The sequence below is a fragment of the Chrysemys picta genome, chromosome 2 (assembly GCF_011386835.1).
Source record: "Chrysemys picta bellii isolate R12L10 chromosome 2, ASM1138683v2, whole genome shotgun sequence".
Lineage (NCBI taxonomy): Eukaryota > Metazoa > Chordata > Testudines > Emydidae > Chrysemys > Chrysemys picta.
In genome coordinates, this window is record NC_088792.1 from 35,108,644 (window position 1) to 35,225,317 (window position 116,674).

General features: G+C 42.4%; 2 protein-coding genes and 1 long non-coding RNA gene across 6 annotated transcripts; 2 read left to right on the forward strand and 1 right to left on the reverse strand.

Moving 5' to 3' along the window:
- Positions 1-25,796: 25,796 nt before the first annotated feature.
- YME1L1 (YME1 like 1 ATPase) lies at positions 25,797-64,396 on the reverse strand. 2 transcript variants are annotated; one of them, XM_005290924.5, is made up of 19 exons: positions 64,033-64,396; positions 59,398-59,529; positions 54,100-54,262; positions 49,718-49,816; positions 48,539-48,648; positions 47,246-47,396; positions 47,069-47,152; positions 46,036-46,118; positions 44,958-45,048; positions 43,160-43,312; positions 40,584-40,716; positions 39,182-39,244; positions 37,601-37,713; positions 36,715-36,870; positions 35,300-35,451; positions 30,149-30,275; positions 29,972-30,045; positions 29,168-29,254; positions 25,797-27,801 (listed from the first exon to the last, which is right to left on the reverse strand). In XM_005290924.5, exons 1-19 carry the CDS (start codon positions 64,063-64,065, stop codon positions 27,658-27,660), a joined length of 2,148 nt encoding a protein of 715 aa, XP_005290981.2. In that variant the 5' UTR covers positions 64,066-64,396; the 3' UTR covers positions 25,797-27,657. The 2 variants fall into 2 exon arrangements, with proteins under 2 accessions (XP_005290981.2, XP_005290980.2); XM_005290923.5 differs by having other exon boundaries at positions 47,045-47,152; positions 64,033-64,359.
- Positions 64,369-69,805, forward strand: LOC112058886 (uncharacterized). Its single transcript, XR_002888062.3, has 2 exons — positions 64,369-64,713; positions 65,579-69,805. It is a non-coding gene; the product is annotated as an uncharacterized LOC112058886 (long non-coding RNA).
- A 1,846-nt stretch (positions 69,806-71,651) lies between these two features.
- On the forward strand, positions 71,652-115,889 carry MASTL (microtubule associated serine/threonine kinase like). 3 transcript variants are annotated; one of them, XM_008162867.4, is made up of 12 exons: positions 71,652-71,897; positions 81,901-82,038; positions 83,863-84,002; positions 84,753-84,841; positions 86,962-87,068; positions 87,412-87,556; positions 89,444-89,616; positions 90,259-91,497; positions 98,256-98,394; positions 112,268-112,381; positions 112,469-112,570; positions 114,576-115,889. In XM_008162867.4, exons 1-12 carry the CDS (start codon positions 71,727-71,729, stop codon positions 114,731-114,733), a joined length of 2,715 nt encoding a protein of 904 aa, XP_008161089.1. In that variant the 5' UTR covers positions 71,652-71,726; the 3' UTR covers positions 114,734-115,889. The 3 variants fall into 3 exon arrangements, with proteins under 3 accessions (XP_008161089.1, XP_042714062.1, XP_065438999.1); XM_042858128.2 differs by lacking the exon at positions 71,652-71,897 and adding an exon at positions 72,193-72,844; XM_065582927.1 differs by lacking the exon at positions 71,652-71,897 and adding an exon at positions 72,892-72,976.
- The last annotated feature ends 785 nt before the right edge of the window (positions 115,890-116,674 follow it).

A 116,674-nucleotide genomic window follows, 5' to 3' on the forward strand; every position in this document is an offset into this window, starting at 1 on the left:
TTCTGGGGTAAACAGAACCAAAGACCAGTTGGGGAAGTCCTTCCACTGGGAGGGAATGGGCAAGCACGTTGCCAATTATGTCCAGTCTTGTGAGGTGAGCCAACGAGTAGGAAAGCCCCAAGACCAGGTCAAAGCCCCTCTCCAGCCACTACCCATAATTGAGGTCCCATTTCAGTGAGTAGCTGTGGATATTCTGGGTCCTTTCCCAAAGAAGACACCCAGAGGAAAGCAGTACGTACTGACTTTCATGGATTTTGCTACCTGATGGCCGGAAGCAGTACCCTTAAGCAAGACCAGGGCTAAAAGTGTGTGCCAGGCATTAGCAGACATTTTTGCCAGGGTAGGTTGGCCCTCCGACATCCTTACAGATTCGGGAACTAATTTCCTGGCAGGGACCATGAAAAACCTGTGGGAAGCTCTGGGGTGAATCACTTGGTTGCCACCCCTTACCACCATCAAACCAATGACCTGGTGGAGAGGTTTAATGGAACTTTGGGGGCCATGATACATAAATTCGTAAATGAACACACCAATGATTGGGACCTAGTGTTGCAGCAGTTGCTTTTTGCCTATAGGGCTGTACCACATCCCAGTTTAGGGTTTTCACCATTTGAACTTGTGCATGGCCGTGAGGTTAAGGGGCCATTACAGTTGGTGAAGCAGCAATGGGAGGGGTTTACGCCTTCTCCAGGAACTAACATTCTAGACTTTGTAAGCAACCTACAAAGCACCCTCCAACACTCTTTAGCCCTTGCTAAAGAAAACCTAAAGGATGCTCAGGAAGAGCAAAAGGCCTGGTATGATAAACATTCCAGAGAACAGTCCTTCAAAGTAGGAGACCAAGTCATGGTCTTAAAGGCGCTCCAGGCCCATAAAATGGAAGCGTCATGGGAAGGACCATTTACGGTACAGGAGCGCCTAGGAACTGTTAACTCTCTCATAGCATCCCCCACCTCCAACATAAAGCCTAAGATATACCATGTTAATTCTCTTAAGCCCTTTTTTTCCAGAGAATTAAAGGTTTTCCAGTTTACAGCCCAGGAAACAGATGACGCTGAGTGGCCTGAAGGTGTCTACTACGAAGGAAAAAGTGACGGTGGCGTGGAAGAGGTGAACAACTCCGCGACCCTTGGACGTCTGCAGTGGCAACAAATCAAGGAGATGTGTACTAGCTTTGCGCCAATGTTCTCGGCCACCCCAGGACGGACCGAACGGGCATACCACTCCATTGACACAGGTAATGCTCACCCAATTAGAACCCCACCCTACCGGGAGTCACCTCATGCCCAAACTGCTATAAAAAGGGAGATCCAGGACATGCTACAGATGGGTATAATCCGCCCCTCTAACAGTGCATGGGCATCTCCAGTGGTTCTAGTTCCCAACCCAGATGGGGAAATACGCTTTTGCGTGGGCTACCGTAAGCTAAATGCTGTAACTCATCCTGACAACTATACAATGCCACGCACAGATGAGCTATTGGAGAAATTGGGACATGCCCAATTCATCTCTACCTTAGACTTAACCAAGGGGTACTGGCAAGTACCGCTAGATGAACCTGCTGAGGAAAGGTCAGTCTTTGTCACCCAGGCAGGGGTGTATGAATTTAATGTGCTCCCTTTTGGGCCGCAAAATGCACCCGCCACCTTCCAAAGACTGGTAGATGGTCTCCTAGCGGGATTGGGAGAATCTGCAGTTGCCTACCTCGATGATGTGGCCATTTTTTCTGATTCATGGGCAGAACACCTGGAGCACCTGGAAAAAGTCTTTGAGCGCATCAGGCAGGCAGGACTAACTGTTAAGGCTAAAAAGTGTCAAATAGGCCAAAACAGAGTGACTTACCTGAGGCACCAGGTGGGTCAAGGAACTATAAATCCCCTACAGGCCAAAGTAGATGCTATCCAAAAGTGGCCAGTTCCAAAGTCAAAGAAACAGGTCCAATCCTTCTTAGGCTTGTCCGGATATTATAGGCGATTTGTACCATACTACATCCAAATAGCCGCCCCACTGACAGACCTAACCAGAAAGAAACAGCCAAATGCAGTTCAGTGGACTGATGAGTGTCAAAAGGCCTTTAACCAGCTTAAGGCGACACTCATGTCTGACCCTGTGCTAAGGGCCCCAGACTTTGACAAACCGTTCCTAGTAACCACAGATGAGCGGGCTGTGGGAGCAGTTTTAATGCAGGAAGGACCGGATCAAAATTCCATCCTGTCGTGTTTCTCAGCAAGAAACTGTCTGAAAGGGAAAGCCACTGGTCAATCAGTGAAAATGAATGCTACGCCATTGTGTACGCACTGGAAAAGCTACGCCCATACGTTTGGGGACGGCGTTTCCAACTACAAATCGACCATGCTGCGCTAAGGTGGCTTCATACTGCCAAGGGGAATAAAAAAAAACTTCTTCAGTGGAGTTTAGCTCTCCAAGATTTTGATTTTGAAATACAACACATTTCAGGAGCTTCTAACAAAGTGGCTGATGCACTCTCCCAGGAAAGTTTCCCAGAATCAACTGGTTAAAAATTGTTCTTGGAATGTTGGACATATTGTTAGTTTTTATATAATCAGTAGTATGTCTAAAGGTGCATGTGTCTTATTAACTCTGTTTTCTCCTAGAGCTCCAGGAAGAAATCACAGCCAGTGTGGAATCGGCTGTCCAACACTACCTGTGATTTGGGGGGTATGTCTTAAATATAAAAGGAAGGTAACAGCCCTCCTGTGTACAATACTATAAAATCCCTCCTGGCCAGAGACTCCAAAATCCTTTTACCTGTAAAGAGTTAAGAAGCTCAGGTAACCTGGCTGACACCTGACCCAAAGGACCAATAAGGGGACAAGATACTTTCAAATCTGGGTTGGGGAGGCTTTTGTTTATGCTCTTTGTTTTTGGGGAGAGTTCGCTCTTGGGACTAAGAGGGACCAGACATCAATCCAGGCTCTTCAAATCTTACTGAACAAGTCTCTCATATTTCAAACTTGTAAGTACAGCCAGGCAAGGCATGTTAGTTTTATCTTCGTTTTCTCAACTTGTAAATGTACCTTTTGCTAGGGTGTTTACCTCTGTTTGCTGTAACTTTGAACCTAAGGCTAGAGGGGGGTCCTCTGGGCTCTTTAAGTTTGATTACCCTGTAAAGTTATTTTCCATCCTGATTTTACAGAGATGGTTTTTACCTTTTTCTTTAATTAAAAGCCTTCTTTTTAAGAACCTGATTGATTTTCCCTGTTTTTTAGATCCAAGGGGGTTGGCTCTTGATCCACCAGCAGTTGGTGGGAGAGAGGAGTGGGGATGGTTAATTTCTCCTTGTTTTAAGATCCAAGGGGTTTGGATCTGTATTCACCAGGGAATTGGTGAAGAGTCTCTCAAGGCTATCCAGGGACGGGAATTAGCACATTGGGAGTGGTGGCAGCGGACCAGATCTAAGCTGGTAGTTAGAAGTGGAAGCATGAAGTTCAGAATGGGAAAGGAGCCTTGACAGGTGGTATCAGCCACTGGATAGCCAGGGTAGAATATTTTCTGCGTGTGATAGTTATCTAGTGAAACTAGTTGATAGTGTAAGAAGCCCTATGGTCATGGAGTTTAAAAACGTAAATCTGTGCAGCGCCCTGAAGACTGGAGCCAATGTGATGTATTAGAATGGCTCTATACACGTTTACCAATTCAGCACCTCTTTGCTACTCTTCAACACCACAGCCTCCGTCATCTCCATGATTTATTTTCTGTAGAGGATTCAGACTTCTCATAATTTGTACATCCTGCTGGCAATAATGTACCAGTTCATTTTGTAGGTCAAATGTAATTTTGATTAGCTTGATACCACTCCAGAAACTCCACTTTCTCCTCAGGTATCATATAGTCAACCTCATAGTGCTCCATCCAAGGTTTAGACCCAACATTGTTTTGTTTGTTTTTTAAGTGTTAAAACATGGAAAATAGCTGTTGGCCCCTTCAAAACCCATGATCTGCAACATCTTTCATAGGCAGGAAGTTTCAAAAATCAATAAGAGAAATGTCCAAGGCCTTTGGCTTCACAATCATTAGTTTATCTTCCTGAGTTATCAATCCTGTATCCAACTTTTTCACTAGCACCTGCCTGGTGATAAATCTTGCTTCATAATCTTTCGAGTTGTGAGCTATGAAGGCATACCCCTGAAACTGCTTTGCCCCAAAAGTATTGACAAAATCCAAACCCTTTCTACACCCTTACATTTCTGAGAGATCTTCCTGATGCCTAGACTCTTTGCAAACATGTGCACAGCAGTTTTCTGAATACATTCAAAACAATTAAAAATATACTTTTCTAATATGAATTTCTAAAAAAAGTCAATTCTAAACTAAATGTTCTGGTAAGTTGAAAGAGAACTTTTTGACCTTATTGAAACAAAGGGGTTTGAATTTTGTATACAAAATTACACTGAAATAGACACATTCTTACAAAAATACCAATTTTATCCAATCACCATTTTACAGTGAAAAACTGTTCATTGGAAACATTTTGACAAGTTCTTGTTCAGAGTAGTGCCAAGCAGAGCACATTGGAGCAGTCTTGTCTCAAGTTGACAAAGATGGATAACTATAGTTCTATATTTCAAACTAAATTACTGTATATACTCGTTCATTAGCCCATTCGTTTATAAGCCGACCCCCCAAAATGGATAGGTAAAAATAGCAAAAACTGTATGACCCTTTCATAAGCCGACCCTATATTTCAGGGGTTGGAAAACTTTGGCTCCCGGCCCATCAGGGTAAGTCGCTGGCGGGTCAGGACATTTTGTTTACTTGGAGCATCTGCAGGCATGGAGCCCCTCAGCTTCCCGTGGCCACGGTTCACCATTCCCAGCCAATGGGAGCTGCGGGAAGTGGCTCAGCTCCATGCCTGCAGACGCTCCAGGTAAACAAAATGACAATGTATTAGATATTCAATTCAATGATTCCATAGAGTTTAAAATCATCAAATTTTGGTGTAGACCTGTTTATAAGCCGACCCTCGCTCTTTGATGTATCACTTTTTTACCAAAAATATTTGGCTTATGAACGAGTATATACGGTACTCCAATATGGATGCTGACTCAAATTTCTTTTTCCTGGTTCAGAATAGATTCTTAAATGTACTGTATTGTGTCTTCTTGATTTAAAGTGATACCATAAATTATTTTTCACCTACTTCATATTAGGTAAGTGCCCTATTCAGATAGCTACTGTAGTATGCATTTTCTGGACCCTGTATTTGCTTCACATTTTGCTTCCTAAACACAGGCCACAGATGATAGTAATAATCATGGGAAAAGATCAACATCTCAGCATTTGGGAAGGACAGCGTCATCAGCAATTCTCTAGAATATGTATACATATAAATTCAAAAATCCTGAGCACAGATATAGTTGGGGATTGGGGGGAGGAGGTGGCATATGCCAGTGAAAACAACTACACACTCTTGAAGGAGAAGAAAGAAGCCATAAAAACTAATAAAATAGCAATAATTGGTCACTAATCTTATATTACCAGGCCAAATGACTCAGAGTAAAATTTTGATCAGCATTTATTCAATATCATAAGCAATACTTCTTGGAACAGCTATGTCTAGAACACAGAAAAGTCTAGTTTTGATTTAGTCCTAATTAAAATATAACATGGGAGGTGGTTTAAGAAGAACCATAATTGAACCACTAAGTTATAATATTCACCATATAACTATGTTCTGCATCCTCTGGGGAGGGATTGTACCATAATAGAACTGACTCTAAACTTTACAAAGGGAGATATTTTAAAAATATGGAATCCAGAAAGAAACTAAAGAGAAAAGTAAAGATGTTAAAAATTTTCAGTCTAGTATGGAGGCTATTTAAGCATCCCATAACTAGAGTACCAAAAGGTATGTATGTATATCCCTTAGCAAAATAGGAAGTGGGAATAAAAAGAAGTATGACTAAGGGCAAGTACCTGACATTCATGTGAAAAGGATATCCTTCAAAAAGTGAAAATCCAGAGCAAATGAAGCCAATACAAAAAAAAACCAACAGGAATGGAAGACTTAAATTTGAAAGGCTAGAAGAAATTTGAAAAACCAATAGCCAAAGACACAAAAACAAGATGACAATCACTGGCAAAATTTTCCAAAATTGAAATTTGCAAACTCACTATTTTTTTTCCCAGGCAAACTCTAGGGGGCCACTGATGCAAATACAAATAGGAAGAGTAAAATTGTTTCAGAATCAGGGATTGTGCATGCAAGAGTTTGTGATCATAGCAAATACAATCAACAAAAGAAAAGGCATAAATAAACATATACAGTAGTTGCTGTTCTGTATGGGTGAGCACACTAATTCCATTTTCAGACACCTCAGGAAACAGGAGCTGAGGCAGAACAAATGTCCCTGAATCAGAAAGACTATGGAACAGAATCTCTCTATCTGTTCAGAAATCTGGGTGCATAGATTCATAGATTCATAGATTCTAGGACTGGAAGGGACCTCAAGACGTCATCGAGTCCAGTCCCCTGCCCGCATGGAAGGACCAAATACTGTCTAGACCATCCCTGATAGATATTTATCTAACCTATTCTTAAATATCTCCAGAGATGGAGATCCCACAACCTCCCTAGGCAATTTATTCCAGTGTTTAACCACCCTGACAGTTAGGAACTTTTTCCTAATGTCCAACCTAAACCTCCCTTGCTGCAGTTTAAGCCCATTGCTTCTTGTTCTATCCTTAGAGGCTAAGGTGAACAAGTTTTCTCCCTCCTCCTTATGACACCCTTTTAAATACCTGAAAACTGCTATCATGTCCCCTCTCAGTCTTCTCTTTTCCAAACTAAACAAACCCAATTCTTTCAACCTTCCTTCATAGGTCATGTTCTCAAGACCTTTAATCATTCTTGTTGCTCTTCTCTGGACCCTCTCTAATTTCTCCACATCTTTCTTGAAACGCGGTGCCCAGAACTGGACACAATTCTCCAGCTGAGGTCTAACCAGAGCAGAGTAGAGCGGAAGAATGACTTCTCGTGTCTTGCTCACAACACACCTGTTAATACATCCCAGAATCATGTTTGCTTTTTTTGCAACAGCATCACACTGTTGACTCATATTTAGCTTGTGGTCCACTATAACCTCTAGATCCCTTTCTGCTGTACTCCTTCCTAGACAGTCTCTTCCCATTCTGTATGTGTGAAACGGATTTTTCCTTCCTAAGTGGAGCACTTTGCATTTGTCTTTGTTAAACTTCATCCTGTTTAACTCAGACCATTTCTCCAATTTGTCCGGATCATTTTGAATTATGACCCTGTCCTCCAAAGCAGTTGCAATCCCTCCCAGTTTGGTATCATCCGCAAACTTAATAAGAGTACTTTCTATGCCAATATCCGAGTCGTTAATGAAGATATTGAACAGAGCTGGTCCCAAAACAGACCCCTGCGGAACCCCACTCGTTATGCCTTTCCAGCAGGATTGGGAACCATTAATAACAACTCTCTGAGTACGGTTATCCAGCCAGTTATGCACCCACTTTATAGTGGCCCCATCTAAATTGTATTTGTCTAGTTTATCGATTAGAATATCGTGCGAGACTGTATCAAATGCCTTACTAAAGTCTAGGTATACCACATCCACAGCTTTCAGACTAGCAGCCATGTTAGTCTGTATCCACAAAAGGAACAGGAGTAGCACGTTAGAGACTAACAAATTTATTTGAGCATAAGCTTTCGTGGGCTACAGCCCACTTCTTCGGATGCATATAGAATGGAACATATATCGAGGAGATATATATACACACATACAGAGAGCATGAACAGGTGGGAGTTGTCTTACCAACTCTGAGAGGCCAATTAAGTAAGAGGGAAAAAAAAACTTTTGAAGTGATAATCAAGATAGCCCAGTACAGACAGTTTGATAAGAAGTGTGAGAATACTTACAAAGGGCGATACATTCAATGTTTGTAATGGCTCAGCCATTCCCAGTCCTTATTCAATCCTAAGTTGATTGAATCATATCAATTCCAGCTCAGCAGTCTCTCGTTGGAGTCTGTTTTTGAAGTTTTTCTGTTGTAAAATAGCCACCCGCAGGTCTGTCATTGAATGACCAGACAAGTTAAAGTGTTCTCCCACTGGTTTTTGAGTATTATGATTCCTGATGTCAGATTTGTGTCCATTAATTCTTCTACGCAATATATGTTCCATTCTATATGCATCCGAAGAAGTGGGCTGTAGCCCTCGAAAGCTTATGCTCTAATAAATTTGTTAGTCTCTAAGGTGCCACAAGTACTCCTGTTCTTTTTGCACATCCACAGCTTCTCCCTTATCCACAAGATTCAGTATCCTATCAAAGAAAGCTATCAGATTGGTTTGACACGATTTGTTCTTTACAAATCCATGCTGGCTATTCCCTATCACCTTACCACCTTCCAAGTGTTTGCAGATGATTTCCTTAATTAGTTGCTCCATTATCTTCCCTGGCACAGAAGTTAAACTAACTGGTCTGTAGTTTCCTGGGTTGTTTTTATTTCCCTTTTTGTAGATGGGTACTATATTTGCCCTTTTCCAGTCTTCTGGAATCTCTCCCGTCTCCCGTGATTTTCCAAAGATAATAGCTAGAGGCTCAGATACCTCCTCTATTAGCTTCTTGAGTATTCTAGGATGCATTTCATCAGGCCCTGGTGACTTGCAGGCATCTAACTTTTCTAAGTGATTTTTAACTTGTTCTTTTTTTTATTTTATCTGCTAAACCTACCCCCTTCCCATTAGCATTCACTATGTTAGGCATTCCTTCAGACTTTTCAGTGAAGACCGAAACAAAGAAGTCATTAAGCATCTCTGCCATTTCCAAGTTTCCTGTTACTGTTTCTCCCTCTTCACTGAGCAGTGGGCCTACCCTGTCTTTGGTCTTCCTCTTGCTTCTAATGTATTAATAAAAAGTCTTCTTGTTTCCCTTTATTCCTGTAGCTAGTTTGAGCTCATTTTGTACCTTTGCCTTTCTAATCTTGCCCCTGCATTCCTGTGTTGTTTGCCTATATTCATCCTTCGTAATCTGTCCTAGTTTCCATTTTTTATATGACTCCTTTTTATTTTTTAGATCATGCAAGATCTCATGGTTAAGCCAAGGTGGTCTTTTGCCACATTTTCTATCTTTCCTAACCAGCGGAATAGCTTGCTTTTGGACCCTTAATAGTGTCCCTTTGAAAAACTGCCAACTCTCCTCAGTTGTTTTTCCCCTGCAGCTTCTGGCCACAATAGCCTTGTGCATGGAACAGCTAACAGGCATCAATATCAGGAAAGAAGAGTTCCCCTTTAGGGTATATCTCCACTTCCAGCTCGAGAAGATATATCCCTGGCTAACTCTGATCAAGTTAGCTCACTAAAACTAAAATGTGTAGTCATAGGAGCAAGAGTGGCAGGAGGAGGTAGCCACCTTGAGTATGTACCAGTTTGAAACATTACGTATATCCTTGGGGTGGCTAGCCCCACCCACTGCTCATGCCTCCACATCTACACTCTATAACTGCTAGCTCAATCAGACCTAGCATGGGTATGTCTCCTCAAGCTGGAATTTACACCTCAAACTTGAAATATGGCCATGTTCTTACATAAGTGACATATATGGGTCACACTGGGAAACAGAAAAAAAAGGACCAGCAGCTATCCACATTGGGCTGGTGACAGGGGGCAAACCTAGTGGGTGCTGAAAGAGAGTATCCCCTGAGAGAAACATGTCAAATTGCTTCAGACAGGCCAACTAGTCAATAATTCCCTGAAGTCACATACAGTATCCCACCAGGATATGACACCTCATCAGATCCAACAGCAGCCCATGTGGTTATGCTGCCAGGAGATTCTGGACAAATAGGGGTGGAGGGGGTGGGGGCAAAAAAAATCAAACAAAAACCAACCTGCCACTACATAACACACACCACCATACCATCTTGATAAAATAAAGTAGAAAAACATGAAAAATCCCAACCAAATAATATGCAAAAGAGCCATAAACTGGGTGACTGGGGTGTGGGATTGTCATCTGCAATTCCTTGGGGAGAGGGAGAGATAAGAAAAGAAGAATTATATGACTTGCAAATAAAGAATCAAATAAAAATATTTATCAGCGAGTAAAGACAGAGTAAAATAAATACACAGTTACAGGCCAGTGGCAGGACTCTACTCCCTGATGTGAAGGCATAGCAGTTCACCATGTATGTATAGATCAGTAGTTCTCAAACATTTGTACTGGTGACCCCTTTCACATAGCAAGACTCTGAGTGTGACCCCCTCCCCCCTTATAAATTAAAAACACTTTTTTATATATTTAACACCATTATAAATGCTGGATGCAAAGTGAGGTTTGTAATAACCTCACGATCCCGGGAGGAGTCCCGACCTCCAGTTGAGAACCCTTGGTATAGATCCAGTGTGTAGCCTGGCAACTGTCTCCTGAGCGCCCCCTTGTGACTAGAGGTCACTCTGTAGTGCCCTGCTAATAACTTGTTCTTCAAAGGGCTCCCTACTCAGACTCCACATGGGCTTTGCTTGTCCCTCCACCCCTCTCCCCACTTCTCAGGGGCCTGAGTTTATTCACATAAATTAAGTTCCAAAATAAAATTAACATCTCAAAACACAGTCCGTCAATTTTACCCTCTTGTTGGCTGATTCCTTCCTGTAGCGTCTGTCGGGAAATCCCACATCCCAGTTCTTTCTGCTGGAGCCTGCTCACTACTAGCAGTCTCCAATTCATTCTACTCTCACAGCCTTTTTGCCTGGGCCTTTCCTGCTTTGGCAACCACTCCCAGGCCCTACCTGGGTGGAGTCTCAGCTTTCCAGTTTGGCTTCCAAACCCTCTGGTATTAAAGTCTTCCCTGCAGGAGCTGTTCTCACTCTCTGTAGTTTATCAAGTCTCCCCCTTACTGCAGCCACTTGCTGCCCTTCTTAGGGAATTTCCTGACTCAGATGGGGCTTATCCTCTAATCAGGCTGGCTTAGAACCAAGAGTAGCCAACTGAACTTCAAAAGGGGCCTCCAGATAGGGTCATATGCCAGTCTTAGAGGTACTAGTGACCCAAGGCAACTACAGAATGCCGGCCAAAATACAAAGGAGCTAAACAGCTGCACACAGCACCCACAGGACACTTGTGTTACCGACATATTGGGTCCACCTAGCTGAGAGCCAATAACAGCCAGACAGGGATAAGAAAGAGTTGCTTTATTCTGCAGAAGAAAGGAAAGCTTTGCACCTTGGTACAAAAACTCTGTCTTACACACATTTTACAGATCCTTTATACACATTCAGACAAAGGCCCTTGCCGTGTTAACACTTGATTGGTGGTTGCTAGACCCGTGCTTCTATTATCTGGTCAGTGAAAACCGACTTGGAGCTAGTTCCCTCTGCCTCAAGGCAGAGGAGAGAAGACAGTTCAAAAGTTCAGGCTACTGTGTAGTGAGGTATCTGCTTCCCCCTAATGGCCGCTGGCTGCCATAACGGCTGCTAGCTGTTAAGGGCGGGGGGTCGCTGCTGACTATCACAGTCCCCGCTTTGGGCCTGACAAACCCAAATTGTCAGGCCCATTACGCAATTTGCGATCAAGTTGGAGGGAAAGATATCTAGAGCCAAGTGGTTCTGGAGAACCATCTGCCTTAGTTTTCTCTGTGCAGTTGCCAAGTCCACCAGGGCATCGGCGGTAGTTTAATTTTCCAGATGTCTCAGTGAATTACCCAATTCCACATGCATCTTCTCCATGGACCTGGCGGGATTTGGTATGTGGGAGCCCACACCTCCTTAATTGGTCCATATGCTTGGAAGGAGCATTGAGAACGTTTGCACTTCCACCCAGAAATTTTCCAAATATGTTTCCATGGCCACAGATCAGATAGTACTCCTGATGTGTCTGTAAGGGCAGTGGGCCAAGCCTGAACATGCTAGATCCCACTGCAATGCCTTCCCAGCCTTAGTGATATTCAATACCATTTCTGTCAGCAACTTCTGGGTCATAGAATTAAGGGTGGAGATAACATATAACTCACCAATTCCAGCCTGTACCTGGGTTAGCTGTGCCCCAGAAATAAGGCTAGTGGCCTTTTCTAATTGCCCCAATTTTTCATCATGTTCTTGGTTCTTAAAAATATTCCAAACTGCTGCTGCACTATTGGCCCCATCTCAAAGAGATCCGGTCAAGTCACTTTTCTTTCTAGAGGAAATAACCCAAGCCCTCTGTTGTGCTAATCTAATGGCAGCCCCCCGTGAGCAATTTGGGTATGTAGAGGTAATCTGGAAACTGGTTAAGGGTAATGAAAATTTAACAGTCCCTAGTGTAGTGTTAATCACAGTTCGTTGATATCCTAAATCATTTCTTTTTGGTGTAGTACTATACCACATTTCCAAGCATGGGTCCCACAAGTTTCTTCCTGCCAGTGTATAATTCTTTGTTTCTTCACCAGGGTCAGTTCTTAATGTCTCTTGTAGGCAGGAATCCATGGACTTTGGTGGTTCCAATGAAGCAAGTGTTCCTTCTTCTCTTTTCCTGAAATAGTCATGCTTCAGCATCATACAGGGGAGAGGTTACTAGCACATCACCCTGTAATGGTTTTGCGTCTTCTAAAAAAAAATTCAAAGGCACAGTAGGTCTGTCAGTGGACAAGGGAGAGGTTACTAGCACTTCACGTTGTCTTTTTTCCTTTTTTCCTGCTGTCCAGAAGGCACAGCAGAGCTAGAAGGAGAAATAGGCTTATCAGTCAGAGAGTCCTCCCGAGGTGGAGGGGTCTTTTTACAGTGAGAAGCATGGGTCCAGGTAGGCAGTCCTTGGCACTTCACAGCGGTGTTGGTGGTTAACAGGACTTGGAAAGGGCCTTTCCAGCATGGAGCCAAAGCAGTCTTTCATTGGTGGATCTTTACATAGACTCAGTCTCCTTGTTTCAATGAACGGCAGGGCTGCTAGGGTCTTTTGGTAGCACTTCTTTTATCTGTGAGAAAAGAAACCTAATACATTTCATTAATGTCTGGCAGTGTTTTGCAGATCTCATAGTTGCTTTGGGCACATTCAGGCCCCCCTTTTCTTGGCTATCAGCCAAGTCTTAGCTGTGAGCAGTGTCCTTGGATGGGGCCAGCATCTTATCTTTGGACTGATAGTTAACTCGTTCTGTTCTTTTTCCTTCTCCCCTTCTTGGGTTCTTTTAACCTACAAAGGAAACTTCCACTCTTCACTCATACACCTTTTCCCAACAATGAACACATACTGTCATAACTATAAAGGGAAGGGTGTAACAGCTGTCCTGTGTACAGTACTATAAAATCCCTCCTGGCCAGAGACTCCAAAATCCTTTTCCCTGTAAAGGGTTAAGAAGCTCAGGTAACCTGGCTGGCATCTGACCCAAAGGACCAATAAGGGGACAAGATACTTTCAAATCTTGGTGTGAGGAAGGTTTTTGTTTGTGCTCTTTGTTTGGGAGTTCGTTCGCTCTTGGGACTGAGAGGGACCAGACATCAATCCAGGTTCTCCACATCTTTCTAAACAAGTCTCTCATATTTCAAACTTGTAAGTAAAAAGCCAGGCAAGGCGTCTTAGTTTTACTTTGTTTTCTCAACTTGTAAATGTACCTTTTACTAGAGTGTTTATCTTTGTTTGCTGTACTTTGAACCTGAGACTAGAGGGGGGTCCTCTGAGCTCTTTAAGTTTGATTACCCTGTAAAGTTATTTTCCATACTGATTTTACAGAGATGATTTTTTACCTTTTTCTTTAATTAAAAACCTTCTTTTTAAGAACCTGATTGATTTTTCCTTGTTTTAGATCCAAGGGGGTTGGATCTGTATTCACCAGGAGTTGGTGGGAGGAAGAAGGGGGGATGGTTAATTTCTCCTTGTTTTAAGATCCAAGGGGTTTGGATCTGTATTCACCAGGGAATTGGTGAAAGGTTTCTCAAGGCTACCCAGGGAAGGGAATTAGCGTTTGGGAATGGTGACAGCGGACCAGAGCTAAGCTGGTAGTTAAGCTTAGAAGTTTTCATGCAGGACCCCACATTTGTACCCTAAAGTTTAGAGTGGGGAAGCAGCCTTGACACATACACATTGCCATTATACAGTACATTAGTCTTATTATTCAATGTATGCCACATATACCCTTCCAGTAGTATTACCTCTTTATTACAGAGCTTTGGAGCAACAAACCAGGACAAGCACACACACTTTTGAGGAGTCCACTCAGTACAACCTCTGGTGTCCAATAGCTTTCCTCCCTCCCCAGTCCTCTGGCTAGAAATCTGAGGTAGCCAGAAGGATCCCATGGGCAATATGGGGAGTGGGTTAACCTTCCATGTCCTTGCTTCCAAAGACTGTTGGTATGCAAATTTTAACAACAATTTTGGCCATAGAACACAAAAATAATTCCTATTGTGCCAGTAAATGCATGGTATGTTGAATGCTATTCAGCTGGCATCCGTTTTCTCTGATGATCTGAAAGACAAAAGAACAGAGGTCTACCCCTTCTGGGCAGTCAGTCATTGATTAAAATATTTCCTTTATATATACATACTCTTGTTGATTTTAGACAAAACAGAGGAATTACCCCATATTTCCTTGTATTTGTTTCATAGGCAGCCCAGGTTTCAGTGGCTTCTATCTTATTAGTTAGAAAATTGCATTAATACAGATGCTTTCTGGCTTGCTTCCAGATCCAAAGCTATCCAGAGCTTAAAGATTCTTACTTAAAAAGGAACACAATTAACTTTCCCAGACTTTTGATTGCCTTTTACTTCTAACTTTTGCTTTCAAACACACAGTGATCTGAAAGAGACATCACAACCTATATTGGTAGGTTTGCATTTCTTTTACCTCTACTACAATATACACTGCACATGTTCTGGGGAAAATGCACATCCTCTCCACAATTCAATTTCCACAACACTAGCCACATCAATTTTTACAAAAGGTGTAACTATTTCTTTTTTGAACACCGGGTAAAGGTCATTTACTTAACATATAATCCAAAGGGCTATCCTTAGAGCAGTGGTTCCCAAACTTTAACAACCTGTGAACCCCTTTCGCTAAAATGTTTTCTCACGAACCCCCTCCTAAAAATGAATATTTCCAGGGATTTTCTCCTTTACCTGAGTATAAATTATAAAAGCAGTGATCTTGGAAATATAAAATTTGTTTTTATGACATGCTTATTACACACTGTATTATTATTTATTATTTATAATTACAGTATTTTTATTACATTATGAAAATGGCAACACTCTTCCAAGATCTCACTTTCATAGCTTGTATCACTTTGAATAAGCCTGTTATAAGACAAGACTCCTATGTTTCATCAAGGAGTATCAGATGTAAAACAGCATGAAGGTATTTAAGAAGCCAACTCAAAGAGTTCCTCCTACACAAGCATTCAAGCCTTGAGCAGTCCAGGCAAACAACACATGTTACAACAAAGCTTAGCTGCCTATTTACCTCCCTTTCCATTTCTTATAAGGAGTCCTTGAAGTTTAAATCTCCTCAGTGTGGTAGATCTGCTTGCTTTGATCTGCTTAGCTCTTGGAAATCCAGGGGCTCCAGGCTGCTGGCCCTGTGCTGCCCAGGGTCCCTAGGGACAGCTCTGTCCACCATTAGGGAATTTTTTCCCGAGAACCCCCTGTAACATTTCGCAAACCCCCAGGGGTTCACGAACCCCAGTTTGGGAACCACTGCCTTAGAGGGTTTTACCAGAGACCCACCCATCTGCCTGCTGACACTCTAACAGAGAATTACACAGAGAACAGAGGGAATTATGGCCTAATAGGATCCTATTACAGGATTTTCTACTAATACTGACTGCTACAGGGGACGGGACAGAAGGATCCCAATTCGACCTCAGAGCTTCATCGCATGCGATGGCTTCCACTCTGAGGAATTATGAATGAGAGGCTCAGTTCCGTCCACATACCTAACTCCCAAATGTATAAGACAGAAATTCATTAACCAGTTAACCAGACCAGAACCAGAACGTGTCTCCTTATCCTATTGGGCTCACCTTATCGGAACATGAACCCCAGGGGCCGCAGTGAAGCAGAGAAAAGGGGCAAAACACCTTGCTGGCGCCGTTCCCAGTTCACCGCAGCCATCGGGAGTCCAATATCCGAGCTAGGAGAGTCCCGGCGGAGTCGCCAGAAACTGTTACCAAAATATCGGGTCCACCTAGCTGAGAGCCAATAACAGCCAGACATAGGGTTACCATATTTCCACAAACAAAAAAGAGGACACTGGGGGGGAGGAGCCCCGCCCTAGCCCCGCCCCGCCCCATCCACTCCCTCCCACTTCCCACCCCCTGACTGCTCCCTTCAGAACCCCAACCCCCCCTGCTTCTTGTCCCCTGACTGCCCCCTGCTGAGAACCCCCTACCCTAACTGCCCCTCCCCAGGACCCTACCTGTCCCCTGACTGCCCTAACCCTTATCCACTCGCATGGGTGGCAGGGTTGTAGAAATTTTGGTGGTGCCCAGAACCCCCCACCCCACCTGCCTAAGGCTCTGGGAGGGGGGTTGGGTGGGGGGAGGAGGTCTGGGGTGCAGGTCCTGGGCTGGGGATTAGGGTGCAGGAGGGGTGCAGGTTCTGGGATAGAGTTGGGGTGCTGGGTGCAGGCTCCGGGCTGGGGCAGGGGGTGGGTGTGCAGGAGGGGGTGAGGGGTGCAGGCTCTGGGATGGATTTTGGGGGTGAGAGGCGGTGCAAAGGGAGGGGTGCAGGCTTTGGGAGGAAGTTTGAGGGCAGGAGGGGGTGTGTGGGAAGGGGGAGGGGGATTGGGAGGGAGTTTGGGGATAGGAGGGGATGCAGGGGTGAGGGCTGTGGGTCTGGGGATGAGGAGTTCATGATGCAAGAGGGGGCTCAGGGATGGAGCAGAGGATTAGGGTGTGTGGGGATGAGGGCTGGGGGGTTTGGGGTGTTGGAGAGGCTCAGGGCTAGGGTGGAAGGGCAGGGTAAGGGCAGCCTGTCTTCCCATTAGTGGATGGGGGCACTAGGACCCGGGGGCAGCAGACAGCAGTTGCTGCTGGCTCTGGCAGTACACGCAGACAAGGGAGAGGCAGACAGGGAGGGGGGACCCACGGAGGGGGGGATGCGCAGAGGGGGGATGGCAGGTGAAGGCTGGGGACCCATCCAACACTCCCCCGCTCCCTGACTGCCCCCCCCCCCCACTCCTCTTACCATTCTGGCTCCACGTGGGTCGGTTTGTGTGTTACACAGGACTACAGAGAGAGGGAGGGGGGAGCAGGGGAGGGCTCTGGCTGCTGGAGGCCAATGGGAGTGGGTCAATCGGCCTAGCCGCCCGATCAGCAGCCACACTCTGCATGGAAGGGAGGGAGGGAGGCGAGGGAGAAAACCTCCCCGGACATTTTAACCTTGTTACCAATTCCTCCCGGACGGCTATTTAGAGACGCAAAAGCCGGACATGTCCGGGGAAATACGGACGGATGGTAACCCTACTTGAACTCAAAAATAATTCAAGCTCACACCAGCAAACAAATTAAAAACAGTAACGACAAATGCTATGTAAGGATTTGCTTAAAGAGAAATATACTATCAGTATAAAATGATTGGAGATATTTAATTTATTTTTAATTATTAAAGACTATACCAGCAAACATACTAGGTCACATGACCATATACTCTCCCAATGTTCCTAACCAAAAGCCTCTCCCTCCTCAGTTCTGTCTGTCCCCCACGTCACAGGTATCCAGGTGGTGCATGTGCAGATGCACTGCCGGCCTGTAAGGAGATGCTGTTAGAAACATGCTTCATTACACTGGGAATTGGCAGTGTAGGTCTTGAGTATCTGGGTAGATCAAAGTCCTATCTCAGATGCAATGTGCCTTAATGGTGCAAAATTAAATCCTAACTACCTATCTATAACACAGCGTACTCACTCAGGTTTCTTTTCTGGCAGAGCAGTCAGGCAAGTAGATCCCCCCTGGGAATCGCTGGAGAAGGACTAACTGCCTGGTCCCTTCTAGAACAGTACTGATGGGTTCCGTTGTAAGCAGGTTGGGTGTCTGGATCTGAAATCCTAGATCCAGGGTGGTTTGGCAAGAAGGCTGTAAGAGGTAGTAGGACAGACAGGTTGTCTCCTCCAGTTACTGGCAGGCTGGTAGCAGGAAGAACAGATTGTCTCCTCCTGCGGCTTTCCTGCAGGCTGGGGTTACAGACAGTCCATTTGCTGGGCCTGGTAGTGCTACGCTGTGCTGACAGCATGTAGGGAGACTTTCTCCTGAGCCCCAATGTCTACACCACAATTAAACAGCCCATTAGCCCGAGCCGGGCCAGCCACAGGTTTTTAATTGCAGCATAAAGATATCCTAATTTGCTACTGGGGACTGCTGTTGCCTCCCTTCCTCCCAATTGTTGAGGGAGGAGAGTTGTCAGGGTGACTGGGGGTTCATGTTCTCCTCCCTTCCCTCCCCACCCCCACACACACACGCATGCCACTGCCAGAGAAGTCAACAATGCAGGACTCTGCCAAAGACCCCATGGGAGCCCAAAAGGTGTCTCTTCTCTTGGGGTACAAAGCCCTTGGTAAGGGAGGGGGCTATACATGTTTTTTTACATGCAGAATAGAAGATCATGCATCATGCAGAACCATGACATTGCACTCTAGATGCCAGCAAAGATGGATCGGGCTTCCTTCTAGCCCTTTTCTGCTGAGCCACCCCAACTTTTCATCACTTGTAGTCTTGGTTTTACAAGGAAGGTGTGCAGGCCAACTGGGCTGTGGAGCGCTGCAGCAAACTGTTTGTATATGTTTGGGCCACTTGTTGATTTCCTATTTTCCAAGTCTACAGTTTGTACTCCGGCATTTCATTGTCCTATTGACATCAGTGAGTGTTCTTGCACCCTCTGATGCTACTGTTCTACCATGATCCACAGTTTCTCTATCACCATATGTTTCTTTGCAGAAGCCAGGAGGGGCACATTTGGGTGCAGCTCCATTAGTGAATAAATCTGGTATTGCAAAACCACGTATGGAAATATCTCCCTGCTACCATACACATGGGCCTGGGCACAGTATGAGCAGTCATTTCCCATTTTGTATGTGTGCAACTGATTGTTCCTTTCTAAGTGGAGTACTTTGCATTTGTCCTTATTGAATTTCATCCTATTTTCTTCAGACCATTTCTCCAGTTTGTCCAGATCATTTTGAATTTTAATCCTATCCTCCAAAGCACTTGCAACCCCTCCCAGCTTGGTATTGTCCGCAAACTTTATAGGTGTACACTCTATGCCATTATCTAAGTCACTGATGAAGATATTGAACAGAACTGGACCCAGAACCGATCCCTGCGGGACCCCTCTCGTTATGCCCTTCCAGCATGACTGTGAACTACTCTTTGGGAACGATTTTCTAACCAGTTTTGCACCCTATAGTAGCTCCATCTAGGTTTTATTTTCCTAGTCTGTTTATGAGAAGGTCATGCGAGACAGTATCAAAAGCCTTACTAAAGTCAAGATATACCACATCTACCACTTCTCCCCTATCCACAAGGCTTGTTACCCTGTCAAAGAAAGCTATCAGGTTGGTTTGACATGATTTGTTCTTGACAAATCCATGCTGACTGTTATTTATTACCTTATTATCTTCTAGGTGTTTGCAAATTGATTGCTTAATTATTTGCTCCATTATCTTTCTGGGTACAGAAGTTAAGCTGACTGATCTGTAATTCCACGGGTGGTCCTTATTTCTCTTTTTATAGATGGACACTATATTTGCCCTTTTCCAGTCTTCTGGAATGTCTCCCGTCTTCCATGACTTTTCAAAGATAATTGCTAATGGCTTAGATACCTCCTCAGTCAGCTCCTTGAGTATTCTAGGATGCATTTCATCAAGCCCTGGTGATTTGAAGACATCTAACTTGTTCTTTCCCTATTTTAGACTCTGATCCTACCTCATTTTCACTGGCATTCACTATGTTAGACGTCCAATTGCCACCAACCTTCTTGGTGAAAACCAAAACAAAAAAGTCATTAAGCACCTCTGCCATTTCCACATTTTCTGTTATTGTCTTCCCCCCTCATTAAGTAACGGGCCTGCTCTGTCCTTGGTCTTCCTCTTGCTTCTAATGTATTTGTAGAGTATTTTCTTGTTACCTTTTATGTCCCTAGCTAGTTTGATCTCGTTTTGTGCCTTGGCTTTTCTAATTTTGTCCCTACATACTTGTGTTATTTGTTTATATTCCACTTTTTGTAGGACTCTTTTTTGAGTTTTAGATAATTGAAGATCTCCTGGTTAAGCCAGGGTGGTCTCTTGCCATACTTCCTATCTTTCCTACTCAGTGGGATAATTTGCTCTTGTGCTCTTAATAATGTCTCTTTGAAAAACTGCCAACTGTCTTCTATTGTTTTTCCCCTTAGACTTGCTTCCCATGGGATTTTACCTACCAACTCCCTGAGTTTGCTAAAGTCTGCCTCCTTGAAATCCATTATCTTTATTGTGCTGTTCTCCCTCCTATCATTCCTTAGAATCATGAACTCTATCATTTCATGATCACTTTCACCCAAGTTGCCTTCCACTTTAAAATTCTCAACCAGTTCCTCCCTATTTGTCAAAATCAAATCTAGAACAGCCTCCCCCCTAGTTGCTTTCTCTACCTTCTGAAATAAAAAATTGTCTCTCATACATTCCAAGAACTTGTTGGATAATCTGTGCCCGACTTTGTTATTTTCCCAACAGATATCTGGGTAGTTGAAGTCTCCCATCACCACCACGTCCTGTGCTTTGGATGATTGTGTTAGTTGTTTAAAAAAAGCTTCATCTACCTCTTCTTCCTGGTTTGGTGGTCTGTAGTAGACACCTACCATGACATCACCCTTGTTTTTTACCCCTTTAATCCTTACCCAGAGACTTTCAACAAGTCTGTCTCTTATTTCTATCTCAACCTCAGCCCAAGTGTATACATTTTTAATATATAAGGCAACACCTCTTCCTTTTTTCCCTGCCTGTCCTTCCTGATCAAGCTGTACCCTTCTATACCAATATTCCAGTCATGTGTATTATCCCACCAAGTCTCTGTGATGCCAACTGTGTCATAGCTGTGTTTATTTACTAACATTTTGAGTTCTTCCTGCTTATTCCCCATACTTCTCACATTAGGATACAGACATCTAAGATATTGATTTGATTTTCCCCCTCTTCCCCCCCCATTCTCTCTTGTTTCGCCCTTATTTCTGCCCATGCTCCACCCCCCAGATTCTGACCCTTCTCCCAAGTCTCCATGTTTTTGACTTACCTGTGGGCTTCGGTCACCTGCCTCCGTTGAACCTAGTTTAAAGCTCTCCTCACTAGCTTAGCCAGTCGGTAGCCAAATATGCTCTTCCTCTTTCTCGAAAGGTGGACCCCATCTCTGTTTAGCAGTCCTTCTACTAGGATTGGCTGCCTGCTCCACTTCCCTGCCTCCTGAGGCGGAATAACCAATCAGAGTTGCTGTAGGCAGACTTCTCTCCACTTTTTGCTCCCTCCCTCTTCCTCCCCCCTGCCCCAGCAACCCAAAGCCATTCTCACAGGAGGGGAGGAGTAGGACAGAGCTAAAGATCCCAACTGTCCAGGGTGGATCTACTCCTGAGAGCAACAGGGACTCCAAGGAAAACCAGAGAAAAAATCTCATCCTAAATCTATGGTCCCACCTCTTAAACAAGCATTTAATGGGAGCAAGATGCCTCAAGGGTAATCCTGAGCTATGGAGCTTTTCCTCTATTGAGCTATTCTTCAGTCTAGTAAGGATAAATAAAACTGGTATCATCTAATGGATGTTTGGTAGCCCCCACTAAGAGAAGAATTTGGTAGGTCTTTGGACCAGCTTCCACATCACAAAATCACAAGTACGTTTTTGACTGAGAGATGTGAGACAGAGGCCAAGAACTGCTTGGGTTTCAGAGACCTGACTACGACTGTTGGCCACAGAGAAAATTCACTCTGTTAAAAGGGATTTTAAGACTTTCATTTCTGTTGATAACACAAATATTGGAGCAGGTAAAATAAATTAAATTATTTTTTTAAACATAATTGAGGTTGCCTGTTGAAAATGCAAAGATATTCCTACTCAATTCTGAGAAGACATTGGCGTGTGTGGAGCACTCCAAAATACCTGGTTAGCATCACTACGAAGGATGCTAAACATCACTTAGAGATCTGACATAGAACTGGACTAATGACTGCTACTCTAGCAACACTCAACCATATTTGCAGAAGCAGAGGTATTATCAGAAAGTGCAAATTGAAATTGCTGCAATGTCTTAAGCATCTTGCTATATACATGGAAGTTAAGAAAAAGCATTAAGAGGCTCTTTGCTTTTGAATAGAAATTCTACAGACAATTGCTCTGTGTTAGCTATGGTTAGCACACCACTAACAAGGAGGTACTTGCCTGAAGTTACAGCATAACTAGAGTGATACTGCTATCAAGAAGAGCAGACAAAGAAAACTTGAATTTGCAGGACATGTGAGTTGGATAAGCAAAGGACAGTTGCTGAAGCAAGAGTTGCAGAGACTGGTGCCAAGGGCATCAGCAACAAGTGTAGGTTAATGATGTGACTGGATGGGATATGTTATGGTGCATTTCTCAAGGTGTGTGAAGACTACGAAACATGGAGGAAGATTGCTGGGTGATGACTTGTGTGCTGTTTACTATTCATTGTGATGTGACGGGTGCTTTGCACTCTAAGAGAATGAACGTATGTACGTACGTAATTGAGGCTGCAGTTGGCACAAGGGTCAAGTCACAGATCCAAGGACTGGAAAGAGAAGGAACCTTCACTTCTACAGCACAGGGTTATCCACACACTTAGCATAAAATTTAAGTTCAAACACAGTAAAAGCTTCTTTATCCGGCATGTTGGGGGGTGCTGGTAAATGACAAATTCCGGTTAACTAAGAGGGAGGGAGTTTGGATGTGGGAGGGGGTGTGGGACTGGGGTTTGGGGCACAAGAGGGGGTACAGGCTCTGGGAGGCTGTTTGGGTACGGGAAGGAGCTTGGGGCACAGGAGCGGTTTCAGAGTTGCCACTTGCAAGGAGCCACCTGAGATGAGCACCCCGTGGATCTGGCACCCTGAAACACCTCCTAACCCCCTGCCTCGAGCCCCCTCCCGCACCCAAACTCCCTCCCAGAGCCCACGCCCCAACCCTGCACCCACTGTCGCACTTCGAACCCTTTGTGGCAGTTCCGCCGCCTAAGAGCAGCAGGGACATGTTGCCGCTTCTAGGGAGCCATGTGGAGCCAGGTAGGGAGCCTGCCAGCCCCCCATCAACTAGACTCTAAACCAGACTTTCTATGACGATTAGAAATGCCGGTTTATAGAGCCAGGTTGGAACAGGGACGGATAACACAGCTTTTACTGTACCATGAAACCACAGCAGCAAAACTCAGGGAACATTCTTAAGACTCAGTTGTGTGTCAGGCTCAATAGTCATCCACTGTTTTGAGAATCCCGTGACTTATGGACTGCAGTTCCACACACACACACACACACACACACACACACACACACTGAAGTCAGACCAGTGAATATTATTCTATCTAGGTATTTAGAGAGAGAAACAATAAAAAAATACTATCTGCGCACTGCAGATTACATATATCTGACAGGAACCATAGAGTTCTCTCCCTCATTCTTTTTTCCATGAAAAATATTTTTATTATTGAGAAAGTTGGTGAAAAGATGGGTCTTGGAGTTCCATTGCAATGGAATGCTATGAAAGTTTAATCTTCTTCACATACAAGTCTCACCCTGTAGCTAATAGCTCACTTGCTCCTGAAGAATGCAGGTGCCACGACACAGCTTGTTCATTAAGTGAGACACAACTCATGGAATAGTATAGCCCCTAGATGGGCTTTGAAAGTAAGTTGCAGAATTTTAAAATCTGCTCCTTGATGCAAAGTCAGTGCCTGTAGTAACTTGCATAGTACAGTGAGCTGCTCATGCTGCATCATTGAAACTTAACTTGAGAACACCACAGTCACAGGACTGATCTACTTTATCCTCTTCTACTCTTTTCATCCAAGATGGTACAAGGGCAAAACAGGCACTGGAACAGCAATTGGAACATAACTTCAAAAAAAGAAATACAACAACATACAAAGGGAAATATTGTGATATTGTTACACTGACATGCTGTGAGGTGTGAAAGCTGTAATGATTTATATACTATTCTTAATTCACTAATCCAGACAGGCTATAAAGAACAAAATGCATAGGGCAGGCGTAACTATAAAACAGGAACGACATACCAAGCACAATTAAATATTAGAGGCAGCAAAACCTTTGAGTAGCTGTTGTGCAAGAGACTACGAGATGGGTGGGACATGGTAACTGCCTTTTTCCAAGGTCACCTTCAATCCTAGTCCTTGTGTCACCAACACAGCCATTTGGGAATAAAAGTTGAAAAATGTGACCATTTTCAAGCCAATAGAGCCAGAGGACGATGGAGGTACAGTAATACACCTCGCTTCTAGCATAGGAAGAGGAGTGATGTCTGTTTAGTGAAATAATGAAGCAACTGTAGAGTCATTCTTGGAGCAGTAGTAATTAATTCCACTGAAGTACTGTCCAACCTTCCTTGGCTGGAGGTTTGATAACCACCACCACCACAAGTCTTTAAGAAGGAGAGTAAAATGAAAAATAGGGGAGAGACTTCATGGCTTATAGCTACTATAATAGTTATAGTTACTACCCAAACCTCCTCCCAAGTCAGTAAAATGTGTTTGTCTGATAGTGAGTTAATCACTGCTTTATAATCTCAGATCCAGAACAGCAAATGTCACACTTATGCCAAGTGCACAAGCTACTTATAAAAATCTCAGTAACTTTGCTATTTTATCAAACTGTAAGACAGCAAAATGGAGTAGTCTGTTATATTTGTTATGAAGCTAAGACCATGCATGTCTGCAAAACTGGCAAACATATTGCACCATGTGAAATGAATTTCTTAAATAGGTTTTTAAAATTTCACTCACATACACACAACTTTCCAAATTTCAACCCAGTGATTAAAAAAATAAAATCACACAACTGAGTTGTAAAGCTCAGTATCAGGTATTTCCATAGAATCTGGTACCACAGTACTGAAAAGTCTTTCATGATAATGTCACTAATTACAACTGATGCTTGAATGTGACTGTTAGAGGCATGGTGGGAAAAGTCACATTCAAACATCAGTTGTAATTAGTGACATCATCATTAAGTGCTTTCAATACTGTGTGATTTTTCCACCCCACCTCTAACTATCACAAATACAGCATGAAACAGCTTTACCCAGATTTCTCCAAGATCCATCAGTACATGGACAGACTGATTTTTTTTCCCCCAGGAACCAAGTTACTGAGACTAAGCCTACAAATATCACATACACAAATAGAGACCCAGCTGTTACAAATGAAATAAAACAGGAAACAATTGAGTATCTCAGACCTTTTATAGTGCTAAAAGGAAGACAGTGACCATCAATTTTAAAATGACCGCTTTCCTCTAGTGATTTCTTCTTGTGAGCACATGGAGTAGCATTTGAGACTCCAGAGGAAACCATGTTCGGCTGTCCTTCACTAGTACAGCTTAATACAATATAGGCTTTTGAAAGAGGGATTTAAAATAGGGGCAATTAAAAAAAATAGTAACTTTTGATTATATAAACCTTCAAAATAGATTTGTTGACTTCAAGAGTGACAAGTTTTGCTTTTTGTTTAAACAACACATTATTTACTAGACAAAAAAAGAATTATCCCTCTATTAAGTCAACTAATTACTAAAAGTAACAATTTAAGGAAATAAAGTTTGAGTGTTTCAGAAAAAAATCTTCCTAGTGGTCTAACTGAAGAAACTACAAGCTTGCCATAACGGTTTAATTTATTTACAAATTTAAGCATGGTTTATATACACCTCAATTTACATAAGAGGGAAACTAGTATTACACTTTATATCAATATACATTGAAAGAAAAATGAAATAAAGCAAAGTGCATACTAAAATGAACCTTTATTATTTCAAAAACAGATGCCAAGCATGTCATATTTGCATGTTTTTGAATGCATATTCCTAAAATACATATACATCTGTAACCAATCAGTCTAGCAGCTTGGTATACTGTTTTAGAGCAAATGTCTTGAGGTTCTTCCATACTGCACTAGGGATGTCATGGTACTAAGTTGACTGAATGAAAACAACATAGTAAATAGAAAAAAAAAGTGGTATTGCAGCACTGGTTTTGAAAGGAAAGGAAAATGCATTCTCTACTAATAAAATTTTTTTAGCTAGCCCAATGTTATATTTACAACAAAATCCTGTGTTAATGTTAATTCTAAATTTAATTACCAATTTATTTCAAATTTTTCACATTTATTGGCACTATTATTTCACTATTTAACCTTAAATGTTAATATTCTAATAAAAGTCTTCTCTCTAGGAAAGAAAAAGTGTATAGTGTCTAATATTTTCTATAATTGTACAGAGAGACTCTTATAATCAGAAAGTGTTAATTTTCCTAAAAATTGTTTCCTGGATTTGGCAGTAGCATGATGCATATATAATGCTACTTGCAATAATTTTTGCTTGATTGTAACCTAGTTGCTAACGGTTTCTTTTAGACTTTCTTCTGGCTCTAGAACGTCAGTGAGTACTTATATGAATTAAAAGTTGTAGAATTTCAAGCAAAAAAGATTTATTTTTATGGAACAGGTAACAGGGAATGTTTTTTAAACCAACAAGCCACTTGCTTCTGAAGTACCCTTTTTTGTTGAGTAATACTTGTCTCCTCTTAGAAGAAATCTTTCACGGGTTTATCAAAAAGCCCATACACAATATTAGTAAAAACCAATTCAATAGTATGTCCAGCAGTATAAAAGCATGGCTATCGAATTACACCCATATATTGCTAACTTTATAAAGTTTGTGAGATAACCTTGTCAGGAGCACATTAGGTGTGACAGCACAGCATTTCCCATCCCTGGCACAGTTTTGTCAGCATGAACGCTACTTTTTACAGCATGGTCCAAAGAGTTTTAAACAGGTGTATCCCATCATTGCCCACATATCGTGTTGAAAATTTTGAATCTGATGAACATGTAAACTTTATCTTTTAAGAGTAATGAAAGTGCAATTAACAACAGTTCATCTGTTTAGGGAGCCCTGTATTTCCCTGTATTGGAGATGCACTGTGTATCCACTCATTTAACAGCTATGTTTGTTGCATTTCTGGAGCTGGAACAGTGTTTTTTTAAAACTGTACTTTATTGGTAAACATAAAATCATTACTGTTCTGTAACTTTAGCACTTAAGGGCTCACTTTCTACAAAATTTTATACTGTACATATTAAGATGGTACCACTTCAAACCCACCGATAGCAGCATAACCAAGGAAAATATGCTTGAACACACTAGAGCATTCACTTTTCTTTTCTTCCAATTTTAACATTTGACTGAGGTCTCCAAACAAGGTGGATTCGACCCTGAGATTTTATATTTCTGATTTTTTTTTCCTGTGGGAACTTACTTTATTCCTTGTCTCTCATTCTGAACAAAGACAAAAATTAGATAATTGTAACAAAAGCTCAAGACAATGCATTAACACTAAGAAATGTTATTAATACTATGCAAACATCAGGAAGAAAAAAAGCTATGCTGCATTCAGAGACCACTGCATTGCTAGATGTACATTCTTCAAATGATCAGTTAGACTCCATAAAGGAAGTTGTTATCTCACTTCTAGTTTTTTCCCCTCGAGAACTATCTGGATTTCTTTGGCATCCAAAGTCTCATATGTCAATAAAGCTTCTGCTAAATTCTTGTGTTCTTTTGCATGGGTCTTCAGGATGTTCTTTGCTCGTTCATATGAGTCCTAATATAAAAAGGTAAAAGTTTTTTTTTTAAATTCAGAACAGAAAACGATACAAGTACATTTTGAATTCAAAATACACCACTAAGAAAGGGTACACAACACCCATGAGAGATATCCTTTTAGTTCACTCCTAAGTATAGCTTTGATCTTGCAAAGACTTAAGCATAAAATGCTGCAAGTGCTTATGATTAGAGTCCCACAGACTTCAATGGCTCTCCTCAGGTGTGTAACTTTACACCCATGTTTAAGTCTTTGCCAGGATCAGGGTCTATGTGTGGGTTGAGGAAGCAATCCTGCAGACCTGCTTTGTGCTACTTTTTTTTTTTTTTTTTAAAGTAAATTTGGAAACTGACTGACTGACAAATCAGTATAATATTCCTCAAAGATTACTATTGAACATGTCAAGTTTTAAAAATCAAGCCCTGTGAGTTATTAGAACACAATAAAAGGGCTTAATAACTTTTAAAAATACTCATATTACACAGCTTCAAATTTTGCTCTCTCTCTCAAAATGTGCCCAGACTCCAAAGTGTCTAAAATTGTGGTGTTTTTTTTTTTAAAGTTAAAGCGTACCTTTTATCAATTCACTTTTAGACAATTTTTTTTAATTACTCAAAAAAAATTTAAGTTATGAGCCATTGAAAATAGAGGATTAGAAAAATATAGCAACACTTATCACAATGCTATAAATATATGTAATCTGAAAATCCCAATACACCATTTTAAATTAAACATAATAAATCTGAATCTCAAATATCAGCACTGTTAAGAGTTAGAATAATCATTTATATACAATATAATTTAACCCTCAAAATGCTAACCAGGAAGTAAAAATTTGAAAAAAAAAAATGGTACTAGATACCCTAAACTGGAACTCTGATCTGGAAGTCTCAGAATGACAAAGAATTATGTTCAATTACTTGACGGAAAGTTATAAAACAGTGTGAGAGTAACACAAAATCACCACCTATTCTAAAATAGGTAACTGGAAGGTATTCAGTGGAACTCCCAGATTAATTCATTGGAAATTACACAGTTAAAGCACAGCACCACTCTGAAGACAGAAGTATGTGTTAACATGGAATGCATCAGGTGTGCTTGGATAACAAAACCAACCCTGCATATGCCATGCTGCTTAAACATAAACCAAATGCAAAACTACTAACTCCTCCTCAAAGACATTCAATATGAAGAGACTGTGGGTTTTTGTTCAAATTTGACTTCGCGGCACCTTTAAGAATATTTCCATCCACAAGGTCAGGCACTATACTGTATATTGCAAAGAAACCAATATAATCAGTCATTCTTTATCTTTGTTCAGCCCATCTCTTAAATGGGATAAGTAATTGCGGGAAACAAATCTTACCTTTAAAAGTGTTCTTATTTCCTGTTCAATTGCAGACTGGGTTTCAGGACTGAGTTTCCCTGTATCTGTGTACGTCATAACACCAAGCTAAAGAAAGAAAATAGCAAGACCAGAAAAATCTTCCATTTCAATAAAAAAAACTGATGCTATTGCTATTTTTGTATAAGAGATGTACTACCCACCCGCCACCCACAAAATTGCTAGATAATATATACATCCATATTACTAAATCTGGCAAAAAGTCACAAGCCAAACAAGGTATAACGTCACTGCAGGGTTGTATTTCCATATGGTCAAAACAAAGCTCCCTTTAAGATTACATCTTAGTTGTGAAATAATTTTTATTCTTTTCAAGCTATCCAATATAATGCTGTCTCTTTAAAAGTCTGCAACAATCACAGTTCTCTCCACCCCCTTTCCCAATGTCAGCTGAGATTTTCTTCCAAGGAATGAATCTTTAAGATTATCTTCAATTTTTAGAACATTTATTTTGCTACAAAAATAATCTTGTGAGCATGCATAAGCAATACTCCCCCTTAGCAGACATGTGTTTGTTTAATGCAAGCGTATAAGTTGATATGTCAAATGTACAGAACTCATCAAGAAAACCCATTGTATGAAGGTCAAAAGACAAAGCTTGCATTTCAAATTATCCAGATCACTAGTTTATTGGGTTACTATGTCAACAGAATTTCTTGATCTCTATATAGCTTGATCTTTCATAGCTGTGTGCACATAAAAGGTGCAGAATCAGAGCAACTGCTATGACTCGGTATGACTAAATTTAAATTAATATGATCTTACCTTCTCACTCATTCCAAATCTAGTCACCATCAGCTTTGCTATTTTAGTAGCATTGTCGAAGTCACTGGAAGCACCTAGACATTAAAAACAAAATTTATGTTAAAGTTAACTAAACCAAAATTACATAAACTTAATATCCATTGACAGAAGATTCTTTAGCCACAGATCTCAACTGACCTGTTGTGATGTGATCACTTCCAAATATGAGTTCTTCTGCTACTCTCCCTCCCATACTAACATCCATTTGTGCAAGCAGCTGGGATCTAGTTTCACTCCACCTGTCATTTTCTGGTAGCAAAGATACCTATAAAATGTAGAACTTGTCAGATTAAAATAAAATAGAGCATAAAATAGAGCAGTGTTAGGGCTTCTGTTTTTTTCTGGATTTATTAATTTTATTTTTCAGGTAGTTTTTTTTTAAAGCAATTTTTGAGTTTTATATAGATGTCCAAAAATCAGGAGTTTTCAGGGCTTATTAGTATATATTGTAATGAGCAATCTCTTTGTAACACTCCTTAGTTCACTTTAATGTAGTACTGTTTCAAATTGCACTATGTTAAAGCACACTATGGAACCTTTAGTGCACACCAGCAGGATCTCCACGGACCTATTAAAGATCAAGACATTAGTGTCTTTAGAAATCACTCCCCTGTAGTTCACATTACTGCTCTGTGTAGACAAAGCCTAAATATTAAATAAATATATGGAGATATACCTATCTCATAGAACTGGAAGGGACCCTGAAAGGTCATCGAGTCCAGCTCCCTGCGTTCACTAGCAGGACCAAGTACTGATTTTGCCTAAGTGGCCCCCTCAAGGGCTGAACTCGCAGGTTTAGCAGGCCAATGCTCAAACCACTGAGCAATCCCTCCCCCGAAAAAATACAAGTAACTATTTTCATTGTTTATTGGATAAATGCCAATTTCTTCTCTGATTTAAAATACTTTTTTTTTTAATTTAAAGAAGGGTTTTATTGGTAAAATGTAAAACCAGAAGCCCTAAGCAACCTACATGTTGATATACCTAAGAACCAAGATCAGGGAACTATAAAATGACTAGTATCCCCACTATTTCCTGAATGTGTGCTCAGCACAGTTCAACTTGTCTGGAGGATATAGATTCATAGATTCCAAGGCCAGAAGGAACCATTGTGATCATCTAGTCTGACCTCCTGTACAACAGAGGCCATAAAACTTCCAAAATAATTCTCACATTCCTACAGCATCCCTTTTTAAAAAACATTCAATCTTGATTTAAAAATGGTCAGTGATGGATAATCAACTACAACCCTTGGTAAACTGTTCCAATACTTAATTACTCTCATTTTTTGAAATGTATGCCTTATTTCCAGTCTGAATTTGTCTAGCTTCAACTTCCAGCCACTGGATTGTTATACTTTTTGCCGCTAGACTGAAGAGCCCATTATGAAATATTTGTTCCCCTTATCAAGTTACCCATTAATCTTCTCTTTGTTAAGCTATACAGACTAAGCTCTTTGAGCCTATCACCATAAGACATGTCTTCTAAGGTACGTCCAGACTAACCGCCGAATCGGCGGGTAGTAATCGATCTCTTGGTGGTCAATATATTGTCTCTCATCTAGGCGCGATATATCGATCCCCGAACGCGCTCCCGTCAACTCTGGAACTCCACCAGGGCGAGCAGCGGTAGCAGAGTCGACAGGGGAGCCATGGCCATCAATCCCCCACCGTGAGGACCCAAGGTAAGTCGAAATAAGATACATTGACTTCAGTTACGCTATTCTCGTAGCTGAAGTTGCGTATCTTACATCGACCCCCCTCTTCCCCCACCCCCCCACCCCCCCCCCCCCCGGTGTAGACCAGCCCTTATACTTTAATTCTCATGGCTATTCTCCTCTCCAATTTACCAACATCCTTCTTGAATTGTGAGCACCAGAACTGGACACAGATTCCAGCAGCGGTTGCATCAGTGCCAAATACAGAGATGAAATAACCTTCTACTTCTACTCAAGATTCCACCCATTTATGCATCCCAGGATCACATTAGTTCTTTTAGCTACAGCATCACCCTGGGAGCTCATGTTTGGCTAATTATCCACCATGACCCCAAAATCTTTTTCAGATTCTTTGCTTCCCAACTTAGAATCCTTCATCCTATAAGTATGGACTACATTCTTTGTTCCCAAATGTATACATTATCCGTATTAAAACGCATACTGTTTGCTTAAGCCCAGTTTACCAAATGATCCAGATCATTCTGAATCAGTGACCTCTCCACTTCATTATTTACCATTCCGCCAGACTGAGCCATCTGCAAGCTTTATCAGTGACAGTTTTACATTTTTTCCCCAGGTCACTGATAAACGTTAAAACAGTGTAGAGGCAAGAACTGCAGGATCCCAATGGAAACACCTGCTCAATGACTATTCCCAGTTTACAACAACATTTTGAGACCCATCAATTAGCCAATTTTTAACCAATTTGGTGTGTGCCATGTTGATTTTATATCATTCTAGTTTTATTTTTTTTTAAATCAAGACGTCATGCAGGTACCAAGTCAAACACCTTAAAGAAGTCTAAGGCTGTTGCATCAACACTACTACCTATATCTACAGAACTTGTAATCTCATCAAAAATTATATCAAATTAGTTTGACAGGATCTATTTTTCATAAATCCACGTTGATTTGCATTAATTACATTACCCTCCCTTAATTCTTTATTAATCGAGTCCTGTATCAGTCACTCCATAATCTTGCCCAGGATCAATGTCAAGCTGACAGGCCTATAATTACCCATCTCATTCCATTAACCCCTTTTTAAAATTGTCACAACATAGCCTCCCTTTCAGTCTTCTAGAACCATTCCAGTGTTCCAAGACTTATTGAAAAATCAATATTAATAGTTCAACAACCTTTTCAGGCCAACTCTTAAAACTCTGAGTCGCAAGGTTATCTGGACTTGCTGATTTAAAAGTGTCCAACTTCAGTAGCTTGTGTCTAATATCCTCCAAAGATACTAATGGAATGGAAAGTGATATCAACATATGATGAGACTACATAATCTGGATTTCCCCCAAACACAGAACAGAAACATTTATTGAACAGTTTTGCCTTTTCTGCATTATTATTAGGGGCCCTACCAAATTTCAGCCATGAAAAACGCATTATGGACTGTGAAATCAGGTCTCCCCCATGAAAACTGGTCTTTTGTGTATTTTTACCCTATACCAGTGGTTCTCAAACTGTGGGTAGGGACCCCCTTTTAATGGGGTTATTGGGGCTGGCGTTAGACTTGCTGGGGCCTGGGGCTGAAGCCCAAGCCCAAGCCCCACTGCGAGGGGCTGAAGCCCTGGGGCTTGGGCCCCTGAACATGGGGCGGCAGGGCTCGGGCTTCTGATTTGTCCCCTCCCACCTAGCACGGAAGGGCTCAGGTGGACTTAAGCTTTGGTCCCCCTCCTGGGGTCATGTAGTAATTTTTGTTGTCTGAAGGGGGTCCCGGAGCAATGAAGTTTGAGAACCGCTGCCCTATACTATACAGATTTCACAAGAGAAACCAGTGTTTCTCAAACTGGGGGTCCTGACCCAAAAGAGGATCATGGGGGGGAGGGGTCGCAAGGTTATTGTAGAGGGGTTGCTATATTGCCACCCTTGCTTCTGCACTGCCTTCAGAGCTGGGTGGCTGGAGAGCGATGGCTGCTAGCCAGGTGCCCAACTCTGAAGGCAGCGCCCCACCAGCAGCACAGAAGTAACGGTGGCAATACCATACCATGCCACCCTTACTTCTGCGGTGCTGCCTTCAGAGTTGGGTCTGGACCCCTATAGTTACAACACCATGAAATTTCAGATTTAAATATCTGAAATCAAGAAATTTATTATTTTTAAAATCCTATGACCGTGAAATTGACCAAAATGGATCGTGAATTTGGTAGGGCTCTAATTATTATAGATAATACCATTTCTCCCTAGTAATGGACCAATACAATTGTTTCTAATATATTTTAGAACTCCTTATTGTCCTTTACTGTGCTGGCCATAGATTTCTCCTTGCGTCCCTTATCAATTTCTACAATTCCTAACTTCTGATTTATATTCATTACTGTCAACTTCCCTTTTCTTTAAGTTTTTTTTTTTGTTTGTTTTTACAGCTGCCCTTCTGTTCCCCTCTAAACCAGGTTGATCTTTTAACTAGTGCAGCCTTCTTTTTCAATTGGCGTTTTCTGGGCATTTAGTAGGGTGTTCTTAAATTATTCTCAATTATCACTCAATTTTCCAATTAAATTCTTCCTCCCAACTGATTGGGTTCATGATTGTTTTCAGCTTTGTGAAATTAACCCCAATAAAGCACAAATATATATATTACTGGTCTGGACTTTACTCTGCTTGCACATTATAAATGTGATCAAAGTCATGATCACTTATACCTAAGCAACCATTAATTTTTAGTTCTGTGGTCAGTCACTCTGCTGGATCATGCCTTAATACAGAATTCCTCTGTGTTGGCTGCAACACTTGAGGATGTTTTAGTACTGGCAGTAGGAGACCTCCAGTGTATGTTACTCAAATGATGTCCCCCAGTCTCAACTTTCTTTCCTTACATGTTGCAAATAGGTGCGTAAGGCGGTGGGCATCTTGTTCCCTAAACTGATTTGGTGGTCGATAGCAGACACCAACTAATATCCCATCTTGTTCTGTACCTGTTTGGACACTGGTCCATATGCTTCTGGATCAATGTGTTACACTAGCTTGGTAGGATATTAAAAGGCAAATATACACCATAGGGAACACCTCCCTTTCTATTCAAATACCACCCAGCTCAGATTTCAAAGGACAGGATAGAAATGTCAAAGGGACACGGTCTGTCCTAAAAGAAGAGTGAGCTAATTATTGAAGTTAGCAATCTATTTTAGACACAATATCTTTGGAGAAGCACTGACTTGATACAAGGAAGTTTCTATAAAAAGGCAGCTTTGCCTTTAAGCTTTCTGGGATTTTCTGGCTGTTCTAGAAGAGAAATGGACCAATACTAGTTCAGAATCACATCAAGACTTAATATTTCCTCCTTGCCTGTTTGAACCATTATTGATGGCTAGCAGGTTTGAAGCTAAGGAGAAGTCTGTCTCTCTAACCCAGATATAGGAAAAAGGAACAAAGTAGAAAAAACAATTCAGAAGATTTTTCTCTTTAAAAAGCTTATTTTTATATCTTATATACATTAGTTCATTAAAGTAGTTTTGCAATATCATGATGTGCCTTTTATGTCACAATGTTGCTGCGAAATTCCTTGAAAGTGCGAAAAGGTAACTAGTATAATTGTTAGGCTTATTTAAAAAAAAAAAAAAAACTCACATGTCCAAGTGTTGGTCCTCGGGGCATGATTGTAGCTTTGTTGATTGGCATTGCATCTTTGGTATAATATGCAATTATAGCATGTCCAGATTCATGATATGCTGTGATTGTTTTGTTTTTATCATCAATTTCTACACTTCTACGTTCAGGTCCTTAAAAACATATGAAAAGGAAAAGAATAATAAAGCTGCATAACAAGCACATGACATTAACTATCATTCAACATGTTTACACACACAGAGACATGACTGACATTTGAGGACTACAGTGAAATAAGAATCAAATTATTGTCATTAGATTTGTTACTGGGAGGAATTTTCAAAAAGGCTCAGTATTGGCCTAACTCTGCTCTCACTGAAGTCGATTTGACTTTAATGGGAGTAATGTGAGGATAATTCCAAGTGCTTTTGAAAATTTCAGTCCATCAAGTATAAATAGATCAGAAGATGTTTTTGGATTAGTATATGCCTGAGGCATCTAAGTTTTACCTCACCATATGCAACTCAAACTAAATCTTGCTCCAGGGTTCTGATAATCTACCTCCCTTCTTTACAAGGAAGAAGCATATCGCCTTTATTTGATCCTTTGCCTCCCATTTATTTTTAAAGTGCTGACAGCATACTCATTATTGTATAAGACGTTGATTGAGACAGTCCTTGCCACAAAAAGCTTGCATTCTTAACAAATCTCAGACAATCTATTTTAAACTGTGATTAACATACTGTGAACCCTCTGATCCAGATGGGTCCTATCCAAAGTTGGAGTGAACAGCAGAAGGCTTTTGTACAGCTATAGGTCATCCCCTTTACCCTCATCCTCCCCCAAAGCCTCAGTCATGTCACAATAGCATGCTTTACCTCAATCCAAAAATTGTCCTAACTGTATCTATGGTATAGTCTGGCTGAGTACATTACAGACGGTGCCACTGTTTGTTTTTTTACACTATTTGAATTTGTGAAAGATTATTGCAGTAGGTTGGAAACATGTTAATTTCTTCTTAACTTCGTAGCTTCAGAGCTTCTAAACACCCAAGCACGTTGGATATAATGATTCAATTAATTGCCTCTAAAAGCCATTAGCCTTTATAGCAAGAGTAAATTTCCCAATGTAGCACACTACCACACAGAGCATTTGCTGTCAGTATCCGAACCTGCCATGGCAACTACTATAAGCTTTGACCTAACTAGATAACATTACTGTACTTGAGACTATTACATTATTAGAATATCATTTAGGTTTGCATTTGAAAGAATCCATCTCAGGCCTTTCTAATGTACCCACCATTGTAGCTGGTAAGCACTAACCTAAAAACATCAGTCTAATTGAGAAGCACGTAGTTGAAACTGATAACAAAATGCAATAAACAAACACTACACTATCTTAAAAACTGTTAGTCTTGCATATGAAAAGCCTACCCATGAGAATTTTGTCCTTTGAGAATTCCAGTTCCTTCATGGTTACCATATCTTTCCCATCAACAGCTGCCTTTAAAGCAGCTTGGTTCACAAGATTTTCTAGCTCTGCTCCAGAAAATCCTACTGTTCCTCGCGCAATTATTTCTGGATCAAGAGCTGTGTGAAAAAAGAACAGATATTGATGATACCTATTACTTCCTTGCAAAGAATTTTTTTTCTGTTTATCTAACAATGTCAAAAACAGGTTAGACATTTATATGAATGAGAATGCCTAGTTACAACAGTAAATATTAAAATAAACAAGTTTTAGAAGGGATATGAAATCTCATGCCTCTAACCATTGCAGATTAGAAGGAAGCTCTGCTCAGGGCAGGTTGTCCCATAACTGTCTATTGCAGGGTTTCTTGCACCTTCATCTGAAGCATCTGGTTCATGTCACTATTGCTGACATGACAATGAACTAGATCGGGGTTTCTCAAACTTCATTGCATCATGACCCTTTCTGACATCAAAAATTACTTCACGACCCAAGGAGTGGGGACCAAAGCCTGAGTCCACCCAAGCCCCACCACCCTTGGGGAGGGCAGGGGAGAACCAAAGCCCCATCTCCCCAGGCCAGGGGGCCAGAGCCAAAGCCCAAGGGCTTCAGCCCCACAAATGGGGCCTGTAACCTGAGCCCTGCCGCCCTGGGCTGAAGTGCTCAGGCTTGGGCTTTGCCTTTGGCACTGGACCCCACCAAATCGAAGCCAGCCCTGGTGACCCCATTAAAACAGGGCCACAACCCACTCTGGGGTCTGGAACCATAGGTTGAGAACCACTGAACTAGATGGACCAAGAGTCTGAAGGCAAAAGATGTCATCCCATGCAGCTAAATATTTATACTTACATTGATCATACTTTATTTTATTAAGGTACCATTTCAGAATTTCTGTTCGACCTTTCACATCTGGCCTTGGAACTGTAACTTGCATGTCAAAGCGGCCAGGACGTATTAGAGCACTAAGAGAAAGAAAAAAGAAATTTAGTAAATAAGATGTGCTTTAACATTTGAAGATCAATGCTACTGACAGAGTGTTACAGCAGCATCTAATTTTCTTAATAAAACAGACATTTTGTGAAGACTTTCTCCCAGGAACACACCTCTCTCTCCACTTATCTGTACACTGTGGAAAAAGCGGATGTAGGTGTTCGTTGCTGGTTAACTTTAGCAGAAAGCAATTTCTATTAATCTATCAGGAGGTACAGTAATCTTTTTGTTGTATAGAATTACTGCCAAAAACTTATATGCGGCTAAGGGGTGATTCTTTACCAAGTTGTCAATGCATCATGGAAGACTGGGCACCCAGCCATCACTTAGCACATTTTTTACAATTCTTACTAGAACACGTGGTAATATTTCCTCTAAATCAGTGGCTCTTAAATGTTACAAATTGGCCGGTCTCTACAGCTTTCCAGAGAAAAGTAACCTCAACATTATTTGTAAAATCTGAAGATTATCACAACTGCATATACAGCCTGTAGCGAGGCGGTGAGCTACCCCACAGCCCCGCTGAGGGCCGAACCTCCCCTACTACCAACGTGGGCGGAGCCACCGGGTCCGGCGCCCGCCCCTCCGAGGTCACGGCCCCGACCCGGAAGTATAAAAGCCCGCCTGCAGAGCTCAGTGGAGGCCAGGCCGGCGGAGAGAGCAGACGTCCCTGGCCGAGCTCCCGCTTGGGAAACAGCCGCAGGCCGCAAGCGGCCTGCTGACTCACTGGGCCGGTCGAGCCTACCTCTCGCCAGGTACCCCGAGGAGGACTGGCCAAGCCTGCCCCGTGCCAGCTACCCCGAGGAGGAGCCAAGCCTGCCCCGTGCCAGCTACCCCAAGGAGGAGCCGAGCCTGCCTACCCCGAGGAGCCCATGCTGGTGGAGAGCACCGACGACACTAAGACGGCCCAGATACCATACGAGGGGGAGTGCGGAAGTAGCCCGGGGGCAGCCGACCCCAGTCTGGCTGCTGCACTGCCAGAACCGATGTCAGTGTGTTGCGGCCAGGATCCCCACTGAGAGCAGCAAGTTTCCGTCGCTGCTAGGGCCCCAGGCTGGGACGCAGTGGAGTGGGAGGGCCTGCGTCCCCCCTGCCACCCACTCCTTGGGTGGCAGACTCCCCCCTTTTTCCCTGGCCTAGAGAGGCTGGGGGCTGCTACAAACCCCGACCCAGCCCCTGCTTAAGGGCCTGGGCCTCTGATTGACTATTTGCTACTGACCCAGCCCGGCTTAAGGGCCTGGGCAGCTGATTGACTGTTTGATTACTGCCCCAGCCTGATTGGGGCTCGGGGCTCTTTTCGGACTGTAGCAAGGTGGTGGGCTACCCCACAGCCCCGCTGAGGGCCGAACCGCGGCCCAAAACTACTATACAGCCCCCATCACTATAGAATTGGAGATTTAATACACATTTGTGAGACAGGTACATAAACTTCATACTTACTTATCTAATGCTTCAGGGAAGTTTGTTGCACCAATAATAATAACTCCTTCATTAGGCTTAAAGCTTCAAAAAAAAGATTTAAAAGGATATTAGTTTACAAAGTTAGATTCCTAAGCATTATGAAATTTCACTTAAAAAAAAAAATAAAAAACAAGGATTGCCCACTTTTTAGCTAGTTTACTACTTCTGGTTCTTCTCTGGGCCAGCTGCAGTCAATTGGTCTATCAGAGTGTGGAGTCCGACGAGGTCTGAGCCACAAACATAGCCACATCAACCCAATGATTGTCTTCATGTCTCCTCTACCCACCCATCCATTCCAGAGGACATAGCTCTGGAGGCAATCAATTGATAGATCATCATTAATAGGGAGAGTATGTCTTTATTTCCTAAAACGGGACTTAAAATTTGGTCTAAATAAGGGGTATTTTTCATCCCCCAAAAAAATCAAACCTCTGTTTTGAAAATTAAAGTATTTTAGGCTTAATCAGTAACAAAAATAGCTTTGTTAGGTTTATGGCTTGAATGAGTTGATGTGAAACATCAGGTACATTTTCATCCAGACCCAGAGTTAAGCACTATTACATAAAGACAGATGAAGGAACATTCCAAACCTGCACTGCTTGTCAAAGTGGCAAGATGCAACCAAGCTCCCTAGGTCAAGTCGGGAAACAGTTTTTTTAGCTCATCCTTGAGGACAAAATGCAGGTAGTAAGCGCTTTTCAGCTTAATACTTCTATCGGGGGGGGGGGGTGAATTTAGATTTTATTTGGTTTAAATCCTAGAAACACTGTTCCTAGTTCTCAAGGTCTGTATCCCAGTAAGAACACCTGCCAAATGCATCTACTTGAATCAGAGGAAAAGGACAAAGCTAAGCAAAGCTGGTGCACATAGTCCTTCTGGAACTTACTAAGCCAGTGCCCCCTGGGGCTAGAGGGGAAGGGATTATTCAATCCTGCAAAGGGAAAGCAACATTTCCATGAATACTTCCCCTTTCACTGGTAGCTTTAATTCCTGCTGGGGCTCTACAGGCACTAAACCAGCTAATGCTCCAACTTCGATTTCTCATCCCCCTCCTTCATCTTTCACCCTTTTTCTCACTCTCTCTTTTTTTTTTTAAAGCTAGGGTGCTCACACGCATGCACATACACGCACCATCTCATCTGCTTTGCCACTTCAACCTGGCCCTCTCGTATACTTTCCTACAACAGAATTCTTGGCTCTACTGTTCTTGCTAGCATAAAGTGTGATAAAATTGGTTATAGGTATTATTTAAATTGTATAACCTTTAATCAAATCTCAATTTTGAAGAGATTCTTAACCTCAGCTTTAAGAGAGGGAATATCTCATTCAGGTGTTTTAAAAATATCAATATCAAAATATCAAAGAACAAAAATATATGTACCCATCCATTTCGGCAAGAAGTTGATTGATGGTCTGTCTTGAGTAGGGATGCATTGGAGACTCAATTCTCTTCCCACCCACAGAATCCAACTCATCAATAAATATAACACAAGGAGCATTTGCTTTTGCTTCCCCTAACAAAGAAAATAGCTTAAGAACATTTGAAATAAATGTATTTCATATATACAAACTATATCCAATTTTCCCTATTATTTCAGGATTCTATTATTTCTATTCTATTACTCCACTATTTTAGGACTCAATTTTTTTTGCCAACTGTCACCAGAATTGCACTTATTTCAGTCAATGAACCAACGTATTTGGGAAAAAGTGACCAAAGATTAAGAAATTCATGTTTTAGATCACATGCACACAAAAACTGTTTTTTAGGGTAAGTAGATGTCAAATCGTAACCCATTAAAACAGAAGACATTGTCAAGTTTGAGGAACTTAAGGTACAATACAATAGGTCAACTTTATCAGCTCTCTCACAGCAAAGGTTTCACCTTCAGAATTACAGGTATTAATTAACTGACCGCTCAAAAGCGATAGTTGTGGCCTTAAAAAAATTCCCCAATAATCTAACATTCAGACCACAAATGGGTGCACACACACTAAACATCACAGGTTGGCTTTATTTTCCATCTAAATACCATCTGTTCAGGATAACTTGTAACTACACAGATGGCAAGGGGACTCCAGCAAAATGACAAGTGTCAAGGCAAAAAGTCAATATTAGGCCTTAACAGTTTTCATAGTGCCTCTTTAAAGCTCACGCTCAGAGGCTGTTGATGGAAATAAGAAAGGGGATATTGAGATGTTAGCACTGTATGGGCCTTAATTTAATGAGGAGAGGGAGAAGTGAATAATCCCTTAATATATTTCCTATCACAAAATATTTTCTCCAATTCTTCAGACATCTGGAGATGAAAAACGGACACACCTTAAGTGAATTCTTGCTTCTGAGTATCTTTGAGGCAAGCATTACAGGAACATTTCTATTAAAAACTTAGACTTTATAAAACCTTGTGTTATCACAACTTCAGTTTTGGCCAAAAATTAGCCCACTCTGACGATAGACAAAAATATACTAAACAAGACAAATTAAACTGATTAATCAGATTTTAAATGGTATAAAAAAAAATAGAAGCTAAACCCAATTATATTTTGAACTGAACGGGATACAGTCAACTTGACATCTACTCAATTTAATAAATGTTATACCACCTAGCTTTTACACAGCACTTTTCATCAACAAATCTCAAAGCACTTTACAAGGGAGGAGGTGGTATTCTCCCAATTTTACAGACTGGGAAACTGGGACACAGAGGTGAAGTGACTCATCCAAGGTCACCCAGCAGGCCCATGACAGAGCCGGGAAAAAAACCAGCTCTCCTGATCCCCAGTCTAGTGCTCTTTTAAAGAAGCAAAGTTTAAAGTAAAAGAAGTGAGTTTCAAGTAGTACACCTGTGCCTAATTCGCCTGCCAGTTTGTAGTTTTACCATTTTCCCCACTTTTAAAAAATGTTTTTTCCTCTTGCTGTGTAAAAGTCACAAAAAGGAGAAAAATACTATATTGTGGAAAGAGTGAAACTGGCTACACAAAAGTCTTGTCAAATTATTGTTTATTACAGCATGGTAGCATCCACAATATGCTAAGCACTGTACACACATTGAGGAAGACATATCCTGCAACATAGCACTTATATTTTAGAAAGAAAAGAAAAAAAAACAAACAGACAAAGGATAAAGGCAGGCAACACAAAACATAAGGAAAGTGTCAAGGTGAAGACTGACATCTTGTTAGTTACATTTTGTTTATATTTTGTTTTATTTAAATTAAAAAAGTTCTTCCTTAGGCATTACTAAGGTTACGATTTAGTCACGAGTATTTTTGGTAAAAGTCATTGACAGGTCCAAGGGCAATAAACAAAAATTCATGGCCCGTAACTTGTCCATGACTTATACTAGAAATACCCCCTGACTAAATCTTTGGGGAGACCACTGCTGTGGGGGACTAGCTAGGGGGCCACTGCTTGGGGAGGGGAGCCATGGGGGCCAACTGCTTCGGTGGCCCTGGGGTCAGCCACACTGACCACTGCAGAAGTCACAGAGGTCGCAGAAAAAAAATCACAGTATCCTTGACTTCCGTCACAGACACGAAGCCTTACTCATTACATTTAGTAATGTTAGGACTTACTTGTGACAACAGTGGCTAAATAATATTCCAGACAGAATTATGATTTTAAGTGAATGTATCCCTTTGTCTATGAAAGACTGAGGTATTAAATAACTTACCAAGACATTTCTACATGTGTTGGAAATAGTTTAAATTAATGTTGAAAGTAGGTTTCTGCAGTTCATGGCCACTCATGAGTCCGGTTAGTCTCATTCATTTCAATGGAAAACTGGCCCAAAGTGGAAGTGTATTTTTTGCCATGAGACATTGCTACTTTTCAGCAACCAGTACTTTATGCAATTAACATATGTACTCCTGACACTTTTAAATAGCATCAGCAAACACCCAACTTAAAGTGTTAAAGGAATAGAAAACAACTGAACTGAAAAATGAACTTACTAAATAGATTTCGGATACGACTGGCTCCAACACCAACGAACATCTCATCAAACTCTGACCCAGATGCATAGTAGAATGGAACATCAGCTTCACCAGCCACAGCTCGTGCAAGAAGGGTCTTGCCTGTACCTGGTGGTCCAACTAACAAAATCCCTGAAGAAAGATTTATACTATCACAAACAAACTCTGTTATACAGTAGTTCTCTCATACCTTCCAAGTCTTTAAAAAAAATCCTTACAACTAGCTTCAATTAGATCTTAATATTTAATTTCAAATATTGCTTAACCAAGATTTCAACATGGTTGCAGCACAGCAGGACTTAGATTTACAGTTGATCTACTTATACTTTGATCCAAATTTGAAGCATGGAAACAACAGATCTGTAAATTTAAAAAGAAGCATATTGCCAAATAAAATCAGAAATCTAGATACAATAGTGTATGATACTATCATTATTGAAATTCTACCAGTGTCAACTTTTTGATAACTGTATTTGGGAAAAATACTTCAACAGTGCTGCCCTTTCTTACACTTAAGAATTTTCCCCGTTTAAAAAGACAATCTACTATGTATGTTCTGTCATGGTCCTGTGACTTGTTAAATTATGAATATGATCAACAATATGATCTCTATAAAGTAGGGTGGGTCAATGAGACTCATTTAAATTTTATAGAAGATTCAAAGCCTCTATACGAATTAAAGAGAAGAACAAACATAACCGTTTAAAACATAATTATAACCATATTTCAAAAGTCAGATGAAAATAATTTGACCTAAACAGATCTACAAATTCCCTTTTCCTCTGTGTGAGCAAACAACTGCCATAAACTTAAGGCCAATGTATATTAGACAACTGAATCATTTGAAAATGGGTTTCAGTTATAAGTCCTCCTAAACTGTTCCTGAAAACAGTTCAAGTGGCAGCACAGACGTGGCAAGCCCATTTCACACCCCTGAGATTTGGGTGTGGTCAAACTCAAGACAAGTTCCATCAAATACTAATTATTCTTGCTGAAATGGTGGTAACCATTGTGCCTAGTCTAAACCATTTTCTATACCAGTTCATGGCAATGAGGAGAGGTAAGCCATTTTCAACAACTGTTCAATTTCCTAACAGACTAACTTTTAGGATGAAAAGAACCATTTTAGCCTACTAATTTCTTCAACTTTTTTTTTAAACTCATATAGCCTTCCATTTATTTGCTGAAGATTCTCGTTTCTCACATTTGGGCTGAGACAACACAAGAGTTCTGGGGGAGTTTCAGCAAAACTGGCTGAGCCCTTTTAAAGTTAGAGCATAAACATTGCTTCTTTTTTAAACATATTAAGATTCTTGTTTTAACGTAGATGGGTTTTTAAGCTATAAACATGCCACAGATTTAACCCTCAATGAGCACAAATGCCTTTGATATGATCAAAATTTTGTTCACACAGTTACAAGTGACAAAGACAACACACATCCACCATACACAGTACCAATTTTACTACTTAAAAAAACCCTAAGTTACCTCTCAAATCACAATGGGGTAGGACTCTTGGCATGGAATAGATACATGCTACACTGCTGCTGTACACCACACTGGTGTAGTCTGAAAAGTCGAAATGGCTGAGAACTTAATATCTGGATGATGATAGACAGACAAGTCCAGTGATGACTGAATCTGGTAATATTCTGAACAGGGAGTTCTCAACCATTCTGGGAGCTGTATCCATTGCTTCACTCTGACTCAAACATTCAAGGCTTCAGAGTGACATTCCAGGAATCTTATTATATAAGTTAGCAGACGACATTCTTACCTTTTGGAAGTTTACCTCCCAGGACAGTAAATTTCTGTGGATTTTTCAAGAATTCTACAACTTCCTGTAATTCCTGCTTAGCTTCTTCCACCTACATATTAAAATATGCCAGGAAATGTGACAAAGTCGTTATAAAACACTGCAGCTATTTTGATACAGTTACAAATAATTGTGAAAGTAGTCTGTGCTAGGAACATGAACAGATATGTTCAGATTGCAGCAATTGTTCACACAAAAATGAAGCAAAACAACGGGCTGGGAAAATGCATTAATGCAGTGTAGTCCTTAATGCTTCAAAAAGAAAGCAAAATATTTTATATTGTCCTCACGATACAAAAAAAAAAAATTCCATGACAAAGCAAAGCATTACTGAAGTTTTCTCTAATGAGACTATCACAATTATTTATTTCAGATAAATCAAAAATTATTTTTGCAGTAGAGATGCAACAGGAATTTAGAGCGCAGGTAAATAGCTACCCATTGAAACTGCTCCCTATTAAGTAGATTAGGAGAACCAGAAACAAACGCATTCTGACTTTTTAGCACCTAGAGTAGCCTTCTTCAGTGGTAACTCTGAATTAGTAGAGACTGCTGTCCTTACGCATTCATTCCCAACATCTGGTGATGCTTGTGGATGCAGACATGTCACTCACCACAGAGGCAACAAAAATATACTTATGCTTGGCTACTATAGTTTGTGAATGTTAGTTTGTGAAATAAGCTATTCCAGGCACCAGTAAGATAGATCATACTTCATGGACTTCCCCTTCAATCCATACTGTCTACAGAAAACAAAAATCAGTTGGCAGCTACTTACCTGGACTCTAAAACCTCGTTGCTTCTCTACTAACTATAGAACAATTTGGAAATGCCATGCTGGTCTTCACTTCCTTGCTTTTCTAGGTTTATCATTCATCCACAGTGCAAACCTAATTCTATCATTCTATAACCAGCCCTGTAAAAACAAGACTTTTAGCCATGGGCTACCACTTTTGGAAAATACCTGCAAAAACCCATAAGTTTTCAGGTTCATGGTTTGGCAACAAGCGATCCATGCAAAGCTAATTTTTGAACTTACTCCTTTAACATGTTCAAAGGTGACATTTTTCATCTGAATAGGATCAACTGCTGCATCAAGCCCAGATGTTGTCCGAAAGCGTACTGCATGCAAACCAGAAGGGGGGGGGAGGGTTGTTTCAGTTTACAAGATGCCATTTAATTCCAAGACTACATATATGTTTAATGGATATGCACATTTAATCTGCCTGTGTTATGTCATCCATATCTTTTTTTAAAAGCAATGTTTCCATTTACAAGTGTCCAGCTAGAATAAATATTTTAATAGCTTCATTTTGTAGAACAATTAAGGTTTAGTTTTTTCCACAAATATTTAATAGCTATATGAACTGAATTCAGTGGTTATGAGAGATTAACCAACTGCTTTTTGGTTCATTTTAGAGATCATTCCTCCATAGCTCAGGAGGAAGTCCTGTCTCCAAAAAAAAAAAAAAAATACATGGGTAGTTGTACAAGCGTCCCCACAATGCCTCAACAATGAATCTCACCTCTCATCCAGAGGTTCCACCCCTAAGTATGGAACTGTAGTCCAATATTGATACATTCAGCCTTTGGCCATTCAAATGAGATAGCGAACAAGCATAAATTTATGATGGTGCTTTTGGCAATATAAGCACCTGGTCATTAGAAGCTAGGTGAGATCACATGAGAACCACCAAATGGCAAACGTTCTTTTCTCACTACTGACCTGAATGAGAACAGATCACCTAAATTCTGGGTCACATTACTTATTCTGCTCCCTCTACCCTCATTTTCAAGAGTTTTATCAAGAAAGTCAAGAATTGACAGAGTATCAGAGCAAGAAAAAAAATTACTTTACACATTTGTAGTTATCTTTTGAAGTGCTGAATGCAAAAGCAATAAATATTGCCTAAATTCCTTTTGTATTTTGAAACATTACCTTAAAACAATCACAATACAAAGTACAATACACATTTTACTTAGTGTTCAGGTTGAACAAAAAGAAACTGAGTAAAGTGAAAGGTTAGAGGAATGAAAAGTTAACAAACCAGTATCAGAAAAGGAGCCTTTACCAGATAAAAATGGGGTTTTTGACAAGCCATATATACCAAGCAGTAACAAAACAAGGAGAAAAAGACGTGTTCGTCTTAAAGAATCTGTAAAAGAAAAAAAGAAAAAAATTTTAATAGGATGAAATAAACTACTTTCCAAATAACAGAATGCGATGGTATTACGTTAAAGCAGCTTACCATTTGTTCTTTGCGTGAGTGCCTGTGCTTTCAAAAAGCCCTCAGCAAAACCAGTTTTAAATGCATCTTGATGAGCTTCAGGTACATTTTTTGTTTTCACTAACTTGTCTAAGCTTTCAACATCAGATCCTCGGTCTCTCAAAAGGAGTCCCTAAACATACATTGCATACTAATATTACTTTGTATTCATTTTGATAGAGACACAGTTTTCATGCAGAGCAAAAACGATAGTGAATTGGCTTCCTAACATATACGTTTTTCAATGAGGAACTGTCAGACATTAGCAATATTGTTTTCAGTGTACAAAAATGTTATACAGTACAACATCAGAGTTACAAACACCTTGGGAATGGAGGTTGTAACTTTGAACAAAAATGTTATGGTTGTTCTTCCAAAAGTTTACAACTGAACATTGACTTAATACAGCTTTGAAACTTTACTATGCAGAATAAAAACACTGCTTTTAACCATCTTGAAACAAGCACAGAAACAGTTTCCTTACCTTGTCAAATTTATTTATTTTTTTAAACATTCCTTTTTTTTATTAGTTTACATTTAACACAATACTGTATTTGGGAGGTTTTGTTTTTGTTCTCTTTTTTGTGTCTCTGCTGTCTGCTTGCATACTTCTGGTTCCAAATGAGGTGTGAAGTTGACTGGTCAGTTCATAACTTTGGTGTTTGTAAATCTGAGGTTCTACTATATGGGGCATCTGTGACAGAGTAGCTATTCTAGTAACGAAATTTTCTGGCTACTTCAAGATCTGGGTTTACTGCATTAGATTTCTGCAAGTTGTCTTCCTGGATTAAAGTTACCTCCTGTTCAGGTAAACATGCTACAACATTAAAAAGACATTCATCACCAAAGTAGCTATTCTTAAAGCAGTTACAACTGCTATAGTACAAAAAAGCACCCATTTATAAGTGAAACCACTCACTGAACTTCTGCACATAGGAGTGCTTCACTGGTCTCCAAGATACTTTTAAAATAAATTACAAAAGAAAAGTCAGAAGCAACATTTTATTTTGTGGTTAAAAATTTACTCTTCTAGATTTTCAACCTGCTATCATTACAAGAATTAATGGATTTAGGGATCCTTATATCAGCAATAGTAAAGCAAGTCCTGGGTGCAGGATAAGGAGGGGGAAATGGAATCCTTTCAATTCACTAAAGTTATAAGATCTAGGAAGATTTTCCTTTCAATAAGTGAGAACATTACTGATTATTCAGTAACTTAAGTCTTCTATTTCTTCACAGTAGTCATGATCTCAAAATGTAGCTCTTTGTACTTGCCTTTACAAATGAAGGGGATACATTTTCTGTTTCTGCAAATCGTTCGGACGTCGACTGCAGACGTTTTGCTCTTGATTTCAAAGTCTTAAAACCCCGAGACTGTATGAAAACTTAAACAAAAACACTTTCCTTTAACATCATACTTCCTCTTTAAGCAGAGAAGGAATAAGGTGCGTCAAACAAATCAAAGTTACACTATGTTTGTAGGTTCTTCCTCTGTCTTTTCTCCAAAGCCTCTTACATATGATACTTTTTGTTTTTATTATTTATGCAATATACACCTCTACTTCAATATAACGCTGTCCTCGGGAACCAAAAAAATCTTACAGCGTTATAGGTGAAACCACTTTATATCAAACTTGCTTTGATCCACCGGAGTGCACAGCCCCGCCCCGCCGGAGCACTGCTTTACCGCGTTATATCAGAATTCGTGTTATAACGGGTCACGTTATATCGGGGTAGAGGTGTATAAATGACTATACTAACAAGGTGCTATGTGACAAGAATAAATTACCAGTCATTTCAATTAGTCTTAAAATTTTATCTGAGCCTTTGAATGGCTACACTCACTCCAAAAAGGCTCTTGCAACCCAAGTTCCCCAATTAATACTAAAGTCATTCTGAATCCCTCAGCATACTTAATGAAATGAACTGCAATCCTAATACAAAACCAAAGGAGCGTGACACAAGTTACACCTTAAGAAAGATTTCAGAGTGGTAGCCATGTTAGTCTGTATCGGCAAAAACAACGAGGAGTCCTTGTGGCACCTTAGAGACTAACAAATTATTTTGGCATAAGCTTTCCCACGAAAGCTTATGCCCAAATAATTTGTTAGTCTCTAAGGTGCCACAAGGACTCCTCATTATCTTAAGAAAGTTCACTAGTACTGATATCAGATTGAATTTACTTAATTGACTCAAAAGATGAGGGGATTTAGGTCCTCTTCACTAACATCACTTAAGAATTTCACACCTTAAAGCAAGGTCTACTCGTAAGAATAGAAGGCCCTTAAGATGACTTTTTAAAAAGTAAAGTACCAAATTCAAGTAAGTTTGCCAATATTTGCTGAATGCCCCCATTACTCAGACTAAGTAGAATTTCCCAGGGGGAAAAACAAAGCCACAATGTAAGTTAAAAACATGTTAACTGATCTCATGAGGTAGTTTCTTGCTTCATACCTGGCCAGCGCTGAAGGTCTGAACACACACTCTGGAGGGGCCTGGGATGCTGTCTATATAAGTAAGATGAGCGTAAAGTACTAAATACATCCATGAAACCTAGAAAAAAAATATTCCATAACATAAGCATGATTTCCATTTTAGATACAGGATATTTCACACTAGACTTTTTACTTAGTCTAAGTTATTCTTAATTATGTTGAAGCCAAATGTCTACTTTATTTATATCTGGTCACGTGAAGTACCATCACAGAACAATAAAGAAACCATTACTAACAACATATAGTGGGAATTATTGAATTTCCTCATTTTGGAAACTCTCTCAGTACACAAGAATCCTTTTAATTTTAGAACTTCCAGGTGAAAACAAATATTCCAACTAAGATTTGAGATCCTGCAACTGCATGGGAAAATCTCAGTTATCTCAGTTATTTCTGTGTTGAGACTCATTTCATGAATTAATTTAAAAATAAGAAATGTACAAAGCATTAATACATTTTAAGACTACATTAAGGTATATTGGATTTGTTTAATAGTTGTAATATAGCATGGAAGCAACAAGAAGTGGAAAAGGGACAACACAGCAGGAAATGTATCAGCAAATACCATTTCAAAAATGTTAGCTACTGTGAATAGATAGCATATCACAAGCATGCCTTATATCCATTGTTCAAAATAGCAAGTGGCTCTTTAATGTGTTTTCTGCAGCTCTTTGCAGCACATGATATTAAAACACTGTGTGATGTAATTATTAACCAATCTAAGTTAACAACCAATCAGGATGCTTTTACTATATTATTAACCAATAAAATAATACTTGGTCAATCATTTTGCTGTGAGAATTTTACATATAAAAAAATCTATAGTAAATGAAACGTTGAATTCACACTACTGTGGCTCTTTGGGGTAATGTTGATCGCTAATTTGGCTGCTGAACCACTGAGGTCTGAGTATCACTGGTTTAGTGTCATTGAAATGCATTGTATTGTTAAGAAACTGATTTCAACATCTCCATTAGGCAGGCTTCAAAGGTGACACAGATATGGTCCACAAAATGATGATCAGGGGACCATGAAGTAAAAAAATATATATATATTTGTGAGCACATGTTCAAAGAAGGTATTTATATAAATTGGTTAAATCTAAGGATTATTCTGGGCCATCTTCTTAAATGTAACTAAACGGTATATTAAAACCCAAAAACGCTTACATTAATGAAACATTAAGGTAACATTTTAAATGCTCAAAAGCCTGGAAATGCAAAAGTTAGAGTTAAATGTACAACCTTAATTGTGCACCCTTGTATGTATGTATTACTATACAATCTTTAATTATGAGCACATATTCTTCAAATAATAAACCATTTCCCACATCTTTATAAATAGATATATTGCTAAATCTTTTTGGGGTATCAACCTAATGTTCCTCCATAATATCCAACAGTATAAGTTATACCAAAAAGTACAAATGAAGTTGTAATAAGATGTAAGAGTAACGATGAAAAGCAGTATGAGCTGGCATCCTGCATAAGTGTTTACAATTTAAGTGTCTACAATTAAATTGTAGAACTTTCAAAGCTCATGGTCAGCAGTGCTTCATTAACACAGCTGAATTTGGCGAATCCTATTCGACTTACCCTGCTATGAGGAGGGTGGCAAATCGACCGCCGCGGCTCCCCCCGTCGACGGCGCTTACTCCTCCTGACGAGGTGGGAGTAAGCGCATCGATTCAGGGATCGATTTAGCCGTCTAGATGAGACGCGATAAATCGATCCCCGAGAGATCGATTTCTACCCGCCAATCCGGGAGGGTAGCGTAGACTAGCCCTTAGGCAACTTTATAAATCACAGCCTTAAAGTTTAAGAAATAAGTCAGGATAAATCACTAAAAAGCTAGCTAAACTTCTACAAAAGATAGTAAAATACTCCATCTTGAATCTTGGTGGTTTATTTCAGTGACATAAGAACATGCTGTTAAACAGAACTTCTACAAGAAAGAAAAATAAAATATATTCTGCTTTCAGCTGTTACAATGAGCTTGCTTCAGTCCTGAAGCAGTTTCTACTATTCTAAGATTTCTTTCCCCTACACTGGAATTTTAGCAGTTCTTCGGCCTGTCGCAGGGCTCCTCTCCCACTAATAGCTCTGCCCAGGGCATGTCTACACTATAAACGTAAGTTGACCTATGTTAAATAAACTTACAGCCACCGCAACTGCAGTGGTTCACGTCCACACTGCCCTTCTGTCAGTGATGCATGTCCTGTAGCGCTTCCACCAACTTAAGAGGGGCAATGTGAGGGAGTGAGAGCCAGGACTCTCAGCTCCGCACACAGCTCCCTGCCAGGAGCCCAGCTCACCCCTACCCCCTGCTGGGAATGGGGAAGCCACACTGGGCTTCTCAGCTCCCTGCTGGGAGCCAGGCAGCTGCACTGTGCTCCAGGCACAGAGCTCCCCGCTGGGTGCAGCCACGCTCTCAGTGGGGAGCAGGGAGTCAAGAGCCCAGGGGGGCAGCCCAGATCTGAGCAGGGAGCCATGAACCTGGGTGGCAGCCCAGCTGGGAGTGGGGAACCAGGACCCCAGGGACAGCAGGGCTCCCTGTGGGGAGCGTGGGTAGCAGCCTGAGCCAGAAGCCTGGGAGGCAGACTGGCTTGGAGCAGACTGGGCAGCAGCCCAGCTGGGGATCTGGGAGCCAACTTTCTTATCAATTTCACAGCTCCAGCAGAGCCTTGAAACTGACAATGATTGTCAATAGATGCAAGTAACGCAGCGTTTACAGGGACACCTCATCGCCCTAACTACACCAACATAAGCTCTACGCCTCTTGTGGAGGTGGAGGTATCATGTCAGTGTATTAGGGCACTTACATCGGCGGGAGCAAGGCTGTAGTGTGCACACTGACATAATTAGGTCGATGTAAGCTGCCTTACATCGACCTAATGCTGTAGTGTAAGACGAGGCCTCAGTCACCCTGAGTGAAAAGATCAATCTTATGAACTAGCCTTTCATAGCTCTGAAGACTCCCAAAAACCTTTGTAACTCTCCCCTTTCAACCAGGGACTTGTCTGTGCAAGCTATTTTTCACATTTATACCCACTCAGGCTACAGTTCCTTTAGTAATTCTGTTCCGAGGCTAGCCTCGAGCTGATTTCCCTCTTCCTATTCTCCCAACTGCTATGCTGTGGAGGCAGCATTATAGATACCAGTTAATTGCTTCCACTGCTAGTGCAATCAGGGCACTTCTACCAAGACCTTGCTTCTGCGGCAACATTCCTTTTGAATTTGGTAGAAGAGTCAAATTATAAGGTCATCATCAAAAAAAAAATGGGGGGGGGGTTAAAAGACACTCAGATTTTAGAGCCAGAAGGTACCACAAAGATCATCTAAGTCTGACCTCCTGCATTCACTCCATTGACCATAGAAATTCCCAAGTTCTTACATTATTTTCTGTAATGAAACAGTTAGCAACACATGAACAGTGAAGCCAATCTGAATTCCTTTTCAACTCATATCAACATTTTTGTATTTTAAAAGCTGTAAAAATCCTTCAGAGAAAAGGGAAGGGACTTTATCTAGACTGACACATCATATTCAGAGACAGATACACTGGTAATTACACACAGTTTCTCCTTCCATTCACTGAGTTTAAGGCCTTGTCTATGCTAAAGGTGAAAGTCTATCTAAACTACGCAATTTAAGTTATGTGAATAGCATAACTCAAATCGACGTAGCTTAGATCTACTTACTGTGGGATCCACTCTATGCTGTGTCTACGGGAGACGCTCCCCCACCGACTCCCCTTACTCTTCTCGATCTGGTGGAGTACTAGAGTCGACATCCGTGTGATCGGTGGTCGATTTAGTGGGTCTTCACTAGACCCACTAAATTGACCCCCAGTGGATCGATCGCCACAGCGTTGATCCCGGCTGTAGTGTAAACAAGCCCTAACTGGTAACTGAAACTAGCAGCTCAGTCCTGCCATCAGATAAGAGGGTTGCAGTTGCATCAATGTTAAGTTGATAAAATTAGCTACTACAGCTGAGCTGAATATCAAACTGAAGAAAAAATTGAACTGTAATATGACTAAGTGTCACAGTCTGACTAGAACACTGAGCGTGACTGGAAATGCACTACAAGATATATAACAAACTCAGAGGAAAACTACAAATTATCTGTATAGCAAATGACATTGGTATTCTGACTGTTTTTTTCTATGGACAGCTCTAATAGTTTGTTTTAAACCACAATCTAAGCAATTGTATAACACAATGACCTATGGCTTGATTTACCATGGTTTCAGCTTGAAAATTTAAGTGTGACAGCTTTTACTAGTCCCATTTTTATTTTTGTTGAAATGATAATACTGGCATATCACCCCAGAACATACCATGTTTATTTTCAAAGAAGGACTGTGCAGAGATATAGGATGTATTCCACTGGGAAGAGATTTTGTTTTCTGTACAATAGCCAGGAAGCAACCTGTTCACTAGTTCATCGAGCTGGCTAACTTTCAAGTCGGACAATCCCAGGTCTCTCAGATTCAGTACAGGCTGTAAGGCAATAAGAGAAGTATTCAAATATTTAATAACATCAGGTCACCTCATGGGGAAAAAAAAAGTCTGCTAAGAAGGGGATATTTTCACAGAATTACTGATACAGCTTCAACTATCAGATTTTTATAGAAGTAAGAATTTTAAAGTGAAAAACACATTTTAGATGTTGAAAAATAGGAAGGCTTAATTAAATCCTAAGAGAAAAATTAAACCAGTTATTATTGATATAAAATAAGCTTCTACACTATGCCATCCTATGAGTATTAATCACAGAATGTGCACTTGTTTGCTAATATATAGCCATTTGTTTGCTTAGTCCATGTTAAGAATGTTCTCTTCATATTTGAAAGCAGAGTAGACTGATTTAAGTCAAAAGTGCATTAAATCACCAATTTTAGTCATGATTTAAGTCAGCAGCCAGGAAACCTTGATTTAGATTGTCAATTTCAAATCTTGTTTTGTATTTGTACTTCTTATTTTCCTGAAGAAAAGTTGATTCTTATTAGTTGGTAATCATTAAAACATATTGAACAGCAACCAGATATAGCCTTAACACGAAATTTGGTGGTACTTTTTGCTACCAGGACGACACACATCTGTACACGTTTATGTAAGCAATTATACAGCTTAACTTAAAAATAAAGAATATGAATAACATTATGAAAATAAATGTATATATATATTATATTAAAAATGGTGAATGCTGCATTTCTAATTTATCGGATGATTGTTATCTTGCGATTTGTTTCAAGCTCTATTTGGATGGAAACTGGAATTCAATTAAATGCACACAAACAAAATTTCAAAGTTGTTTTATTAGTTAAAAACAACTATCTTAGATGTGCTGAATATATAGGAAAAAAGTTTATCAAAATATGTTTTGCATTTAAAACTAACTGATTTATTAAACAAAGTATTAGCTGTAGTTAGTGAACTGATTGTTTCTGGTCACCATGTCCTTCAAGATTTTATAATTAGTAGATCTCATCCTCTCAAGCTTGATTTTTATTTATAGATTGGAAGAGTATACAAGCCTTCCTGCCTTTTCAACTCCCAATTATTTTCTTAACTTTCAATGAACTAGTCATTGAACTGAACTACACCTCTACCCCAATATAACGCGGTCCTCCGGACCCAAAAAATCTTACCGCGCTATAGGTGAGACCGCGTTATATCGAACTTGCTTTGGCCCCCCTGCTCCTTGTCCCCTGACCGCCCCCTCTAGAGACCCCTGTCCCTAATCACCCCCAGGACCCCACCCCCTACCCAGCCCCCCACTCCCTGTCCCCTGACTGCCACGACCCCTATCCACTCACCCCGTCCCCTGACAGGCACTCACCGGCAGGAAGCGGAGCAATCCGGCCCCAGCCCGCCCCACTTCACCAGCTCTCAGCCGCAGCACTCCGCTTCCCGCCACCGGTGAGTGCGGGGAGGTTGAGGAAAGGACACTCCCCCGTACTCACCTGCGGCAGGAAGCGGAGCGCCACTGCTGGGAGCTGGCGGAGTGGAGTGGGCTGGGAACGGGCTGCTCCGCTTCCACCGCTGTCGGTGAATACAGGGAGGTTGGGGAAAGGATGCCCCCCGTACTAACCCGCGGCCTGTTCCACTCCGCCAGCTCCCAGCCGCGGCACTCCGCTTCCTATTGCAGGTGAGTACGGGGGGCGTCCTTTCCCCAACCTCCCCGCACTCACCAGCGGCAGGAAGCGGAGCGCTGTGGCTGGGAGCTGACGCACTGATCCACCGCGTTGTACGCGAACCCGTGTTATATCGGGTCATGTTATATCGGGGTAGAGGTTCACTTGAATAAAACGAAAAAGAAAATATTTTCTCTGCACTCACAAAAGAAGCTATGGCCGTCAAAAGCTGGATTAGCACTTCAAACTCTGGCTCCAGGTGCTTACTCAGTGATTTCCCATCAGTTCAGTAGTCTGACTTTCTTTAAAACTTTGGTAGCAACCTGTAATGCTTACTTTTCTTTAATCTAATGTCAATTATTTTAATATATTATAGTAAATTCAGGCCTTGACGTAGATTGTTATAATTCAAATTTAATTTTAAAAAACTTTACTTTAAAAAAAGATAGATTCAATATAAATTTTAAAAAATCTGATGTTTATGTATTTTACAAAAATATCAATTTTTATTCATGTTTTCTACTATTGTTCTGACTTGAGTAGACAGATGCATTATTTCCCTACCTCTCTCAGCATCTTTCTAATCTTTGAGACATTACTATTCTGTCAGAGAAGAAAAAAAATCCCCCAAGAATGTGCAACAGCAACTATCTACTAGTTAGACTGACTGAGGTGCAGAATCTTCTGCAATTCTGGCTTTTTTGCGAGTGGTAGGTGAGAAATTGAGGAAATGTGGATATTGGATATTTCACAGTGGTTTTAAAAAATTACAGTAGAAACCCAGATAAACAAGTTCTAATCCCTGTATAATCACACTGAAGGGAAAGGCCTTTTGTATTCATGGCTCAAGCGCAGGGAGTCATGCCAGTGTTGGCAGTCAATGTACATATTACAGACTAGAATTTGGCTCTTTGCCTCATTTGTGTCTATTTGGGAGGGGGGAGGAGAGAGAGGCCGTATTCTATCAATCAAAATATTTACCCTTTTTTATGAGCAAAATGTTTCACTTGTTTTCTAATTAATTATGCATAAGCCAGTTAATATGACAAAACTGGAATTGCAGAACCTAGATCTTACCAGCATCAGCTCAAAACCCATGATGTTCTACTTGGCAAAGCTCGATTCTTGATCAAGGCTGTCAAACATACATCCCACATGATGAACGCATGTGGCTCACACGAAATATCCATACTAATCCATACATAACAGAATCTAAGTTTTCATTTCCATTACATCTACCTGATTCTGCAGACAGTTTGAAACAACTCAGCACATGAACTCTTCCCCTTTTAATTTGATTGGGCTATCTTCTCTAAAGCCCATTGATAACACTTCAGTGTCAGTGTTAATTATTTAATCACTGATCATTTTAGTAAGTGGAAAGGGAGTAGGAGTGATACCCACTGTGTTGGGAACTTGGAGTTGCTGCAGGGAAAGAAATTCAGGGAACTCCCAAAGAGAGGGAAAGCAGGAAAGAAACAGAGAAGGGGGAAAAAAAACAGTGGGGTTAAAAATGAGTAGATTCTGAGTGACAGAACAATGACACACTGAACAAATGATAACACAATTAAATGTTTAGTTACTCCATTCAGGTTATATCTTCTCCTTACAAACTTCCTACTGACATCAGTGGGCACCATGACAGGCATTGTGGGAAGTACATAGTCCTGAATTTATACTATGGTACATGGACCAGAAGTAAATGTTATGAAAATGGGACTTTGGTGCTTTTGAAAGTTTTACCTTTGGTGATGTCATGCTGATTCTATGATTTTATTTCAAATTTTGTTAACCTTACTTTGAAGAGTGGGCTACAAGTTTGTTTTAATGACTTACGAGGAGAGAGGAGGCACAGTGGACAAGAACAGGAAGCAGAGTAGCAGCCGTGTTAGTCTGTATGAGCAAAAAGAACAGGAGTACTTGTGGCACCTTAGAGCAGGCCTGCACAACTCGTAAAGTGGCGAGGGCCATATTACTCCAAAGAAAACAGCTGAGGGCCGAACCCCCCGTGCCCCACTGACACCCCCCCAGCGCCGCCCAACCCCCCCCGAAACACAACCCCTCCACCCCAGCACCGCCCGCCCTGCGAAAACACCTCCTCCCCGCCCCCCCCCAGCGCCGCCCGCCCTGCGAAAACACCCCCTCCCCGCCCCCCCAGCGCCGCCCAGCCCCCCGGAAACAACTCCCCCCCCCCCCCCCAAGTGCCGCCCACCCCGCGGAAACAAACTCTCCTTCCCCAGCGCCGCCCCGCCGAAACAGCGGTATTGAACCTTGGTAATATGTTATAGCAGGCCCCTAAGGTAGTATAATTAAGGTAAAATAAAAATGTCTTTTTGCTAGAAGTAGAATAAGATCTTCCCCCCACTTTGTAATCAATTGAATGAATGAGGTGTGAATGAGGAAGGCGTAGAATGCAGGCACCTCCAGACAGCTGCAACCCTTGGAGAGGGGATGGGAGCCAGACCAGATCAGTAGAACAGGTCAGCCACCAACTCGTAGCTCGCCTCCTCACCTGCCCCCCCACCCGCCTGCTCGCCTCCTCAGTCCCCCACCCCCCCGGCCAGTGATGAGCTACCAAAATATTAACAACCGGTTCCCTCCTCGCCCCACAAGGGGGTCATGGCCCGCCCCCACCCCCCCGGGGGTCACGTCAAGAATTATAACATTCAAAAACCAGTTGGAGAACACTTCAATCTCCCAGGCCACTCGATTACAGACCTAAAAGTCGCAATATTACAACAACAAAAACTTCAAAAACACACTCCAATGAGAGACTGCTGAATTGGAATTAATTTGCAAATTGGACACCATTAAATTAGGCTTGAATAAAGACTGGGAGTGGATGGGCCATTATGCAAAGTAAAACTATTTCCCCATGCTTATTTTTCCCCCCCTACAGTTCCTCACATCTTCTTGTCATTTTCATTACCACTACAAACAGTTCTTTTTTTCTCCTGCTGATAATAGCTCGCCTTAACTGATCACTCTCGTTATAGTGTGTATGGTAACACCCATTGTTTCATGTTCTCTGTGTGTGTGTGTGTATATATATATATACACAGACACACACACACACAATCCTCCTACTGTATTTTCCACTGCATGCATCCGAAGAAGTGGGCTGTAGCCCATGAAAGCTTATGCTCAAATAAATTTGTTAGTCTCTAAGGTGCCACAAGTACTCCTGTTCTTTTTAAGAACAGGAAGGGGGCTCCAGACAAGAATGTTTATCCATTTCACGTTTTTTTAAATGCTGATCGCTCATTAAAATATTTGTCTGCTTGTAATTTAAAGTACCCATATAGAACAGTAATAAGCATGACAGCATTGGCTATATATAAAAATAAGGTACACCTTTGTGCATTGTACAAAAATATGATACCATTTAAAAATAATTTCTTATTAAAAAACAGTGACAATTTTTTTTAAAAATTGAAAAATCTTCAGACCTCATTTAAACGTAAATATAATCCCCAGTCTCTCCAAAATTCCTATTACCTCACTGCTTTGAGCATCATGTTCTGGGGCTGTATCCCTCTGTAGAGACTGAATAGATGCTGTGCTGACAGAAGTAGCTGAGGTTTTTGGTGAATGGAAGGCATTGATGAGGTGACTCAGAGGAACTGTAACCTGGTAGAAATTAAAGATGAATTTAATCAATCACACAAACAGAATATAATGCCATATATAAATACTGAAGAGAAAATTCATGTATCTAAATACATCCCCATCTCAGATACTGTATAAAATGACGATCTTGTACAGTGCCTTCCAAGTTAAGTTCTCAAAATGCTTTTTGAACTTTGCCTCTAAGGCACAAGGGGTAGATATCTCCATTTTACAGATGGAGACACAAAGAGTTAGCGATCATCAGACAGAAAGCAAGCAAGACAGATTAAGTCACACAGGTAGTCTACCAAAGTAGGAAGCAGAACCCAGGTCGCCCAATGTACAAGATAACGTGTTAGATACTCAAACAGAGTTGTGGGGACAAACAATCAACTTTTAAGCAAAGTATGGACAGCCTCAATTTGCACTTAAGCTACCCACTAGCCTTCTGTTAACTAAATATTCTCTTCTCATAAAATTTATCTTTTTATAAATTTCTTAATAACAATAGCAGATAAAGAAATTATTAGCTGTTGCAAAAGGAATAACGTTTTGCCACTTTTATTGTGCTCCTGTCATTTGTTTGTTGTGTTAGTGATCAATGTTAGTGTGAGGTGCCATTGCAACCTCACCTGGGAGAGAATTGCCTAGGTATTATTGAAGTGCACTTATAAGACATCAAAGAGGCCTTTCCAAGAAAAATGTTGACTTCTGATGTATTTTTGCAACTCTATTTACATCTTGTCAAGTATCAGAGGGGTAGCCGTGTTAGTCTGAATCTGTAAAAAGCAACAGAGGGTCCTGTGGCACCTTTGAGACTAACAGAAGTATTGGGAGCATAAGCTTTCGTGGGTAAGAACCTCACTTCTTGCATCTGAAGAAGTGAGGTTCTTACCCACGAAAGCTTATGCTCCCAATACTTCTGTTAGTCTCAAAGGTGCCACAGGATCCTCTGTTGCTATTTACATCTTGAAGTTTATCCTTCCTGAAAAGTTTCTACAATTAGTGTAGGTCTCTCTTTAGAAGAAATAACAGGTATTTGTTAAAACATGCTGGTGTAACTTTTGCTAATGTAACCTATCTAAAAAAGTATTAATAAGTGTGTTTTCTAAACCCACTTTAAATCTACTTATACATTTAGAAGTCTTGGATTTAGAAAACAACACAAAGATGATATAGGAAAGTGAAATGGTCTCCTAGTAAAGCACACAATGCCCTCTCCTAAACATCTATTTCTGCAGGATTCTCCCTAACTCTGCCCAAAATTAATGAGAGCAATTGCAATGCTTCTTTGGTTTCCAACTGCACAAATCAGTTTCTCTGAAGTCCTACTGTAGTTTAAGCTATGTTGTTAATTTACTTAACTTCACTAAAACTTTGGATCAATCTACACGATCACACCACACTGCTTTATGGTCACAGAGTTCAGCCAAGTTTGATACACCTCTACCCCGATATAACACAAATTTGTATATAACACGGTAAAGCCGCGCTCCGGGGGAGTGGGGCTGAGCGCTCCAGCGGATCAAAGCAAGTTCAATATAATGCAGTTTCACCTATAACGCGGTAAGATTTTTTTGGCTCCGGAGGACAGCATTATATCAGAGTAGAGGTGTAGTTTGTTTATTCAATGTTTGAAGTAGCCATACTACCAACTTGGTTGTTCAAAATTGTTATGTGGTTTCTTGTAACTATATCAGTGCGTAGCCCACCAGTATACATACACAGATACCTAGGCAGGACGCGACCAATTATTGGCATACATCACTGGGACTAATATGCATGTAGGTAAACCTGCTGCTAAGCTCTACTAGTCCCAGTGGCCTAAGCCATTCATTGGTCCCGCCCTGCCTGCGGATCCATGCTGTGCCCTCACACAAGTATAGGTAAGCATGATGACAGAGGATAGGCAAGAGAGCTGGGAGAGAATGTGACAAGTGCTGCCACATCTGAGTGGCAGTGCCCCAGGAAATAAGTAGTTCACAGTAAATTGTCAGAAGAGAAAGCAACTGCCAGTTTCAAAAAAATTATACTTCTGATTTTTTCCCAGTATTATTACATCATCTAAGATTAGTGTAACTGAAAAAAATCAGAGCAAAAATATTCTTCAGTTTTGTTAAAACACTTTTTATAAAGTAAATTTCATTCTGTCCCCAATCAATCTCATGTTTGAGAGAGTCTTTCACATGCAGCAGAGCAAAGACATTTGAAAAGTAAATGTGATTAGAGAACCATAAAAAAAAGCAAAGGAACCTAGAGGCAAGAGAAATAAATGAACCTATTTTAAACAGACAACATTTCAAGTTAAGTGTCCATTTAAATATTTAAGAGATTTATTCATTTAGCTGTTGTTGTCCAGGTTTCACAATGCATTCATTGGTTCATCTTGTAAACAGAATCAGAATGGTTTCCATCACGCCAGAGCAGGTGTCCACTAAACCAGGATTTGGAAGCTGATTTCTCAAACAGAATCCCACAGCACAACCAGTTTCCCACTATGTATTATAGGGTAAAAGTTTAATGCTTATTCTAATGAACTGTATGGAGGACACAAATAGTGAGGAGACTAGAGTGCCACAAAAGGGTAATCTAGATATTTAATTTGCTTAGAGAAAGAGTTCAACTTTGCCTAATAAATACGTGCATTTAGCTGAAATTTCTCTAGTTTTAGATTTCATTGGTGTTGTACCTTCCATTTTCTCTTTCAGAGTTTAGTTGTCCGGGGGGGAGGGATAGCTCAGTGGTTTGATCATTGACCTGCTAAACCCAGGGTTGTGAGTTCAATCCTTGAGGGGGCAACTTAGGGATCTGGGGCAAAGTCAATACTTGGGGCTGGACTCGATGACCTTTCAGAGGCCCTTCCAGCTCTATGAGATAGGTATTGGCCATATATTATTTTTAGGAGATCCTGCTTAGGCAGCTTGCATATAAGTGAGCTAAATCTGGGCAATACAAAGTATATGTGTATCAACTGACTGGTTTAAACAAAAGTATTTTGTAAACTGGTAATCTATATAATAAATACTCCCTCCCCATTTGCTTCTCTTGCTGGACCAGAAATTTGGCCAGAATACATTTTACAGATGTAGTTGAAATATTTTAAATGTAAAGTTTTATTTCTTTATAATGCACTGTGATAATCTTATTAGTCAATTGTTTTCCCACAGAGCTGAGACCAGCCAAGTGATGGCTTGCTAAAACTGGGAACTAGTATACCTAAGATCAGCAAATTAAAGTATGGTGTACTATCTAGTACTAGCTCAACTCAACCAGGGAGGGATAATAAAAAAGTCACACAAACAAAAGCTGAGGGCAGATCCAAGCCTGAGAGTTTTCAGAGAGCCTTACACATTGTACTTTTAACACAACTGACATTTTCTGTTTGGTTTAATATTAAAATCTCTACTCTTATGTTCTGTGTGAATAGGACAAATAATCATGCCAGTATTATCGGTTACTAGCATTTGTTACAAAAGTACTTCTCTATGTAAACTGGGGAAGTGTTATAACTATGTTAGTAAGCCATATTGTAGCCCAAGCAAGAAAAATACAAATAGTCTAACACCCATGCATCTAACCAGGGCAGGGAATTGGGCCTAATGAGGAAGGGAATAAGGAATGCTAAGGGACAAGACATGTGTAGACTGTATTTTACTGTATCAGAGTCTGGAATGTAAAAGGCAGTAAGCTGCACACTTATCAGAAGCTTAGGTATTGTCAGAAGCTGAGGTCCAATCGAGGATACTATATGTAATATCTAGGTATCTCTCTTAGATATTTATATGGCCCCAATTACTGTGGCATATAAGCACCTCACCATCTTTAATATACAACACAAATGTGAGGCAGGGCTAATGTACTAATGTCCCCATTTTGCAAACGGGAAAATCAGGCACAGAGAAACCGACTTTTCAAGGGTGCTCAAAAGCCTGTGACCAAGCAGGGATTCGACCCGAAGTTTCCCAGGCTAGCACTCTAACCACTGTACTAGTCTATTGTACTACAAACCTCATTCCTCCCACTGTTAACACATGAAGTGACAGAGACCAGGAAGTGTCGCAACCTCCTTTGTCAGCTCAGAAAGGAGAGAGAAAAATTCCGTAGCCGAGCCACTGGAGACAGAGAACTCGAGAGAGAAAAGATGGGGAACCCGCTCTCCATTCAGGACCGGGTCGGGATAACGGAGTATCTCCCGCAAACGCCCCCCGTGCAGGTGTCTGTCAGGAGACAACCTAGTGGCCATGTCTCACCCGCCAGTTTCTCAGAATCCCTCCCTGAAGCAGAAGCAATCGCCCTCTCACCCCGTCCCCTGCCCCAGACTGGCCTCTATGGCAAGTTGCAACCCAACACTCACCCCCGCTCGCGCCCCCCGGGAACTTTCTGGGGCGGAGTCTCTCAGCGCAGCGGCTCCGACACAACGGGCGGGAGCTGCCCAGCCGACCCATTCCCCGCTCAATAGTACCCCGGGGAGGCGCCCCTTGCTCTCCTGTATCCCGAGTCCCACCCGCGCGCCAGCACTCTCACCTGGGGCTGCACGGTGGTAGAGAAGGAAAACATCCTCCCCTCTATGAGGGCTGCGACTCCCCCTCCTCCCGTGCCGGGAGCAGCGATCTACGCGCCCGGCAGTCTTCGCCTCTCACTCCCTCTGGCCGCGGCCGCCGGGAGAAGCAGCGTTCAGCGGCTCCACTCCCATGGAAAATGGCCGCCTCCTGCGGCCGGTAACGACTAGGCCAACTACAACTATGCCGGAAACGGACGGGACGGCATACCGCTTCCGGGTCATACTCCCTCCCGAGTCCTTCCTGCCCTGCCACCTCCCATTCCTCCCCCATAGCAACCAGACACCTTAGCAACCAATGTGTCTCACGCGCGTACACCAGCCTCTTCCTACTACGCTCTTGCGCGCGGGAGCAAACCATTCCTTCCGACTGACGGGGGAGGCTGTAGGACCGAACCATTTCCGCGGCGGGGGTGCAGCTGTGTGTGAGTTGCGTGCATCAGCTGCTGTGTCCAACGAGGTCGTAGTTTCGGAAACAGAGAGCTGGCATACGGATAAAACAGGCCTGCTTTTGAGCAGCCTGTTTTTGCAAAACCTAACTAACATGGTGTGAGAAAACCAAAATGCAGCCCTACCCCACCTATCTCTCCAGCCACCACATCACTCAACTGGTCCATCACACCAGGGGCCTAGCAAGTGCTCTCAAGGTCAGCAAACATCCCACAATTCTGGGCCCTGATCCTGCAACTACTTATGCATGTACTTTACTCCCATCAGTAGTTTAATCAAAATCAGTAGAACTCTACTCATGGTCCTAAAGTTAAAGATGCAGAAGCATCTGCAGGATGGGGCTCTTGGTGTGCAGATCCCCATGAAGGCCTGGAAAAAGAGGTGGCAAGCCTAGTAGCATCACTGCCTCCTTTACCTAAAATTTAGGAGATTACAGGTGACCACATAGCTAATATAGTCCCGGAGACTGCAGAGACGGCTATACTGTTTCCCTTCTGGATCCCACTGGCCTGGCCACTAGGTATTGCCAAGGCATCTGTCAAGTTTCCGGGGTAATGTGCAGGCCTTGTAACTCTAGAGCATCAAGCAGAAGGCTACGCTGCCCACGTTCTGAAAACATCTCTCTAGTTTTGTGGGATAGTATGGAGCTGCTCCTCTCCTTTGCTCCCTGCACAAGTGTGACATAGTGGGAATTTTCCCTCATTATGTTGTATGTGAGCCTAAGTGAGTCTTACTGTTTTGCATGAATGCGGTGTGTGCCTCAGTTTCCCTATGTATTGCAACGTCTAGGTGGAGGGAATAAGGGTGTGTGACTTGCAGGGGCTGCGCCAGCTGCCTGCACAAATGCTATGGCCACCCTTTCGTAACCTGAGACCCAGCAGGGGGATATGACCAGGTGACTCTTGGCCTGGGAAGCCAGAAAAGGCCAGAGGAGCAGCAATGGGCAGGGCCGGGGCCAGGCTCCCCTCCCCCAACAATGGACTTGGCTGAAAGTCACTGATTTCTGTGCTAACACGTTCTGTTCTGTGTTCCTGTTGACTAATAAATGTTCTGTTTTACCAGCTGGCTGAGAGTCACATCTGCCTGTGAAATTGGGATGCAGGACCCTCTGGCTTCCCCAGGAGCCCCATCTGAGCGGACTCACTGTAGGAAGCACATGGTGTGGAAGCGGATGTTGAATGTGCCAAGGTCAGACCCAGGAAGATTGAAGCTGTATAAGCTTCTTGCCGTGGAGACAGTATACTCAGAGAGAGGAGGCATGTTCCCCCAGAGTCCTGACTGGCTTCGTATTGAGTAGTTCCTGATCATTGCCTCGGTCACTCCGTGACAACAAGGCATGGAAGCATTACTCATTCACAGAGCAAGGTATCTCTTGGTGTGAATATGGGTATTGAAATCTGGCCCTTAGTATCTCCAACCAGTACTCCACATCCTACTCTCAATCATCTGATGATACAAATGAACAAATTATCATGGCTGTCAGTAAGATGTGAAAGAGCCCAGCTGGTGGGAAATGGGAAGGTATCAGGTTTATATTACAAAGAGACTGGAGCTGTAAAATGTAAAATCCAGATCCAACTCTTAGCTGTTCCAGAGTTCTTAGGTTTCCCTTCAAACACATTATGGAAATAGCCTGAGTTGCTACACTGTAATCCAAACCTTCCCAAAATGTAGGAATGTCTTGATTCCAGGTTGCAGTTCATGTTCTCTCTAATTTTAGGAGTACTGCAATACTTCTAGAGTGCACCTATTTTTTTTAATTGTCAAAAATAGGACTGCTGGTACTCTAATACTGTTACTCAATGATTTCAGTCCTCCATTAAAGATAATTCTGCAGGAATTGAGATCAGGAGAAGAAAAAATAAATGTGACTGTCATATTTTTAAAACTAATGTTTGTCTTAAAGCCATCTAAACTTCACAAACCACAGTCCAGGGGCTCACAAAGTCAATAGGACTTTGCATGGACACTGGGAGCGATTTGCCTGCATTGATAATCTTGCAGGATTGGGACCTTAGTTACATGCATCAATTTTACTCATGTTTCAACAGAGACAAAAAATTCTACTACTCTTCCCTGAGATTAAACCAAGCTGTGGTGTGTTTAGGGAACTATAGTGTAATAAAAAGTAGGAAGAAACTTACAGAAAATAAATTTCACCTCAATAGCTTAACACACTGAATCCAATTCTCTCCTGGTTTACAGCCTGTACAATCTCAATTAGGTCATTGGAGTTGCATGGCTGTAAACCAGGGCAGAATTTGATCATGTGTGGCTCATGCCATAATATTTATCTTTTTCTCTGCATTTTGTCATTCTTTCCATGTCCCTCTCCATCTGTTCTGTCCTTTTTGGCTATTTTGTTTCCTTTCCTCTCTTTTGTTTGATCTCACTTCTTGTGTCTCTTTCTCTCATTGAACAACTAATATAATTTCTCCTTTTACAGACTGATAAGGTATCTCCTGTCTGTTTTTTTGGGGCGGGGAGGGGGATTCTTTGATTTCTTCCACCCCATCTTCTCCCTTCTCCTTGATGTGTTTTCTGCAAATTCCAAGGCCAAGAAAAGACCCTCTGGTAATCCATGCATTGTCCATACTAGAAAAATTATCTGTTGCTGACAATAGGTGCCCATTGCTGAAACCTATTATTAGCAATAGGCAATTTTTCTTTTTCTAGAATAGACAAGGCTCTATTGAGTACACTGTATTGCATCTAAGGATTTTTCAAGGGAGGCCCTAATCCTGCAATCAGCTCTGCTTGGGCAGGCCTTTTAGAGCTCAGTGCAGGATCAGAGTCTTAATGTATTACATCTTTATGAACAAAATAAAACTTGTGTCAGACTAGTCAAATTTTCAATGGCAAAATCATGCTGGCACATTTTCTTTTTTTAAATTAAAAAAATTGCTAGCAAGTTACGTGGCTAAACTAACACAAAAGAGATGTGGGTATCAAATTTCTTGCTGTAAGGTAGAAGGTAAAGCAGTTTTATAATGGACATTTTGAGAAGAACAATTAAACACAAACTTTAAAGGGACATTGCCAACTTGAAATCTAATCAGTATTTTATTTTTAAAAAGAGATACTCAAATGTTCAGATAGTACACCTGTCCCTGTAATCACATGCCAAATGTTGTGGTTTGGAATCACATTTTTCTCTATTTTAAAATGTCTCTAGATTCACAGAACGAACTGAATAAACTCTCTAAATAATGGACTATACAGGGAAACAATGAAACTTGACTTATACGAAGTACAGTCAAATGCACAAAATAAACAAAGTTCCCAATCCTGGAAAACACTTTACTTAGGAGGATTCTGTCCCACCCTCCATCAACTTTAGTAATCTCTGTGATCTCCAAGTGCTATGTCTGTACAAAGTTCAGTGGAGGATCAGATTTTAAGACAGACAACAATATTTTTCTCTCTATTCATATTCAGTTATGGTAATATTAGTTATTTTTACCAAAATGGGTTAAAATAGTACAAAAGTATGATTTTTAAGTTGACAGTGTCTAAGTTTGGGTCTTGATCATGCAAAGATTTCATGCTTAATTTTTAAGAATATAAGTAGTCCCATTGAATTCAATGTCTTTGTAAGATTGGGGCCTAATTTGCTATACATACTGTGACAGGACCCCCTGTGTACATCCTGAAACTATGGGACCACTGTGCCCCCTTCTCTCTCCAGCCTGGACTGTCTCTCACAAAGCTATGCCAGTGACAAACAGCAAACCCCTGCAGGAGCTGTGATCACTCAGCCACCAGCATGTGGAGACCCACACCCTGCTAAATAGCTCTCCAAGCCACTCATGAATTATACAGAGAGAGGCACCAGCCAATCACCCCAGCCCCCAGCTTTGCATCCCATTAATATACCATGTTACACTGCTCCAGACTCCCTTGGACAATACAAGCTCATTAATTAGTTCACCACTTCAACAAAGGGTAGTGAGCGTGCAACAGCCCTTGTTAACCTGAACTGAGATTCACCAAGCACTTCAACAACAAACAACATTGTTTTAATTAAAATATAAAACATATTTATTGACTCCAGACAGATAGATTTTAAGTGATTATAAGTAGTAGGCATAGAGATCAAAGTTGGTTACATAAGAAAAAGAAATAAATTTGCAGTCTAAATTCTACAGACTAAGTAAGGTTTGACTTAAACAGCTTCTCTCACTCCAATAGAGGTTACAGGCAGCTTACAGTTCTTAATACACAGGCTGCATTCCCTCTCACCTTGGACCAGTCCCCCCAGTTCAAAGTTTTTGTCTTCCAGACGGTCTTACAGCTGTTGAGGTGTGGGAGGGGAGAGGCCAAGTGATGATGTCACTCTCTCTCTTTTATACTTTCTTCCAGCTGCTAGAAAAATCCTTGCTGTGACATGGGGTTTAAGTACCCCTCATTGTATACGTGCCCCCTCTGAGTTGTCTCTGGGAGAGTGGATTTTTTTTTTAGTGGACCATCAACACATGTCTGGCTGGTCCTGATGTAAATCTGTCTTGTCAGTTGCTCCTTTGTTGTCACTGAAAGGCTGGCTGTAGGTATCTCCCAACCTCACAACATATTTTAGTAACACATCATAACTTCATATACAATGATAGTACATACAATTCAACAGGATATTAAAGTTAAACAGATCAAGACCTTTTAAATGATACCTCACTCACAAGGCATACTTTGTACAAAACATATCATAATATCACAGTGGTGTATATGTGGGTTCCGGGGTGCTATTTTGAGGTAGAGTGTCATACACAAACATTTGTGAATCTTGTTTAATGTAAAATAAATTTTTTCAGCTGTTCATAAATCTTAAAATCTGTTAATTTAACAAAAGAACATTTTCCAAAAGAAACCTTACTTTTTCCTTATGTCTTTTCAATCATCAGCACTTGTCTGTCTCGAGTGGCTTGCTTGAAATCCTCATGTATGTTCCCTTCTATAAGATGTGGCTCAGCTGAGTAGTGAGTACCAAGAGGATATCAATTGGGCCATGTTCTCACTGAGAAGCATTTGAATAGGCTTTTTGTAAATCCTAAAGACTGTTTCCTGTTCTCAGAGTATCTGGAATTTGAAGATAAAACTTCGTGTTCCAACTAGCTTCTTTTGGGCATTCAAAGAGGAGATTATGGTGGATTTTAGATGGGTTATTCTGAAAGGAGTTGGTTTTATACTTTTGCAATTATTAGTCTATTAAGTGTAAATTACCTAAAGAGCTCTGGGGAGCTTGAAAGCTTGTCTCTTTCACCAGGAGGAGTTGGTCCAATAAAAGAAATTACCTCACCACCTTGTCTCCATCATATTGTAGGAACAACACTGCAAACAACTTCTAACATTTGTATGACATGCTGAGTATTTTCATTGTTGCAGAGCATCCATTCAGAGCTTTAAGAAGTTAAAAAAAAAGTCTAAATAAGTAAACTATATTGACACATAGATCCTGATTTTGCAGTGATAGACACGTTCCTGATCCCAGTCAATGCTGCTGTAGTGGCAGGTGGAAAATAGCTGCTGTGGTCACTGACACTACTTGCTCATCTAACAGTAAGTGAGGAATGCACAAGACTTCCAAGTTAAGAACATTAATGACAAATGGGATATACATTCTGTAGACAATAAAGCAAATACAATCTCTGTCAACTGCCACAGTTATAATAGACAGTTATTATAGGAGGTAGTTTTATGGACATTCAGAAGGAGAGGTGGTTCATTTGGATAGTTATAAAGGACAGTTGAGTTTGGGGATACTTACTGAAGGGCATTTATGAGCTAGTTGAGTAACAGTTATATTGAGAGGCATCTGAGGAAAAGAGGATTGCAACATGGTCTAATTGGGGACGATCATGAAAGCCATGCAGTAGGGAGTGATTACATCCAAGGATAATTGCAGTGGGGGCAGCTGCGATAGGACATTAACAAGGCCCTTCAACTTCAGTTTTTATTTTGTTTAAAATTTCCCAGAAATTAATCAGTGTTCATTACAAAAATTAAAAAAAGGATGGAAATGAGTGCAAAATACTAGCTTCACAGTTTTCTGGGTAAATATCAGGGTTAATATTGGGAGACAGGAAAACAGAAAAAAAAAATCAGCAAATAGAGACCAGTAAGTGTATTGAAAGTAAAGGCAATTTACTGTTGTGGTTTATTTTGCGAACTGTACATTAACAGTAAGCTCCAAAGCTTGTCTGTCTCACGAATAGAAGTTGGTCCAATAGAAGATATTACCACACCCACCTTGTCTCACTAACAGTATGGACACATATACACACACGTATCTTCTACTACATTGCCTTTCTTTAACAAACTGCCTCACATTTACACTTAGACTAATTTATTATCAACATAAACACATGTTCCTAAGGTATAGGATTTGTTCTGAACATAATCCGTATTTTCGTGAACTTCAGTAGTCCAAAATTCAGAGGGAAAAAAAAAAACAGTAAAAACTGCATAATAGCTTTTGTAAAACCTGGGAATTTTTCAGCAAAAACTGAAAATGAAGGGCCTTAATTACACTACACTAATCAATTACACTAGAGCAGGGATTCTCAAACTGGGTGTTGGGACCCCTCAGGGGGTCACAAGGTTATTACATGGGGTGGGGGGGGTGTCACAAGCTGCCAGCCTCCACCCCAAACCCCACTTTACCTCCAGCATTTATAATGGTATTAAATAGATAAAAAAGTGTTTTTAATGTATAAGGGGGGGGTTGCACTCAGAGGGTTGCTGTGAAAGGGGACACCAGTACACAAGTTTGAGAACCACTGCATTAGAGGTAATTGTAACAGGCTGTTTGGTGTTGTTTACATTACAGGCAACTGCACTAAGATATTGGAAGCAGTTGTATTGGGATTGGTTGCACTGGGGTCAGTTGCACTGAGCCATTAGAGGCAGAGCTGCCTGGAGTCACTTACATTAGAGGCAGAGTTGCGGTGCGGTCAGTTGTACTGGGGACAGACCGCTTGATTCCCCAGATCTTACCTGTTCCCCGGTGCTCTTGCTAGACTGGTTACTGCGCGTGCGCTCGTTTTCACCCCTCCCCTTATCGCTCTCACGCAGACTCTCGGGAAGTCCTGCCCAACCCCCGTCCCTGCTGCTGTCAGTTGGCCAATGACGTTACCCGCGGGTGGGGCGGGGCTTAGCTTTGAATTGGCGCGGGGCACGGAGCGGTGGAGGGGACAGTCGAAGAGCGCGGAGCCGCGCGATGGGGCCGGTGGAACCCGCGGCTGAGGAGAGGGGCGCCGCGCGGGTGAAGCGCATCGCGGTGCCCCGGCCGCCCTCCATCGAGGAGTTCACCATCGTGAAGCCCATCAGCCGCGGCGCCTTCGGGAAGGTCTACCTGGGCCGCAAGGGGGGGAAGCTCTACGCTGTCAAGGTGAGAGCGGCGGGGCCGGAGCCCGAGCCCGACCCGCGGCGGAGGGTTCATCGCTGCTCCGGTTCCCGCAGTCACACCCGGAGCGCGACGGTCTCAGCGGGGCCCAGCGCTGCCCTCTGCAGACGGGACCCCAATAGCCCGGCAGGCAGGCAGCCAGCAGTCCCCAGCGATCGCCCGCTTGGGCTCGAATTAGCCGCGGGCTCGTAGCAGTTTCACTGGCTCGTCCCCCTCCCGCTGGGAATAGATGGGGGCGGGGCGTGGAGCTGCCGGGGGTGAGTCAGCCCCGCGATGTGCCAGTCTGGGGGGTTTGAAGCTGAGCAGTTGGGCCCGGCTCCTACGTGCTCTGTTGCGCGGCGAGGGCGTTTGGCCGCTGGCGCTGCGTCTTGCTGGGGGCCAGGCCCCGGCCTGAGGGGGCGGTGGCCGGGGAGTGGCGGCCCGTGGTACGCTCGGCGGGCGCAGGAGCCGTGAGTCTGTCTGAGTTCAAGACGCAGGTTGCTGAGTCGGGCTGCGCTCAGCAAACCGGAGCTCAGACCTGAGAGGAAAAATGAACTTTTACTGCTGGGCCCAGAGTCAGGGCTCCGTGAGCGGCAGCTGGGCATGTGCAGGCTGCTCCTGTTCCAGTGGTGTCCTGGCTGGCGCCACTACCCCTTGTTTGTGGTGCCCGCGGCGTTCTCAAGGCAGGCTTGTGCTTGTCTCTGTTTGCCCTCCCTGCAACTGTGTGGTTCAGGCCTGGTCTACACTACAGTTAAGTGATAAGTGTCCACCCTATAGTGTGCTCCCGTTGCTGTAAGTTGCCCACTACATTGACTTAATAAGTCTATGTCTACACTACAGCATATTTTGGCAAAACTTACATTCCACCTCACTGAGCGACATAAGTGCTTGTGTGGACAGCGCTGTAGACTGGAGAGCTTCTACTGCCGACATAGCTTCTGCTGCTTGCTAAGGTGATTTTTTTTTTATACCAATTCTCTCCCGGTGGCATACAGCGACTTCACCAGACGCGCTGCCCGTTTGCTGTCACGTCGCCCATTATGGTCTCATCCGCCATGCCAGGATGTTAGGGCAGAAACACTCTGGTGAGAGGAATGGATAGCTATTATAATCCCCAACCAGTCCCTTGTCACCAACCCCACAATTTGCCCATCTGGTTTTGACGTGCCCCGTCGCCAGTGGTCCCTGTTGAACACATTCTAGACCAGGCAAGGTCTCCATGCAGCCAACCAGTATCGCTGGGACATTCGAGACAGCCCTTTGTGCAGCTGTGGTGCAACACAGACAATGAGGCACGTTGTCGATGAATGCCTGTTGACTAGGTTCAGTGGTGGCCTAGAAGAACTGCATCATGCCACTGAAGATGCCATCACTTGGCTAGACTATGCACACACTAAATAAAATAAACCAGACGCGCTGCAGTGGCACAGCTGTGGCGCTGTATGTATAGACATATCCTAACTCCATCTCTGAGAGAGGCATAGCACTTAGGTTGATGAAGTTAGGGCAATGCAGTGCCTACCCAGACACTGTGTTACTTACATTGCCTGTTAGCTGTCAGCACAGCCCAGAGCCCTGCTGCCAGGACTGACATCACAAAGCAAATATACTCCCATAAACTTCTAAATTCCCTTTTTCATATTGAGTAATCTCAAAATGACAGAATTCCTTTCATTAGCTAACAAGATCTGTGGGGGCAGATCATTTGCAGTGTTGGGAAATTGTCTGAGACTGGATCTTTTGGAATCATGATTTTGGGAATGACATACCCTTAATTGATATATTGCACAGATGGAATGCTCACACAAACTTTCATTATGATCATTTTGTTTGGGTTGTTCCTAGGGGTAACAATGTTAAGCTTTTGATTTAAAAATCAAACAAAAAACAAAAAATCCCAAACACAGTCAGTACCAGGTTGAGTAATCAAGACCACCGGTCAGGGAAATAACCCACTTCCTTCCCTGATGAACCAAGGGACGTGCCCCACCCATGTACTTATTTGCTACACCAATACCGACTTGGACTCTAAATTCATTCTATGAGTGGCCTATCTGAGCCCACTTATCCACGGACATTTTAAAAACCTTGCAGCGCCCTTCCCATTCAGCCCCTGGCTCAGTGCTGTCACCCCTCTAGCTCCTGAGCCCATGCTCCAGTCTGTCCCCCACCATTAACTCTGCTGAAGCCCAATCTGTGACCCCCTCCAAGCAGTCCCGTATGCCCTCACTCTGTCTGTCCTAACTTGGGTTTGCGGGCAGGGTGCTGTGATGAATGCAGTTGGCTTCTGGCTATTCTAGTGCCACAGTGGCATCTGGTAGATGAAAGGCGGGACTGCAGGATTTCTCAGGCAGAATGTATTTTCGGGGCGGGGAGGGCGGAATCTGCATTGGATATGAATTGTGCACATGCGCAGTGGTGCACAGTTCCCCCAGAGTAAGCAGTAGATGGCAGAGGATATATTTGATGCAATATGGTATTGTTGCTGAAGCTCACAGTTAACAAAGGTTGTATGCAGTGTAGTTATAGCCATGTTGGTCCCAGAATATTAGGCAAGATGGGTGAGGTAGTATCTTTTATTAGACCAACATCAGTTTGTGAGCGAGACAAACGTTTGAGCCACACAGCGCCCTTCTTAAGGTACCTCAACCCACCTTGTCTCACAGTTAACGAAGACAGTTATTTGTCATCATTAATTGCTTGTGTTTGCTGAGGCTTTCTCCTGAGGAGACCAACATTTGATTACTTTTGATTATGAAATTGACATTACATTTTTCTTATGCAGAAATTAGATTTTCCCCCCTGAAAAATTAGCCAGTTAAGGCTGGGAATTTTAATGACATATGTTTTACTTATCACAAGTGTGCTCTTTTCACTGCATGTAACTTCTTTCTGAAGAGGATAGCAGTATTGCTTAATTGCAGAGGCAAGATTTCTGCATTTAAAATATTTTTCTTTAGAAGACCCAGTCATAATTCTAACTAAATTTTGCCATAAGTGCTAAGAAAGGGGTAGTTTCACTATTGATATTACCTCCTTGGAAAAAAGTTGTCCACACAAATATTTTAGACTTCCATCACAATTTTGACAGTGGGAGTCCCACTGTGCACGGGGCTAACAGTGGAAACCCTGGCTGCTCCAGGGCTGAGAGCGAGGGTGGCTGCTCTCAACCCCAGGCGGCTGACAGCAGAAAATCACGGGAAAGTAATAATTGACTTTTTTTTTTTACAATCATCCCACAATTTAAGTAGGGCTTTATCAATAAGTATTAAACATTGAATTTCTAATTATAGGTTATATATTTTACCAACAGCTGCACACGCTAGTTTGAAACTAAGCATTATTTTCACATAAAACTTAAAATAAGGAGTTAGCTTATTACTGGCAGCTAGGGAAGGAAAGCAGTGCCCACGTAAATGGAGGATGCATCCTGCAAGAATTTAAATCTTCTAAACTGGGTGAGATGGTATCTTTTATTGGTTAGAAAGTAAATTTAATACTTGCTGTCAACAGAGAAATTTTTCCACTCACAATGCTTTTAGAAGAGACTTTAAATAATGAAAAATTAACTTTAGTATCTGTCTGCACTTTTTAGCCATCTAAATACCTCGTCACCATATATTAAGCAGAGCTGAGTATGTGTCTAGAATCTATGATGTACAGCTAGAAGCTTCAGCTAAGTAAATTAGCAGGTCAAGATTTTGAGTTAACATTGAAGTTGAAATGTGTCTATACAAGAAATACACCAAGTTAGTGGTCTCAACATTTTTCCTATTGGGATCTCCCTTTCCTTATATGGAACCCTCTCCCGTTATAAATACGTCAGGGTGATCATGAGTCCCAGGTTAAGAACCCATGGCCTAAGCATTTAAACATTGGGAAATACAGAAGGAAGATAAATATTCAAATCCTCACAGTTCATATAATCCCTTAAGTAATATACGCATTAAATATCACATTTTAAAATCAACCTTAACCACCTTGTATCTTTGTCTAACTTCAACATATTGATTAGAAACCATGTTAAACCCACCCAATGTAAATGATATACAGTAGAACTCAGAGTTATGAACACCAGAGTTATGAACTGACCAGTCAACCACACACCTCATTTGGAACTGGAAGTATGCAATCAGGCAGGAGCAGAGACCTCCTCTTCCTTCCCTCCCTTCCCCCACCACAAAAAAGCAAATATCATACTGTGTTAAATGTAAATTACTGAAAAAAAGGGAAGATTTAAAAAAAAAAGAGAGAGATTTGACAAGATAAGGAAACTGTTTCTGTGCTTGTTTCATTTAAATTAAGATGGTTAAAAGCAGCATTTTTCTTCTTACTAAAATTTCAAATCTGTATTAAGTCAAAAACAACAAGGAGTCTGGTGGCACCTTAAAGACTAACAGATTTATTTGGGCATAAGCTTTCGTGGGTAAAAACCTCACTTCTTCAGATGCATAGAGTGAAAGTTACAGATGCAGGCATTATATACTGACACATGGAGAGCAGGGAGTTACTTCACAAGTGGAGAACCAGTGTTGACAGGGCCAATTCAATCAGGGTGGATGTAGTCCACTCCCAATAATAGATGAGGCGGTGTCAATTCCAGGAGAGGAAAAGCTGCTTCTGTAATGAGCCAACCACTCCCAGTCCCTATTCAAGCCCAGATTAATGGTGTTAAATTTGCAAATGAATTTTATTTCTGCTGTTTCTCTTTGAAGTCTGTTTCTGAAGTTTTTTTGTTCAATGACAGTGACTTTTCAATCTCCCTGGTCATTCTATTACAGATTTAAGTGTTCACTTACTGGCTTATGAATGTTACCATTCCTGATGTCCAATTTGTGTCCATTTATTCTTTTGCAGAGGGACTGTCCGGTTTGGCCAATGTACATGGCAGAGGGGCATTGCTGGCACATGATGGCATATATAACATTAGTGGATGTGCAGGTGAATGAGCCCTTGATGGTGTGGCTGATGTGGTTGGGTCCTCTGATGGTGTTGCCAGAGTAGATATGGGGACAGAGTAGGCAACGACATTTGCTACAGGGATTGGTTCCTAGGTTGGTGTTTCTGTGGTGCGGTGTGTAGTTGCCGGTGAGTATTTCCTTCAGGTTGGGGGGTTGTCTGTAAGCGAGGACTGGTCTGCCTCCCAAGGTCTGTGAGAGTGAGGGATCATTTTCCAGGATAGGTTGTAGATCGTGGATAATGCACTGGAGAGGTTTTAGCTGGGGGCTATATGTGATGGCCAGTGGTGTTCTGTTATTGTCCTTGTTGGGCCTGTCCTGTAGTAGGTGATTTCTTGGTACCCGTCTTGCTCTGTCAATCTGTTCCCTCACTTCCCCAGGTGGGTATTGTAGTTTTACGAATGCTTGATAAAGATCTTGTAGGTGTTTGTCTCTGTCGGAGGGGTTGGAGCAAATTCGGTTGTATCTTAGGGCTTGGCTATAGACAATGGATCGTGTGATGTGTCTTGGATGGAAGCTGGAGGCATATAGGTACGTATAGCGGTCAGTAGGTTTCCGGTATAGGGTGGTGTTTATGTGACCATCACTTATTTGCACTGTAGTGTCCAGGAAGTGAATCTCTTGTGTGGACTGGTCCAGGCTGAGGTTGATGGTGGGGTGGAAATTGTTGAAGTATTAAGTCAATATTCAGGTGTAAACTTTAGAGAGAACAACCATAATGTTTTGTTCAGAGTTGCAAACATTTTGGAGTTATGAATAACCTCCATTCCTGAGGCGTTTGTAACTCTGAGGTTCTACGGTACACTTTGGGCTACAGGTCCTCACTAACCATCACTGCTCAGTTGCTGTCTTGTAGTTCACTGGCTTGTTATGTTTGAGACGGGTATTTATATTGCCCCTCGCCCTCCATTTAAAGGCAATCAGTCCTTCCCTGACTAGTGTGTTAATGGAGCAGAAAGCTCATTCCTCCTCCAGCTTTCTTATACAAAAATGTCACCGTTCTTTCCCTCTATATCATTCCAACGTGAGCAAAGCACAGCTGTTCATTATACCAGGCTAGTGTGTTATTTACTGGGAAGTGGGAGCAGGGTCAGCATTTCTGCAAATGTAATTCATTTGTGGTCAATGATTTTAAAACATCCATTATTTGTATTTGTGATACGCATATTCCTGTTGAATGGTGGGTGGATATTGGTGGGCAGATTTAAGGTTGTTTTGGAATGTGCAATGTAATATTTTACACTTTTTTCATTTGAAGTGGTATGAACTGTGAGTGTATCTGAGGTTTCTTCTTCCTTTAATTATTATTTCCATATTTTTAAGTGCATATTTTTGTCTGTAATAGTCCTTGGTACACATTCAACAAATATTTAAACCTTATTGTTACTTTTAATTCCAGTTACTAGTTAAGTTTTGTATATCTTAATTTCCTTTTTCTAAAAATATGGGGACTAATGCTTTGCTTAGGAGCTCTATAAAGTCTACTTGACTCCACCCCTAGACCTAAAACCTCAATATGCCTAGTAAAGCCTTATTTATATTACAAATGCTTTGCAGGTATAGCTATACTGGCAGAGTCCTCTAATGTAGATGTAGCTTAATGCCTCCTTCCCCAAATGACATTAATTATGCCGACAGAAGCATAGGTTGGCATAGCTGCAGTGTTGGCTGGGATTGTGGTTTGTTTTTTTACCCACACCTCTGACTGATATAACTATGCCAACTTTGTAGCACAGACCTGGCGTAACTCTCTGCAGGGTCACTGGCTCCCTCCCCTGGTTCTCCCTAAAATGTAGAGGTAGCCAAGGGTAGGGTGGATTTGATTTAAATCAAATTGATTTAAATCACTAGTCAGGAAGACTTGATTTAATTATGGCTTTTTACATAAAAGTGCATTCTTTTTGATTGTTATAACCTTAATACATATTCTTCACAACTCAGAGATAGATGTAGGTTTCCTACAGCAACTCCTCACTTAACGTTGTAGTTATTATGTTCCTGAAAAATGCGACTTTAAGTGAAACGATGTTAAGCGAATCCAATTTCCCCATAAGAATGACTGTAAATGAGGGGGTTAGGTTCCAGGGAGATTTTTTTTTTTGCCGTACAGTACAGTACTGTAGTTGGGAGGTGCCCTTGCCTTACTCCACACAGGCACAGCCCACTGGCACTGGAGACAATGAAACAGGCAAGGAGGCTGAAGGTGCTGTAAGCTAGGAGAAGCACGTTGCGCAGCAGCAGCTTCCCCTACTCTGCAAGCACCAGGGGCAGGGGCTCAACCCTCGGCCCACCCATGCCACCCCTTCCTCCAAGCCCCCACCCTTAACCCGCCTATTCTTGCCCTCCCCTCCTCCTTTACTACCCACGCTGCGTCCTCACTCCTCTCCCCTGCCTCCTGCCCGTGGCAATCAGCTGGCTTGCGACGTTCAGGGGGTACGAGGGATGGGGGAGGAGTGAGGACTCGGCGCGCAGGCTCCCCTCTCCCTCCCCCCTCCTGCCCACAGCAATCAGCTGGCTTGTAGCGTTTGGGAGGAAGGGGGAGCCTCCGCGTTGAGTCCTCACTCCTCCCCCCTCCCTCCTGAATGCCGCAAGCTAGCTGATTGCTGCGGGCAGGAGGCAGAGGGAGGAGGGAGAAGGCGCTGATCCGCGGAGTCTACCGGCAGGCTGGAGGTGCTGTGTGGGGGGCATAGGGGAGCTGATGGGGGCACTGCCAGCTGTGGACAAAGCAAGCAGCCAAACGACATTATAGCGAAGCATTGCACAACTTTAAATGGAGCATGTTCTGTAATTGAGCAGGGATCAATTGATCGAAACAACATTAAGTGAGAGGATGTTAAGTGGGGAGTTGCTGTAAATTTTTAAACAGTGATTTATTTTGAAAACTTTTCAGATTAGTTTTACAGCTATATGAGAAAATGAATGATTGTTCGGTTATTTCATTTACCAAAGGTAACTGAAGCAGATAGTTTACCTCCCAATGACTTCATAAATATCTCCATTTCAACAAGTTAATAATTAATATTTGGAGGATTTTCTTGCCATGCTGTATTAGGAGGAGAACATCACCAGACAGACATTTATATTGTTTTATTTAACTAAAACAACAACGTTAAGTATTCTGGATTTTTTTTCTTCAACAGCAAACATATAATATTTTAACAAAACAAGCATATGTCCCTTGCTTCTCACATCTCCAGACTTCTTCTCCTTATCCAGATCTATTCCACCCCCAACAGTCTTCTATTCGTTGAACTTTCTGAAACTTTGCACTTTTAGAGAGAGGTGAGAGATTGACTCTGTGTACACAAATTTGCAGAGGGACAATAGAGTTGAGTTATGTTATTTCTCACCTCTATATATTATTTATTTATTTAAAAACATTTTTGCTGTTAATAAGCAGGTTACCTCTGGAGATACAAATCCACAGTTTGAGATCTGCAAAACTAAGCATCTCTGATGGTATCTTCTAGAGACTGAGCACTGAGTCCCATTGGTTAGATAGAAAGATTAACCTAGTTAATATATACAGAAACCTGTGGAACCCCATAAGATTGGGTCCCTAGTCCATGAACTATTGGAAGTCATTTACAAAACTTTTCTTAAACATTACATGAATATATTGTCTCATACTATAGAATTAGAATTTATAATCCCTATTCCATGATGAACGAGGAGTACTTGTGGCACCTTAGAGACTAACAAATTTATTTGAGCATAAGCTTTCATGGGCTAAAACCCATTTCATCCGATGCATCCAATGAAATGGGTTTTAGCCCATGAAAGCTTATGCTCAAATAAATTTGTTAGTCTCTAAGGTGCCACAAGTACTCCTCGTTCTTTTTGCTGATACAGACTAACATGGCTACCACTCTGAAACCTGATTCCATGATGAGATATCTTCGAGGTAAAATGTATCTTAATTAAAACTATCTTTAGATAGGTTTTTTCCTCAAAGCATTTTATCAAACAAATCCGATTTAAATAAAAAAATCTGATTTTTTTTTTTTTTAATCATTGATTTTTGTCCACCCTGGCCAAGGGGATCTTGTGGAACTCCTATCTTTACTTCACACTACTCTGCAAAGGTTTGGAGTGCCATAGAGCAACTGACCTCAGGCTACCAGTGTGAGTCAACAGAATAGCTCTACACTTCACACAGAGTCTTCAAATTTGTTTGTATCTCATAAGTAGGGCCCTACCAAATTTATGAGTGAACTGATCACCCTCATGGTATCTGGCTATTGTAGTAGAGGGGCAGGACTGGGGCGCCCCAGCTCAGGGGGTCCTACCATGCATCAGGATCCAGCTGCTAATCCTGGCTGGGCCAGGGAGAGACGAGGGATGGGACTTCCTCTTCTCCTGCAGGGGCCGCTCCTGGGCAGAGTCAGACCCAACTCCGGGAACCTCCCCCGGCTGCTGGAAGCTCCGTGGCTGTGCTGCCTTCATAGCTTTGCAACCATGAGGACCCCCAGAGTTATAACAGTGATATTTCATATGTAAACATCTGAAACAATGAAATTGACCATTTAAAAAATCCTATGACTGTGAAATTGACCAAAATTGACTGTGAATTTGGTAGGGCCCTACACATAAACTATATAACAATTGTGTCAAATATAATTTTTAACTATTTAATTACAACCTAATTTCTTCAAATATAGCTTATAAACTAGTTTTCAAGAAGCTCTAATTGCATGGAAAGTTGTTGTTATACTCTGAGTTAGAGGGACTCCAACACATTAGACGCTAGTCAGACATTCAGATGAGAGTAGCTGTTTTTTAATAACCTGAAATGCAAATAGTGTGAATAATTTTCTTCAGATGTTGCAGGAGAATTCTTCAAAGTAGGTGTCCATGTACAAAACCACAGCACCACAATACAAGGGCAGTATGTAAAAATGTCATTCTAGCTGTGCCATAGAGACATGGAACTCAGTGAAGGAAAGTGTATCTAGGAAACTGACTAACCTTATCAGCATGTGTATTCTTGAAAATAAATGAGCATGGCAAATTATTGTTGTGAATTCATTTCTACATGAATTGTTTTATAGGTGGTCAAAAAAGCAGACCTGATAAATAAAAACATGGTTCACCAGGTCCAGGCAGAGAGAGATGCATTGGCTCTCAGCAAAAGTCCTTTCATTGTACACTTATACTACTCACTTCAGTCAGCTAACAATGTGTACTTGGTGAGTAAATGGTTTACAGTGCTTTAAGACAGCTTTGAAAACATAGTGGAGAATGAAGTTCGTTAGAAGAATTGTAATGTTTAAAAATATGCTCTTGCAATAATGAGGATTGGGTATTTGGGTCATTTCATTTCACTTCTCATCCAATATGAGGTCTTAACTAGAGTAGTTATGTGGGATTAATATCTTCCTTCTCCCTGACTCCTTTTAACCCCTCCTTCTTTCTAACAGAAGAGTCCTTCCATGTAGCTAACCAGGTCAAGAATGCCTAGCACAATTTTGGGTCCAAAATAAAAATGAACCACATATTTAAGAAGACTGTGGGGTCAGAGTGTCTGTGTGTGTGCCTTGAAAAATATCCAGTAGATCACGAACAGTAAAATGTATGCTCTTGCTGCCAGTACTTAAAGTGCAGAGTTAATTGGGGTAGGTGGGAACGGGATGATTGAAGGATAAAATAAAGACTAGCACAGGCTTCTGACACACCCTTGAGATAAATATAGGCCAAGCCTTCTTCTGTGGTAGGCTCTCTGTGGTAGAACCAGCAATTTAACACTCCCTCCCCAAGTCTTGGAGTAGGATTTGAGCAGGATCCATACAAGAGATACCCTAGCTATGCAGAAGGCATTAGGACCCATACTTTTTAAAATGAAAGCCTAGATTCTGCCAGAAGGGATGAGGAAGACACTTTGGGCTGGTCTACACTGGGGGGGGGGAGGGGTCGAGCTAAGATACGCAACTTTCAGCTACGCAAATAGCGTAGGTGAAGTCGAAGTATCTTAGATCGAATTACCTGGGGTCCACACGGCACGGGATCGACGGCCGCGGCTCGCTCTGGTGGAGTTCCGGAGGCGACTGTGAGCACGTTCGGGGATCGATATATCGATCCCGGATAAATCGATTGCTACCCGCTGATACGGCGGGTAGTGAAGAGGTACCCTTTGTTGACACAAAAGCTTCCTACTTACTATTGGTGAGTGGATTTGTGAAATCTTGCTTTTGTGAAACATGCTATTCTCTTAATGTCTGTAGTATAGCATTTAATTTTGCATTAAATTTAATAAAGATGTATTGGTCTTTAGACACTGAAATAGCATTAATATTGGTTAGGACAGCCCAAATAAATTACAATTTAGAAAGTTAACCTTTTAAAATATGTTTAATGCAGGATCGTATTCAGACCATTTGTTATTGCCCTGATTATGTCAAGGAAAAACAGAGCTCAATTTTTTACATTTGGGCCTTTAAGCATGCTCATAATTACAGACTCGCCACTCTCTTGAATGCACAATTACTCTAGTCATGTACATAATCTTGGGAATTACTCATCTCTGAAAATTTAGGCCTGGATTTTGTATTATATATTTACATTTTCAAAATACAATCACTAAGATACTTTAATCTTGATAAGACAGATATTTTGTGAAACTTGGGATCAATTATCCTTGACTGACACTGAATTTTGCTTAATCAAATTATACTTCCTGTCATGGGAAGTGTTATTTGTAATCAATCTAGCCTATTGAAAAGCTAACCAGGGTTACAAAAAGAAGCAATAAAAAGCTTCTATGTCCATCAGAGGAATGTTTTATTAGCCATGTCATATGGATTAAGTCTTCTAAACAGAAAGAAATATAATTAAACATTGCTTCAGTGACTTCCCTAGGAAATGAGTTAAACTACCACAAGAATTATTTTATCTGCTTTACCCTATGTGAAATGCTCCTCTTTTGAAAAGAAAAAAGGTAGTTCATAATTGTGTAATCTTAAATATCTCAACCAAAAATAAAGATTCATTTTAAAAATGAAATCTTTCAATGGCAGGTGATGGAATATCTTATTGGTGGAGATGTCAAATCTCTTCTCCACATATATGGCTATTTTGATGAAGAAATGGCAGTGAAGTATATTTCTGAAGCAGCACTGGCTCTTGATTACCTTCACAGGCATGGGATAATCCACAGGTAAAAATCTAATATGTAGTTTTATGACTGCAAACCAATACATTGTTTGTTGTTAAAGCTCATTTTATGGTCTTAGCATGTAATCTTTGTGGAGTCCAGCTTTCATGTCATCAGCCTCTGAATATTGAGTTTCTATTTGTGAATATCCATCCCTAGACTAGTTTTTGAAGGGAGAAGCAACTTTGTCTTCCTTTAATTTGTCCCTCAAAGGGAATAAGAGGAGGAACTTGGCTACTCTGTCCCCAGTGCCCCGTGAATGCTATCAAGTCTTTGGGAGGATTGGGGAGAAGAAGGGAGGGACTGCTCTTCTCCCCCAGTGATGAAATATTCTCTTCAATTTATATTACTACTGCACTTCAAGGAATGCATTTTGAAATCTATAGCCAGTGGCTAGTAATGCTGAATGTCAAATGCTAGTAAGTACTAATAATTTGGTAGTCCTCAGTGAGACAGTTTGACATGCTCCCCAAGAGATTAAAATTATGAGATGCACAAATCTTGTGGCATATATTTCAGGCTACATGATGATGCTTGCATTTTTAATGCTAAGACACATTTAATTTTCTGACACATCTCTAGAATCTGTACTTAAAAATGGTTTCCTAATGGGAAATGGGCCCTAATATTGATCCTAGAGAACGATAAATGCCCTCATTGTTGGTTGAGTAACTTCTTTCTACTTAATGCTTTCTCCTCCCTTCTTTCTTATGCTAAATTGTCTATACGCCAATCTTATTTTTATATTTGCAGGGACCTGAAGCCAGACAACATGCTAATTTCTAATGAGGGCCATGTTAAATTGACAGACTTCGGGCTCTCCAGAGTTACTCTGAACAGAGGTGAGATGTGGATCAATGAGTCTGTGGTTCCTCAGTGGTTTCTAAATATCATGTTTTAATATTCTTGGTATTTTACATTCCAGTGGCATGTAGTGGCTCCAATCAGAATCAGGGTCCCCTGAGCCAGGCACTGTACCTAACCGATATTTCTAATCAATGACCAGTACAGTGGAACCTCAGAGTTATGAACACCAGAGTTATGAACTAACCAGTCAACCTACACACCTCGTTTGGAACCGGAATTACGCAATCAGGCAACAGCAGAGATTAAAAACAATAAAATAAAAGCAAATCCATTACAGTACTGTTAAATGTAAACTATTTAAAAAAAAAAAGGAAAGCAGCATTTTTATTCTGCATAGTAATGTTTCAAATCTGTATTAAGTCAATGTTCAGTTGTAAACTTTTGAAAGAACAACCATAATGTTTTGTTCAGAGTTATGAACATTTCAGAGTTACAAACAACCTCCATTCCTGAGGTGTTCGTAACTCTGAGGTTCTACTGTACTGGTACCACACATGACTGGTGCAGTTCCTTGACTAATGTTACTTACTGTTATAAAAGCATTAGTATTTAAGTAAATAGTAAGCTTTTGGAGGAGGGGGTATATAGTAAAAGTCATGGACAGCTCATGGGCCATGAGTTTTTGTTTACTGCCCATGACCTGGCCATGACTTTTAGTAAAAATATCTGTGACTAAAGGGTAGCCTTACTCATAACGGATGCATTATAATTTGTCCTGTAGTACATGATCCTATACTATTTCTCAAACAGACTATATGCCATTCTACAATCTTAGATACTGTGTAATATACTGTATGTGCCAGACAGTTGTGTATTTTTGAAGCTTCATAGTAAACTGTTACACAACATGTTATATTGTATATGCAACATAGCACAATAGTATAAACTTGCTGATATATACAGATCACCTCTGATGGTAGCTATTTTTACTTAATAGTTAATAGCCTCATTCCCTGAATTGCAGAATCTATCACTTTTTGAAAAGAGAATGTGCCATATATGGATGCTGACTAAATGATTAAAATATGTGATTTAGAGAGAAGAGCACAGTCTGTAAAAATTATACATTACTGAACCATTATGGCAGCAAAATTAGTGAGACAAGATGGATGAGGTAACACATTTTATTGGACTGTCTGTTGGTGAAAGAGAAGCTTTTGAGCTCCACAGAACTCTTCTTTGCATCTTGTATCCTGGACCAGTACAGTTACAACCCTGCAAACAAAAGTGAAATTAGTGTAAATCTACAGGAATGAAAAAATGTTAAGAAGCTATATGTATCTAAGGTTGTAGGAAAAATATGTATACTGTATTTGTGAAATAGTATGTGACTAATTATTATAGCAATTTTTATGTTAACTGTACGACCCTAATATTCTCGTAATGTATGGAAATTCTTACCTTACTTTCCAGACTGCCTTTTCTAAAAAAAAAAAAAAAAATCTTTCTATAGCCTTCCCTTTTATAGATGCACACTTCATAAGCTTAGTGGAAAAATCTTATTAAAAATGTACTGCAGATATGCCAGATTGATTTCTTTAGCCCGTCTCCCCCATCCTACCACAAAAACAGATCATAGTTTTGCCATGTTAAAATTACTATAACAGGTGTCTGTCACAGTGCATCTTAGCTCTATACATTAATTAGAACTGATTATGCCCCAGAAGGTATACTCAGTACCACCTTACCTCAAAATTCCTGGGGTCTCTTATTTCATCATTTTGAAAAAAAAAAAAAACAGTGGCAAGTTCTTACAAACATTTGCCTTCCTTTTGAACCTTTGCAGTATAGTATTGAAAACCTGAAAATGAAACTGACTTCAGTGGTTTTTATGGTGAGAAATGCAAAACATAAACAACATAGTGAAATCTAATTGGACTTTGAAAAGTCTTTTAGGATTAATAAAATAAATGTGATGAATGGTATTGGTAAAGAAATAGCTTGTGTAAAATTCAGAATTAAGTGAGAGAGCCATGTAAACCAAATTAAAGGACAAGCTTTTTTTCCACTGAATTTAAATACTGTTAATGACTGAAACTTTTCATTTATTGATCCAATAAAAACCTGACACACTGCATTAACTTCTAAATTTTAGAGATAAATATGATGGATATCCTTACTACACCATCAATGGCTAAGCCTAAACAAGATTATTCGCGCACTCCAGGACAAGTGTTGTCTCTCATCAGCTCTCTGGGTTTTGTAAGTAATCTAGTTATTTGTTTGTTAGTTTTCTTCAAACTGCTTGCATTTAAGGTAATGAAAAGAACTTAAGTTGGAGTAATGAGGCTTTTCCGTGTCTCAGTTGACCACAGCCAGTAGCATGTTTCGTGATTGGACTGCTCGTGCCTTTGACTTGAGTGTTCCAGAGGCTACTTTAGGTCTTACTCCAGATTAGTGAATTGCCAGATTTGGGTTGTGATTTCCGCTGAGCTCCAATTATAATTTAACTTTGAGTAAATTTAAGACTACATTTTCAGCTGCAGATGTTCTGTACAAACTTTAAGCCATTTATCTTTTAAGAAAGTTTCTATCATTTTGATAGTACACTCCAATCAGTGGGAAAATGCAAGGACCTAGTTCAAGTCCCATGTCTGCTGATGGTTTGCAACTTTCTCGAGAATTGGTTTCTCCCATGTCTGTTGGCCAAAAGGATTATACTCCTGTTTCAAACAAACTATTGAAATCATGTAAGTACTGAAAATATGTAAGTATAACAAATCGCATAATAAGCAATGCTGTCAATTTGCGGGTTTTTAACTTGACCAACTGCTTGAATGGGTCCAGTCATGGAGCTTACGTCTCTTCCAAAATACAATGCCTTCAGCCACATGATACTGTCTAACACTTGTTACTCCTGAGAGGATTCTGTGCCCCAAAAAAAAAAAAAAAAAAATTCTGTGCACAATATTTTAAAATTCTGCATATTTTATTGGTCAAATAATGTGGAGGCTCCAGCATGGCAGTGAGGAGCCAGGCCACTAGGTGCACAGAGATGAAAGATCACACTGCAAGCCCGCACACACACCAAGGGACGCAGGCTCTGTGGTGAGGCTGCACCTGACCCTGACAACAGTGCAAGGGCCAGGCCAGAAATACCCCAGGGCCCTGTCCCTCCACGGGCGCACCAGCTGTGGGTAGGCAGGCTCAGCTGGGCAGGATCTAAGTACGTAGATGGGTTTCATATGGGGGGATCCAGATGTGGGATGAGAGGGTTCTGTGGTGGGCAATCTGGGTGCAGGCAGCAGTTCAGTGTGGGGGGGTCTGGGTACTGGGGGGGATCTGGATGCACAGGGGCTTGTTGGGGGGGGTTCTGGATGCAGGGGCAATGAGACTCTATAGTGGGGTCCAGGTGAAGGTGGTTGGGGCTCAGCGGGGGGGAATCTGGGTGTGGGATGAAGGGGCTCAGCAGGAGGAGTCTGGGTGTGGGGTTCAGCGGGGGGTCTGAGTGCAGTTGATTGGGGCTCACTGGTGTGGGGGACTCATTAGGGTGGTCCAGGTGCATGGGGGTGGGGCCCATGGTGGGTGTTTGAGTGCAGGAGCTTCAGCGAGAGGTGGTCTGGGTGCAGGGATAGAGGTCTGGATGCAGGGGGGAAGGGCTTGGTAGGGGTCTGGATGCAGGAGGGGTAGGGCTTGGGTGTGTGTGGGAGGCTTAGCAGGGTGGTAGCTCGGGTGGGGGGGTGAGGTTTGTTAGGAGGTCCAGATGCACAGGGATTGGGCAGATGGGGAAACAGCTCCCTGTACAGGGAGCCCTCACCCCATGGCTGAGGAGTAATGGGGCAGGAAGCGAGGGGAGGGGATATGGAGCCGGGGAAAGTTTCCGGGGGTGCATCTGACCCAGCCACGGCCGATTTGTGCAGGGGAAATACGCTCCTCACTTACCCCTAGCCCAGCTGGGACTAGCAGCTGAGCCCAGTGCAGGGTAGGAGTCACCAGCCATGGCATCCCCAGTGGCAGGGGAGATTCATGGGTGGGGGGTTGTTTCGGGGCAGAAGGATTTGGATGCATAGGGGAGGGGTCTGACCCATACGCTTCATCCACCTCCCCCCACCCCCCATCACACATAGTGATATACCTCTGGCACAGAATTCCCCCAGGAATAACTAGTCTGGGTTGTTTGTTCAGTGCTGACTCCAACTGAAGTGTTCTTCCTATTGGATCACTAATGCCAGGTTTTGAATCTGAATGTACGAGCCAGTAAAGTCAAATGATCTATTTAAATCAAGAAACAAACACTAATTCAAAGATGTTACATGTCATATTTGCAGTACAACTAAGTTAGTTTTGCTCTGGGTGCCTTAAAATTTGAATTGTCTTACTTTGGTGTCTTGATATTCCTAAACTGAAATGCAAAAGATGGTCAGTGCAGTGCTAGTATTGATTCATTTGGTAAATTATGCCTCTTCAAAAATGATGAAACTCATTGTACGGAAGAGGTGCTGAGAACAATTCCTACATCAATTGAGGTTATGGAAGATTATCTTCAGAGTAGTGCTCAGATTTGGTATGAAGCTGGCTAATGTACACTATATCTTTCAGACAGAATTTGAACTTATTCATTATTTTTCCTTTCAAAGGTCTTGATGTTGCTGCCTTAAATCTCAGGATGCCAGTGAGGAGTTTAACTCCAACTCTCCTTCAATCTAGGAAGAGATTTGGTACCTCCAGTGCCAGTAGCCACTCACATACACACATGTCCAGTATGGAATCAGAATGCTGTAGCAGCCCCAGGTGGGAGAAAGATGTACAGGTCAGGACTACTTTATTTCTCCAAGATAACTTGCATAGTGTACTCCTACAAATGTAAGGGTTCCCATACACTGACCATACAGCTTTTCAAAGCACTTTCCGACTGCCCCCTCCCTCCCCCCAGTTACTCCAAAAGCACGGCTTAGATAGAATGGGTTAAATGCACTTTGAGTAGCTTTGCCCCTGTTCACTTTTTCAGCCAAATGCTCATCCTGTGCAGCACCATGGGAAGGGAAATTAGATTCCACCTCCCTACTGGCCTGCAGCAATGGGAATGGAAGAAAGCCTGCTGAGAGGAGATCTTAGCCTGATTCTTGCTCAGCTTTGTAATCAATGAGGCTAGCAGTTCTGGGGGGGCATAGATGGCCAGCATAGTGGGCAAGCTTCATTTCTTGTTTTCTAAACAAAATCAGATTGTCACAATGGCTGATTCCTGTTTGATTTTTCAATTACTTGTTTTTAGAATATATTTGTAGTGTCTTTTTGTAAGCAGGTGTGGTAAGAAATGTTTCATGTTAAACTGCAGTTTTCCATTAAGGTGGGAATAAAGTATTTTCAACCTAGGTCACAAAAGGGCATATTTCTGTAATGCTGTATTTCTAGAATTCTTACTATTTAAAAATAATTATGTGCTTATTTCCAGGAAACTGACGATATACTATGTTCTGGAACAGGCAAGACAAAGGAAAAGCTTTCTAATACGCGATTACTGAATGCAAAAGACAGTACAGCCTTAAAAAAGAAGGAACTTGAGTTTGCCATCTCTCCCATTGGTAGCAATGACTCTGGCTGCAGGCATGATGCAAAAATTGAGCATTTTGATGTAGGGGACACTCCTGTGACTGCATCAGATGTGAAAGATCTAGTCAGAAAATGTCTTTCTGAAAATAAGGCTTGGGAAGAAAAACTTGTGGAAAGAACTGGTGTGGCTAATGAGACAGGAAAATCTTCCAATCGCCAGCAGTTATGCTCATGGTTGGTTGATCCTGCCAAATGCATCAAAGAGGAGGACATTCTTGAAAAGCCAGGTGTAAAAAGAAGCTTTGAACTAGTTGACACCAGTCCTCTTCAAGAACTTAACTATGTCAAAAAAAGCAATGCAGAATATAAACGCGGCTGTCAAATCTCAGAATTTCAGGCAAACCAAAGCACAGGTTTAACAACGGAAATCCAGTGTTTAATGCTTTCTGGTGATAGAGGTCTACAGGAGACTCAAAAAAATGAAGAAAAAGCTAAGGATTCCATCTATAGGCAGCAAACATCAGAAAAGTCAGCCACTCCAATAATAGCTAAGAATCTTATGCATGAGCTAAATGCAGATTGTGAAAAAGACGGTAAAAAGGAATATATTAACTCTAGTTTCTTATGCATTGATGATGAAAAACCTCTCGGAATCTTGAGTGCAGACTCTGATTTATCCTTCCCTGAGATTTCTGTTACAGAAAGCCATTTAGAAAAGCAGCTTTCAGACCTGGATAAGAGCATTAAAGAACTTTCCTTTGAGGAATCAAAAACTGAGGACATGTCAGTAATGTTGTCCTGTTGTCAAGATGCCTCACCAAGAGGTGAGGAAGAGAATGTTGTCCAGGACAGCAAGCCTTTTTGCCATGAACAGGATAACGTCCTGAAATGTTTGGTTGAAACTCGTACTGACATAATCTCTTCTCCCTCAGAGGAGATGATGAAAACATTGAACCTCCTTAAAAAAAATGTTGTAGCTTTTCGAAGTTATAACAGTCCAATTAATGTGTCCAATGCATCTGAGCCATCAAGAATTAGCATGGCTTCTTTAGATGTAATGGATCTCTCTCCTGCTTGTAGTGGCTCTTACCCCATGGCTATTACCCCAGCACAAAAGGGAAGATCTTATAGGGTTTATCAGGTATGTATCCAAGTGTTGTAGTGGTAACTAGTATGTACATGTGGTCATTGATTTAATTATTTGATATTATATATGAAAGAGTCGAACAAAGGCAAGCAGAGGTAGCTTTTCAAAAGGTCAGACTGTGAGTGGATGCACATGCATTGCCAAAATTATTGCCTTTCAGCAAGAGCATAGTGATACTCTGTTATCACCCACAATTTGGCCTCTGAAAAATGCTGTCTCAGTTTGCCCTTCTGCAAGGGAAGATCCTTTGCTCAAAACTAGGCAAGGACAATTAAAAAGGGATGTACTCCTTTATTTTTGTCTCAGTACACACTCTCTTGGAGCAGTGAGACATTTCCTTTGGGCCACTTATTGTGGGAGTCTTTAGGTTTTCTGTTGGGCTGTGTTTCTTTCTTGACTCTTCTTTTCCTAGTGCAGTATATGAATGCTGCTGAGTGTTTGGCAGTTGCTGTTCTGCTTCATGTTTTGTCTCCCTGTGCTGTTGATGCTGTGATGCATTCTGTCAGTTTCAATTTAAGAGCGTGTCATTATGACTGATGCAAAGAAAAACTTCTGTATGCAGGGTGTGAAGTTCTCATTTTAACTGCAATAATCCTAATTATATTCACAATGATATAAATACATACGTTTACTGTTATTGAAATATGTATAGCCCTGCTGTCTGGACTTTAGAGAAATCGCCATTATATTAAGTAGCCCATGGGAAGAAAAAGGTAAGAGTGCATGTTTCAGTCCCCAGTGCCTGCTATTGTCTTGTTATTGGGCATTACTATTACTAGGTTAAGCTTTCTTAACTAACTGTTGCTAGGAAGGGGGAGGTTTAAAGCTGACCTAGGAGAGAGGGTATTGTTAAAATGTTCTCAGGGTTAGCAGTATGTGCTGAATGCCCCTGGCAGACTAAAGGAGACTAACTTCAATGTGTTAACTTTAAAAACCCCACTTTTTCTTTCCTGTGACTATCTGACCTTTTTTGGATTGCTAGCTCCTGCTTTACTGTGAAATCACATCAGCCATGGAAATTAGCTGTAGCATATAGTTCAGCCTGCACAGAGTTAGGACAGCAACTGCTTTATCTTCTGTACAAGATGGTCTTACAGCTTTTTTTTTATATATATAATTTTAGGCTGTACGTTTAGGTATCGAATTGTATGTAGTAAAACTGAATCTTGTAAAGTCAACCTAGTATTAAAATGGGACCTATGTGCCTTCTTCTTCGAGTGATTGCTCCAGTGTATTCAACAGTAGGTGTCTGCTCGCCACATGCACCGGTGCCGGAAGTTTTTTCCCTTAGCAGTACCCGTAGGAGGGGAGCACTGCTGCGACCCCTGGAGTGGCGCCTCTATATCACGCTATAAGGGGAGCTGCGCACTCCCCCCACCCTCAGTTCCTTCTTGACACCAGTGAAGGTAGTTGGAACTTTGTGCTCTAGCCTTGCTGTAGCCCTTCTAGTAGCCTTAGTAGTACTCATCTTCTCCATAGTTGGATAACTTCTTTAGTTAGTTGCCTGGTGCGGGGCATGCCCCAGGCTTCAAGTCGTGCGAATCCTGTCGCAGTTCTATGCCAAGAAGCGACCCGCACACTCAGTGTCTTCGCTACTTGGGTGAGACTCACGTAACTGATGGCTGTAAGATCTGTTGGTCGTTCAAGCCTCGAACGAAATGTGAGAGAGAGATCCGGCTCCGGACCCTGCTAATGGAATCTGTGTTGGCCCCGGCACCGGCGCGCCGATTGGACTCAGCACCGGGTACCACATCCTCCGTGCGGAGCGAGGCGCCCTCCACCAGTTGGCACTGCTCACCCGCTAAGAAGCAAGGGAAGACTCAGCGGTACCAACAAAAGGACATGGGTGAGGCCGGCCCCGAGTTGGGTAGCTCACGATCCCCCTCGGGATCCAGACCTCCGACTCGCGCTGAGCGGAGTAGCCCGGTCCCGTCCATGTGTGCCTCTCCCATGGAGAGAATGCCGGAGGCTGCACAGGCCACGCGTGACATGCTCTCCCTCCCGATGTTGGGTGCGCCGCCCGAGACGGGCCCCCGGTCCCAAGGGAAGCCGCTGTTGGGAGCACACCAGCCCTCCCTGGCAAGACACAGCCCGTGCTCTGAAGACCGTGTGCCCCATTTGATGAGGTCCTCACATAGCTCACGTCAGCCCTCCATTCCAATCAGACTGGCTGACTCGCCCGCGCGGGAGTCTCGAAGGTCCTCTACTCCCCACCGTGAGCGCAGGCACTGAGAGAAGCGGCGTCGACGCTCCTCTTCGGATAGGAGCTACAGGAGCAGATCCCAACACCATCGTTATGGACGCTCGGGCTCGAGTGCCCGCTCCGCCAGACACCATGGACAGAGCTCTCCTTGGGCGTAACTGGCATCGAAGTGTCGTAGCTGCAATCGCCGGGACGACTATGAGAGCAGTAGTTGGTCGAGTACCGGTCATCGTCGAGGTCCATATCTCAAGGTCGGCACCAGCACAACCGTAGGTGCTCCCACTGCTCCTACGTCACCATGCGGTCAAGAGCCACCTCGGCACCCAGCTGCCCGTCCCCAAGCCGCACTGGGCCCCAAGAGCAGCCTCCACCGCTTGGCACCCAAGCTGGTCAGTGGCAAGGGGCACCGTGGCAGGGCCAATAGTGTCAATGGGCACCATAGCCGCAATTGCCTGCCCAGGCGAGACCCCGCTCGGAATCAGAAGTCGACGGGCACCGAACCGGCGGCACCGGGCCCAGACTCAGTCTTGGGAGTCGAACCAATGGCACCTCGCGATGCCCTGGTAGCTGGACCGGCCCCCTCGCCGGCACCGGAGGAGACCATAGTGGCACCTCCATCCATTATACAGGAGGACTTTAAAGCTCACCAGGAGCTCCTCAAAAGGGTGGCCTCGAATCTCCAACTCCAGGCTGAGGCGATGGAGGAGCCATCGGACACCCTTTTCAATGTACTGTCCTCCTTGGCACCAGGCCATATGGCCCTACCCCTTCAGCAAGGTGTGGCCAACATATTGACTGCCCTGTGGCAGACCCCAGCTTCCTTGGTGCCTATCTCCAAGAAAGCGGAGAGAAAGTACTTTGTTCCGGCTAAGGGACATGAGTACCTGTACTCCCACCCGGCACCTAACTCCCTGGGGGTGGAGTCAGTCAACCATCGGGAACGCCACGGCCAGCCTGCACCCACCCCCAAGGACAACGACGCCAAGAGACTTGATTCTTTTGGCAGGAAAGTTTATTCTTCTGCGAGCTTTCAACTTCGGGTGGCCAATCACCAAGCCCTGTTGAGCCACTATGATTTTAACTTGTGGGGGTCTCTATCGAAGTTCGAGCCTCTTCTCCCGGACCTGCACAAGAAAGAGTTCAAGGCTCTGGTTGAGGAAGGGGCAGCAGCGGCGAAAGCAGCCCTCCAGGCCACCTCGGACGCGGCCGACACGGCAGCCCGTTCTATGGCGTTGGCCATATCCATGCGAAGGGCGTCATGGCTTCTCCTGTCTGGTCTGTCTGCAGAGTCTCAGTTTCTGATGCAGGACCTTCCCTTCGACGGGAAAGCGCTGTTTGCGGACCAAACTGATGTTTGCCTGCATGGGATGAAAGACTCCCGTACCACCCTGCGAACTCTGGGCATATATGTCCCGCCAGCGAAGGACAAACCTAGGCCACAGACCTCCACTCCCCCTGCTAGGGGCAGATATGCGCCCCCTCCTAAGCAACTGAGGGAGCAGAGACGCAGGTCTCAGCGTCAGTCCCGCTCGGCCCCGCGACCAGGCTCCTCGAAGGGCAAGAGGCAGGAGAAGAGGGCGGTTTTGACTCTTTGCGGGGGGCCACCAGGCCTGTTGTCATGGACGCCCCGCAGTTAATAAAGTTTGTGTTCTGCAACTGGTTATCTGCGTTCCAAATGCAGTGGTCCCGTATAACGTCGGACCAGTGGGTCCTCAGCACGATTTTCAGGGGCTACATGTTGCAGTTCACTTCACACACCCCCTTCACACCGGGAGGACCTCTGGGACTGGGAACATGCCACCCTCCTAAACCAAGAGGTGGCATGCCTTCTCAACCTAGGTGCGGTGGAGAGGGTACCGGCGGAATTTCAAGGCAAGGGATTTTACTCCCAGTACTTCCTGATCCCAAAGGTAAAAGGCGGGCTCCGGCCCATCCTGGACCTGCAGAACCTCAACAGGTTTATGGTCCGCTACAAGTTCCGCATGGTATCCCTGACCTCCATCATCCCCTCCTTAGACCCAGGGGATTGGTTTGCATTCCTGGACCTCCGGGATGCATATTTCCACATCCATATTTTCGAGGGTCACAGGCGCTTCCTCCACTTCCTGGTAGGGCGGGACCATTACCAGTTTGCAGTCCTCCCCTTCGGCCTTTCCACGGCCCCCAGGGTTTTTACCAAATGCATGACAGTGGTGGCAGCCCACCTCCGGAGGAACGGACTGCAAATTTTCCCTTACCTGGACGATTGGCTCCTCAAGGGCAGCTCCTGGTTCCAGGTGTAGGCCCAGATGCAATTCCTGCTGTCTACATGCGCGGGTCTGGGCCTAGTGGTGAACGAGGCCAAGTACATATAGGTACCGGTTCAGCACATATAGTTCATAGGGGCTCCGCTAGATTCCCTAGAGGCCACAGCCTCTCTTCCCCGAGACAGATTCGAGACACTCAAAGCTCTCATAGCCTCGGTCATGGCCTTCACCGTGACAACGGCAAGGGTGTGCCTTCAAATCCTAGGTCACATGGCAGCATGCACGTCTGTGGTGCGACATGCGAGACTCAGAATGAGGCCCCTCCAACTTTGGTTGGCCTCCCAGTATTCCCAGTCCCGGGACAGCTTGGACAAGGTGGTCACGATGCCTCCCAACATGGTGGCCGCTCTGCAATGATGGTCCCTCCCAATCAATATGCTGAACGGGGTCCCCTTCCGAGAACTCCCTCCCTCTCTAGACCTGATATTAGATGCCTCGGACCTGGGCTGGGGAGCCCATATAGGGGACGTTTAAACCCAAGGCAGATGGTTGACCTTGGAATTGTCTCTGCACATAAACGTCAGGGAGCTGAGGGCAGTACGCCTGGCATGCATAGCATTCAGTTTGCACCTTCGCAGGAAGGTGGTCAGAGTCCTCACGGACAACACAACCGCGATGTATTACATCAACAGGCAGGGGGGCAAGCGTTCCTTGGTCCTCTGCCGGGAAGCCCTGGACCTATGGGAGTTTTGCATAGCCCACGATATCTCCCTACGGGCCTTCCATCTACCCGGCGTGCGCAATGTGTGAGCCGATTGCCTCAGCAGGAAGTTCTCCCACCAATACGAGTGGTCACTCCACTGGGAAGTCGCCCAACAACTCTCCCAAGAGTGGGGAGCTCCCCGGTTCGACCTCTTCGTTGCTCCTGTCTATTCCACATCCTGCCCTCCTTCCCCTCTGTCGGAGTTGTCTAGCAAGAAGAAACCGAGGGTGGGGAGTGCACAGCTCCCCTTATAGCGCGATATAGAGGCGCCACTCCAGGGGTCGCAGCAGTGCTCCCCTCCTACGGGTACTGCTAAGGGAAAAACTTCCGGCACCGGTGCACGTGGCAAGCATGCACACCTATTGTGGAATAGACAGGAGCAACACATCTCGAAGAACGCCAGTCACGGAACAGGTAACTGTCCTTTCCGATGGGCAGGTTCTGTTGCTAATATGACAGTAAGCATAATGTGCATTGGACTATTGCATCAAAGATAAAGTTAGGGATCAAGTGAGGGCTACATGTTTTTGACTTACGGGAGTCTCTATTCTGAAAAGTGATTATGTAACATACACGGTGTTTATTCAGTAGCATCTTACTTTTTTCCACTAAAACAAGAAGATTTTACTCTGTCAATCGTTAAGTGCCAGCATCGCTATGGAGAACGTATTGGATTATCTTCAAGCTCATATATCAACAGTTGTTAATGAAGTACCATTTTAGGGCAATTAGTTGAAATCCCATTGTCTTCAAATGATGCACTGTGCAACCCCACTGAAAGTAAGACTCACATAGGTTTAACACTGGGCAGAATTTCACCTGCAGAATCTTTATTACTGGAGATGAATATATAACTCCAAGAACCCAGCTTGACTTCCAGATCCCAGGCTGTCAACAGGGCGGACAGCTTAAAAACAACAAAAGCCATATTACTTGTAAATCTGGGATGTAATAGCTGTGGAATCCCATGATGCCAAATTCTAGTTTTTAGATGAGCGTTACATTTTAAAATATATTGAATACATATGCATATATATATCCATTTTAGCCTGGTTATTGAGCACACACTGCTAAAAGCTGAGGCTATCTGGACAATCCCCTGTCTAAATTACCTTTGAGATTCATACTGGGAGGAGTCATTCTAATTGAAGACTGTAAGAAGACTGATATTCTTTCATTTCTTTAAGGGAAATTGTTTTCTATGGCTCTATGATACTAGAGCAATTGTTCAGAAAGAATTTTCCTGTATAGTGAAGGAATGGGACTCACTCATTCTTATGCTTTGGGGTAGTTGAAATTCATTCAGCAAAAAAAAGGTACAAAACCTGTTGCAGTTCTGATTGCAATTTGTTGTGTGAAGAGTGGGCAATAAGCACACTTTTTGGAACTTGGAAATAAAATACTATTAATGTACAAGTCGTAAGATGTATCTTAAATTAATTGCAGTCCTAGCCAGTATTTTTACTGGAAAGAGAAATAGACTATTGGCTCTTTGTATGACATTTGTATTTGAAATCTTTTCTCTGTTCTTTGGCATAAGACACCTAATCAGGGAAATGCTGACACACCATATAGGACTCCAAAGAGTGTAAGAAGAGGGGCTGCCCCAGTGGAAGGTGAACGCATTTTAGGAACCCCAGACTACCTGGCACCTGAATTGCTATTAGCAAAGCCTCATGGTAAGAATATTTTTTTATAAATGCAAGAATGTGACTGATGTTTAAAACACATTTTGTAGACACTTAAGGATGGATTTGTAAAGGTATTTAGGTGCCTAAAGATGCAGATAGGCATTTTTGAAAATCCACCTAAACACCTAACTCCCATTGATTTCAAAGGGAGTTAAGTGCCAGGAGCTCTTGAAAATATACCTAGGCACACGCATCTTTACATGCATAAATATCTTTGAAAACCTGGTCCTTGCGCCTTAATTTTGGATTAGGCATTTGGTTATTTTCAAAATCTAGTCCAGAATTAGAGGGATGTTGAAAAGTGGCTTTTGCAATCATATTTTCTAATAAAATAAGTTTCATTCCATTTATATCAGAGAGCCAACTTGTGGATTTAATGAAAATCATAAAAATACACATTGATTCAGTGCAATATTTCCATTGAATATTCAGGCAGACTGATTGTGTAGCAACCTTTATTTTGAGTGGAAAATGGTAACAGATTTTAAGACTTCTTAAAGAAAACAAAATATCACCTTAATAATCTGCACCAATAATTGGGGTCTGATCCAAGTCAATGGAAAGACTGCCTCAGAGACAAATTGCAAATTAGCAAGGAAGCAAACAAGCACAGTTAAAAACAAAAAACAAGGCTAATGCATCACAAAATGTGTTGAATTCATTTGATGATTGTACTTTTATTTGCTACTGAATAGTATACTAGTAGATTTTCTGTAGTATATTTTGTAAACTTAATGAATTATTAGTGATTTCAGACCTCATATGGAACTCTATTAAATCTGCATTGAGAAACAGGGAGACCATTAATTTGTGAATCACCCGTTCATACATAAATGACAGTGAAGTTCTACTATACAACTAAACTACATTGTTTCAATACAATTAAAATACTAGTTATTCTTTTAACATTATAACTTAAATAGCTAAACAAATATTTCCTAAATAAGAATTTGATGTAATACTTTGCACTTCTACTTTCACACTGTGTTCCATCCCAGGATCTCAGAACACCTTACAAACATTAAATCTCAACATCCCTACGCATTTAATGAAGGGGAAACTGAAATTCTTCTTCGAGTGCTTGCTCATGTCCATTCCATGATAGGTGTCTGCGCATGCCGTGTGCACAATTGCTGGAAATTTTTCCCTTAGGGATATCCGTAGGACCGGCTGTAGGGCTCCTGGAGCCGCATATGAATGCACCGGTTTAAGGGATGCCGCTGGCTCCATACCCCCTGAGTTCCTTCTTACCACCCGTGATGGTTGCTTGGAATGATCCCTCGTGCTCTTGCAATGCTTTCTCAGTGGTTTGGGCTTTGTAGTCTATTGTATAGTATTATATAGTTATTAGTTAGTATTAGTGTATATAGTGGTCCCTGTTGTTGAGGGACTCTTTTCCCAAGGGCTGGGCATGCCCCGGTCCCCAGGCTTCAAGCTGTGTACGTCCTGCGGCAAGCCCATGCCAGTTAGTGACCTGCACTCTCTCTGTCTAAAGTGCCTTGGGGAAACTTACATTAAAGAGACGTGCCAGATTTGCAGAGGCTTGAGACCACGCACTCATGGAGGCAGCCCTCAGACCAGCCTCGGAGCCAAGTCGCTCTGAATTGGTGCTGAGCACTTTGGTTTTGGTGTGAAGTACTCCACCAGCACCATGCTTTTCCCCGCACCGTTCTCCACCCCTGGTTCCAAGGAAGAAGCACAAGAAACAGCAAGCCAAGAGAGGGTGCTCTCCGATGTTGAAGAGGGACAAGCGGGAGTGGCTGACACAGTGAGACCCATGCCGTTCTGCTCATCCTCCCAAGAGCCATAGTCAGCTCCGGCAACTCTGCCTAGAGCACCATGTCCAGTCTGGGTCCCACCTCTAACTCCTGGGAGCCATCATGGAATTTTGAGCCTACAGGCCCCTTCAACTCTGGCTTTCCAGGCAGCAAAGGATCTGATGTCCCTCCCAATCCTGCCCATCCCTCAAAGCCCCCTGCCAGCCAGGACTACTGGGGATAGAAGGAATCAAGAGTCGGTGCATTCCATTGGAACACCGACTATCACAGAAGCATCCAGAGGAAAACCCTCCATGATCCTGCTGCAGCAGTCTCCAGCCCATCGTCTGTCACTGGTTCCCCAGCACCACCTGAAGGCGGAAGCGGGTATGGCACCGTCATTGTCTCTGAGAGAAGAATCCTCTTCAGAGTCTGAGGGGGAATCCTTCACCCTGCTGAAGAAGTACCGGTACCCAACCTACACGTCAGACTTCGGTACTGGCCCCCCAGCTAGCGCTTGGCCAGCACGCCACTGACCCATGCAGTGGCAGTATTGGAACCTGTTGGGGTTTCCCTGGTACCAAGGCCCCTTCCCATCGGTCATACTCAGTAGTGTCCAACAGGTGAGCCACTGTTTCGTCCCACCCGACACTGGACCCTGACTACCAAGGTCCCAGAAGTGGCCCCAATGGAAGTGATGCAGGTGGAGGAGGAAGAAGCAACCCCTCCTGCAGTGCTAGCCTCTACCTAGTCATCCCCATATGAGGCAATCGCAGGCCCTAGTAACTTGCTTCCACCAGATGACTTCAGGGCCCATCAAGAGCTCCTGAAATGGGTCGCCACAAACTTGGGACTGGAAGCTGAGGATCTGAAGGAGTCTGTGCACAGCTTGTGATAAGCTGGCTGCAGCGGCTCCCTCCAGAGTGGCCCTACCAGTTAATGAGGCGGCATTGAAACCTGTTAAGGAACTATGGCAGACCCCGTCATCTCTGCCCCCTACCTCAAAAAGGGCAGAGAAGTACTATGTACCAGCCAGCCAGCTCAAGTCCCTGTACTCGCTCCTATCGCCTCTCCCCCGCCCCCTCCCTGGGGTCCCTCATGGTGTTGGCTGCAAACAAGCGGGACAGATGGGGCCGTTGAGCCCTATCTCAAAAAATAGGACCTGTTCGGATGCAAGGTTTCGTCGACTGGCAGCCTCCAGCTACATATTTCTAACTAGCAGGCATTGCTGGGGAGGTACGATTTTAACCTGTGGGACTAGATGGCCAAGTTCAAGGACTCCGCCACAGGAGTCAAGGCAGGAGTTCATGGCCATCCTGGAGGAAGGCAAAATGGTGGCCAGGACCTCCTTCCAGGCAGCTCAGGATACGGCTGACTCAGCAGTCAGAACAATTGTGTCAGCTGTCACCATGAGGCGCTACTTGTGGCTCCAATCATTGGGCCTCATGAAGTGCAGCAGTCCGTCTAAGACCTCTCCTTCGAGGATACCTTCCTGTTCTCCAAACAGACTGACTCCAACCTTCATGACCTCAAAGACTTGAGGCCATGCTTTGTTCCCTGGGCCTTTACACATCTCCGGCCTCAAGGAAGCTTTTCAGACCTCAGCAGCCTCCTAGGTTTCCGGCGCTTCCCAGGCAGGAGCCCTACAAAAGAAAGGCAAAGGGCTATAACATCATCAACCCCTACCTTCCGCCTCAGCTTCTCAGTCGGGCTCATGTAGGTACCCTGGCGGGGCCAGGCAGGCCTTTCGAAGGTACACCCGAGGATGGTATACCAGACTCGGCTCCAAATGTATCCCCCCTTCCTCCCAGTGTGGCCTTACATAACATCAGACCGCTGACTGATCAGCACTATAACAGTCGGCTACACCCTCCAGTTTTCGTCCACCCACCCCCGTCCCTCTTCAGGTACCCTTTTCACAAACAGCTTCTCGTCTAGGAGGTGCAAGCCCTCTTACATGTGGGAGCTGTAGAGGAGGATCCTAAAGACTTGAGAGGGAAGGGGTTTTACTCCCAATATTTCCTAAACCTGAAAGCCAAGGGGGTCTACAGCCCATCCTGGACCTGTGTAACCTCAACAAATATCTCAACAAATTGAAGTTCCACGTGGTATCCCTGATCTCCATCATTCCCTCCCTGGATCCAGGAGACTGGTACGCTGCCCTCGATTTGAAGGACGCTTATTTCCACTTTCCATTTTCTCTGGGAATGGGAGATTCCTCAGGTTAGTGGTGGCCCAACGCCACTACCAATGCACAACTCTTCCCTTTGGCCTGTTGGCAGCCCCACAAGTTTTCACAAAGTGTATGACAGTAGTTGTCGCTTTCCTCAGACATCAAGGAGCACAAGTCTACCTGTACTTTAGAGATTGGGTGATCAAAGGCCTCTCATGGGTCCAGGTTCAGCACAGCATTGGCATAGTATGGGTCACCTTTCAGGCGCTGTGTCCATTAATAAACGAGCAGAAGTCAACTTTTGGTCCTGGTTCAGAGAATAGAGTTCATCGGGGCAATGTTCATCTCCACCCGGCCACGGTCTATTTACCAAATTCCGAACTATATCAGACCTGATCACCCAGGTCGCAGCCCACCCTTTTACAGCCTCTCAGGTCTGCCTCAAACTGTTGGGTCACATGGTGGCATGTACCTATGTGGTGCAGTACAAGCGGCTATGATTCAGACCCCTACAGATAGCAACAGAGGGTCCTGTGGCACCTTTAAGACTAACAGATGTATTGGAGCATAAGCTTTTGTGGGTGAATGCCTACATGTGTCTGACGAAGTGGGCATTCACCCACGAAAGCTTATGCTCCAATACATCTGTTAGTCTTAAAGGTGCCACAGGACCCTCTGTTGCTTTTTACAGATCCAGACTAACACGGCTACCTCTCTGATACTTGACCTCTACAGATGTGGCTGGAGTCAGTCTACTCCCCGGGCAGACACCACTTGGACTTGGTACTCACAATTCCACTGCCCATCCTAGCTTCACTGACTTGGTGGAGAGACTCGTATTCTATAATGAAGGGGGTACCCTTTGCCACCCTGTATCTGTTGGTAACCTTGGTTTCGGACATGTTAGGGTGGGGAGCCCACCTCGACAATTTCAGGGCCTCTGTTCCAAGGAAAAACTCTTCCTGCATGTAAATGTCAGAGAACTCAGGGCAATACGCTTGGCTTGCCAGGTTCCTTCCCCAGATCTCAGGCAGGGTGGTGGAGGTCTTGAGGGATAACACAGCCTCGATGTTTTACATTAACAAGCAGAGGGAAGCTCACTCTTCAGCCCTTTGTCAAGAGTTCCTCCAGGTCTGGGACTTCTATGAAAAGCATGCCAGTCATCTCAGGGTATCACATCTCCTGGGAGCCTGGAATGCACTGGCGGGTCACCTCAGCAGATGCTTTTCCTCTCACCACGAGTGGGCTCTTCACCTGGAGGTTGCCAGTGTCTCATCTTCAGGAAGTGGGGGCCTCCCCAGGTGGAGGATCTGTTCACCACCAGACAGAACAGGAAATACCATCAGTTCTGTTCGCTGCATGGTCTCAGCAGGGGCTCCTTCTCTGATGCCTTCCTGCTCTCGTGGGCAGACTGCCTACTATGTGCCTCCCCACCGATCCTTGATTTACAAGGTCCTCTTAAAGATCAAGAAGGACAAGGTGAAGGTTATCCTGATAGCTCTGATGTGGCCATGCCAACATTGGTTCGGCATACTTCTGGACCTCTGAGTGGCAGCTCCACTCACGCTCCCACACCATCCCAACTTGATTTCACAAGACCATGGCCTATTGCTTTCACCAAAACCTCGCCTCCTTGCACCTTGCTGGCATGGCTGAACCCTGAAGAGCAGGCCTGCTCAATACAGGTTCAGCAAGTTCTGCTAGGTAGCAGAAAGCCTTCCACCAGGGCTACCTATTTAGCTAAGTGGAAATATTTCACTTGGGCCTCTGAAAGGAATCTTACACCATCCTGGTCTTCTCTGCAGTCTATCTTGGATTATCCACTCCATCTAAAACATCAAGGTCTGGTTCTGTCATCTATTAAGGTTCACTTGGCAGCCATCTCGGCCTTCCACCCTCCAGTGCAGGGCAGATCAGTGTTCTCCCATGAGATGATGGTCCGGTTTCTCAAGCGCTTGGAAAGACTCTACCCTCAGGTTTGTGACCCGATTTCCCCATGGGACTTAAACCTGGTCATGTTGAAGCTCACGGGGGCCCTCCCTTTGAGTCATTGGCATCTTACTCTTTACTGCTTCTCTCTTGGAAGGTCGCCTTCCTGGTGCTCAGGTGCTCAGAAGGGTCTCAGAGATCAAAGCACTGACATCAGAAGCCCTTATACGGTGTTCTTCAAGGACAAGGACCAGCTGCGCCCCCATCTGGCCTTTCCTACTGAAGGTGGTGTTGCAATTCCATAACAACTAGGACATTTTTCTGCCTGTTTTCTTTTCAAAACCTCACAAGACCCCTGAGGAATGTCTTCTCCATACAGTAGAGGTTAGGTGGGCCCTGGCCTTCTATATCAAGAGAACTAAGCCCTTCCGCAAGTCTATGCAACTCTTTGTAGCAGTAGCGGAAAGGGTGAGAGGGTTACCTGCATCATCCCAAAGAATCTTGTTGTGACTAACTGCCTGTATCTGAGCTTGCTACAAGCAGACAAAGGTCCCGCCTCTGGTCATCGTGACCATTCATTCCACAAGAGCTCAGGCTTCGTCAGCAGCATTCCTCATACAGGTACCAATCCAGAACATCTGCAGAACTGCAGCATGGTAGTCAGTTCATACCTTTGCATCCAACTACACCATCCCACAATAGGCCCGTGACCATGCCAGCTTCGGGAGAGCAGTGTTGCAATCAGCATGTCCATGAACTCCAAGCCCACCTCCAGGGGTACTGCTTGCGAGTCATCTAGCATGGAATGTGCATGAGCAAACTCTCAAAGAAGAAAAAAGTTACTAACGTTTCATAACTATTGTTCTTAGAGTTGTGTTGCTCATGTCCATTCCATGGCCCACTCTCCTACCCTGCTGTTGGAGTTACCAGCAAGAAGGAACTATGAAAGTGCGGAACCGGCGGCATCCCTTATACCGGCGCATATGTGTGCGGCTCCAGAGAGCACTAGAGCTGGTCCTATGGATACCACTAAGGGAAAAATCTCTGGCAACTGTGCATGTGGCATGCACACACCTAACATGGTTACAAAAAGTTAGTATCCATTTTTTCAGAACGATTTACTGAAGACCATGCAGGAAATCAGTGCAGACCTGGGAATAGGAACCAGTGGTGAAATCCCAGGCCCCATTGACTTCAGTGGAGCCAGGTCTTCAACCCAGAACTCTTGACTCTCTAGGGCTTTAGCGAAATACCATCCTTCCTCTAAATATATTTAGGTTTGGTTAAATTAGCCGTTGAATCAACTGTTAATTTATAGAAGTTGCCTTGCAATTTTGAAGCAGTCCTGATTTGCACTGCTTTCTAGTGGTAAAGCAAAATTTCAGCCCAACTTTACATAATAAAATTGACAAGAAGGATAAGCTTCCTGTTCAGTTATTCTTTTTACTTAAAACACTTAATGTGATTTACTTTTTGTAATTAGAGTATATTTTACACTGGCATTTTTTTAAGGTTCTGACCTATAAAATTGTGTTTGTTTAAAAATTTAAAGATTAGCTTTCCAATACATAGTATCAATGAGGCACCTTACTTACTTTAGATAAGTTTTTTCCTCAAAAAAGCATTTTATCAAAAAAAATCTGATTTAAATAAAAAAAAAATCCATTTTAAATCATTGATTTTTATCCAATCTGTCAATAGCTCAAGAACCACCACAGGGCACAGAGGCCAGCACTGAGTCTGGTGCCATCCTCGGTACTGTGCAAGAGACATCCGTGTAAGATGATCTCCGCTCAACTTTAGGGACAAGAGGACTGGGTGCAGTGCCAAGAGCATCTTCCTCATCCTCCCCTGACAAGGCAGTGGTGGGCTCGTCTGCCATGTTGCCATCTATGGACAACAGAGCCCACCAGGTACTACTCAGGAGAGTGGCTCAGAACTTGGGCCTCCAGGCGGAGGTGGTGGCGAAGGAGACTGACCCTATGGTGCACATCCTGATACCTGAGGGTCCTTCAAGGGTGGCCTTACCCCTAATTAAGACCACCCAAAACACCACCAAGACTCTATGGCAGACACCTGCCTCTCCCCCCTACCCCCTCCCAGCCAAAGGGGTGGAAAGAAAGTACTTTGTACCATCTAAAGGGTACGAATACCTATTTACTCCCCTTCAGCTGGGCACTTTAGTTGTGGCAGCTGCAAATGAAAAAAAGAGGCCAGGGCAGTAGGGACCAATGCCCAAATGTAAAGATGCAAAGAAGCCGGATCTCTTCAGCCATAAGGTCTACTCTACTGAAGGGCTCCAGCTTCACATTGCGAATCAGCTACAATTTTAATTCTTAGAATGCACTGACCAAGTTTAAAGAGTTGCTTCCAACTGAATCCAGGTCAGAGTTCAGGGGCATCCTCGACGAGGGCAATGTCATAGCAAGAACCTCCTTGCAAGCCTTTCTAGACTCAGTGGACTCAACAACTTGTACTGTGTTGATTGCAGGCTTCGGGCCTCCTGCACAAGGTCCAGCAAACAATTCAGGACTTTCCCTTAAAAGGATCAGGGTTGTTCTCAGAGCAAACGGACTCCAAACTCCACAGTCTCAAAGACTTGTGAGCGACACTAAAATCTTGGTGGCTTCATACACCCACAAAGGAAATGTTTCAGACTACAGGCTCCCCTACACTTCTACCTTGCTCATCATAGGCAGGATTACAGCAGGAAGTGTGGCACGAATAATAGGCAAAGGCCACCTCAGCCCTCTTCTAACCAAGACGAGGACTTGGTGATGCAGACTTTGGCTCCCAAACTAAACTTTTGAAGGTGCACCAGACCAGATCCCGGATCCTTCCCCCCATTTTGTCTATCCCATTTCTAACATGCCTGGGCCCAGATCACCTCAGACCAATGGGTCTTGCACATGGTAGAATTGGATATTCTCTTCAATTCTAATCCCTTCTCACGAGCATCTTCTCATACAGGAGGCACAAATGCTCCCAGAAGCCGGAGTGGTAGAGGAGATTCCTCAGGAGTTCATGGGTAAGGGGTTTTATTCACGGTATTTCCTAATCCCAAAAGCCAAGGGTGTGCTCCAGCCCTATTTTAGACTTGCAAAACCTCAACAGATTCATGAGGAAGCTGAAATTCTGCATGGGTCTCCCTGACTTCGATTATCCCTTCCCTGCATCTGGGGGATTAGGACGCTGCCCTCAATTTTAAGGATGCATCCTTTCACGTGTCCATAGTCCTGTTCCACAGGCGTTCCTCCAGTTGGTGGTCAACAACACTCATCAGTTTACAGTACTCCCCTTCGGCCTATCGGTGGCCCCTCACATGTTCACCAAGTGCATGTTGGTTGTAGCTGCCTTCCTGGGGAGGTGACAGTACAAAGTATTCCTGTATCTAGATGACTGGCTAATCAAAGGCCATACCAGGGGTCAGGTTGAGGAGCACATGAGCCTAATAAAGTTAACTTTTGACAGGCTCGGCCTAATACTGAATGTGACAACATCAACTCTAACTCCCACTCAGAGGATAGAGTTCATGCGAGCTCTTCTAGACTCCAGTCAAGCCAACGCATTCCTGCCAGAATCACATTTTCTGGCAATGGGCGCCATCATAGAGGATTTAAGATAATATCCCACTACCACAGTGCAAAATTGCCTGAAGCTGCTCAGTCATATGGCCGCTTGCATGTATGTAGTACAGCATGCGAGACTACAGCTCTGACCTCTTCAGGCCTGGCTGGCCTCAGTGTACAGACCAAACAGAGACTAGCTAGAAAAGATAATCACACTTCCTCCACTAGTTATCGAGTCCCTCCTATGGTGGCTCAATTCACAAGTAGTGTGCATAGGAGTACCCAGGCTCTAACCCTTGCTGTCTCTAGTCACGGATGCGTCAGCGATGGGATGGGAACGTGCACCTAGGGAGATTCCGGACTCGAGGCCTCTGATCCCAAGCAGAAGTTTTGCTGCACATCAACATCAGGGAGCTAAGAGCAGTTCGCCTTGTTTGCCAGACGTTCCAAACCCATCTGAAGGGCAGATGTGTCAGTATTGACTGACAATACAACAGCGATGTTCTATATAAACAGACAGGGTGGTGCTCACTCCTCTCCTCTATGCCAGGAAGCCCTCAAACTGTGGGACTTGTACATCACCCACTCAATACATCTAGAGGCATCGTACCTTCCAGGCTCTTGGAACAAACTAGACGATCATCTCAGCAGGTACTTTCAGAACCATGAGTGGTCCCTCTACCCGGCTGTCGTTAATATCTTCCAATGGTGGGAAGTTCCCTGGATAGACTTGTTCACAACCAGGCACAACAGGAAGTGTCAGCAGCTCTGCTCCTTCCTGAATCAGAGCTGGGGCTCACTTGTGGAGGCTTTTCTCCTCCCTTGGAAGGACCCCTACTATATGCGTTCCTGCTTATGCACAAGGTCCTGCTAAAGGTCAGAAAGAGGGGGCATCGATTATATTAATAGCATCAGCATGGCCCAGCCAACACTGATTCACCACACTTCTAGACCTATCAGTGGACATCCCAATGACCCTGCCCCTCGTCCTGGATTTGATCACACAGGACCACTGCCACCTCCAGCATCCCAATCTAGAGTCTCTCCACCTCATGGCATGGAAACTCCATGGCTTAAACCCCTTGGAGCTGGCATGCTCAGACCCCGTTAGAGAGATCCTTCTTGGTAGCAGGAAACCATCCACTAGAGCCACTTATTTGCTAAGTGGAAGAGGTTCTCTATTTGATCATTACAAAAGGACACTCCACCTTTGCAGTCATAGATTCCCTTAATCCTGTACTATTTACTGCACCTGAAACAGGGCCTGTTGGTGTAGTCTATAAAGGTGCACCTGGCCGCCATCTTGGCTTTCCATCCGGGTTCAGCTGGCTGATCGGTTTTTTGCTAACCCCCTAGTCATCTGCTTCCTCAAAGGACTGGATAGACTGTACCCTCAAGTAAGGCAACCAGTGCTCGTGTGGGATCTCAACCTAGTGCTCTCAAGACTGATGGGTCCTCCCTTTGAGCCCCTAGCAACATGCTCACTCCTTTACCTTTCCTCGAAAGTAGCATTTCTGGTGGTTATAACATCAGCCAGGAGAGTGTCTGAGCTTAAGACCCTGACTTATGGGCTTCCATATACTGTCTTCTATAAGGACAAGGTGCAGTTGTGGCCCAACGTGACCTTTCTCTCAAAGGTAGTTTCCCAATTCCATGCAAACAGGACACGTTTCTCCCAGTTTTTTTCCCTAAACCGCATGCCAGCAACCAGGAGTGAATGTTTCATGCCCTGGATGTCAGCCGAGCACTAGCCTTTTATATTGAAAGAGTAAAGACATTTTGAAAATCAACACAACTCTTCGTTGCAATTGCGGAATGGATTAAGGGACTTCCAGTGTTGCCCCAAAGAATTTCCTCGTGGATCATGGTCTATATCTGGGCATGCCATGACCCAGCAAAGATACCTGCCTTTGCACTGACAGCACGCTCCACAAAGGCACAAGCATCCTTGGCGGCGTTCCTAGCGCAGGTTCCCATTAAAGACATCTGCAGGGCAGTGACGTGGTCGTCAATCCACACCTTTATGTCGCATTACTCCATTACACAGCAGGCTAGAGACGATGCCGCATTTGGCAGAGCGATGCTGCACTCTGCGACTCTCTGAACTCTGACACCTCCTCCTCCTAGGAGATGCTTGGTAGTCACCTACTTGAAATCGACATGAGTAAGCACTCAAAGAAAAATGGTTACCTACCTTCTTATAACTGTTGTTCTTCAAAATGTGTTGCTCATGTCCATTCCAAGACCCACCTGCCTACCCCTCTGTCAGAATAGACTGGCAAGAAGAAACTGAAGAGGCGGTGGGTCGTCAAGGACCTATATACACCACCATGAATGCACGATTCCAGGGGGCTCCACAGCCGACCCAACAGGGGAAAAACCTTCCAACGACTGTGCATGCAGCACACACACCCCCACTTGGAATGGACATGAGCAACATATCTCAAAGAACAACAGTTATGAGAAGGTAGGTAACCATTTTTTTGCTCCTCTCCAAATTTCCTAAAGCATATTTAGGTTTAACTTTTTTAAAAACAGTGTTTGTAGTTAGTTAGTGACTCAGAAAAGTACCACAGTATATTAAAGCAACGAGCAAGAAATAAAATACTTCTCCAGTGTCAAACATAATTGACAATATTTAAATGAATGTGTACAATGATAAATAATTTATTGCAATAATCTTACTATGGTTAACTAATTGTTTTTTTACATTCAGGGATTCTGATGTCTGGTGAGTTTGACTATAAAGGAGTGTTCAACTAAAGTCAAAGTATAACTAGATCACATTTTTCAAGTACAAGTTATGTGGCTAAAGAAATTGCACATATAACTCTATATAGCAACAAGAGAACCACATAATAATACATATTACAAGAGACTCAAGATATAGAGAAACTTTGGTCTCCCTGTTGCAGGCCACTGGAGGCTATGCTTACACCCTTCAGATGAAAGTCAGTGCACACCACTTCTAAATACCTTCTCGCTATCGGGAGTAAGCCACAAAAGTTATATAAAATTGGAGGAGATGATGGTGAAAAATGATCATTCAGAATGACTGGCTGGGTTAAAATTCTCAGCCTTTCTGGGATAGCTTATAATGTCTGTTCATTTATGTGGTTAAAAAGGTAGATGTGCGCAAGAACTGCATTTGGCTTTCTTGCCACAAAAATAGATGATAGGAATTAATTTCTACTTAGAAGGGTCAGGATAAGAATATTAAAATAATGTGTATATGTCTAGACCATGAAACATTTTCCTTAGTATTTTGTCCAGAGTTGTGATCTTCTTAGACTTTGACTTATGTTTTATAATTTTTCCCAAACATCCAAGTATACTGGATGTAGTGGATGGGATCTCATTGCTTTAGTGTGCTGAGCTGGGAGAGGTGCTCTGATTGTTGTGTCCAGCAGGGAAATTTATAACTGACCTATCTGGTTTAGTAAGACTACAATAGGTTAGAAACATAGGAAAGTTAAAATTATCAAAAGCATTTCCTTTTTACCGTGGAGATGATTTTTTTTTAAAAACTTTTTTTTTTACAAGCCTGGATTTCTGTGCAAACCAGTTTTTGCACCCAGTGAATCCTGTATTCTTTATAAGGTGGACTGGGCATGGCTTAAAGGTGCAGAAAACAGAATGCATGCAGCTCTTTGACTAGTGGTGTCTGAACTGCTTTGCCTGCTTGTTGAAGTGGGTTGACTGCATATGTTCGGCAAAGGCTGTACACTTCCCAGAAAACAACGAGAAACACCAGAGCAAAGAAGTAGCTTTGCATTGCTGTGATGAACTTTAGCACAGTAGAACATTAATCCATTTTCTTGCATGCTGGCTCCTCTCTGCAGGCTGTGCTCAATATTGGCAGAAATGGGTTTAGGTTATTGAAAAAATATATATATTTTGTGCCTGTGGAGTCGCATCAAGCAACTGAAGTGATAAGGTAATATGTGGAATTACAAGGTTCACTCAGCCTTGATTCCAGAGGAGCTGAGAAATTACCAGTGACTGTCTCCTACCACAAGAGAGCACTTTATATGAGAGAGCCTATAGACACTATCAGACTAACTTGTACAGGAGTTTGCGATTATGCTATTCCTACACTCTTCTGCCCTCAATAAATGTTACTCTGAATATTAACATGAAGCTATGAACATAGTGACTTTTTAAAATAAAAATCCTCTTATCGTAAACAATTTTAAATCTCATGCCACAATTATCAGAGTGCAACTTCTGTTTTGTCTGTTTCTCAGTATTTCATAATAAACTTCCTTCCCCAAAAGCTTTTCAGGATTTATAATTTTTTCAAAATTCTGCCACTGTTCGGCTTTAAATGACTTTGTTTGCAAGTGGTGTTGATCCTTCATGCATAGGTCACAGTACAGCTTATTTAGCAACTTCTTTCTTATGCTAACTGCCTGGCTTTCTCACTTATTCAGGTCCTGCAGTAGATTGGTGGGCTCTCGGAGTTTGTTTGTTTGAGTTTTTAACTGGAATTCCACCCTTTAATGATGAAACACCACAACAAGTCTTCCAGAATATTTTGAAAAGAGGTAATTTATATTCTCATCAAAACTGATGAATTCAAAGTTTGCTGTGCTATTTGAACTGCTGACAAGTCTGTGTCTTTATATTTGTAGATATTCCTTGGCCTGAGGGTGAAGAAAAGTTGTCCAGTAATGCCCAAAATGCAATCGATATTCTTTTAACCATTGACACTACAAAGAGAGCTGGATTGAAGGGTCAGTATTTATTAAACTTTTTTCATTTTACCTTTGTGATAAATTGAATATTTCAAAATGTCACAGTCCCTGCTTTAGCACTGATCTTGAGTGCTAGAATATGTTACAAATTATGGTATCCACTATGCTACTGGTGTAGACTTTGTGCTGATAAAAGGTTTTATGCTGCTGAATAAGGAAAGCAAATAATGATTTTTACTTTGTTATATAGTCACACTGCTTGCAATTAATGTTTAACGTTGTTTGTGTGTCTTTCCAAAGTGCAATCTATCCAGCTCTTACTGAAAACAGATATTTAGTGTTCAATTTGTCTGTCCTCCCAACAAAAGATTGTTGAGCTCCTGTTAGCATATTGTCTGGCATTATAACCCAATTGCTTTACATAGATCTTGGAAAAAGTGGGAGAAATCCTTGGAGAGGAACAATTGCCTTTGAGACCTCTGGAAGGATTAAATAGAGTCACATTAAAGTGATGATCCATAACAAGAACCAATGGCTGGAAGCTGAAGGCAGACAAATTCAAACTAGAAATAAGTTTTTACACAGTGAGGGTGATTTAACATTAGAACAAATTGGCAAAGGAAGTGGTGGATTTTCCATCTCTTGATGTCTTTAAATTAAGACTGGATGCCTCTGGAAAATAAGCTTTAGCTGAACACAAGTTATTGGATTAATTACATGGATAGCTGGATGAAATATAGTGGCCTGTGATATACAGGAAGGTAGACTAAAAGATCTAATGGTCCCTTTTGGCCTTACAATTACAGGTCTCCATAAAATTTAACAGAAGTACCTCTTTAGCTGCATTAAATGCCAAAGATAGGCCAAGATGTCTGCTGTTATGTCATTTTCCTGAGATCAGCTACCATTGTCATTAATAACACATTCCCTGTCAACTCAGTCAGAAGCCTGACTGGTTGAGGAATCCAAGGAACTTGGCTGCATCATTTGGTAATGGTGTCCTGCCAGTCACTTCAGTGATATTTTCAGATGAGAAGTTAAAGAAAAGGCATTAGTTTCAAGAATGCTAGTGTCCAAAGTTTGTTCCTTGATAAAGGGTTGGACTGCAGCTTATTGCCAGTACCTCTCCTTTTTAAGGGAGACATTAACAATCCTTTAATAAGGACCCAGGCATTCTCCCAGCCCTTTAGCTTTAAAGCAGAGTCCTCAAATTTTTGACATATAACAGTTCTATTTCTCTGACATCAACTTGCCCACATTTCACACACTGTATTTTGTTATACATTTGGTAACCTGGCTAGTACTTGACAATATGTGTGTAGAGGAAAAGTTCAAAAGTTTTTTCTAGGATGACTCAGACATCTCACATGATGAAGATAGAATAGGCTAATAGATGTTCTTTCAAATCGGAGGAATCCGATTTGAGGAGGGAGCCCTGCTAGTGAATCACCAATAAGATTACAGGATTTTCTGAATATCGTGCCTCCAGCAGCTATGGAGGAGGAACTCCATGGTCTGTGGTCTCTTGATCAAACTAGAGTAGGTTTTCATGTAAGTGGAATTAAAATTTGTCTCTGCAGATGCCCTATCTTGGAAAGTGATTTTTCCATTTCTTGTATGATGGCCATTAGATCACATTTCATACAACCTCCTTTGATCTAGCATCTGTGCCAAATGTAAAATTGCTCTCTCTATAACTGAGGAAAAGGTTAGTTTGCATGGGAGTAGTCTGATCCCACTGGGGGTTGTTGGCTGACTTTCCCTCACAGGAGTATCAGATAAACCACCACTCTTTCAGTCAGTCTTAAAAGTGAAGTGACTGTGTTTCACCATCATCTTTGTCAGTCATGCTAATCTGTGTGCAAATATGTCTCCTTACCTAAACACCATTTGATCTGTCACTGGCTGTTTGCAATGTAGGCTTTTGAATGTCCAGAAAGGTAAATCACAGCCAAACAGCTAACTGGCATCATGTCAGTGAGGTGGCTAAACTGGTTGTTCAGAGGAGAACAGTCTTAATATTTTGTGTAAATTTTTGTTTTAGAGCTGAAACATCATCCCCTCTTTCATGGTGTAGACTGGGATAATCTTCAGAATCAAACTATGCCTTTCGTACCTCAGCCGGTTGATGAAACAGATACCTCCTACTTTGAAGCTAGAAATAATGCTCAGCATCTGACTGTATCTGGATTTAGCTTATAGAATCGAGAAAATGGATCTTTGTCCATGGTTTTGCACATTTGTAAACTACCCTTTAACACTAGTTTGGTCTTGGTTTTCTTACCAAACGTAGTTTTTAAAACAATTGATCAGTCTGCTTTTAATTTGTGTATCCTTTGTTCTAAAACAAAACCACTATACAAAATGTTCATTAATTCCAAATGGCTTCTTGTTCTTTTTATTTATCCTTCTTTCTGCACCTTATTGAGAGCCTGAGTATGTATTTGTAAAGTTAGTAATGTCACTTTCACACTTGACAAAATATTTTTCTTGCTGCTGTGGAGTACTTCCAATTTGTTGGGGCTATTTTGCAATTAAATACAACTGAGTTGGGGCATAAAATGCATTATTTATCTGTCTGGGGTTCAATATGTTCATAGTCACATTTGGGATAGGAGCTTTCAGACCAATTTGGAGCTGCATCCATAGTGAAAATGGAAGTTTTTTAGGTCTCAGGGCAGTGTAAAAACATCTTATTCCTCTGAATTACTCCTTAGTGGGATGAGAAAAGAGATGTTTTTGGCATCCTTAGGTCACATACACTGCCTGCTCGGCTGCTGAGATATCAGTGTTGTAAAACTTAACTGTATTTTTACTGCTAACGTTTTTTCCCTGGCAAATGCACAGAGTTAAGGAAGCTTATAGCAAATTAAAAAAAACAAATAGACTTTTTGTTTAAATTGTCATACTGAAAAGACTTTGAATGTGTTATGGGATGATAGACTGAACAGTATTTATTTTAGTGACTCCTTGATTATTTTAAATTTACAAGATCTGAGTATATATATATTTGACTTCTTTTCTGTGTCTCTGCCAGATGTTAAAAAAAAAAAATCTTTGCTAATGAAAACATGAATTATGTATATTAAAGTCTATATAATGTATTGCAAATTGATTAATTTGAGAACATCATAAGTTCAATTTCAATAAAACTTGAGTTAAAATTAGGACTTTCAGTATTAAGCATTTTAATGAGGGATCTAAGCTGTATTTTAATATATTGGGAAAATACATAGAGATTATCTACTGCATTGTGGAGATTGTTACGTTTCTGATAATGCCTGATTTTTGTCTCTGTTAAAACTGTTTTCCTTTACCTTAGATGGGAATCACCATTAAACAAAATTTCTTTCTTTTAGTGCTTAAAATTTCATTCAATTCCTTACAAGGTTTTTAGTTTCCTGCTTCAATGTCTGCTGTGGTGGGGGTGGGACGGAAGGTTCATGCTGTACCATGGTGTAATCCGCCTACTGTATCCTAAAACTGATCACTATGCTAGAAGTCATTGTGTGGCTTTTCAGGGCATTGCATGGAATTGACATTTCAGACAAAGCAAGTGAATTTATGACCATTCTTCCTGGCACCAAGGGCTAGTGAATGCAGCATGAACTAATCTAGAGTTGCCAAACTTCCTGCTCCAAATAGCCAAGAAGGGTGTGAGAGAGAAGAATCACCCTATATTTTGTCCCAGAAGCCACACAAGAGATCAGACAGTTGCAAAATGTCATAAAATTACAATTGTCAAGACATGTTTGCATTGTAATTTACTGGGGACCTGTGAAAACATGGTATGATGAACACACATTGGAATGTTGGGATGTCAGAAGCCACACTAGAGTTCGTTGCATTGATTGAAATGTCTCCCAATTTCTGCATATTTGCAGATCACTGAATCTAGTTTGTGCATGTAGCAGCAATTTAAATAGTGACAATTTTCTAAATGTTGAATATAATAGGTATTTATTACTTCACATGATTAACAGAGGACTATTTCTGTCAGTGAGCTAAAAAAGCTGCAGATCATAACAGGTCCTTTATTGTAAGAGAAATGTAGCATTTGTAGCCAAATATCCCAAACAAATCTTAACCTGAGATGAAGTACAGCATCTGAAAATGTCATGGGAGTAGTTTGGCTTTTCAGAA

Excerpts from the sequence above, each read along its gene's own strand:
- YME1L1 (XM_005290923.5), bottom strand. The coding sequence starts at position 64,065 with ATGTTTTCCTTCTCTACCACCGTGCAGCCCCAG. Across the intron at positions 47,153-47,245 it reads ACTCACGCAAAGAACAAATG|ATTCTTTAAGACGAACACGT; the intron begins GTAAGCTGCTTT and ends TTTCTTTTACAG. Across the intron at positions 29,255-29,971 it reads GATTTGGAATGAGTGAGAAG|CTTGGTGTTATGACGTACAC; the intron begins GTAAGATCATAT and ends TTCTTTCTTTAG.
- MASTL (XM_008162867.4), top strand. The coding sequence starts at position 71,727 with ATGGGGCCGGTGGAACCCGCGGCTGAGGAGAGGGGCGCCGCGCGGGTG. Across the intron at positions 84,842-86,961 it reads CAGAGTTACTCTGAACAGAG|AGATAAATATGATGGATATC; the intron begins GTGAGATGTGGA and ends TCTAAATTTTAG. Across the intron at positions 91,498-98,255 it reads GATCTTATAGGGTTTATCAG|ACACCTAATCAGGGAAATGC; the intron begins GTATGTATCCAA and ends CTTTGGCATAAG.